General features: G+C 35.0%; 2 protein-coding genes across 3 annotated transcripts; one reads left to right on the plus strand and one right to left on the minus strand.

Moving 5' to 3' along the window:
- Positions 1-11,194: 11,194 nt before the first annotated feature.
- On the plus strand, positions 11,195-13,541 carry LOC100853991 (pentatricopeptide repeat-containing protein At1g66345, mitochondrial). The gene is made up of 2 exons (XM_003633690.4): positions 11,195-11,263; positions 11,624-13,541. Exon 2 carries the CDS (start codon positions 11,668-11,670, stop codon positions 13,315-13,317), a length of 1,650 nt encoding a protein of 549 aa, XP_003633738.2. The 5' UTR covers positions 11,195-11,263; positions 11,624-11,667; the 3' UTR covers positions 13,318-13,541.
- Positions 11,425-87,130, minus strand: LOC100253666 (valine--tRNA ligase, chloroplastic/mitochondrial 2). Of its 2 annotated transcripts, XM_010662006.3 has the most exons (27): positions 86,798-87,130; positions 86,401-86,485; positions 85,991-86,117; positions 85,297-85,380; positions 82,077-82,171; positions 80,065-80,156; positions 79,738-79,791; positions 72,566-72,618; positions 72,398-72,465; positions 57,030-57,105; positions 52,552-52,635; positions 43,661-43,809; positions 43,441-43,558; positions 43,212-43,328; positions 41,458-41,678; positions 30,615-30,704; positions 29,471-29,582; positions 28,004-28,114; positions 27,702-27,839; positions 24,877-24,927; positions 24,679-24,791; positions 21,758-21,896; positions 20,384-20,488; positions 20,142-20,243; positions 18,868-18,940; positions 18,545-18,711; positions 11,425-15,949 (listed from the first exon to the last, which is right to left on the minus strand). In XM_010662006.3, the coding sequence occupies exons 1-27, from the start codon at positions 86,922-86,924 to the stop codon at positions 15,821-15,823; spliced, it is 2,880 nt and encodes a 959-aa protein (XP_010660308.1). In that variant the 5' UTR covers positions 86,925-87,130; the 3' UTR covers positions 11,425-15,820. The 2 variants fall into 2 exon arrangements, with proteins under 2 accessions (XP_010660308.1, XP_019080640.1); XM_019225095.2 differs by lacking the exons at positions 85,991-86,117; positions 86,401-86,485; positions 86,798-87,130 and having other exon boundaries at positions 80,073-80,156.
- Between the last annotated feature and the right edge of the window lie 40,994 nt (positions 87,131-128,124).

A 128,124-nucleotide genomic window follows, 5' to 3' on the forward strand; every position in this document is an offset into this window, starting at 1 on the left:
TTTAATAGAGAATAAGGAAAGGATACACAGATTTTTGGAGCGGGCTACATTGGGGAGAAGGACACTATCATCAGTTTTGGGGATCTCCACCAACACACCAAGGGAATGCATATAGAAAGCAACAAAGCACGCAGCATGGGGACTGTAGCACACTTGGAGATCTTTTGGGAACACACATCATTGGAGGAATTCAGCCCACACGCAGCAGATTGGCAGTCTCCAACACTTACATGCACATGCCATGCCGCCTCGAAGGATTTCCACTACGGGTGCCATTCACGGCTGCACCTATTTTAAATACAATCACCATGCTGCAACATGTATTTTTTAGGCTACCTGGATGCACTTTCCACGGGCCGCAACTTGCAAAATTTGCCCATAGCCACACTTAGGTACTCTCCATCAGTTGCGGAGTGATGTACAAAAATTAGATAAGAGGGACACACACAATCCGAGGAAATCCATTCACGCCTACACACACCGTTTCGAAGAGGTAAGTTGTTTTCTTGTTTATTAGTTTTGCTTTTTTTTTTTTCTTTTTTTTTTTTTTTTAAATTAGGTTAGATTTAAAGTTTTTTTTTTATTCATTAGCTTTGATCCTTATTGTTAGTCCGATTTTTTTTTTATTATTATTAATTTTGATTCATCTTCTCTAATTTAGATTTTTTTTTTAATTTTTTTAGTTTATTAGTTTAATTAATTCCATGCAACAAAGTTTTTACTTTTAAATGAGTTTAATCCGTTTTAGTTAGTTTGGCAGCTTTTATTTTTTAATTTTTTAGTGCGTTGATTAAATGATTCCATGTGACAAAGTGTTTACTCTTAAACTTGTTTTGATTTTAGTTTAGTTTAGATGCATTAATATCTTTTTTAGTTTGTTAATTTAATTCATTTCTATATGATAATATTCTTATTTTCTAATTTGTTTATGTTAGTCCAAGGGTTCTCCTAATCTGGTTTTGATGATAATAAACCATGGTTAAGTGACTAATTGGTTTGAATAATAAAGAATCTCAGGTATAAATTTGGAAATTCATCAAAGAACCAAAGGGATACAAGATTGAGACTATTGGAAGACTTTTGATCATAGGAAACAAATGTAAGATAAATGCATGGGTGCACTTAGGATTTTCATACCTTTTCATGCATATTTGAAAACTCTGTTTATTCTTTAAAATTTTGATTTCATTAAAACCCGAGTTTTATCAAATGTACCTTAGGCAAAACATTTCAAAATTGGCATATTATTTTACTTAAAGACCTTGCCTAAGTGTTAGAAAAGAAAGGAATTGAAAAGGATAGGTTTTTGGGGCCAAAAGGCTGAACCGGTCGAGGCTCTGGCCAACCGGCTCAATCGGTTGGGGAACCGGTCGACCGGTTACCCTTGTCTGGTCGAGGTCCAATTGAGGAGTGCCAAAAACCTCTCTCTCATCTAGTAGCTTTCTCTTCCCGGTTGAGGTTCACCCTTCCCTGATCGATGTCTGGTCGAGGTCCAGTCGACCTCCGGTCGAGGCAACGGTAACCTGTCAAGCATTAAAAGCTCCAACGGCTAGTGAACCGGTCGACCCCCAACTTGACCAATCGAGGTTGCCTTTTGCTTTTCTTGGCTCTCGAGCTTAGAAATCTATAAATTGAGAACTCCACTTCATTTATTAAGTAGAGAACACTTGCAATCAATTGTCTACCCACCTGTTCTTGGCCTAAAAGCTCTCATTTCTTTCTTAGTACATTAAATCATCACTTGCATATCTTTTAGTGCACCCTTGTGAGTCATCCTAACTTTGTTTTGTATTTGACCTATCTTTGATCTAGGTTGAGGGATTCATTCTTGTAAAAACTGAGTGTTAAAGCCTTCAAGAAGTTTGAATCTTGAAGAGATTGTGTAAGAGCCCATTAGAGCCGAAATCCAAGTATAAGAAGATTGGAAGCTTGGTTGAAGCTTCAAGTTAATGGAACCCTCACTCGGTTAGGAGATTGAGGAGAGTGGACGTAGGCAAGAAAGTGTCGAACCACTATAAAATCTGAGTTTGAATTCTCTAACTCTATCTCTTTATTTTTTATTATATTGTGTTTGAACTTGTTGTGTTGAAAAAGTATTTAAAAAACTCAATTCACCCCTCTCTCTTGAGTGTTTTTCTTAATTAAGCATAATCTTTATTTTCTCAGTTTATATTTAATTTGATTCCTTTTAGTTGGGTTTAAATGTTTCTATAATTTTAATGGATTTTAGGTGATGAATTCTTATTTTTGATTTTTTTTTCTAATTTAGTTTGATTCTTTTAGTCAATTAAGAAGTTATTATAATTTTATTTATCTAGTTTGATTGATATTTTGGTCTTAAAAATATTAAATTTAAATTCATGATTCATCCTATTTTAGTCAACTAATGTGGGTTTAATTGAATCCCCATTATTTCCTTTAATTTTAGTGCCTGATTGATTCTATCTAATTTATGTATTCCAAAATCTAAGTTAAACAATTTATATAATCACAGGTTATTGTTTCATGTTTTTAAGATTGGTAATTCTTAGCTTTTGATACATCTTGTTTAGTCTATGTACTTATAAAATTCTAATGGTTAATTCTTGATTGTTATCATATTATTCTATTTTATCAAAAAATGCTTTGCTTATTGCTTTGGTGAAACCCTCTATAAAAATCATTTTCCAAAAAAACCTTCTATCGTTAGCCTATTCAATTAATTGCACATTGAAAAGAAAATTTGATTTGACCTATTTATGATATTTTTAAAAATTTTCTAGTGATTGTATGATATTGTAGACATCTTGAACATGAATTTAGAATTTTTTTTGAATTAAAAAAGTAATTCTAAAATGGAAGATATAAATGAGTCTTTTGGGGGTTCTGTTTTCACCTGGTTATGGACACTCAATTGTTTTTTAAAAATAAATTATTAGGTGACTTTATGAATTTGATTTGATATTTTTGTTGATTCTAGACTTCTTGAAATTGATTTTAGACACATAAAATATTGAAAATAGTTTTCCCTATTGAAAGTTATAATTTTTCCTTTCTACACTCACTACATTGCCCTAATTTTGAACAAAGAGACTATTTTATTGTTTCTAAAGTTGATCTATGTGTCATTTGACTTTTTCTTTGTTTTTCTTGTAAAATAGACATTCTATACATGTTTCATGATTTTTTAGCACTTCTATGTTTGTTTAAAACAACAGTTTATGCATGCTATTAAATTTTGCCTTGGTTTGAACCTTTTAGGATTTTTTTTTGTAAACTAGAATCAATTGGAGCTTTATTAATTGTTTGGCCTTTTGGATGATAATCTAGACATATAGAAGAGGTTCCCTGATTTTTTATTTTATTTTTTGTAATAAAATTCATATTCTAAATAATTTTTTAGGATTTATGCTACAAACCTTCCTATTCTAATTGCATGCTGCAATTTTTGTATAATGTTTGCTTTGTTATTTCATTTAGTGTCGTTTGGCATATCTTGACTTGGTTTTAGCTTCCATTCTCTAATTTAGACATAATGAGGATGTTGGTCGATTTTTTTCCATGACAAAATATTGCTTTTAGATAATTGTTTAGGATTTTTCAAGTGAATGCAATTGTTCTGCCCTTTGCTGCATGTTTTTGTCTTAGTTATCGTCACACCTTGGATTTTAGACTTACTAATTAATACTCAAATACGAAATTAGTGCTTCCAAAACTGGGAAGACAAAAATTTAAATATTGAGTGATTTTATGCAAAATGAGGATGTGGAAACCTCTAATAAAGAAGTATACATCCTGTAATAAACTTTGTAACCATTAATTAACAAAATATGATTTTTTTCATAAAAGAAAACATGTACCACATTACTTTATACATACCAAAACCCCATGGTTCACTAAGAGTAGCCTATACTATAAGTGTACAAAAACAAATATAAATTACATCATTCCTTCAAAAATGATTTAGAGTGCATTTGATAGTGCTTCTAGAAAACGTTTCTAACCTTTTTGATACTTGAATTATAAAAAAAATTTAAGTGTTAAAAGTATTAGAAACACTTCTTAAAATTACTATCAAATGAGCTTTTTATTTTTGTATGATACAAAGGCAAAACCTCAAAACACTTTCAACACAAACAAAACACCATTCAATCAACATGCAAGCAATGCTCAAGCATTAACCCAATTGATGTCTTCTGACCTGCATCTAAAGGTGGAAGGCATAGGGTGAGTTCACAACTCAGTAGGAAAGTTTATAACCATCATATGCATATTCTTAAAAACTTTGAATTCAACATATAATAGCATGCATGATAAACGGTTTTATAACTACTAACACATATGCAATAATGTCAAACATGTATGCATGTTGTTGATGGTTTCATTTCTGCTTTGTCTCATCTATCATCTCATACCTGATAAGTTGCTAACCCCCACCAATGTACATATCAAATATCAATGCTCCAAAAGATACTCAGTCATAATAATGACTATTATGGGACTATTACCCAAGGGTAACTCATATCGTGTGTCTTCTAGGACTCATACCTCAAGGCATGACCAACCTCGTATCTTTTGGGACTACAACCCAAGGGCAAGACTAACCCCGTGTCTTTAGGGACTAAAACCCAAGGGCAGGACCAACCTCATATATTCACATCGAAGTGTCTTTCTTGAGGACTTTAAGGACTTTCACTCAAAGACCCATGGTCCCACATAAACAATATATCGAAAGATAGTGTCTGTAACTTCAGATAAACACTTCCCACATATCAATCTATTCTCTAGATATTATCTGCCATTATTCCATATTGTTATTGCAATGCAACCATACCATGAACCATTTCCTCAATACTGAACCCATGAATCGTCATACCAATACATATCCAAAAATCATTGTATCATTTTAATACAATAAACTGAGAACACCATGGCACATTAAAACACTGCATGATATCATAGTAATGACATGAAAATTTCAATAAATACTTCAAGAATTGAAAGCAAGATACACAATGGAATAGTATAAAATTCCCTATCTTACACCAACTTCTCTTTTGCAATCCTTTTATGTGGACACCCTCAGCTATTATAAGGAATTGAAATTAAACAATATAGTTTAGGTTTTCTGGTCATACTTAAAGCTTGACATTCTTCCCTTATTGTTAATTTTAATAATTTGATGTTGATAACTTAAATTTTCTTATTCTCTAATCATCATGCCTACATGTTTACAAATCTAATTTAAGGTGAATTGAACAATCTTTGCTATGCATACTAATATTTCCCAATTAATTAGCATACACTACTTATTCTGATTTTTCTTAGATCTAATCCATTAGTAGCTCCAAGTATTCAAATAAACCTAATTAATTGCAAGATTCATTAATATAATTTTTTTCAATTAAAGCAAACTAAACTAACAAGCATGTTGAATCTTCCATCAAGAGATATTTAAATCAAAATACTTAAAACCCTAATTAACCTTGATTTATAATTAAAATATGTTTATACCTAATTAAACTCAACTTTTAAACAAACTTTACCGTTAATTTGCTTCAAAAGATCATTTGGAACCCAAATATACCAAAATCACTAAATTTATCTTCTTCTTTACCTTGATTCTTCACTTTCTCTTTCTAGCTCATCTCTCTAAACCCACCAACTTGCTATAGAGACATGGTTGGAAATGGGAGTGGGCAACCCTTATAAAAGGGTCCCTAAGTTGGCATGCATGAGGTGGCTGGCCCTAAGGTTGCCACTAACCTCAAGTTTCCCATATTTGAGGTTTTGTCCCTTTAGTTATGAGTTTTTATGCCCTTAATTGCTCATTTGTCCCTTAGGTTTTCATAATTCTAATTAACCCTTAAGAACTTGATAAGCATGCTTAAGTCGTTAACTAACCACACTTAACCTTAATCAAAATTTAATTCATAATTAAATAAGATTAGTGTTAAACTAGTTTTAATCTTTAATTAAGCACGTTTAAGGTTAAGTACTAAGATAATCATTATTACTATTTAATTCATTACTACTAGGTATTACAGTTACTAATTTTGATACTTATAGCTATCTTGAGCATTCATTTAGATTTAATAATAAGCTTGTATTCATGTCCTAGGTGATAGATGATATTCCTTTAGATTTTTGTCTTTTTCTAGTTATACGTATGTCATATATATTATTATTTTGTTTCATGGTTATTTGTTATCATGAATTGTTCTCGCCCTATTTCATTACATGTAAGCGCGTTGTAAGTTATGTATGTTATCGAGGTACGTCCCTCACACTTTTATCCCTTTAATTATGCAAATATGCAAACTTTGAGAGTGGAAATTCTTATATATGTCATTGCTTTGTATGCTTTGATTATTACTTGATTATTTAAACGAGAGGAAATGTGTGTTGTATGCTATTTTTGTTAAAATAACTTTTATGTTTTCATAAAGGTGCTTTGGATTGCAGCTCATGTATGCATATCTTCCTTTCTAGTATGATTGATTTCTTTGATATACTTGCTTGGATATGAATGTCATGTTGTTTGCCCTTAGACTTGATCACCTTTGCTTTCTTTGATATTTCTAATTTATTGATTAATTGTCATACTTCCCTCAACTTAGTTAGTAGAGGCTTGTTTTTAGGGTTTAGAAGGGTGCTACTTTTTTAAGGTACCTTTCCAATAGGTAACTTGATCCCTGAACTTAGACTCGAGTTTTTCAAAGACATGTTTTTTCAAAAGTTTAAGGAGTTATTTTTTTTAGGGTTTTAATTTCTTATTTTATTTTCCATTTTTTTAAAGATTAAAAATAAAAATAAGTGGCAACTACATTTTTTTTTTATAAAATATAGTTTTTCACCTTTAAAAATGCTCGCCGACGAATGAGGACACATGTGAAAAATGTGGGTCCACACATGTGAACCCACATTTTTCACGTGCATCAGGGTGACTCTTGCTTTTTATTGTGATTTTTTTTAAAAAAGATGGCGTTGCCACTTATTTTTTTTTATTTTTTTAAGGGAAACAAAATAAGCAATATAACCATAAGAGTGACTACTTATTTGAAAAAGCATGTCTTTGAAAACCCAAGTCTAATTTTGGGAGGTTAGGTTACCTATTGGGAAAATACCATAAGGTAGCACCCCTTTAAACTTAAAATAAAGGTTTCTACTAATTAAATTGAGGTAATTATAACAATTAATCAGTAAATTAGTGGGTACCAAAGAACAAAGACGACAATGGTGATAATAAACAAGGATATAGCAATAGAATACTCACATAAAGCATACCTATAAAATGAAATTAAATCAATAGGAAAGAAAGGTGCGTACCTTAAAAACAAATCAAGTGCTTTTATAAAATAATAAAAGTTAGTTAAACAATTGATAACAATATAAACAATCATGTTAAAATTTCACATCATACATAGCATGAATCAACTCTAATAAAAAATCAAAAGTAATAACAATGCATAGACAACAATGAATTTAACATACATAAATTCACAAAGTATACTCAATGAAACGTATAAAAATGACACAATGATGTAAAGAGATACATACTTGATGTGTGCAACATGCCCTCAGTATAGATCAAGTTTAAAGGAAATCACAATTATTTATAAGAAAAGAAAATTTATCTAAAATGAACAAGATACACCACAATAGGGCAAAAAAGTAGTATTCAAAAAATAAAACTGAATAAAATATTTAAAGATAATATTTTATCAAAATAAAAATTAGGCATCATTGTTAAAGTGTTTAAAATATTATTTAAGTGTCAAAATAATTTAATCAATCACCAATTATTTCATAGTAAATCAAATTTATCATCACTCTCCAGAGCATTCAACAACATGACAAGACAAAAGAGCATACAAAATAAATCTAAAAAAATACCTAGAGATAGAATTTCATCATGAAAAAAATTGGGTAACATTTTCATTATGTCTAGATTACAATCCAAAAGCTAAAACATTTAATTAGGTGTTTAACAATATCAAATTAATTAAGGACTCTTTATAGAATAATCAACACTAGTTAGAGTGGCGATACATGCAAAATAAATCCTTAAAAAAATCTAGAGATGGAATTGCACCATAAAAAATAAAATAAAAACATCTCCTATGTATTTAGATTACAACTCAAAAAGTCAAATCATAAAATAAAAAAATAAAAAAAGTTTCAAGATTTTCAAAAAGTTAAATCATAAAATAAAATAAAAGCCATTAATAATTTGAAAAGTTTTCTCTTGAAATTTTGGAGAAGCACATACCCAGAAACAAAATTTGGACTTCAAGCATTCAAACCGTACACGAATGCTTGCTGTTTCATAAGCATAAATTCCTCAACCATAAAACTAAATTTCTCAAAATAAACACACTAATTTCAATAATGCCCACACAAACATCCAAAACTAACTCAAACCCAGTACCATCGAGCATTAAAAAAGAAAAGGAAAAAGAAAACGACACCACATCAATTGTAGATATTCCCATAATTTAAAAATAAAAATAAAAAGAAAATTTAAGATCAACGATTTCTGAGAGATAATCAATCGACCCACAAACCTCCAAATTAACCAAACAAAAAAAAAAAAACATCTTCAATTAATTACTGTAGTTGGGTTTTTGTTTCATATATTAAAAATAAACAAATTTATTTCCTTCAAAATTTGGGAACATTTTTCCAAAAAAAAGGTTTCCAAGAAACAATACAAAAGATCAACAATTGAATCGAATCTCTGAAAGAAGCCCTTAATTTAAAGGAATTTATAGACATAAAGATGAAGTTTTGTACAGAGAGAAAGAAAGAATATATCATAATTAGGGTTAGGGTTTCGCCTAATGACGACAATGAAAATAGAGATTCAAAGCTAGATCTTTAGATAGAGAGGTTAGGGTTTCCCCATGTTCTTAAATCTATAGTGTCGACATAAGCAAATGAGAGATTAGGGTTCGTTTCTGAGTATTCTAGGGATTTTGGGGATATATGGGAAAATCATAGATATGATTTCATGGCATTTAGGTTGTTAGGATTTTGAGGAAGATCAGGGAGAGTTTACGGTTTTAGATTTGGGGGTCTTTAGCTTCAGTGTGAGTGGTGAGGAAGTCAAGAGAGAGATGTTTGAGAAATTTTAAATTATAATTATTATTATTATTTTTTAACCCTTCTGCTAGCTATACAACATGAATGTTGACATGGAGACTAGGTAAGGGTAAATTGGACACAAAAAAACGGGGTTTTTTAACTTCTACATCCACTTTAAAAAATAATTTTTAAAAAATGGTAGTTGAAAAAATATTGATAGATTTACGAAATCTTTTGCCACATTAAAAGTGTCTTTTGAAGAAACATCTTTCATAATTTTCAAATTCATGATATACGCTTAAAACAATTGAATTTAAACTAAAGGTATCTCTTGAAGAGAGATCTACAATTCAAAAAAATTGGATTTATACTAAAGGTGTCTTTTAAAGAGACATTTTCCACAATTCCACAAAATCCAATATATACTAAAGATGTCTCTCCAAGAGACATCTTCCACAATTTCATAAATTTTAATTTATACTACAAGTGTTTCTTGAATTTGATATTATCCTGAAGGTGTCACTTGAAGAGACACCTTATATAATTAAAAAAAAAAAAAAGGATTTATACTAAATGTGCCTTTTAAATAGACACCTTCCACAATTCTAGAAAATCAATATCTGCTAAAGGTGTCTCTCCAAGAGACACTTTCCATAATTTCACAAATTTTAATTTGTACTACAAGTGTCTCTTGAATTTGATTTTATATTGAACGTGTCTTTCAAGAGATACCTTCTACAATTCAAAAAAAAAATTGGATTTGTATTGAAGGTGTCTCTTTCCATAATTTCACAAATTTTAATTTATACTACAAGTGTCTTGAATTTGATTTTATATTGAAGATGTCTATTCAAGAGACACCTTCTAAACTTCCAAAAAAATTGGATTTATACTAAAGGTGTGGATTTTGTGGAATTGTGGAAGGTGTCTCTTGAAGATACACCTTTAGTATAAATCCTTTTTTTTTTTTTGAACTATATATATTGAATTTTGTGGAATTGTGGAAAATGTCTCTTGGAAAAATACCTTTAGGCCTTTAGTATAAATCCATTTTTTTTTTTGGAATTGTAAAAGGTCTCTTCAATAGACACCTTTAATATAAAATCAAATTCAAAAGACACTTGTCGCATATATTGGATTTTGTGAAATTGTGGAAGGACATCTTTAGTATAAATTCAATTTTTTTTGGAATTGTAGATGGTGTCTCTTCAAGAGACACCTTCAATATAAAGTCAAATTCAATAGACACGTGTAGCATATATTGAATTTGGTGAGATTGTGGAAGATGTCTCTTCAAGAGACACTTTTAGTATAAATCCAATTTTTTTGGAATTGTAGATGGTGTTTCTTTAAAAGATGCTTTCAATATAAAATCAAATTCAAGAAACACTTATAACATATATTGGATTTTGTGGAATTGTAGAAGGTGTCTCTTAAAGAGACACTCTTAGTATAAATCTAATTTTTTGGGAATTGTAAAAGGTGTCTCTTAAAGAGACACTTTTAATATAAAATCAAATTCAAGAGACACTTATAGTATATATTGGATTTTTCAGAATTGTGGAAGGTGTCTCTACACCTTTAGTATAAATTCATTTTTTTTGGAATTGAAGAAGGTGTCTGTTCATTCAAGAGACACCTTCAATATAAAATCAAATTTAAGAGCTGGGAAATGGGTTTACATTAGAAAAGTTAAAATATAAAATATTTTCTTCCACCTTAGCATCTACATGTCCAAAAGTGCCATAGAATTGGAATTATTTTCCAATCTACGGTATTTAAAACAATAATTTTAAAAAAAATATGTACATTTATCAAAAATCCCAAAAAAGACAATTAGCACAAAGTTCTAATATTTTTTCCCATTAGTAGGGGAATCTTGGGGTTTGAAAACCCATTTATTTTCAAATGACTTGCCCAAAACATAAGATTCCCATATGGGTTAAGGTATTTAACTTACGACACTCCAAATGGGATGAAATTTAGCAAGCGAAGTGAGGGTGGGTTGGACATGCCACATGGGCTTTCATGTACATGTCATGAATTAGAAATGGGCGTCCAATAGTAAAAGATTGGGCCGGCCCAGGTGAAGCCCATTATCATCTGAAGAGAGTGATAAACACAAATAAGCTTTCAATCATTTCATCTACAAATGCTGCGTTTGCATCTCATCTGAGTTGAAGTCGAAGACTTGAAGGTACGGCTCCAATCCCTATTCCCAGTTCAATCGATTCCTCCTAGGTTACATGCAATCTTTCTTGGATGCTGAGATAATAATGAGAAAACGAAACAAAATTTCGAGTCGTAAATTTTTCACCATTTTCTCAGACGAACTCCTTGGCTTAGTTGATCTCAGAGTTCTTTTTTTTTTTGGATTTTTGGCATCAAACAAACTCAGAAAGGGCATAGAAATCTTTTTCTTTTTTTTTTTCCTTCATTTTCTTGGTGACCAAACGCGGGGCTCGAGTTTCACTGAGTGCTTTATAAATTGGGAATGTTATTGCTGGAAGTTTTGAATTCTAGGGTTTCTCTTTGAACGGCCATGCTAGTTTCGCAGGTTTGGATTGGGTCTCAAACAAATGATAATGGGTTGATCTGTGAATGGGCATGGCTCTCTTGCGTCGAGTGATTCCGTCTTTAATTTCTATATCCACCAACAATCCCACCCGTACCATACATCTTCACGTTCCTCAATTAACATTGGGTGAAACAAATAGCAATTCTAAAGTCAACATGTTATGTGATTCATTGAGAAGAGGCTTGAATTGGGATGCATTGAATCAAAGATTTGGCTCACTTGAGTTGACTGAATCATTTGTTGGTAGGGTTTTGCTAGAATTGAAGAAACCGATAGATGCAAAACAGGCTTTGGGGTTTTTTCACTGGTCAGCTCAGTGCAAGAATTTGGAACATGGGCTTGCCTCTTATTGCATCACGATCCATATTCTTGTTGGAGCCCAACTGCTCATGGATGCTCAATCTTTGCTTGAATCAACACTTAAAAAGAATGCAGGGTCAAGATTTTTGGTGGTGGATTCGTTACTCAGTAGTTATAATATTACTGGGTCCAACCCACGTGTGTTTGATTTATTGGTACAGTCTTATTCTAAGTTGAGGATGTTTGAGATTTGTTTTGATGTTTGTTGTTATTTGGAGGAGCATGGCTTTTCTTTAAGTCTCATCAGTTTCAACACTTTGTTGCATGTTGTTCAAAAATCTGATAACTACCCTCTGGTTTGGAAGATCTATGAGCATATGATCCGAGTGAGAAAATACCCAAATGAAGTGTCAGTTAGTGTGATGATTAGTGCATTGTGCAAAGAAGGGGCATTGCAAAAATTTGTGGACATGCTAGATAGAATCCATGGGAAGAGATGCTCCCCAATAGTGATTGTTAATACCTGTATGATTTTTAGGATGTTGGAGGAGGGAAGAGTTGAACAAGGAATGTTGATATTGAAGAGATTGTTGCAGAAGAATATGATTCTTGATACAATCTCTTATTCTTTGATTGCTTATGCTAAAGTTAAGTATGGAACCTTAGACTCTGCATGGGAGGTATATGAAGAAATGCTGAATAGAGGATTTCATCCAAATGCTTTTGTATATACTTTGTTCATAGGATCTCATTGTGTAGAGGGGAGGATTGAAGAAGCAAATGAATTGATGCAAGATATGGAAAATGCAGGTCTGATGCCGTATGATGAAACATTTAATCTTCTCATTGCAGGATGCTCCAAAGCAGGAAGATTGGAAGAAGGCCTAAGATTATGTGAGAGGATGATGCAGAGGGGACTTGTTCCTAGTTGTTGGGCCTTCAATCTGATGGCTGGAAAGCTTTGTGAGTCTGGGGTTGTGAAGAGGGCTGATGAGATGTTAACTCTTTTGCTAGATAAAGGATTTGTACCTGATGAGATCACATATTCTAATCTCATTGCTAGTTATGGAAAACTAGGTGAGATTCAACAAGTTCTCAAACTGTATTATGAAATGGAATACAGGTCATTGTCTCCTGGATTATTGGCTTTTGAATCATTAATCAGAAGTCTATGCCAATGTCGGAAGTTAGAGAAAGCAGAGAAGTATCTGAGAATAATGAAAGATCGGTCCATTGCTATAAGCACCTGTGTTTATGAAACATTGATCAGCAGCTACTTTGAGAAGGGAGATGAATTGAGGGCTTCACAACTTCACAATGAAATGGTTTCTAGAGGATTGAAGCCTAGCTGCTCCTATATGGTTCATCCATAAAAATGTCCTGATTCACAGTTGACAATGGTGCAACATCTACAACACCTGAAAAAGGAAAGAGCTAATGTAAGTACAAGGGGCGTGGCAACTGTCAACCCAGAAAATATCCCACCCTGTCCCCAATATACTTGCATTTACTAATTTACTTTTGTATTATATAGAATTATGAATTTTCATTATATGAAGTTCCTATTTTCCTATATTCAACCAAACTTTTTTGATCAGTCCCCTTCTAGAGTTATTCTGCTAGCAGGTCATGTCTTTACTGCTACAATGTTCACCAGAGCAACACTCACTGTTGGCTCTACATTCTATTCCTTTCATGTCTCTGCCAAGTTATATTGCTGGAGCTTCATTGATGTTTGCACATTTACTTGCCAGTGATATGACTTGAAACTCTTAATGGAGTAGTTCCGAGGCTAGAGGTGTGCTTGTTAGCATTCCTATGATTATGGTACTGAAGAGATGGTGTTCTACAATATACACATCCTACAATCGTTGCAGAGGATGTTCTTGTTGGCCACATACTAATTCTGATTCTGGCTGTGAGGTTTTGGGGATATGTTTTTAGCACCATCCTCTGGCTAGACCCATAGCTTAAGGTAAGGGTTCTACACATTTCTGTAGATACTAGGACTAAAATCAAGTTTTTAGTTTCCTGGTTGTCCTAAGCTGTAGCATGAATACTGGATTACATTTTAGTATTAGTATGCCCTTTTATTTTTCATCCATATCAAGTGGTTATCATTTTAAGTTAATCCTAGCTAGTTGTGTTCTATTCAGCTGAGTTCCACACTCAATTAGATTCTTTGCCCTGTACATCATATCTTCATTACCTTGAACAAATGCGCATGGAATGCATTGGATTTTTCACTCACAAATTGCTGTCTAAAGGTGTACAAAAATGGTTATTCAAGACTGGGAGACTGCTAATGAACAAGTGACGTAATGTTCGAAACAAGGTTTGTTTATCCCTAAAAGAAGGGGAAAACTGGAGTCCCGAGTAAAAAGCTGCTTAACTTATGTTTTTTTAATTTTTAATTTTTATTTTCCCCTGCTGCCTAACATCCTGTGTGCGCTCTTCTGGCTGACATGCACATGCTACTCTCTCTGCATTTGTGTGCGTGCAGAGGATTGATTGGCCTTTTCAGCATCAAAGGAGTAGTGGATGCTTTCCGCCTATGTGGAACTACAAGTTATCCCTACATGCCCTGTGGGCTTTTATGTCATATTACATCCTTGGGTTGGTATCTCATAACGACACTAAAATTGAGGCCAAATCCTTTGAGCCTATGAGGCTATGAGCAATGATCAGATGGACTCAACCTTGTATGATCATACAAATTAGCGTGTGCAAAATTAGGAAAAAAATAAAAATCACAAGAATTTTCTCACCATTTATATCCAGGCACCACTCCCCAAACCAAGTCACTCCATATTTGGGCAGGGAGCAAGGCCCGCTGGAGAAAATGGTTATGGAATTGAAGGATGAAGTAGTGATACTATCATACATCTAGTTTGGGTGTTGCACTAATAATAAGACCGACTACTAATCTCTTCAAAATCAGCTAATCTTGGAAAGTATTTGGACTAGTCGTAGTTAACTTGAAAAATTCCAACATTTTCAAACAAAATTTGAATTAGACATAAAGGGAATTGGAGAATGTGGATGGATGCCATGAGCTCAGAGCCACTATTAAAATCAGATTGAATCTCAGTTTGTCAAAAGGAAAATCACCTTGTAACCTACGATGTCATTGACAAATCTTTTGGGAGTTTGAGGCGAAGTTAAATCACTGAACAAAAGTAAAATGGCATTGTTGTCCTAAACAAAACAAATATCTCAAATGTGCTAAAACCCTCAAATAGGTTTTATTACACAAGTTTCAACAGTCAAAAGATGAGTAAGATTCTCACTTTACAGCTGCCGGTGAGTTTGACTGGTTCAGACTACAGAGATCAATTCGTTGACTTTAATGCTTGGTATCTAACGATGATACATGTGGAATTGAATTAAATTATCATGGAATTTTACAGGAGAATAAGGTCATGTATAAAAAATCAATTGTGGGCGGAGGCAGATCAAAGTTCATACACGAAATGCTGCTGAGTTATATATAAGTAAATTGTACATCAATATTCCCACACCTTCTGTTGGCAGCTTTGGGCTACAAGAGAAGCCAACCTGTGTGTATACGATTAATTACTACTTGGGGTCCACTGAAGCAACAACTACAAGCCAGCAGCGATTTGATGCAGATTTCATGATATATTTATTGGCCTCATCTTATTGCACTATCCGCCCTCTCAGCATACTGGTTCATAGCCCATGGTTACAATGCACAAGATCCAAAATTTGCATTATTAAACCATGGGCGAGTACCAAGAATGGTGCATTGATCTGGCAGTTGAGACAAATCCAAAGGAATGGGAACAAAAATAAAATAAAATAAAATAAACTTTGGGATTTCAAGGAAAACATGATGGAGAGCCATTTGGTTAACTATTTTGAGACCACAGCTGTTGATTGGAGGAAAGCTAGACGGTTTTTGGTGAGAGTTATCTTCTCTTCAGCTTCTGCTGCCTTTTCTCGAACCCCACTAACAATTTCTTCAGGAGCTTTCTCTACAAACTGTCCAGGGCAAAACAGAGATGTCAGGGGAATATTGTTTTTGTGTATTCGATTACAGCCATGAGGTGTGAGGTGTATTGTATTCATGCATTTGATAACAGCCATGATGTGGGAAGGTACCATAAAGTGATCAGCCATTTAACAGTACATCCTCTAAGAGGATATCCTAGATTACATTCATAGCTGGGATACGAGTTCTGTTGTTTAAAAAAAAAAAAGTATATGGTTGGATAGTCAACAGAATTATGAAAGCAATATAGCCTCCCTTTCTTTGGAAAAAAAGGAAGATGATACAGTTCCAAATCAAAGTACTACACAATTATGTCACTACCTCATCTTTATATAATTCTAATCTCAACTGTCTTGAAGGTTAGGGTTTGGGTTTGCATATTTAGAGACAACAGATTTGCATTTGATATGAATTCCCCAATCAGATTGGAAGAACATTTCACAATGTGGATTTATATTTTGGTTAAACATTTTATGGAGTCCAAAAGGAATTCCACTTTCTAACTTCTCTTCCTTTAGTACTGCAACTTCAGTTTAGAACTACACGTGCTAATGCTCACTGGTTGAAATAACACTACCCACCTCCAGATCAAAAGCTAGTAAAACACCTGTTTTTTACATAGGAAGTAGTGACTTCATTTCCAAGTGATTTTAAACTGGGGATGAGGCACTTATAGTTTATTGAAAATAAGGGAGAAAAGGGAATTTTGGTAATTTTTGTTAATTTGGCTCATGACCAATAGTATAAAATAGATGAATCCCCTTCAGTAACAGATTAGAAAGGCTCATATCCTTTGATTGAGACAAAACTAAAAGTGATAAGATCTTTGCTTAACGCCTAAACCCTCTCTAGCAGGTTTGGAAAAGGCTCTCAACACTATACCATTAATCCAAGCTGCATTGGGCGGCTACCCAAAGAACATCTATCGAAGTTTAACATAACAAAACCCTCTGTAGATGGGGTTGACACTGCTTACACCTGCATATCTATTGTCTTGGATTTACAAACAAGGTTCCAATATGGCAAAAGGAGGGTTAAAGGCATGCCCTCAAAGGCTTTAGAGGCAGAAACCCAAAGAGAAGAGAAGAAAAAAGCTATATTCGATACTGTATCCAAACAGCTCCACATCCTCAAAAACTCTAGCATTCCTTTCCCACCAAATTAACCAAATCAAAGTGAGGCTAGCCACCCACTAAAGCACCCTACTTCCAAGGAGTCCCTCAAAATCCATGAAATAAATCATTATCATGTCTATCATGCTCTTGGGGTTACCTAGTCTCTTCCAAAATGTTTGAACAACCTTGAGTAAGCCCCAAAGCTATCGGGCAATAAAGAAAAGATAATCAATTGATCACCACTCTTCACCTGTAGCATGTCCTTACCTTATTACCACAAACCATGCAAAAGTCTAAATTTCCAGATGAAACTGACTGGGAAAACAGGGTTCGGATATGAGGGTTTGGAAAGAGCTAAGGAAAACATTGACTAAGAATAAGCCTGAGGAGGTCAAAGACCAAACCTTCAGTAGGTGATAAGTATACATGGGTTATATGCATGAGGAATGCAGACTCCTCAATTTCTTGATCAAACAAGCTGTGAAAATTTAGGTTACGATGAACTGGAAAAAGAGAGGCCTAACATGGAAGAAATAGAAACTCTTATAGATCTTGCCACTTTGAAAAGATGAGGGAATTGATCACCTAGGGGTAACTTCCTCAACCAAAGATGTTACTAGAAACAAATTTTTGTACCATCACTCAGCGAAGAATAGGTGAAATGGGGAAAATCCAAGAGAACTTGTGCATTACTTTCCAAGGGGATAACAATTACTACATAGGTTAATTTCCTTTTTATGGTTTATATGGTTTTAGGGTTTTCAGAAGCTTATAGAAGTCTTACTGCTATAAAACAAAAATATAAATGAATGATAATAATTTTTGCATTCTCAACATCCTCTAATGATAAAGACTCCACTATTTTCTTCTAGGAAAAACTCCTAAAAAGCCCAAATGAAACACTATGATTTATGTACCTCTTTTCATTATTTGCTTTTGCAAGTGAGACCCATAAGAGGCTAAAAGCCTTAACCTCTCTTTTTTCTTGAATTTTACTTTATTTTCCACTTCCATAAACCCTAATTCCTCATTCTTCACCATAAAGGCTAAAAAGGTGAACCCAAGTCTGCTGTTATTTGATTGTAGTAGCCACCTTAGGCTACTACATCCTTTTAAAGTATCCCCCAACAGAACTGGTTTTTGTCTGAGTTCACCAACCTGTTTTAAGTTTTTGCACTTATCATCAAGGAACTCTCTCTATGCCTATTGATGCCTTTTTATGATCACAAATGACATGGCAAAAATTGAGCGGAATAGCCAGCTAGCCAGAGTGTAGCTCACAATTTGAATTGCTAGGAAAATTTTGACACTGTTATGTGTTAAAATATCTGCAAACATTTCACTCTTATAAGTTTCATAACCTAAAACCATGTTATATAATTGCATCATTAGGCCTGCTAAAATACTTTGTTCATATGCATGTATCAAAATAAAGCTGAAGGAGTTCACAAACATAAGTTCAGTTCTTACTTTAGGAGAGCTAAGGCGAGCTGCAAGCCTGTCAAACTCTTCTTGCATCTTTGAAAGGCGCTTGGAAAGTCGCTCAACTTCAGCAGAAACATCTATCATATCAGAGAGAGGGAGATATGCCTCTAGACCTTCACCAGCAACAAGGTGGACCGATTGATTTGCATCTCCTGAAACATAGCAGCATATTTACATCCACATAAATAAACAATGGCTTAGCAATACATAGTGGTAAGCTAATTAACAGGTCACAGCAACTACTAATTGAAGAACAAATAAATATCTCCCTAGCCTTTGGCTGAAAGAAGACTATATAAGAAACGTGCCTGGAGGAGAATCAGTAAAATGGATGTTTTGCAAATCTAGCCTGGAGAGAAGAGCTAAAACTTCCTTCTCTTTCTGTATCAAGCAAAAAATACAGATTAATGTGTAACCAGACAGAAGGCACATGTGTGCATGAATTCTGCAAAGAGACATGCTTCCAAGTATATAAGTGAAAAACTTAGTCATTCCACCATGCGACACACAGATACAGTTAAGAGATGGCACAACGAAACGTGATTATTATAGTATTAGAAAAGCATAGCAAATATTACACTAGGAGAAGAAAAGTAGGTTGACCTTTGATGACAACAAGATACCTTCGGATATTCTGAGGGATAAGGTCCTATATATCTTCTAAATGTCATGCTGATGAAGGTCTGAAGTTTTGTTATAGATTTTCTTGGAACCTATGTTTTTAAATTTCATTTTTGAAGTTTGTTGGCTTGCTTGATAAATTTGCTGGTTGCATACTTCTCCTTAGAGGGGCCTTGGATTTGTTGCATACTTCTCTTTATAGGCACCTCACATTTGTTTTCCTTATCCATTTTCTTCTTCTTTCTTCTGGGCAACAGTTACAGTATCTATAACAGATGGTGATATTGCAAGAGCCACTTCTATTGCCTTCACAGCCTCAAACAATCACCCATCCAATGAGATACTAGGATTTGATGTATAAAACAACAAAAGAAATCTGCCAATAACAAGGCCCAAAATCACATATAAGTGAATAAAGTCCGTATAGGGTTTTTCATTTTTTTATTTTTTATTTTTTTGTATTTTTGTCCTTTTTCCTAATATTTCAATGGCCAACAAGCTTTCAATGCTTCCCTGTTTTTTGAAATCTTACATAGATCAAAACCAACAGAACCAAAACCAACCTTCAAAATGTAATTCTGAACCATGATAAAGTGCAAATCATGATGGATGTTTGAGCAACACAATTTTCAGGAATTCAGTGAGCTCTAGCTAGTTCTCCTTCACTTAAAATAGTCAAGCCCAGTCAACAGAACGTTACTATTCAGACAGCACTATGAATGGAGTGCAATTGAATTTTGGCTCAACAGAAGCTAAGAACAGGACCCTAAGAGGCAAATTCTCACTTAACAGTCAATAGTGCACCAAATACAAGGCATACGAAGAAAGCATGTTTACAATAATGTTTCTCCTTTTTCAACAACACTCATAAGCAACCTCCCAGCTAGAGTTGTAAATAGATATCAAATACAAGGCATTGATTTTCACAGAGATCATGGGGAAGGAAATCTATAGCACTTACAGAAATATACTGGATGACTTCATTGCCTGCAACTATAGATGCAGATATTCGCTTTGCTGGTTCAACAGAGTATTCTGCTCGAGCATTTCGGATTGCTCTAGTCTAAGTTCCACAAATAGACCCAAATAAAAAGAAATTGATGATTCTTTCAGGATGGCAACATAACGTAATAAAAATTTTATTTATGGTGGGTTGGGTGTGGAAGGATTGAGGCATTACTGAAAAGCATATTTATTACTCACCAAAGATTGTAAATTTTCAAACTTTTTTATTGAGCTTGCATGCATTGGCAATGAAGTCTGGGGCCAAGAAGAATTCATAAGAGCTTCTTTTCGATTGGGAAGTGCCTGTATATAAGTCAAAGGAAAAATAATATTAAAACATGAACAAATTAACTGTTATATCATACAGAAATCTCCCAGGAGCACCACAGGGCAACATTGAATACTATCTTTTGGAGTTTATTCATTAGCATGAATGATTGTAGGTCAACCATTATCCTTGGAAGTTGAGATACAATGCGACATAAAGATAAGGTTTTAGAGGAAACATAAAAAAGTCACCTCCTGCTTATGTTACAAATATTGGGTGATGCAGTATTTGACTACAGAAGTGCTTTTAGTGCTAATGGGTGTTTTATGAACAAGTGAAGCACAAAAAGTTAAAAAAAATAATCATTACAGTCACCCATTTACATACTATCTTTCAGCACTAATAAGGTATCTTGCCTGTAGTCTGAAAAACATGTAGAAAATATACATGAAATGGTATCAGCAACAAGTAATGCATTATATCACCTATTCACATATATTTAAGAAAAGGCCTATCAATGTAGACATCTGCTACCTGTAGTTTAAATTGAAGAAACACTAAAGAAACAACCATAGAAACAAGGCATTTAGCCAAATTTGGTATGCCATTGCATCCTACAAATTCCTTGCATCTCTTTCTTCACACTGATCATTGTACCGCATAAAGGAACACTTCTGAAATAACTTGATTCATGATACACCATATATGAGATATGTCTTATTAGCATTCACAATGAACTAGGCATGACTGAATAGATCTCAAATTACCTTGGATACGTTTGCTGAGGGCTGATACCAGACAAAGAATTAGCAAATACTTTCCATGCAAATGAAATGGTTTCAACTAGGCTAACTGGCTAAAGTTGAATCTAATTTGGTGATTGATTTCTGAAACTGCAATAAAGAAATGCCAGTAAGGATGTTTTCCTATTATTTCTACTGGTAGAATTTTTTTTACCAAGGAAACTTCACTAATGGCTAGGCTTAGAGTTAAATAACAAACAATAATTTTTACAATTATAATGTATAATGTCATTCACCAGCCTTTGAAGTCAGCAAAATATTGGTACAACCTCTGTAAGACAGTGGTTGAGCATAAGCTACAGATACTGAACTTTGAGCTTTCAATCAAAAGCATGGTCATTATGACACTGCCATGTAAAGGACATCTATCAATTTTCAAAAAAATCCTCCCAATAAGATATCTAAGCAGAAGATCACATAGAATGAGCGACTAAGAAATTATGGTGTATAGCTAGAGGAATTTAAATTAACATATTATCATTAAAATAACAAAACCATTACCTGCCATAATGCCTCGGTTACAAACGGCATGAATGGATGTAGCATTTTAAGTATGTTTTCAAAAACATATAAAAGAACTGCCTGAGCAACTGAATGACCTCCAGAGTGATAAAGGCGAGCTTTACTGGCTTCAATATACCTAGGAAACAAATTAAAATCATTGACCATTGCTAGAAGAAATAAAGTCAGGAAACAATTATGCAAAACATTTGATTCAAACAAGGGGGGCTCAATAAAGAAAACAAAACCAGTAGTGATCTCCGGAGTTGGAAGAGTACCTACATTCAACTAATTATTTTTCTTTGGAAAAAATATTCTGATAAAATTTCCTTCTTTACAATTTTCACAAGAGTTTTTTACTTTGATTGGGAGATTCTTATATCTCAAATTATACTGGAGACAACAAGAAAAACTATTGTGAAAGGTGACTTCTGACACTTAGGTGTACATGAGGCCCTTCCAGCCTATGATTTATATTTGGCATACACATAACAAGGCTAGGTATATGACTCAAAAGAACACGAGTTTGAAACATCATTCAACCCATGATGATCATAAATCTACAAGAAAATTATCAGTTTGACAGCAAGAATTGAATCTATACTTTTAAATATAGCAGAATACATGTGGGCATGAGTTTGTTGACTTGGAAGAAAAAAAACAAATTTTAAACCCTTAATAATCAATATTCTATCTCATTGAAGTTCTTTTTTGTTGTTTTGCCACAAAATTCTCTATTTGTATTTTGCTGAAGTGTTCATTACCATATATCAGAAAATGTTTTCTTATATCTGAAAAATTATGAACAAATCAAGCTATAGATGATCAATATGTTGACCATTTATTTTAAAGGAATAACAAATTTTCTCCACTGTGGCTGAACCCTAAAGCTATTGAAAATTATAGAGCACTGCCCTGATGGTTCAGAAATCAGACATTTTGTTCTTTCTGGTAATTTTATCACATACCTTTTCCCACCATTAAAAAAAATGTTTTCAAAAGGATGTTATAACCCTTATTTTGTCTAGATTCAAAGGAAAGGAGTATTATATTAGTTTTCTAATTTGAGAACAGTAAAATGGGACAAAAGAGCTTCATTTTGTTGCACAATAAACCAATGTCTAATTACTTTTACCTTTAAAGGCTTTTACTTGTGAAGTCATTTTCATCTATCTTTTCCAATGTTTTGCTAATGGTAGAGAAAGAGGTAAGAAATTGATAATTTTACTCCCATCAAATTTGTATGCAGTTTTAACTTCATAAAACATAAGAGATTGGAAAGCATAAATTATGCCATTATTTATTTCAATTTGGAGCATATATTTTAGAAATTCCACATTTGGGAAACCTTCTACTTCAGAATCCTTCTCTTCAATTGTCTTGCCCTTTTTGACTTAAAGTCAAGCTGTTAGGATTTTGGCCGACAATGTATATCATGGCCTAAGACACCCTCTCACGCACATGGAAAGATAAACAGGTAGGTAGACAAATCACAATCTTGTGATCACAGGTAATTAGATGGACAAATAGATCAAAGAAGGGGGAGGACTCAAACTTCAGACCTTGCTTAACAATAACTCTGATACTATGTTCAGTTACCAATTTTTCTAAAAGCTTAGGTTACACATGGAGTTTTGTGATCATAGATAACTAGAGAGATAAATAAATTTGCGGGGGGTTGTTGAGGGGATGAGATTCAAACTCGAGAATTTTAGCAAATTAGAACTCTCATAACCATGTTGAATAACCAACTTTTCTAAAAGCTTTAACTACTAGGACTTGTACGTGGAGAGACAAACCAGTAGACAAATCACTAATTTATGATCATAGACAAAAAGATAGATAAATACATAGGAGGATTGGAACTTGCGACCTCGAATTATCCAAAGTTTTGGTCTACAATGCATATCATGCTTGGTGTGACCTCATATCCTCATGTAGAGAGACAAGCAAACAAACAAATCACAAAATTTATGATTACACACAAATAAATAAGGGGATGACTCAAACTTGAAAACATTGGTAACCGGAGCTATGATACTATAAGTTACCGATTTTTCTAAATGCTTGAATTAGTAGGATTTAAACCCACAAAATATATTATGCTCTAACATTGAACCTCATGTGCAGCTGTGAGGCCTCATAGCTGCACATGGGAAGACAAACAAGTAAACAAATCACAAATTTTGTAATCATAGATAAATAGAAAGAAAAATGGATTGGGGAATGACTCAAACTCAAGCCCTCTAGTTAACCAAAACTTTGATACTATGTTAAAGCTACCAACTTTCCTAAAAGCTTAAGCAATTAAGATTTGGCTTTAGAATGTATATCACGTTGTTCACATGCTTTGTTTCTAACTATTTAATAATAATAATAAAAAAAAAACACCTTTTAATCTTGCATACTATTGCTTGGATTAAACAATTAATTTTCTTAAAAACTTCAGTTGTTAGGATTTGAGCCCATAGTAGTATATCATGTTCTCCAACACCCTCCTTCACATAATATGTACCATGTTCTCTAGCACCCTCCCTCACATGTAGTTCCATTTCCGCATGTGGAGAGACAAACAAGCTTGTAGACAAACAAACTATGGACAATCTCCTTTAGACTTGCACATAAACTCAATGAATCGGGGAAATAAACATGTAGTAAGATTCAAACATAAGGCCCCCCGCCAAACGAGACTTTGATACCAAGTTGGACAACCAATTTTCCTCCAAGCTTAAGTTGCTAGGATTTGGGCTTCTAATGTATACCATACTTTCCAATACTGATCATTCTAACTCTTCTATGACGCGACTTGAAGTGCTTAACTAAGCTTTCTTGATCAGTAATTTTGCATTATCTATATATTGATTGATAAAGATAAAACAAAATTCCATGCACAAAACAGCAAGAATATTAAACAAACATACCAATCAGCAAAATCACCCCAAAAGAAATCATATGTTTCTCTTCCTACATCTCCAAAGAAATATTTGTCATAGCTAGTGGTGACCATGTCAATGAGACAATGAAGTTTCGAGACCTGAAAATTAAAGAAAGTTATTTGGTAAACTACAAGGGTGTCATGAACCAAGAATGCAGAGAACACATTACAACAGCAGTCTTACCACCCAACATTCTGGTAAAGGTAACCTGAGTAGGGCCTCCTCTTTATCAAACTGAAAAAAAACATAAATTATTTTAACTTACAAACAGAAAATTATCAACCTTTCTCAAACATATATGCCATGATTGCTGCTAAACCAAAATAAAGCAAACATCTCCCATATTGCATCAACATCAACGTGCAGAACAGGGTTTTACAAAAAGGCTGGTGGTAACTGCAAGTTTTTCCTACATAGCATGGGCATGAACAAGGATGATGCTCAGGAAAATACTTGGATTTTTTTTTTTTTTTTGATAATTCAGGAAAATACTTGGATATGCTGACATGGAAAACCTATTAAGGGTAGGAAATTGGGATAAAAAGATCAACTGCGCTATAAAGATAAGTTGTCTAATGTAGATGAGGTGAGGAAACGATTATTTGAATGCATGGATAAGATGTAGGATTACTATGAACTATCAACAGCTGACATCTTATGTGACCAAGCAAGAGGTGAAAAGCAAGAGGTGAATTTGTAAGTCGTATTGCAATTGATTGTTGAAAATTAAGAAGTCCTATGAGTTGGTGGATGTGTTTCTGGCTTCAAAACTAGAGTTGCTAAAGTTTGCTATTCAAGTCCTTAGCCTCACTTGTAGAGCTTTGGGATGTGAGAGAAATTGAAGCACTTTTGAATCGGTAATACTTCTAATTTTTAGTATATATATTTCTATTCTAATGTTAGCTATCTTAGATTTAACATTTTAATATTTGGATATTTCAATCTTAACATATGCATTTGGTATATTTTTTATTTATTTATTCATTTGTACATTCATACAAAAAAGAAAAATAAACTTGAACATAAGAGGATGAATGCTCTAGTATGTGAGGTACAACACTAGATTGGGAGAGCAAAGTATATAGAGGAGACAAAAAGTTGATCCAATATTGGTGGAGGAGATTGATTCAAATGATGAATTGATTGTCGAGAAAGAAGTTTCCCTCCTCCTACTTGATACTATTTGGCTTGAAGATGATGAATTATTTAATCTTGATGTCATTAGAATTGTGTCATCAAAAGGAGAAGAGATTCAAACACCATCGATCAACATTGTTCCTTCACATTCTTGCAAAAGAAAACACGATGACTTTGCAAGTAAGTATTAAAAAAATTAGAGTTATAAACTATAGTAAGTTTAATCATGAGTTGTAATATTTTACACTTGCATTGTACTTTATGACAAGTAAAAGTGGAAGCAAAGGCAAAGAGGAGGTGAACTCGGCACTAATTGATGATGATGAGGAATTAAATGAAATGAGGGATTTAATTGTGCAAGCTTTCCTACTATGGATACATTGGATGAGGATGATGATGATGATATTGGAAAGGAGGAATTAAATTGATACATTTTAGCTACATATATTTGACTTATGATTGTTATTTTTGTAACATATTATAATTTTTTGTTCAATTGTGGAAATATTAGCATTGGTTTTTTTGACTTAAATTAATTTTCTATAAATTTTTTCATTTTTTATATTTTATTTTATTTATATATTTCTACATATTTATTACTTATAAAAATTAGGGTCTCAAAAGGCTTATGCCTCAATGATTCAAGGCTTATGCCTCACTCATGGGAACAAAAATGCCTTGCTTTACGCACTTGCATTTAAAAACTTTGCTCTAGATTGGCAGTAGAGGCTGAGATTATAGCTTGGTTGGATGGTTTAGTAGAAGCAAAACCTATGGGAATTATCCAATTTCAAGTGAAAGGAGATACAAAAGTTATCAGGAGCATAGAGATGAGATGCATAAATTTGAAAATTCTTTTACATCTTTCAAGAGAAATGGTGCAATGCTCTCATCTTGAATCAATCATCAACCATAAATAAGAAATCCAGCTCCCTTTCCCACATTTTAAATAAGATCTATGTTGGAATAATAAAGGTTCCTTCTTTCAGTTTGGTTCATTCACTGATTTGAAACTTGCACTTGTTTCCTGAATGGCCTAGATCAACCAAGCATTCAGCAAATCGGTTTGCTAAGAGGGGAGGATCATTGCTAAAGGGCATCTGTTGGGAACTTACTTCCTCCTAGAGTGATTATTAGGGTATAGATGCGCTTGGTGATTATGTCGTAGGGTCACATATCTGTGTAAACTCAAAGGGTCTTCACTTTGCAATTTTTGCTTGCTTGACTTGAAGAATAGCTAATTTATCCTACACCTTTGTGAAAAATAAAGTGTTTCTTTCTTCTTCTTCCTTTTTTTTTTTTTTGTTTTACAAGAAAAAAGAAAAAAAAAAGCAAAAGAAAAGTTGCCACTTTTTTTATTTGATAGTAAATGTGTCTTTGATCTGAATATATCTTGACTTGACATAGTTACAGTGACGTCCAGGGAATTACTGACTTGTAAAGAAGAGGATTATATGCTGCTAAACATGTCAAGAATGGAAAATGTTCTTTAGATTTTGTAGGTAAGCTGAGAAAAGAGATACCTGTGTATCTTTATGGAGAGAATTTGTTCTTCAAAGGAGACCATTTTTTATGCTCTCTTATCTTCTACTGGATTGTAAACTTTGTAATGTTGAGAGATTAGGGAATTTCATATTTTAGTTTTCACACCTTTGGGACATTTTGTTTATCCTATACCTTATGCATACTAAAGATTTTGCATTTGGATCCTCAATTATACACTTACTTTTCAAATCCCCCTTATTTTATCCATAAGGGAATTATACACACACACATATATATAAATATTTCTAAAGTAGGGTTTTGTCCTTGAGTAACCAAAGTTACCAAACATGATTTAATTGACCTCAAAAATGAGCAAACACACAAACCTTACAAGCCAGTATAGTTTCCCAAGCAGAGATATCACTTTGACTAGGCAAATTTTGCAACACAAACTTCCCAGCATTCCATAGTTTGTTAGTGAAGGCCTTGTTAGAGGTCAATCTCTCAGTGGATAGATTAAGGTCCTGGAACAAGAGTGCAAAATTAGTTGTTAATGAACCATTGCTATCAGTTAGGAACCAGCCAAGTGCACAAGAAGCACTAAGGGAAACATATGCTGTCATTCTAGGATGCAAATACACAGCAAGCCTTGATGCAGCAGTTCTAATCATTTGAAGGCAAGACAAACCTGACCAGCGGTTCCTAAAGCAAGGGTAAATCGTAAAGCATCAGTGCCAAACTCCTTGATTGTATCAATTGGATCTATTACGTTTCCTAATGTCTTAGACATTTTTCTTCCCTGAAAGAATTCATTACATAGTTATTCAAACAGGGATTAGCAACAGTGGAATTGCAGAGTGTAAACTTCAAATGCATTGAAGAAAAGAGCCAACAGCTGATCAAAACAAATATGGTTGTGATTATAAATAGAAAGATATTCACAGTTGGAAGTAAATATCCACTGACACAAGAGATCTAGGTTGTATTGTTCTTCATCTATACAAGTTACAGTAACCAATAAAATGAATATAAAATGCATTTTTTTTTCCGGTCTATCTCAGGACCAAATGTTACATTATCAGGAATGCAGATTGGATCTGAGTCATCTGACACATATTTGAGCAAATGGCAACTCAGATTCGTACATTCAGGCAATTCATCTCTAGCCCATAGCTTTGCTACTCTTTGTACTTGCGTGCATGTGCATGCACATGCATACGCTCACACACACAAGCATGATTAAAAAAAACATATATCCTCCATAAAGCAATATATAACAGATAGAATCCTGATGTATAACCATGAAAATCTCAGAAACCGAGGAAATACCCAATTCCGATCCTGGGTAGGATTCACCATTCACTAGGCCATAGTTGTGAAAAGTGCGTTTCAGGCGCGCCTAGGCGCAAGGCGGTGCGATGTGAAATGTAGGTGCCTTGCCTTATTCTAGGTGACGCTTGTTGAAGGAGGTGTGGCTTAGGCACACAAAGCGCTCGCCTTCGGCCAGGCACAATGCCCCAAAAAGGTATGCTTCCTCCACAAACCACAAATGAGTTGCAGAGGCAGAGCAAAGAGCCCTAATCTAGGCCTTCTTCTTCTTCTTTTTAATTGGGTCAAAACGCTGCGTTTTGACCCAACAAAATTCAAAAATTAAAAAAAAAAGGCTTAGCCCAGATTAGGGCTCCCTGTCTCATGCGTGCAAAAGAAGAAGAAGAAGAGAAAGAAGCCACTGAGTAGAGGAAGAAGAGAAGAAGAAGAAGAAGACGCAGTGTACCTTTCCAGGCATACTATATAAAATTATATATGTAAACTAGGGTGCGCCTCACTTCACTAAAGCCCGCGCCTTAGTTGCGCCTTGCGCCTTAGGCCAAGAGGACTTTGCGCCTTGAGCCTTTCAAAACTATGCGCTAGACATACCACATAAGCCAAATAGAAGACCAATTGCATGGTGTTCTGTCAGATGGAATGATGACCACAGTCTGCAATTATCATGGACATCATCCCTTATTCCCCTACTGCACTGTCCAAGTTAAGGGCTTAGGAATAGGGGTAAAAACAGGCCTTAAGGTAGAACTCTCTTTTAGAAACAAGTGTTGCTACTTTACTACACAGTATAAAAATTGAAGAGATAATTTTACTCCTGCATTGTACTCACCTGTGAGTCCCGGATAAGTCCATGTAGATAAACATAAGAAAAAGGAACAGCCCCTGTGAACTCAATTCCCATCATGACCATCCTTGCCACCCAAAAGAACAATATATCATGCCTGTATAAAAAGGATAGGTGGTGCTAGAAAAATTAGGGATGAAAATGCAAAACCAGATTCATCAATAATAAAATCTATTTTGCATTCCATGAGCGTTGGGGGTGGCTTCCTGTCTAAAAAGAGGATAGGTGGCTATACAATGTTATGGGCATATTTATTGATCAAGCCTAGAAGCCTGTTTCTACATATGAAATCATAATATGCAAAAGTTATTTACTTAAAAAGATGTATATTATTCATGATTGATACAGTTTCTTAAGAACTTGGGCATATAATATTCAAATATACTTGCATTCAGAAGGCACCAATTAGGCACTTAGCATATATCTTTGATTCAACATATATCTAGGCAGCAATTCACACTATTTTTTGAAATGAGTATTATACATATGTATTTATGTGTGCACACACACGAGTGCACAAACGCTTCAAAGTTTTCTTCCATATATATAAATATCAAGACAGAACTAAGTGATGTGGAGGCCATGAAAGATTTTTTTTTTTTTTTAGAAAATTTCTCACTTCTCAGAACAATTGGAATTTTCAATTTTCCATTTTATTTCTTTTTCTATTTTTTAATATCTTTCAGGGTATAATACCAAAAATCATTATCAGGTTGCCTTTTCCACATCTATTGTTCCAAAGTAGCTCCTTCCCCTTCTTTGCCTCGTTTTACAAGTCTGTAAAGATAAGTCTGCCATACACTGTCATTTTAGAGGAAAACTGAACCATGCCTTATTTCAGAAATGAAATGCACAAGAAACAGAAATACTAGCGTAAAAACATTTTTTTAATTCACCATCATGTTCTGTACTTCTCTGATTAGACATTAGATCCTTAAGCCAAGGTAGTTGTTCTAAAGAGCATCCATATCTAGAAGAATTGAAAGAATCCATATTATTTACTTTAGTCACAAAATTGGTCTTTCCAGCCACATTTTTGCATCAATAAATTTAGTTGTAGACATGATACACAATAGAAAAAGAAAGAGGGAGTGCTAAGGCAGCACCAGTTAGTGATAGAAGTATATACCCAGTTTCAAGCACTGTAGTCGGATAAAACTTCTTAAAATCCTGTGTAGACACATCTGGCCATCCAAGAGTACTGAAAGGCCACAACGCACTGAAGAAAAACAAACAAGATACATCTAGTCAACATACATAGGATTCATGTTGATGGATATACTATCATCTTTATGCATGCATGTAGAGTAGGTTTTCATGTCAAATGGAACAAGTTGAGGTCTTCACATGTTTTAACTCTCTTCATTTCAACAAAGCAAAAAATACATATAATACAATTAATATATTTCAACAGCTACAAAGTTTCAGTCATATCTACTAATTAACTATCATAGAAAAATTTTAAAAATGAATTAGACACCTTTGTTGCAGCATCTCCTTAAACCACAGAAAGAAGGATTTAATACAATAAGAAATTTAGAATTCTGAGCCATCTTGAATGCTATACTTTAGCTTTATTTTTTTAATTAAAACTATGCATGTATTGTATTTTAAACAAAAAGAAAAAATTGTGTAAAAGAATGAAGGATGAGAAATTCTTCAAAAATATATACATATATAAAGGAAGAAGAAGAAAGAAAGAAAGAAAGAAAGAAAGAAAGAAAGAAAGAAAATGTACAGGAGTATATAAAACGTAGAAAAATAAGGTTTTGTTTGAAAAGTGTATTCGAAAACAATTTTGAAAATAATTTTTAAGAATTTTTTTGAAAATTGTTCCCTGATATTTTATAGAACAAGTCTATTTAGGAATTGAAATGTTTTTAACTTGTTTTCTATATTTTTAAATATTTCTTACAAAACCAACTTTTATTTGTAGTGCTTTATTTTCAATCATTCTCCATATTTCAATAATTATTTTTCAAAACAACCCTTGAAAAATAAGTGAAAACAACTAAAATATGTTATCAAAAAACTTTTTTTCCCCTTAAAAACAAAAAACTGTTTTTGCAAAAAGCTTCCAAACATACCCCAGTCTTATGTTCTTATGTTCTTTTGTTCTGTTTTCAAGGAAAAAAAAAGGTTTCCAAACATACCCCAATCTTTTATTCTTTAAGAACAAAAAATATGATGTTTTTTTTTATAACATATTTTAGTTGTTTTCACTTATTTTTTTAGGGTTGTTTTGAAAAATAATTATAGAAATATGGAGAATGAACGAAAATAAAGCATTACAAATAAAAGTTGGTTTTAAAAAAATATTTAAAAATATAGAAAACAAGTTAAAAACATTTCAAGTTCCCAAACAAACTTTTTTTTCTACAAAAAATTGTAAAACAATTTTCAAAAACTATTTTTCATAACTATTTTCAAAAACACTTCCTAAATATTCTCCCACAATTCAATCACCAATCTCCTTGTATACTAAAAAATTTTCACATTCCTTCCTATTAAGTTACTCACAAGCCTAGGAAGTAAACTAGGCCATCCTTTCTAATGAAACCAATCTATATAATAGCTCCAAAGCAAGGGTAGTTGGGACAATGGAAGAACAGATAACCAGAATGCCCAATCCCCAAGCATAAGCACAACATACTAACTAAAAGCTTGGTAGAGTCTAGTTGGCTCGAGGAGATCATTGGTATTTTACCTTCTTACTAGTCTTCAAGCAAAAAGAGACCCAAATCTTTTGAATTTTAGGGTTCTAGTTAGGTTCACCTAGGGACAAGTGAGGAGGATTAACCATAGTTGTTAACTTGTAAAACATATCATGTATCCTTTTTTGTTTTTGGTGTTGTGTATCATATATCATTTATCATAGGTTTTTTATATATTGAAAATTAAAGAGAAAAAATATGCATGCATGTACATGTATATTGAAAATATAAACTATAGAACAATATATAATTAGTTTTATGAAAGTTAATAGGATTTAAAGATTTTCAACTATATCACCATATGAAAACATTGAATACTAGAATTTAAAAAAAAAAAATTAATTTAACAAAATATGAATTTAATGTAGAGATTCACACTCATCACAAAATTCACAAAAATAAACTTTTAAATTTTTAGATAAAGTTTTAGTTCCAAATTTTACTAGGTATATGTAAGTATATGTGTTGACATATGTCTTTATATGTCAGGTTCCATCAAAGACAGTAGAGAGACCTGAGCCTATTGATAATTCTGATATTGTTCTAAATGGAAATGAATGTGAACTTGATGATCTGGAGATTCTTAGAACGTTAGAGGAGGGACGTGATTATGTTTTAGTTCCTCAAGAAGTTTGGGAGAAGCTTTTTGACTGTGGAAGAAGAATGAAGGAAGTTCCTAGGGGTGGAAGAAGTTGGTTTGTTGTGGAGTCAAAATCTTTTGAGATCTTGATTGATGAAGTAGGAGGTAAGCTGAGAGGGTGCATTTGGGAGAGATGCAAAGGAATAACATCTTGGATCAGATTTAGGGATGTAAGTCTTAGTAGGTTGCTAGCTGGAATTGAGACTTGTTGCAGAGGTAGAGATGATAGAGGCTGGTCCCTTGTTTGGGAGGAGGAGGGAAGGAAGTACAGGTTGGAGCATCGTTCAAATGAGGCGAGAAGATTTCTCCTTTGCTCTGTTCGTGATTTAGAGGCAAAACGTTTTTGCTTAATTTTTCCAGAAGGGAAGGGGTTGCCTGAAGGGTGGAATGTTTTGGCAGAGAAGTTGAGAGAGGTTGGGGTAGTTCCCATTGGAGGCTTAAAGAATCCTCTGTCTATTGAGGTGCTGAAGAAGGAAAAGGAACTAGAACCAAGGACCTATGCGAATGTAGCAAAATCGAAAATGGGTAGGTTAGGAGATAAGGTCTGGTTGGAGTTGGGAAGAAGGGTGAAGTCAGAAAGACTTGAGCAGTTGGATTGCTGTTTAGTGGGAAGATGGGAAAATGGTGCAAACCCACCCCCCGAGCTGGATTTTCTGAAACATTGGGCTGGTCACGCTTGGCTCCTCAAAAGAAAGTTGAACATAGTTGTTTTGGGAAGAGGGCTTTTGCTCTTTGAGTTTGAATTGTTAAGTGAAGCCGAGCGTGTTTTGTTGAGAGGGAAGAGAAGGGTGAAAGACAATGTCTTATTTTAGGAAAAATGGCACCCGGAGGTGGGGTGTTTTTGTAATGGAGCCAATGCTAACAAGGCTTGGGTGAGAGTGGTGGGTCTTCCTCTTCATCTATGGAGCCGCGAGGTGTTTAAATTGATTGGGGATGGCTATGGTGGTCTCATTGCAGTGGATGAAAATACGGATTTTATGGCTGAATTGCAATGGGCTAGATTGTTGGTGAAGCTGGTTGGCAGGGATTTACCTACCTCTGTCCAGTTAGTGGTGGGGTCGGGGTGTTTTTCAATCCAGCTGTGGTGGGAAACCCCGCCTTGGTTTTCTCAGGTGGTGCCGGCAGGAAGTGTGTATGGGAAGGGTGATACAAAGGATTAAGAAGAAGTAGGGAGTGGATCATGTGCCGTGTGCAGAGGAAGTGTGTTGGAAAAGGAGGCGCAGCACATGGTGCAAGCTGGAGTACAGGGTGAGTCGTCCTGTGGAAGCTCCTCAAAAGGAGCTACAGTTTTCTTCTCTGACCCCGCTATAAGGGGGCTTGGTATGGAGGTGACTGATAGAGAGGATAGGCTAGGGAATAGGGGTCAAGGTGTAGGAAAAGTGGTCAAAGGGGGTGGATTTGGGTTGGGGCCCGATGTTCCTAAAGTTGGGCCTGTTCTTGGGGAGGCCCAGTTTAGAAGCGGGCTTGGGGGGGAAGTTATAAGTCAGCCTATGAGGTAGCCCAGGTGCATGGGCCGGTGGATTCAAGGCCCATTATGTTAAAAGGTTGGCAGTTGGGCTATGAAGAGAGGCCCTTTTACATCAAGGGCTCGTTTGTGGGCTGTGAGGGTATGTCTGAAATGGGCTTTGGACATGCAATAGAGGGGATAAAAGGAGTTAGGGCTCATTCCATTTCTGAGGAAGCGGAGATGGAAGCTAAGGCTACAGAAGAGGCTTCGCGGGCTCATGTTAGAGAGGACGTGGGGGTCGCCTGCTATCACGGAGGGGATTGGAGGGTTTCAGAGGCTCTTCCGACGAAAGCTAGAGCGTTGATAACTGACGAAGCGCTGACAGTCGAGGCATCTAGGTATGAGCCATATCTCACTGACTTTGGGGGGGTCTGGGACTTCTTATCTTCTACTCCTTTTGGGTGTGATCGGGCTTTGGTGGTGAGGGGCCCTTCGGGATTGGATGAGACTGTTGAAGGTGTTGGTTTTCAAGCTCCGTTGTGCGCAATGTTGAATGATGCTAGTCTATGGGTGATGGACTCGGAGGAGGAAAAGTCTAAGGGTAATAAGTCGGATGCTATTGAGGAAATGCAAGAAAGGGAGATTCCTAGTAGTATGTGGGATGAAAGTAGATTGGTGAAATTCAACAAGTCGTTGGGGTTCTCGAAAGAAGGCATTGAAGGGGAAATCCTAAAATTGCTGCTAAGATTGAAAACCAGAAGATATCAAGGCAAGAAAAAGGGAACTCTAGGACTGACTAGGTTTGATCGGGAAGTAAAAAAGTTAGATGTTCGATTAATTACGATGGAGAGACTAGAAAGAAAGGGTCTGACAAAAGAGGAGGGGACAGAGCTTTGTGTTTTAAATGAAGATTAAGATTTTATATTGGAATGTACGAGAAGTGAATGATAGAAATAAGAGAAAATTAATTAAAGCCTTAATTAGATCCCAAAAAGTGGATTTAGTTTGCCTTCAGGAGACTAAAATGATTAAGATGTCTTTAAGGGTGGTGCGAAGCCTAGGGGTGGGGAGATTTTTGGAGTGGGAAGCTTTGAATGCCAGGGGTACAGCTGGAGGGGTGGTAGTTTTCTGGGATAATAGAGTGTTAGAGCTAATGGGGATGGAGGTGCGCTTTTTTTCCATTTCTTGTCGTTTCAAGAATTGTGAAGATGGATTCAGATGGACTTTTTCAGGAGTGTATGGTCCTACTTTGAGAAGATATAGAGAATTTTTTTGGGAAGAATTAGGGGCCATCCGCGGGCTTTGGAATGACCCATGGTGTATTGGAGGAGATTTTAATATGATCAGGTTTCCGAATGAGCGTAGAAGAGGAGGGAGGGTGTCTTCTTCAATGAGAAAATTCTTAGAGGTGATCGATGACCTGGACTTGAGGGATCTCCCTCTTCAGGGGGGTCCGTTTACCTGGAGTGGAGGGTTAAACAGTCAAACCATGTCAAGACTTGATCGATTTTTTGTGTTGGAGGACTAGGAGGGCTATTTTAATGGGGTGGTGCAAAGTACTCTTCCTAGGCCAGTGTCGGATCATTTTCCCATCCTTTTGGATGGGGGAGGGGTGAGGAGGGGGTCTGTCCCCTTCCGGTTTGAAAATATGTGGCTTAAGGAGGAGGGTTTTAAGGATTTGCTGAAGGGGTGGTGGCAAGGTTTAAGTTTCAGTGGTTCTTTCAGTTTCATCCTTGCAGAGAAATTGAAGGCTCTGAAGGCCATCTTAAAATCTTGGAACAAGGATGTTTTGGAAGGTGGGAGTGAATAAGAGATTGACCTTGGACAAAGTGGCTTTCTGGGATTCTCAAGAGAAGATGCGTCTTTTATCTATGGAGGAGCTGGAAGCTAGAAAGGAAGCAAAGGGGGACTTTGAGAAATGGGCTCTCATGGAGGAGATTTCTTGGAGGCAAAAATAAAGAGAAGTGTGGTTGAGGGAGGGTGACAGAAATACTGGTTTCTTTCATAAGATGGCCAACTCCCACAGAAGGAAAAATTGTTTGTCTAAGATAAAGGTTAATGGAACCTGGTTAACAGAAGAGCATGAAATTAAGGGGGGTGTGGTTGGAGCCTTTAAGAACCTTCTGACAGATCCTGGTGAATGGCACCCTTCTATGGAAGGGTTGGATTTTAATAGGATTGATGGTGAGGATGCAGCTAGATTGGAGGAGGCTTTTACAGAGGAAGAGGTCTTCTCTGCCCTCTCAGATTTGAACGGGGACAAGGCTCCTGGTCTAGACGGTTTCTCTCTCAGCTTTTGGCAGTTTAGCTGGGATTTTGCGAAAGAAGAGGTTATGGGCTTTTTGAAGGAATTCCACGAGCATGGCAGATTCGTAAGGAGTCTAAACTCAACTTTCCTGGTCCTTATCCCTAAAAAGACGGGTGTGAAGGACCTTAGAGATTTCAGACTGATTAGTTTGGTGGGGGTTGCATAAACTGTTGGCAAAAGCGTTAGCTAATAGGCTTAAGAAGGTTGTGGGAAAGGTGGTGTCTTCAGCTCAAAATGCTTTCGTTGAAGGAAAACAGATTCTTGATGCTGCCCTAATTTCCAATGAGGCAATAGACTCGATGCTGAAAAGAAATGAGAGCGGGGTGTTGTGCAAGCTGGATATAGAGAAGGCTTACAATCACCTAAATTGGAATTTCTTGTTGTTGGTATTGCAAAGAATGGGTTTCGGGGAGAAGTGGACTGGTTGGATATCTTGGTGCATTTTCACAGCAACATTTTCTGTTTTAATCAATGGCACTCCAGCGGGTTTCTTCAATAGTTTAAGGGGATTGTGTCAGAGGGATCCACTTTCTCCCTATCTTTTTGTGATTGGGATGGGGGCCCTTAGTAGGCTCATCCTTAGGATAGTGAGAGGGGGGTTTCTTTCAGGCTACAGGGTAAAAGGAAGAAGTGGAGACGGGGCTTTGGTATCTCATTTGCTATTCGCCGACGATACTTTAATTTTTTGTGATGCATCCCAAGATCAGATGGCTTATTTAAGCTGGTTGTTGATGTGGTTTGAAGCCATATCAGGTTTGAGAATCAATTTGGATAAGAGCGAAATCTTGCCGGTTGGGAGAGTAGAGAATCTGGAGGTTTTGGCTCTTAAGGTTGGTTGTAAAGTGGGAAGGTTGCCAACTTCTTACTTGGGGATCCCTTTTGGGGGAGAATCACAAGTCCGTGACTTTTTGGGATGGGGTGGAAGAGAGATTTCGGAAAAGACTTGCCATGTGGAAAAGGCAATTTATCTCCAAAGGCGGGAGAATTACTTTAATTCATAACACCTTGTCAAGTATGCCCATATACTTGATGTCTTTACTACAAATACCTAGAGTGGTTAGTTTAAGATTGGAAAAAATTCAAAGGGATTTTTTGTGGGGAGGGGGAGCTTTGGAGACGAAGCCTCATCTAGTAAAATGGGATTCCGTGTGTTTGGATAAAAGGAAGGGTGGTTTGGGAGTTAGACGTTTGTCTACTCTCAATAGGGCCCTTTTATGTAAGTGGAACTGGCGTTTTGCGAATGAAAGGGAGACTCTTTGGAGGCGCATCATTAGTAGGAAGTTCGGGGAGGAAGAAGGGGGTTGGTATACTAGAGATGTTAGGGAGTGTTTTGGAGTAGGCTTTTGGAAGGACATAAGGAAGGAAGGCGCTCTTTTGCAAAACAAAGTGGTTTTTTCTGTGGGGAATGGTAGAAGAGTGAAATTTTGGAAAGATAATTGGTGGGAATTTCACTCTCTGCAATTCCTTCCCCTCTTTGTATGCCTTTGTATCATATAAAGAGGCTTGGTTAGAGGAGTTGTGGGATCATTCGGGAGAAGAAGGGGTTTGGAGTCCTAGCTTCTCTAGGCCCTTTAATGACTGGGAGGTGGAGGAGGTGGAGAGATTACTTTGGACAATCCGGGGTAGGAGGCTTAATCCTCTTATGGAAGATAGAATGCTGTGGAAAGAGACTAAGGATAGGATTTTCTCAGTTAAATCTCTTTATAGTACTCTAGTTTCAAGAAGAGTTGTTCAGTTCCCTATCAACATTATTTGGAATCCTTGTGTGCCTACTAAAGTGTGTTTCTTTGCTTGGGAAGCTTCTTAGGGTAAGGTGCTAACTTTGGATCAACTCAAAAAGAGGGGCCGGTTTCTAACTAACAGATGCTTCCTTTGCTGTGAGGAAGAAGAGTCAATTGATCATATTCTTATTCAGTGCTCCAGGGCAAAAGTGTTATGGGAGTTAGTGTTTGCTCTTTTTGTTGTTACTTGGGTCCTTCCTTTTTCGGTTAGAGATACCCTTAGTGGTTGGTGTGGCTTTAACTTGGGCAAGAAGCGCAGAAAGGTGTGGAAGACAACCCCTTTGTGTATTTTTTGGACGGTTTGGAAGGAAAGAAATAGGATTGCTTTTGATAATGAGGAGCTTTCGATTCATAGGTTGAAAAATTCTTTTGTATGTAACCTTTGGTTGTGGACTAAGTCGGTTGTAAATGATGGTCCTCTCCCTTTACTTAGTTTTTTTGATAGGCTAGGTGCTAGTTGAGGGTTGGTTTTGTATTTCCTTTTTGTGCCCTTTGGCGCCTCTTGTATACTCCATGTATGCTTTTGGGTCAGGTTCAAGGTGCCATTTTCTAATATATGCTTTTTGTGTGTTTGCCTATAAAAAAAAAATGTCTTTATATGTCATCTTTAAACCTCCAACTTTTATATTCTCAAAACTAATATATTAAAAAAAAAGGCTTTTATACATCAAATTACCATCATTTTCAATATTAAAATTCAAATCATTCAAATAAAAATTCTATAATATTCATTCAAAGAATAAATTCATTTAACTTCCAACATGACCTTTAAAAAAAAGAATGTAGCTTTTCATATAAGCCTATTTTACCTTTCTATCCCTTTTATGATCAATTTCTAATCTTACCATACATTTTAAACAATTAATATAATAATTCTTTTAATTGGAAATTTTTTAATTTTATTTTTCTTAAAAATTATGAAAAATAATTAAAGGTGTATGCATTGTTGTATCATTAGATCTCATATTATATTGTGTGTCATAAGCTCTGCTTAAGATATGATACAAGTATTTAGGTAATTTTGCAATATTTTAGGTTCTCAAAAGTTAACATAAGTTGTTGAAATTTGAGTTTCATTTAGTATTTAACAAGCTTTTTATTGAAATTTTCTCCTTAAAAGAAATTTGTATATTTCTAAAATTTTGATTTGGTAAAATGTCTTTTTTATTTATTTATTTATTTATTTTATTTTTTAAAAAAAGTTTCTATATTCAAGTTCTTTTTAGAATTTAAAAGTCTTCTTTATTAGAAGTTTCTAAAAGTTTTTATAATGTTAAGTTTTTAGTTCAAAAATATAGTTTCTATTTCCTCTTTAGTTCCAATTTGGGAAGATTTAGGAGTGATAAGATAATAAGATTCCTAATGAGTTACCATATAGATTAGGTTTTTTACTTGGTTTTATTGAGTTTTTAAGGTTTTCTAAAGCCTATAATAAGGCTACTTATTGTGAAATGAAATTGATGATGAATAATACTAAGTTGTTTTGCATGTTTTTGCAAGTTTCAATGGTGAGACTCCATTACTTCTCTTCTAAATAAGACTCTTAGAAGGCTTTAATGAAACTCCAAGGTTTCCTGTCTTTTCTTTATTTTTGTTCTGGTTCCATACTTTATTTTTTTCCCCCTACTGCCATAATTCTGGTTCATTGTTTCTCTCCTTAATTCTAAAAGATTGAAGCCCTAGCACAGCTTACTTGATTGTAGAAAACTATCCTAGGGTTATTCTACTTCATACTTGCATCAGAATTTTAAACATTAGCAGATAGTAGGTTGCAGATATGCACCAAATAGAAAAAGCTTGAGAATAAGCTTAACGTTGTGAATACACTTAAAAACATGGTGCCATCTGCAGATTGAAGGTGAGCTACTCTCACAGTATCTCTACCAACTTGAAAACCACCCTCAACTATATTCCTCAGCCCTGGTTATCAATCTCACAAGTATGCCTATTGCAAGAGTGAGCAAGAAGAATTAAAGAGAGGCACTTTGACAAGGCCTTCTAGAGGTGCCAAACCAGCATTTTATTTTCTCATTAACAACTTCAACAAAATTTTAAAATGATGTACTTCGTTAAATGCACCTCCACTGGGCCATTTTAATTTTTAATATTTAAGGAACTGGACTTTTAATGGAGGCAAAATTTCTAGTACCTAGATGAAATTTCAACAGAAATTATGACTTCAAAAATTATTTCAATTCCATTACAACAAAAATTAGAATTTGAAGAAAAGCACAGAATCATTTTTTTTTTTTTTTATAGGAAACCACAAAGAGATATATTGAACGAAAAAAGCACAGAAGCATAGTATATCAGAAATCAGTATAAGGGACATATATAGAATGGAAAATATGGCAAAAATCTGAAAAATGTTAGTGTAATAGCAGTTGAAAGAAATACGCTACTTCTTGCCCCTTTTCACAGTTTTCTTTTTTCTTTTTTTTCCAAATATTGGTTAAATGTCTAATATTATAATTTTTGGAGAAACTGTCAATACAACAGTTACTATAGCTTCCCACTAAAATTCAAAACTTCAAAGATGCATACAGAATTTGAATGAAGTTTCACATTGCAATACATAGATGTACTTAGAAGATACATTCTCAAGAAAGACTCCTATAACAATAATGTGCTTGAAAAAACCTGGAAGATATTGTCTTGAAACCATATTAGTAGACAAGTAATGTCAAGGTTTCTTAAAAGAGGAAAGACGACAGAAAAGGGAAAGATGGCACTAAGTGGTAAATAATTGCATCTACACTCAAACCACTTTTATTTTAAATGATTACTTCCTGTCAGATGTGCAAGAGAGAAAAGCTTGAAGGAATTTTTTTTTTTTAAAAAAAAAAGAAAAAAAACAGTTGACTATGTCTAGCTCTAAGACACAGTCTTCTTAAATTGAAAAATAAGTAAACATTTGTAGCTATATGCTAAAGCCATGAGAAAATAAATAGATCATCTACCACCTGAACTAGACAATGATCATAATTATGACAAGAATGCTAATAAGATAAACTTTAGGATTTTTGTATGCAAGTAAACCATAACAAGAACGAACAAATGCTAAATTTCATGGATAACAAACCTTGAAAACCAAGTATCAAGAACATCTGGTTCCTGATAAATTTCCACATCTTTTCCATACTTCTCTTGAGCCTTCTCAAGAGCTTCGTTGGCATTCCTAGCAACTATATATTCTTCTTCACAGTCTTTTCCAACAATATACCAAACTGGTATGCGATGTCCCCACCATAGTTGTCTGCTTATACACCAATCCTTAATATTTGATAGCCAGTGATTATAAATCTGTAATTGAAGCAAACCCATGCAATGTTCAGTATGAGTGGGATACTATTCTGAAGAAGCAACTAAGGGTAGACTAATTTATTGATAACCAATCATATGAAGGTAGTGGAGTTGATGGTTAAAGGTATCTTTACATGAGTTCAAAAAGCATCCGCATGGTGTAGATTAAAATGACCAAGAAAGGAGGTCATAGAGCAGGGGCAGAGCCAAAAATTTAACCCAGAGACGACACCCTTCAATGATAGTAAAAGTAAAGAATGATTGATAAAATAGAAATGATTAATAATGCTTATATTCAATAATTTATCACCAATGAGTCTTTTCAGTTATGCATTTATCTTCATTGAATTACATAATTACTTTTAAAATATATATTAAGACATGTCAAAAAAATTTCTATAAAAAATTAAAAGAATTCAATTATGAAAAGAAGACAAAGGATCCGCATTTGGCCAACAAGGAATTGGACACTTTGTTGGTAAAAATTTGTTGAACTACCAATTTTCCTAAAAGCTTAAGCTTGTAGGATTTTGTTGGCCAATTCTTAGGAATCTGATTGTGATCCTAGTCAATGAAATGATTTTCTATTAATTGTATTTGTTTCTTTCCCCCTTTTTTCTTGGTAGGTGAACTTGATCCATGATTTATGAGAAAGATTGTAGGATGACAAGTTGTAAGAGTAACTTTACTATTGGTAATTGTGTAAAAACAGGATGTACAAATTGTATTCTAATCCAATACAATTTATATGCTCCCTTTGTTATGCTCATAAGGAGTCTATTGATCATATGCTCTTGCATTGTGAGAAGGCAAGGGTGTTGTGGGAGCTTTTGTTCTCTATTTTCAGGGTGCATTGGGTGATCCATTCTACAGTTACAGAGACCCTTTTAGGGTGGCATGACTTTTTTGTTGGAAGAAAGCAGAAAAAAGTTTGGAGAATAGCACCTTTATGTCTTTTTTGGACAATATGGAAAGAGAGAAATAGAAGATATTTCAAGAAAGTGGAGCTCTTTGTTCAAAGGCTGAAATTCTTGTTTTGTTCAACTTGTTATCTTGGTCTAATTTGTTTATAGAAAATACAACTCTGTTTTTAGTCGATTTTATTGATTGGTTGGGGTCGAATTGAGGGAGGGAGTGTTTTTGTTTTCCCTATCCTTTTTTGTGCTCTTTGGGGCCAATGTATACACCATATGTACTTTGGTGCTTTCATATTAATACTATTGCCATTTACTTCTAAAAAAAAATGAAACAGAATTTGTTTCAGTATTTTTGTCTTATAATATTGTTTTCCTTTTTGGGGATTTTCCCTTTTTTTCCCCTCCCAAAATACTGGAATGGAAAGCATTCAGGTGACACTCATCCATGTATTACAATCATGCAATTCTAAGCAGGTCACCATTCCACTAGCTAGAAGCTGCTGAAAGTACAGAGTTGATTACAGCACCAAATAATAACTAGAAGAAACAGAAGAAGTTCAAATCCACCTGAAGGAGTCATATGCTGCTGAATAAAAAGATAATTAATCATAAATACCTTCTCAAATCTTTCAGGCATAATGGTTAATTCTCCTCTTTGAACTGCTTGAAGAGCCTTCTCAGCTAATGGCTCCATAGTTACAAACCACTGCTTACTCACTAGAGGCTCTATTACCTAATTAGAAGGGGGAAAAACGTGAGAAGAAATTCCTTGTAAAAGAGCATTATCCACCAATATTTAACTCTCAAATTTGGAAGAACATAAGAGAAAAGCAATGTAAACGCACTTCTCCACCACGCTGGGATCTGGGAACTCGTAATGTGTGAGGCTCCTTTTTAACAGCCAAACCTGTCTCCTCAAGATCTAACCACAGTTTCTTCCGTGCCTCAAACCGATCAAAGCCACTGATATTGCAAGTGCCATTACACACATTAAACAGAAGCAAAACACTTCTTTTGAATAAAACAAGCATTTAACAACCCCATGAAATTATTCCATAACATTACCAGTACAGTCCAGCAACCTCATTAAGTGTCCCATCCTTATTCATCACATTAAGTATTGGGAGACCAAGTTTTCTAGCAAGAAGGTAGTCGTTATGATCATGACCAGGGATTATCTTCAGCACACCAGTTCCAAAGTCTTTATCAACATACTGCAACATTGGCAGTTTAGAAAATCTCTAGCAATCAGGTTGTTCATCTTCAATTGTTTGACATGGATTTAAGGAATAACAAATTGAAAAGAAAAGGCAAAACAAAGATGCAAACTGAAAAAATTAAGAAATTGTAATACATTTAACTTTGAGGGACTATATACCCTTAGAAACAATCAAGGAATCTGAAAGTGAGGATAGGTTTTGAAAGCACAATAAATCAACAGTCTAGAACTTATACCAATTTGAACATTTACTACTGATGAAGTGAAAGGCAAATTCTATTTTGTTTAACAGATCATCTAGTTTTTTTCTATTATTTGAAAGCAATCCAGCATCTTTATTGTATAGAATACAATAGTAATATATTAAATAATGATAGATCTAATTCTTTTCTTTCATTAAAAGAAAAGGGATGAAATTAATTTGATGGATTCAAATTTATTCATTGCTCTATCAATTGTGAAATGCTTTTCTAGAATGCCAATAAGTATGTTATATCTTGTATTAAAATATGTTCAATTTCCAAAACATCTTCATGGAACAAAGCACCACCGAGCCTGCAAAACAAGAGCTATATGAAAATTTTATTTTTCTATTAGACAGTTGAAGATGGCACTAAAATTTGTTTTTGGGAGGATACTTGGTTTGGTGATCAATCTCTCAAGTATCAATTTCCAAATCTTTTCAGACTTATAAGGTTAAGAAATGTGTCTATTTTCAGCTATAGAACCGTCCTCTACCTATCAATCTTGGACTTGCAATTCTTGTTGAAACCTTTCTGGCCTTTTTTTTTTTTATAAATAAACGCACAGATAAAATATATATATATATATGAAGAGAGGAAAGGGTGCCTAAAGGCTGACCCAAAGCATACGAGGGTATATAAGAGGCACCAAAAGGCAAGAACAAAAAGAAGAGGGGATACAAAAAATCACCAACCCTCATCTAGAACCCAACCAATCAAAAAGTTGATTAAAGGTAGATGCCCTTCATCTATAACACCCTTTAACCAACTTTGTTTCATTTGCTAATCTTTCTGCATCTCATAGAGTGTTTGTTACCAAACGTAATTTCATTGACATACCCAAAACTATTCCAAGAGACATTAAGGGATGAGAATTGGAGGAATGCAATGTAAGAGGAGATGAGTGCCTTAGAAAAAAAATCATACCCAGGAAATTGTGGATCTTCCTATTAGGAATAAAAACAAGTTTGGTGTAAGTGGATATTTATAATAAAATATAAGGCAAATGGGACACTTAAGAGATATAATGCAAGAATGGTAGTTAAGGATATATTCAAACTTATTGGATAGATTACCAAGAAACCATCTCTCTAGTGGCAAAGATAAATACTATTCATATATAGCTATCCCTTGCTACTAACTTTGATTGACCCTTGCATCAATTCGATGTAAAGAATCCATTCCTCCATGGGAATTTAGAGAATGAGGTTTATATGGAGATATAACCTTGTCTAGAAGAAAATTTCAAGTGGAAGAAGGTCTCTCAATTGAAGAAGGCCTTCTATAGGCTTAAACAATCCCCTAGAGCTTTCTTTGGAAGGTTTGCAAAGGCAATGAAGAATATGAGTTATATTTAGAGCCAAGGTGATCATACTAGGGAGATTAAAAGAGATGTGAAATTTAAGACCCAAAAGGACTTAAATACTTTTTAGGGATTGAAGTTGCTTAGTCAAAGGAGGGATTTTTTATTGCACGGCAAAAGTATATTTTAGATCTCCTTAGAAAAACCAAACTATTGGGGTGCAAGTAGGCAAATACATCCATTGAGGTTGGTCACAAACTTGATTAAGTGATGAGTCCTCTAGTTGAGAGATAGAGGTATGAAGATAGGTAAGTTAATTTACCTATCACATATTGTTAGTGTGGTGAGTAAGGCACACAAGGAGGCGGTTACTCGGATACTAGATACTTGAAGTCAACTCCTAACAATGGGATTTTGTTTCAAAAAGAGGGAGGAATACACTTAAGGTTTATACAAATGTTGATTGGGAATGATCAGTCACTGACAAGAGGTCAAAATCTAGCTACCGTATTTTCTTAGTGGGGAATTTGATAACTTCGAGGAGTAAGATACAGTTTATGATTGCTGTCAAGTGCTACAGCAGAATTTCAAGCCATGGTGCATGGAATATGTGATCTTCTCTAGATAAAAACTATTATCAATGATCTTAAAGTAAGTTGGGAAGGTTATATGAAGCTCTACGGTAACAACAAGTTGGCTATCAGTATAGCTCACAATCCAGTTCAATATGACCAAACTTAGCATGTTGAAATTGATCGTCATTTCATCAAGGAGAAGCATGATAATGAATTAGTAACTACCCCCTATATATCCTCAGATAAGACAATTGACCAATATACTGATGACCAAGGGAATTATAGCTTAACTATAGCATTTAATCAACAACTTGAGAGGGAGTTTGGTGCAATGATTTTTTTTTTTTTTTTATCTCTACAGTTGATTTATTTTCTATAATTAGGACTGATTTATTTCTTATAATTGGTGGTTGATTTAGTGGAATAATTTTAGGCTTATAATAGAGTAGTTTCTTTGTTTTCTCACTACAAACATTATAAATAGATTGTAAATATATTCAGTGAATAGACAAATATTATTTCAATATCATTATGTGTTTTCAATATGTAACCAATTTCATGAATGACAACAGGATTTAAAGAGTTGAAATGTTATATCACATGAAAACATTGAAACTAGAGTTCTAAAATGTTCAATTTAACAAAATATGAATTTAATGCATAGGTTCATCACAAAATCCACAAAAATATATATATATTTTTTAATTTTTAAACATGATTTTTAGTTTCGATTATAACTAGTTATATGTACTTATATGTTTTTTTGATAGGTAAGTAAAGATAGTCTTAAACGGAAAACAAGAATGTATATGTACGTATATGTTGGCAATTGTCATCTCCAAAGTTCACACATTTCAAATTTGTCATCATCCTTTCTTATTGAAAAAAAAAATCCAAAATAACAAAAAGGTATATTATGTAAAAGTTCTTATTCGCCAACCACCATCATTTTCAACATCACCACTCAAATCATTCAAATGAAGATTCCTTAATATCCATTGCATGAATAAATTTACTTAACTTCCAACATCTCATGTGTGCCTTTGACAACAAGAATGAAACTTTTCATGTAGGATTATTTTACATCTTCTTTATTTATTTATTTATTTATTTTTATAATCAATTTCTAACCTTACCATACATTTTAAACAATTAATATAATAAATCTTTTAAGAAAAAACCTTCAAATTTGATTTTTTTTTTAAATTATAAAAAATAGTTAAAAGTGTATATATTGTCATATCGTGTATCGTATATGTATTATAAGATATGCTTAAGATAAGATACAAACTACAATACATATCAATTTCCTTTCGAAAAATGTACCATATCTTACATCATATCGCATAATGTAAGTTTTTAAAAACTATGGTTCCAAGGCATCCCTCAAAATTGGAAACTCTATGCCATTGAAGTCCTCAATAATTTCTTTTCCAAAACTTCCACAAGTTTTTTCTACATTCATAATTTTTTCATAGCCTCAACTTATATATGAATTAGTCCATCCAAAATGCTTGAGAGGGCCATTTCCCATATCTTGATACTTCAACTCATAAATAGATTCTCATTACAATTTCATGTTTCTAAACATCATGTTATATACATTGTGATGTGCTTTATCCACTGAAGAAAATATTCTTCTTTTTTCTGTGTCAAAACTGAATACAAAGTGACCTATATATATACAAGTGGGATTCCTAATCTAAGCCATATAATATACACAATCACTATCTCTAATGAAACAATAACTAATTAGGAGAGATTCTCTCATCCATAAAAATAGAAAATATCCTAACACAATCCCTCTAATCTAGGCACTTAATTACAAATCATAATCCCATATTTCCACTCCCCCTCAAGTTGGGTAGTAGATGTCTAGCATTCCCAACTTGCTTTTCATGTTTTCGTAGGTGGCCTTTGGAAGTGCCTTTGTTAGAATGTCTGCTGTTTGACAACTTGAAGGAATATACATAAGTCTGATTGTTCCCCCTTCAAGTTTCTCCTTGATGAAGTGACGATCTATCTCCACGTGCTTGGTTATGTCGTGTTGAACTGGATTCTTTGCAATACTTATGGTAGCCTTGTTATCACACAAAACTGTCATAGTGGAGTTTGATATAATTCCAAGTTCCTTGAGTATTTTTTGGAGCCACATTCCTTCACATATCCCATGAGCCATTGTCCTGAATTCTGCCTTTGCACTGCTTCTCGCCACTACGAACTGCTTCTTGCTTCTCCAAGTCACCAAGTTTCCCCACACATAGGAACAATACCCAGTAGTCGACCTCCTATCTATCAAGGATCCTGCCCAATCAGCATCTGTGAATACCTCAACTTCCCTACTTGAGGTTTTCTTGAAGTAGAGTCCTCTACCCAGGCTCTTTTTAAGGTACTGTAAAATTCTGTATATGGCTTTCATGTGTCTTTCAGTGGGATTGTTCATGTAGCGGCTTACCATGCTCACAACGAAACCAATATCGGGCCTTGTGTGAGTTAAGTAGATCAACTTTCCTACTAACCTCTGGTACCTGTCTCTATCAGTTGGATGACTGTCATTATCTTTATCAATCTTACCAATAGGATCCATAGGCGTGTCCACTGGCTTACAACCTAGCATCCCAGTCTCCTGAAGTAGATCAAGGACATACTTCCTTTGCGTGACCACAATTCCCTCCTTAGTTCTACCAACTTCCATGCCAAGAAAGTATCTGAGTTGTCCAAGATCTTTGATTTCAAATTCTCTTGCTAGCAGCTTCTTGAGATTCCCTATCCCTTCTTCATCGTCTCCGGTAATTATAATATCATCAACATAGACAATGAACATAGTCATTTCACCTTCCTTAGAGTGCTTCATAAACAGTGTGTGATCTGCTTGACTGTATAGGGACTTTCTCAGTTTACACACTTTTCCTGAATTTTCTGGAGTTTCCACACTAGGTGGAATCTTCATGTAGACTTCCTCTTCTAGTTCTCCGTTGAGAAATGCATTTTTGACATCAAGTTGGTGCAAATTCCAGTCCAAATTTACTGCAACTGACAATAACACTCTGATGGAGTTGAGCTTTGCTACTGGTGCAAATGTTTCTTCATAATCAATGTCATAAGATTGAGTAAATCCTTTAGCTACTAGTTGAGCCTTGAACCTGTTTATACTTCCATCCGGATAGTGCTTCACGGTAAATATCCACTTGCATCCAACAGGCCTCTTACCCTCTGGTAATTCTGAGATTTCCCATGTCCCATTTTTCTCCAAGGCTTGTATTTCTTCCTGAACAGCAGTCTTCCATTCAGGTTGTTGAAGTGCTTCTTGGATGTTGGATGGGATACGATCATCTTCAAGAGAAGTGATGAACGCTTGGAAATTTTGTGAAAGCTTTCCATAGGACACATGATTACTGATTGGATGCTGAGTGCAGGATCTTACACCTTTCCTTAAAGCAATGGGTTGATCAAGATCATCAAGGTCATTACTGGAATCTAGATCATAAATTGTGTTACCTGGTTGTGAGTTTGGGTTGCTTGGATCTTAGTCCAATTCTTAGTTCTGCTCAAGTGGAGTGCTGTCCTCGGGCTCCTTTTAAGGAGGTTTCTCGGGCTTTTCCTTTAAATTTTTTCTAGAATAAACTATTACCTCTTTACTGCCTTGTGTAGTTGACTCAGGTGTGACAGCAGGGACATCCAAGGAATTTTTTTTGGGGACAGAAATAGTACTATCTATTTGAGGAGGCAATGATGAACTCAAAGGAGAAGTAGTGCTGATTTCGGTTTCCCAAAATTGGAATTCATCTGTGGACCAATTCTCCCCCTGAATTGCAGTTTTGGGGTAGAAGGGTTGATTTTCGAAGAAAGTGACATCCATGGAAGTGTAGAATTTCTTGGTTGTTGGAGAGTAGCACTTGTATCTTTTTTGGTTTGGTGAGTACCCGAGAAAGATGCATTTAGTGGCTGTCGGATCAAGTTTACGACGTTGGGACTTATGGATGTGAACAAAAGCAGTACAACCAAAGACTTTGACTTGGATAGACGAGATTATTCGAGCAAATGGATATGCAGCGAGGAGGATTTGACACGGGGTTTTAAATTGAAGAATCCTAGAAGGCATTCGGTTGATCAAGTAGGTTGTTGTGAGTATAGCTTCACCCCATAATTGTTTAGGCACGTTTGAAGCTATCATGAGGGATCGTGCCACCTCCATCAAATGTCTATTTTTCCTTTCTGCAACTCCATTTTGCTGTGGAGTATCAATGCACGAGCTTTGATGTACGATGCCATTCTCTAGAAGATATGACCCAAGAATGTTGTGATAGTATTCTCGAGCATTATCTGTCCGAAGGACTTGAATTTTTGCCTGAAATTGCGTCTGAACCATGTTGTTGAAGTTTTCAAATATTTCCCTCACTTCTGATTTCTTCTTCATACAGAATACCCAAGTCACTCGAGTGTGGTCATTAACAAAGGTGACAAACCATCTAGAACCTGTAATGTTGTTGATTCTAGAGGCCCCCCAAACATCACTGTGAATCAAGGAAAAAGGATGAGATGGTTTGTATGGTTGAATGGAATAGGAGTTGCAAGTATGTTTGGACAATTGACATATTTCGCTTTGAAAATTTTTGGAATTTTAATTGAATAATGATGGATATAGTCTTTCAAGATAGGAAAATTTTGGGTGACCTAATCGGTAGTGCCATAACATAACAACACTATCCGTCTTGGTACTAGGGTTGGAAACTACACAAGCAGTCTTCATTGGTAGCCTTCGAATTTCCTCAGCTCTCAGAAGGTAAAGTCCAGCACGCACCTCAGCATTGCCAATCCTCTTCCCAGAGTTCAAGGCCTGAAATTCACACATGTGAGGAAGGAATTTAGTAACACAATTAAGATCCTGTGTTAGTCTACTTATAGACAATAGGTTGCAATCCAATTTCGGAACATAGAGCATGGAGTGAAGAGTAATATCCTTGGAAATAATAACTGAACCTGTGCCGAATACCCTAGAAAGGGTTCCATCGGCAATTCGAACAGAGGAATTGTTATGGCAAGGAGTATATTCATGAAAAACCATGAGATTCCCAGTCATGTGATCTGAAGCTCCTGAGTCCATTATCCATGTAGTGTGATTTTCCTGTCTAACATTTAGGGCATGGGAAAAAATACCTTTCTGGGCTATAGATGCGGTACCAATAGTTGTTCCAGTTGATTGAAGAGTCTGTTGGAACATTTTCTGTAGTGCCTCCAATTGCTCTTTGCTAAACGGACCAGGATTTGAGATAGTGCCAGATGTGTCTTCTTCGGCTGCAACAGTGTAACCCCGACCTTCTCTGTTTTGCTATGGCCGAGAAGGTTTCCAATCAACAGGTTTACCGTGTAGATGCCAGCAAGTCTTTTTCGTGTGTCTAGGTTTTCTACAATGGTCGCACCATGGACGATTCTTCTTCGTTTGGTGGTTGTTGTTGTTGGATTGGGTTCCTCGTGCAACTAGGGCTGAGTTCTCAAGATTTTTGGAGGAATTTTAGGTTCCCAACATCACTTTTTGTCTGCTTTCCTCTCTGCGAATTTCAGAAAAAACTTCCCTAACACTAGGTAATGGCTTAATACTTAGAACTTCCACGTACCTCATCTAAATTCTTATTAAGGCCAAGTAAAAATTTGTAGATGCGTTCCTTTTCAATGACCTTCTTGTATAGGAGTCCATCTTCGGGACACTTCCAAACCAGTTCTTCATAAATATCGAGTTGTTGCCAATACCGTGTAAGGATATTAAAATATTCGGTAATAGTTGAATCTCCTTGTCGAAGATCTTGGAGAATACTCTTGATTTAGAAAATCGCTGAGGTATTATCGATGTTGGAGTAGGTCTTTCTAGCTGCATCCCATATCTCCTTTGTTGTGCCATAATACATGAAGTTTTCTCCTATGTCATTGGTCATAAAGTTAATTAACCAAGACATCACCATACTATTTTCCAACTTCCAGGTTCGGTATCCTGGATCATCTTCCTTCGGCTGAACAGTGGCTCCCGTAAGGTATTCTTCCTTACCTTTCCCGCAGATGAAGATCCGAACAGATTGAGCCCATTGAATAAAATTCTGCCCATTGAGTTTATGACCTGTTATGGGAAGAATGATGTCGTCTGTGGTGCTGGCACTGCAGGAGTGAACTGCTTCAAGTCTGGACGTCACCTTCGAGTTTGATTCTTCCGTTCTGCTCTCCATGGAAAAAGATGATTTTTTATTTTTTTTATTTTTTTATACGTGGTTCAGTTCTGAATGCTCTGATACCATGAAGAAAATATTCTTCTTTTTTTCTGTGTCAAAACTGAATACAAAGTGACCTTTATATATACAAGTGGGATTCCTAATCTAAGCCATATAATATGCACAATCACTATCTCTAAGGAAACAATAACTAATTAGGAGAGATTCTCTCATCCATAAAAATAGAAAATATCCTAACACAATCCCTCTAATCTTGGCACTTAATTACAAATCATAATCCCATATTTCCACATCCACCAATGCTTATAAGCTTCAGGAAAAATTAGCATTGTATTCACAACAAAACAACAATATAAAATAACATAATTACTAAGAACAATGGTATTCAAAGGCCTTTACCCTGTCAGAAATAATAGGAACATGACGGCCAAATGTCATCGGCACAATTGCCATCCTACCAATATACCTAGAATAGCGATCATCCTGCACAAAGATGATCAAATTTAAGGAAACGTTTCACATAAAAACTGCTATCACTCTCATGCAAGAATTTATAGGTTAAATATGACATCAGGAATTCCTTCACATAAAAACTGTCGTCATTCTTGTTAAAGTATTTTATATGAACTAGCAAGAATATAAACACCTAGTGGAATACAAAGAGTCAAAATTCTGAGCTAATGACGTCAAGCATAGTTTAAAATCTGTTTGAGCAGCCATTCCTGTTTTTGCACAAGAACCAGTACAAGACTGATCTAGCGTCTAATTTCAGATCAACCATAATGCAATATATGGAATGAGAATCAGAGGAATTTACATATATCTATAATTCTTTCTTCCATGTAACAAAAAACAACAAAAAAAAAAAATCAAATTCTTAAACAAAGTAAGGAGATTTCTTGTTTCTTGTTCTCCATTCCACTCATCTTCTCAATAAAACAAAAAGGTATATCAGACAAAAATGAGCCAAAACAAAACATAATTCACACTTTTCGCTGAAAAAAAGCTTAACAGGAAAGGATGATTAGAACATTTTCATTATTCCCTAATAATAGGTGCAGAGTTCAGATATGTGAGAAAGTCAACCCTACTTACATTTTCCAGTATAGTTGCAAGAAGAAAGGTGTTTTAGTTTCACTGCATACCCATTCATACAAGAACCTTTCTCCATGTTCAAAACAGAGGACATGTTCAAAGTCAAGCCTACTTACATTTTGCAATCTAGTTGCAAGAAGAAAGGTGTTTTGGTTTCACTGCATGCCCATTCGTACAAGAACCTTTCCCCATGTTCAAAACGGATCTTGGATTTTCTAAATCTCATTCTATTTTAAAAGCATTAATTTTTATTTTTTATTTTTTATTTTTTTTATCAGAAACAAACAGATGTACTAATTAAGAAAGAATAAAACATAAAAAGGATGAGAAATCCACCCCATGATATACAGACTGGATCAAAAAGACTTGAAGAAATCTATACACTATACAAGGAGGGCTAGGCAAAAGGTACAAAAAAGTCTATACAAGTATAACATCTCCTAACCCTGTACACCCAACCCTTGGGTGTACATATCGATAGCCATCTAAGTTGAATTATACTCGAAGGATAAGGTTTAAAAACGTTTGCACAGTAAACCCCAAAAGAAACATAGAAATGAAGCAAATCCCACATCATCTCTAGCATCTTCCAAGTGTCCTTGAAAATCTTAGCATTCCTTCCTCTCCACACAATCCACGACAAAGAGAGACACATGATCCTCCAAAAAGTCTTGCCCTCTAATAGAGTTCCCAAAACACTTGAAAGAAATCACTATCATATTGTGAATACTGCCTAGCTAAACCCGCGTCATTCCAGCCTGTAAGAATATCTTATGCCACAATCCTAAAGTAATCGGACAATGGAAGAAAAGATGATCAATCATCTCTCTACTCTGACATAGGATGCACCAATCAGGACTAAAGGCATTGAAAGGCCTTCTCAACTATAATATGTCATTAGTATTTACCCTCTTATATGCCACTAACCAGGCAAAGGCCATGACCTTAGAGGGGACTCTTGATTTCCACAAAAAATTAATTGGGTAGAAAGGAACAAAATATGAGAAATTGGATATGGCTAAAAGAAATTTTTTTACTAAAAATACTCCTAAAGAGGATGATACCCAAGCTTTCACATTTGGAACAAAAGAAGTTAAATGTACATGGGAAAGTAAAGACATTAGTCTTTCAAGATCCTCAATCTCCACATCAGTTAGATTCCAGCGGAAGATAAGATCCCAAGATAGAGAGGTGTCATTACCCAATATGGCTGAAATGGAAAGGTTTTTAGTTGTGGTGACTTTGGAAAGTCTTGGAAATTGTAAGCATAAAAGTTGGTCCCCCCATCACAAATCTTTCCAAAAATGAATTATGGTCCCATAACTCACCACAAAGCGAGAGTGTGTATAAAAAACTTAGTGAATATATGCAATGACCTTCCAAGGGTAATGATTTAACCATTTGACTATATTGTTAGCATCTCATTCATTAGGATGTGTCCTATAAAGACTCAAGATAACCTAACGCCAAAGGCAAAAACTTTCCTTAGGGTATCTCCAAAGCCACTTCCCTAATAAAGCTTGGTTCCTCAGAGTAATTTTCCAAAACCCTAGCCCACCAAACTCCTTAGGCCTACACACTATGTCCCAACTAACCAAATGATCCCTTTTACCCTCCCCAAAAGCCAACCATGGAAAACATCTTTGTATTTTTTCAATCCTTAAAGTTATTGAACTTGGAATCTTGAAAAGAGATAAAAAGTAGCTCAGGATGTCTAACAAACAAGATTGAATTAGGGTAATTCCACCTCCTAAGGACAAAAAAAGTTTTTTTTTCCATCCATGCAACCTTCTAGAGACTCCATCTAACACTAGATCCCAAAAGGAAATTGATTTTGGATTTTCCCCCTAAAGGAAGATCCAAATATGTTAAAGGCCACTCAAAGACTACATAATCTAGCAAAAAAGCCAACCTCGTGGTTTGATCTTGATTAATGTTGATTCCAAAAAGAGTGTTCTTATTTAGATTAATCCTTAGCCCTAATAGATGCCTAAACACCAACAAAATTAGCTTAAGAGATTGTGGATCTTTCAAGGAAGCTATAGAAAAAAAGATAGTGTCGTCAGCAAATTGCAAAAAGAAACCCCTCAAATAAACCTCTTTCCTCTACTCTCACTACCAACCTACTTAAAACTTCAACCACAATGGTAAAGAGAAAAGGGGAAAAAGGATCTCCTTGTCTTAAGCCTTTGTATGCCTTACCTTTGGCATTTCCATTCACTAAGATTGCAAAAATCATCAAAGATAAACATCCCCTCATCCAAGACCTCCATCTTGAACTGAACCCTTTTCTTTCAAGTATATGGTCCATTTCAGAAGCATTAATAATAATGTTTAAAAATGGACAATTACAATGAAAGGCAAGGTAGATAGCGCATAGATGGACAAATGTCCCTCCATTTAATCTTTTACTCTTAATGATACCCTTGGCCTACCAACCTAGCCTTATTCTTCACTATGGTACACGATGGACAATTACAATGCAAAGCAAGATGGATAGGATATAAATCAACAAATGTCTCTCCATTTAATCTTTCACTCTTGAGTAATACACTTGGGCTACTAACCTAGCCTTATTCTTCCCTATGAAACCATTCTCATATTGTTTGTTCCTAAATATTCATTTGGTACCAATGACATTAGTGTTTCTACACCTGTAAACTACGTACCACACATCATTCATAACAAATTGATTTAGCTCATGATATGATAATCATGATTCATCTCTCAAAGCTACCTCTACATTTTTAGGCTCTAGTTGGGAGATATGACATAACTATCCAATTTCAAGAACTTTAATTTCACTCTTAGAGATCATTGGATCAGCTAGATTAAAAACATTTGGAATGGATGAGTTTTTAGTACACTTGATTTATGTTTTTTAACATCCACAATTTTGTATCTTCAAGAGTTCTCAATTTTGTGTCATCTTTAATCTTACTATGGACCTCCAAACTTGGCTGATTTCAAGCTCTAAAAGACATCATTGTTGGTACTAACAAAGTAACAATAACTTCTACATCTACGACTTGATCATGACAAGGTGGGGGTCCCAAGTCATCTATGACTACATTGGTAGGTCTCTAAAACTACTTTGTTGCTGGGATTGTCAACACTATAGGTTTTTCTTTTAGAAGAATGACCTAGAAAACTACCTAAATGGACAGTCAAATTTACCCAAGTGTTCACTATCCCCTAGGATGTAGCACCTACCATATTAGATAGTGAATGAAGTGTATCATTGATCTTTCTAGAGGCTTAAAATGCCCCATTGGAGGAGATGAAGATGGCTAACTAGGAAATGTGTAGTTTAAGCTAAGAGGGGAACCTTTTGTTCTTAGAGTTTGTTTAGGACTTTCTTCCTCAATAAGGCCCTATGGCTTTTCTTTATTGGGTATTAAATGAGTTATTTTTCTGTAGTGTTTCCTTTTGAAGGATCTCTCATCCTTTCTCATACATCCATTTTCTCCTTTATTATAATTCTCTTTTTTCCCTTAAAAATACAAAACAGTTCATCCTTTGAATCTAACCACTAATGTAGTCAAAATAAATGTTAAAAATAAGAAAAAGAAGACGAACGACTAATCAAAATCCTATGTTTGAAAATAAAAATTAATAAGCGAAAATCCCAGGGAAAACATGTGAAAAAGAGACTATATCCTGCAACCAAAAGCAGAAAATGGTTCAAAGAATTTCATGGGCATAATAGATGCAAAACTTCTTTCAACTGGTGTACATATTTATCTCCTAACCAGACGTGTTGCATAAGCAAGTTACCAGACCTGAGGATGTACTGCAATGGCGGTATCTCCAAATAAAGTCTCCGGGCGTGTTGTAGCTATTGTCAAATAGTCACTCCTTCATTCAAAAGAAACACCACAATAACAATGGTCATCAGTAACCAAACTATGTAAGGCTGCATGACATAGATGTAATTTGAAATTTAGTGGAATACATGTCTTAAAATGTTGACTAAAATGCCAAAAAAAAAATTAGTTGATCAATTGAAGATTATGTTTATTTAAGCATATTAAAAAGGAAAAGACTCAAGGTTGTGATATGTAAGAAAATTGCTTGTATTTTCTCTAGGTGATCCATCTCATGCACTGTTTAGCTGCCAATATGACAGGAAACAAAATAAAGCTTTGAATATCAAAACTTTGGAGAGTATGTTGGATGGGCTTGATGTGGGTGTCAGGTCCGAGTATGTATCTAAATGTCTAATACTTCACATCTACAAATTGTAGGATATTGGGACTTGGATAAAGGATCTCAAAAAAGAGTATGGAAATTCGGATACGACATAATAAAAGGGAAAAAAATGAAAATTTAATAAGAAATCAATCAAAAGAAAAGATATCTTTAATAAGAACTATCCTTCCTTTCTCTTTCATCTCAAATCTTTTTTTTTTCCTTACTCCTAAATATCACCATAAAAATTCATTTAACAACAAACTCTCCTTTCTTTCAATATAATTATTACCTAAGGAAGTTTAAAATAAATAAATCAAAACTAGACAGCTACACCTAAGCAAAATAGGAGACTTGAACAAGGATCTAACACCCACACTCATCATGTTGTGCTGATATGGGTGCATTGAATGGAGTTGGAGAATCCAAAGATCATAGTTTGGAAACAAAAAGCTGGTAACAAAATTCTAAATGTTATTTCCTTGGTTGACCTTTGTTTGCAAGAGAGAACTTCAAGATCTGTTTTTCTTTTTCCTTTTTTTTTTTTTAAGAAACAGCAATGCATTAAATTGAAATAGGAATTAAGAAGTATAATAGAAGGATGAGGAATCCTCCCACAAACGAAAGATAAACATACTTAATACCAAAAGCAAAAAGTCATTTGGTAATTACAAAAAACAACCTCTCCTTACTAACCCACGCCCTTGGAGCTACACACTGCTAACCAATCTAGTTGAACCACATTAAGAGGAATGCCCTTAAAAGTTGTGGTACAAGATGCCCAAAAAGAAGCAAGGAAGTGAATGGTATTCTCTAAAACCTCTTAATTCCTTGTCTTGTCCTAAAAAATTCTAGCATTTCTTTCCCGCCACACAACCTAAATTAAAGCGATACAAAAGATTTACCACAATACTACACCTCTCTTGGATCTTCTCAATCCCTTATAATTAATGGTCATCATGTCACAAATGCTTCTCAAGGGAACTCAATCCATCTTGGCTATTTGAAATAATCTGTCATAGCCCCATCGTCAAAGGACAATGTAAGAAGAAATGATCTATTGATTTCCATACACAACTTACAAATATCAAGACTAAGAGCTTTATAGGGTCTTCTCAACTATAACATGTTATTAGTATTTACCTTCTTGTGTACCACTAACCAGATAAATGACTTAACCTTAAAAGGGACTTGAGATTTCCAAACAAAATTAGTAGGGAAAGTAGGAGATGAATAAAAAAGGTGGGACAAGACTAAAAAGAAAGACTTAACTATAAATAACCTTGAAGAAGATAAAAACCAAGTTCTCACATCTAGAATAGATGGGGTTAAGTGCAAACAAGTAAGAGAAGACATGAGGCTTTCTAATTCTTCTATTTCGGAATTGGAAAGGTTATGACAGAAATTAAAGTTCCAAGAGAAGAGAAAAGTAGACCCAAAAATTGAAGAGATGGGAAGATTTTTAGCTGTGACTATTCTAAAAAGTCCTAGAATTGGGAGCCCAAAGGTTGGTCCCCCCACAAAACAAATTCTCTCCCCATCTCTCACCATAAACCGAGTGTACCTAGTAAAATCCTGAAAAACCTGTGCAATAGCCTTCTTAGGGCAACGATGTGACCACTTGACTATAGTGTTGGCATCCCATCCATTAGTATGTGTCTCATATATGCTTAGAGTGACCTAATGTCGCAGAGCAGAACTTTCCCTAGGAAACCTTCACAACTATTTCCTTAAAAGAGCACGATTCCTTAGAGAAATCTTCCCAAGCCCCAATCCCCCTTCCACCTTTGGCTTACACACTAAATCTCAACCAATAAGATGGTCTCTCTTGCATTCCCCAACATCTAACCAAAGAAAGTCTCTTTATAATTTCTCCAACCACTACAATGGGAATCTTGAACAAGGATAGAAAGTAGCTAGGAATATGAGAAAGGCATGAGTGGATGAGAGTTATCCTTCTACCTAATGATAAATAAGCCTTTTTCCATCTATCTAATCTTCGCGAGATTCTCTCAATCACTGGATCCCAAAAAACACAAGCCTTTGGGTTCCCCTTCAAGGGAAGACCCACATAGGGAATAGGTCAATTAGAAGCCTTGCAATCAAGTGAAAATACCAACCTAGTGAGATAATCCTGATCGAGGTTGATGCTACAAAGGGTACTCTTGTCAAGATTGACCTTAAGTCCAGATATTTGCCCAAACACTAACAAGATAATCTTAAGAGTTCGTAGTTCTTCCACATGGGCCCTAGAAAAGAAAATGGTGTCATCTGCAAATTGCAAATGGGACACTCTTGTTCTATTCCTACCTACACTAAAGCCCTCCAACAGACTTCTTTCCTCTGCTCTCAACATCATCCTACTTAACACATCAGTTACGATAGTAAAAAGAAAAGGGGACAGAGGATCTCCTTGTCTCAATCCTCTAGTTGCTTTGACCCACCCTTTGGCATTAGCATTCACTAGGACTACAAAAGTTACCAAGGACAAGCAACCTCTCATCCAAGTCCTCCATCTAGGACTAAACTCCCTCCTCTCCAATACATGGTCCAAAAAATCCTAATCCACGTGATCATATACCTTTTAAAAAACCAATTTTGAAAACCACTTCTTCCTCTCCTAAGTGTCTTTTCTCATCCACTATCTCATTGGCTATCATAACCGCATCCAAAATCTCCTTCCCTTGAACAAAAGCTCCTTGAGTAGTATGGATAGTTTCATGGAGTACATCTCTTAATTACCCTGATAAGACTTTGGCTATTATCTTGTACAGACAAGTGATCAAGCTAATACGTCTAAACTCTAAAAAATTTTTTGTCCGATTTTTTTTGGGCACTAGAGCTATGCAAGTGGCATTAGTGCTTTGATTAATTATCCCGCTCCTGTGAAACTCTACGAACACCCTCACTAAGTCCTTCTTGATCACATCCCAACATTCTTGAAACAAAGTAATGGTAAAACCATCAAGCCCTAGTGCCTTATTATCCCTATCTAACTGAAAAATGACTTTACAAATCTCTTCTTTGGTAAAAGGGACGTCCAACCTAGAAGCACTCTCTGTTGAGATGGGGGACCAATCTAAGCATTCTACCCTCTAAGACTATCCAGGGGGCTTGTATAAAGCTTTTTAAAACAAATGCAATACCTCCTCTGAGATACTATAAATATTATCCAACACTATTCCCCTTTCGTTCTCCAAGATCTTGATAAATTTCATATTTCGTCTACCATTAGCCACCTTGTGTAAAAACTTTGAATTGCAGTCCCCTTCTCTTGCCCATTTTACCCTAGCTTTTTGTCTTCTTCCCTCAACAATATTTCCTCCAACTCCCCTTTTCTCAAAGTCCTTTGTGTTGAAAGCTCATGAGAAAGATTCCCTTCTTGCTCAACAACATCAATGTTAACAATATCATTAAGGATGCTCTTTTTCCTTTCCTTTAGCTCTCCAAATGATTCTTTATTCCTTTCTTTTGATTTGGACTTAACAAATTATAGCTTCCTCATGAACTTATGTCCTTCCCACCCATCACCCTAAAAAACTCTCCACCAACTACTAAAGCAATCTTTGAACTTTGGGTGTCGCAACCACATGATCTCAAATCTAAAAGGAGTTCGTCCCCACTTGAATGGATTGGTGTCTAAAACAATCGGGCAATGCTCCAAGGTCTGTCTAGAAAGAACTTCTTCAAGACTTTAAGGAAAATTTTACTCCCACTCATTTGAGTATAGAAACCAGTCCAATCTCTTACACACTTGGGAATCTTGCATGTTTGACCAAGTGAAAGAAGCATTCAGTAAAGGGGGGTCAATTAACCCACTTTCTCTTATGAAACCATCGAAGTTCCTCATATTAGGTGTTAATTCAAAACCACCTAATTTTTCTGAAATTCCCCTTATGACATTAAAATCACTCCCCACACACCAAAATGGAAAGGTTAAGCCAAAAAGGTCCAAGAGCTCCACCCAAAAATCCTTCCTAAGTATGGAATTATTTGGACCATAATGTCACAGACTTAGTCTTTTCCTAAGCACGTGTGACATTTAGACAAGTCAAGACACTTGATCTTGCTAAGTCAACCTTACTCCCAATGCTTAACTTGTTAGGTTAAGATGTTCACGACTTGGAAGCTTTAGAAGGCGTAGTAGGCAACTCTTAAAGAATGGAAGCTTTTATTGCTCAAAGGAAGCTTTACAAGTGCTTTGGGAACTCACTTGCTTGGTTGGTTAGGTTCTTGGGTGGTTTTTGGATGGTGCCTTGGCCAAATGAGGCATTAACCTATTTATAGGCACCTTAGGAAGTCTCTAGAACCTTGAAGGGTTCCTTACAAATCAAGAATAATTTAGAAGCTCCTACACTAGTCTATGTACAAGATGGCTTTGGAAGATTCTAGAACACCCCACACTATTCCAATGCTCTCCTAGCCATGTGTAGAGATGTGTGGACATCTCTAGCCCTCTCTAGAAGCTTCCATACTCTTCCACTTTGTAGCTAAGTGTAGATGTCTCCAGGGGTCTACAGAAGCTTCTCACCTCCTACATAACCCAATGGAGAGGGTTGTTTGAAGCATCTTGTAACACTCTCCCCCACCTATGCCATCGTCCCCCTCGTTGCCTCTTCTTGAAACCTCTCAATGTGTTTCCAGAACCTTCTCAAGGAATCCACATGTTCCCATCTTGCCTACCTCTTATTTAGTCCTTTCCATTGGACTAGATACTCTATCACAGTAGGGACCCTTTGTCTCCTGGTGACCTGTTCAACCAGGATATTCTTCACCTCCTCCTTCTCCCATGAGGCCTTGAATGGATGCAGACCCTTGCTCTTTCGATGCTTAGAGTGGTGCTTCCTCCTGCCCATCGAGTTCACCTTTCCCTTGGTGACTTTGTCTATGTGTGTGCAGGCTACCTCAGCTCGCTTCCCTTTTGCTTCCTTTACTTGCACCCTTGATAGTAAGGAGGTCTTAGGTATACTAGGCTTTGGGTTAAATTGGAGGGCACCTAGCAACTGCATCGAGCTCATATGTGCTTCGTCTTCCTATTCCCTCTCCTCGATCATGGCACTGAGCACCTTCCTCTTTGGACAATCCCGTGCCCAATGTGGACCGTCACACAGGAAGCATTTGATTTTAGGCATAAACTCCTTCCTTCCCGGAGGTTAGGCATCTTGCCTGATCCCATTCTAGGAGCATTGTGGTCCCTTGAAACATCGTCTCCCCCACCTATGGCATGGCTATCCTCTAAAGACTCAACCTTGGAGGAGTCTCCCTTCTTGTAATCCGTTAAAGACTCTACTACTGCCATAGTAGTGGCTAAGTCTTGAACACCTCGACACCTTAATTCCTGCTCGGCCCACCCTTGCAGGTTATCCATGAAGTTAAATAACAACTCCTCCTCAATCATGTTAGGAATCTCAAGCATGAGCGAAGAGAATTCCTTGACATAGTGACGTATCGAGCCTGTGTACTTGAGACACCTCATGTTTTTCCTAGCTAGGTAGGCCATGTCCTCAGGGTAGAACTGCCTCTTGATCTCCCTCTTGAAATCCTCCCATGTCTTTATGGTGCAAATGCCTTTCTCCATATCAGCGAACCTCCTACACCACCATAGAGTAGTTGTGTTAGTAAGGTAGAGGGTTGCAATCCTTACCTTAGCCGCCTCATCAGTTAGTGAGATAGCCTCGAAGTATTGCTCCATATGCCAAAAGAAGTTATCCAACTCTTTGGCATCCCGCTTGCCACTAAACCCTTGTGGCTTTGGCACCTCCACCCTCAATGCCTCCTGTGTGGCCATGACTCGTGCCAACACAGCAGCCTTGTAAATGGCCAACTCCTACCTAACCTCCTAGTCTTGGGACTCCATTCGAGTGGCCAAGGCCTCCATCCTTGACTCCATGCTAGCAAGCATGCTCAAGACCTTTTCTTGGAAGGACACAAACTCCTCGTGTGACACTGGTTGAACCTGTGAGACTAGCATCTCCTCACGAAGGTCTTGGATTTGTTCCCTAAGATCCTTCATACCCTTCTCCATGCCTTGCTCGATCAAGTCCAACCCCTCCCGAGTGTCCGCCATGGCTAGCTCCACTTTGGCTAACCTTGCCTCCATGTTGACAACGACATCACGAGACTTATCCTTCCTACCCCTGCCCCGTGCAGTAGGCTCGGTCTCCCTTCCATGAGTTTGCTCACTAGCATCCTCAACATTGGACCCCGACATGCTTCCTTCACAATGCCCACTTCGCAACCGTGCTCTGATACCAACTATCATGGATTTAGTCTTTTCCTAAGCTCGTGCGGCACTTAGACAAGTCAAAACACTTGATCTTGCTAAGTCAGCCTTACTCCCAATGCTTAGCTAGCTTGCTAGGCTAAGATGCTCATGACTTGGAAACTTTAGAAGGCATAGTAGGCAACTCTTAAAGAATGGAAGCTTTACAAGTGCTTTGGGAACTCACCTACTTGGTTGGTTAGGTTCTTGAGTGGTTTTTGGATGGTGCCTTAGCCAAATGAGGCCTTAACTTATTTATAGGCACCTTAGGAAGTCTCTAGAACCTTGAAAGGTTCCTTACAAATCAAGAATAATCTAGAAGCTCCTACACTAGTCTACGTACAAGATAACTTTGGAAGATTCTAGAACACCCCACGCTATTCCAATGCTCTCCTAGCCAAGTGTAAAGATGTGTGGACATCTCTAGCCCTCTCTAGAAGCTTCCATACTCTTCCACTTTGTAGTTAAGTGTAGATGTCTCCAGGGGCCTCTAGAAGCTTCCCACTTCCTAATATAAGCCCATGGGGAGGGTCATTTGAAGCATCTTGTGACAATAAGCTAAGGACATCCAAAGGGGCCCAATGCCATCCTTCAAAAACTTGACTGAGGCAAAAAAGGAACCTGTTAACACCCCCCCACTACTTAGTTTCTTTGAATCCCAAATAATCAAAACCCCTCCCAATGCCCTAGAAGCCGGAAGAGAAGCCTAATCCTTATTCCCATTCGTCCAAACACTACCAACAAACCTCCTATCACACACCTCCATTTTTGTTTCTTGAAACATTATGACATTTGGGTTCTCATGTCGCAAAAAATCTTTAACCACCCTTCGTTTTTTCCTATAACCCAATCCTTAAATGTTCCGATTGATGATCTTCATGACAAAAACCCCTCTGTCCCTAATCCTCGAACCAGTTCCTACGAATCTCAAAGAAGAATATACCTTGACATTCATAGAACTTAAGACCAAATGAACTCTAGCCATTTTGCTGGGCGGAAAACCCTCTATTCAAAACCCACCCAAAGAGGAAAACTCAGCTTCAACAAGGCATTCTGTAATTAGGTTAGGGGGCTCACTAGGCACACTGGGTAGAGTCTTAAGGAAGTTAGTACCCTTACGCACTTGGTTCGGACAAGCTAATTAGGACTCCCCAATATCTAGGTCAAGATTGCCAACAAAATACTCACACAAAGCACCATTGTCCTTTTTTTTTGGAATTCACTTCAGATACTATTTGGAATTCAGTATGACACTGAGACAGATTGACTAGGTTGGGAAGAGCGAGATCAAAATAAAACAAAGGTTGATGTGCCAAGACAGAGGAGGGGGGGAAGAGCTAGAAATGATGATTAAGAGAAAGAAGACAAAGTTACCTCTTTGTTTTCCTCTACCAACAAACCACAAGCCCCCTCTAAGGACTACCTTTTTGCTCTAGTTACTAGACTAGAAGGAAAAACTAGGATTGAAGAGCCACAATGAGCAAAACCCCTAATTCCCTTAGAATCTCCTTTATCTACAATGTTAGGAGTTGAGCAAAATTTCGCCTTCCCTCCAAGCTGATTAGCTACCTTTACTGAAGACATTTACTGAACGAGGCATTCATTCATACCCGTGTCTCCAACTGTCAACAAAGCCCCTTCCCTAAAACTTATTCTTTGAAGCCCTAATCGACATTTAGAAGTGAGAGGACTTAAGTTGAACCTTCGTGCCTTTTGTAACCCCACTTCAAGAGCAATGTCCTGTGACAAAACATCTTGTGCTGGAACTAGATCTTTCTTCTATGGAGGCCCACTTTGTCTTCGAAGCCCTTGTCGGCAACCAAAAATTGAAAGGCTAGGGCTTGTCCGCGACTTCTTCAAACCAATTTTTGGAACGAAACCCCCTAGCTAAGAAGAAGAGGCCTTTGTGCTTATCGTCCCTTTTGCAAGTGAAACAAGCAGAAAGGAGCCTTCTTTACATAAAGAGCCTTTCCCACACTCTTGACCCAACATCGTAAGTCAACGTTCATTTAATTTATTTCCCCTCTCCCGGCCCACTTTTGCTTCAACCAAAAAGGTGCGGGTTCTTAAGAGAAATGGGCCCTTCCCTTCTACACAGTATTTGAAGCCTGATACCACTCCTTAACACCTGAATAGGCCTTACCCCCGCCGGCCACATCTTCACCACATAGTGTTGGCCTAAAGGTCCCATTACTCTCTTTATTTGAATTCAAATTAAAGAGAAGGGAGGGTGGGAGAGTTTTTCCCCACTAACAGACTCCTTATGCCATGCGTCCCCTTAAAGGCTTCCTCACCCATTTGACCTTCTACTCCACGTTGATGTTTGCTAAGTTCCCCATTAAAAGACTAACCCTTAGCAGTTAGATTTTCCTTCTCAATCATCCTTCTGCCACCTGTCCTTGAGTGGGACTCATTCCTCCTTCGAGTCGACTCAGCCATTCCTCTAACCCACCTTTCGTCTTCAACTCCAACTACTACAATTGATATCATAAAAACCCACCCCCCATCTTTCACCTCAACCAAAGCAATAAGAACAGTGTGTTCCTTCATTGATATTTTCACCCTTGCCTTAGAAAGGTCAAACAATTTCACAGTTCGTCAATCAATCTCTACCATCGTCCCCTTCTCCACAATTTTCTTCAAATGTTCCTCAAACCATAAATGGAAGGGCAAACCATGCAAATCAATCCATCCTCTTCTGAACTTCCCCAAAACTTTTGTCTTTTCCCTAGGAGACCACCTTCTCAATTGGATTGTGTACCCTCCCTTAATCTTGAAAATCCTAAACTCTTGAAGAAAAGAGGCTTCCTCAACTGTTTCTACAAAAAATAAACCTTGTCCAACAGAGAAAGGGATGATAGTCACCATGCCTTTCTGCCCCAAGAATCTCGCTAAAGCATGACCAACCTCAGCCCAATCAACAAAGATACAAGACACTCGCAAACCATTACTCTCGCCCACCTCCTAATCGAAACAGTACCTCCTCTCCTCAGTCCTTCCTCTTCGACTACGCTTGCAAAGGACCCACATTTTTGTATTTTATACTTTCATCCCTGCACTACCTTTCCTTTTCAACTGTCATCGAGGAAGGGACCACCAGCATTGAAGAAATAGCATTTTTTAGTTGCTCCCAACCCTTGCCTTTCTCGCCCTCAAGGATTATCAGAAAAGTTGACTTTCTTTTGGAGGCAAACTCCAAAAGACTGATAAACCTACCATTGTTGTGGAAGCTTACCTCCATTAAGTGAACTTCGGAATTTCCTCTGTATTTTCTGTTGAAACCCATGAAACTCTTCAACACAATAGCCTTCACCAAATACTCAATTAACCAGCCAACCTGTTCCTTCCCAAAGCCTAAAAAGAAGACAGAGCCTTTACTATACTCTGAAAGTTATAATCATGTACCTCCGGACTCACCTTCAAACCTAACCCGGAATGCCATCTTTTCCAGAGAGAACCTCTACGTCTTCTCCATCCTTTTTTAAGAAAGAACATATCAATCCCTACTAAATTCACTCAAGATATGTTCTTGAATCTGTCGAGATTCATAGAATCTAATTTAGTCGATGTTTTGTGTATATTTGGTAAGTTTAGCAAAGTGTAGAACATGAAATATTTCTAGGGATTGTATAAATGTATATTAGACTTTTTTTCTTTCCTCAAATAATTGTACAGATCTTGTATTTATACTTTATAAATTTCTTTAGTCTAATCAAGTGCGGGATCATTTTCTTCTGTCTTCATTTCTTCATCCACATGGCATCAGAGCTAATCCTTTCCTAGCATTGTTTTTGGCCTTCATCACTACCATTCCCTTCATCACCTTTACATTCATTTCTTTCTTCTCTTTCTACCTTTTTGTTTTTTCTAATGGCATGAATTTCTAAAGGAACTCCTACTAAAACAACCCAGTGGCCTAGATCTATCACCCATCATGATAATCCAACCACCATTATGATAATCCAACCCTCCAAATAACTCTCAAAAAACTAAATGGTAGGATATCTCTTAGGTGGTCACAAGTTGTGCAACTTTTCCCTAATAGTAAAGAAAATATGGGTATTTGAGTGATAGCATTTAGGCACCGAAAATCTCATATCCTTCTTTCAACTTATAGGAAGCTGAAAACTCCTAGGTGCTCTCATGGTTGATCAACTCTATGTAACATGAGATCAATAAACCTTTTCTATTCCTTTATACTACTAAAGAAGTTTGGGTTGTGATATCTTGGACATATTCCAAGAAAGAAAATGCTACTAGTATATTTGAGTTGAAGACGACAATTCACAATACAAAGCAGGGAGATTTCACTATACAACACGATAGAGGTTTTACGGCGAGAATTGGATCTACATTAACTTTTAGCAATGAAGACACTAGAGGATGTGACAATGTTGTCAAAAATCTTGGAGCAAGACTGAGTCTTTTAATTTTTAGGTGGGCTTGATCCTGAATTTGATGAGGCTAGAGGTTGAATACTTGGTAAGGAACCTTTTCCATCTTTCAATGAAGCTTTCTCTTATGCGAGCAGTGAAGAAGATCGTAGAACTATGATGATGAAACCCATTTCACAAGAAAGCACAACACTAAAATAATTCAAGAGAGTGCTAACTCTGCTGCTACTGGTCATAAGAAAGCATAGAAAAAAAGACATGAGGAAAGACACTAGGTGATGTGACTACTGTAACAAATAGAGACATACAAGAGAAATATGTTAAAAACCATATGGAAAACCTTCTTCTCTTATGAAAAAGGAAGCAACCAACCCTATAAGAAGGTGTCTCAAAGAATAACCACCAATAATTTTGAACCTACAACTAACGCACCAGATGGAATAGCTCAACCTTTAATAATGCCCCTTTCACCAAAAGTTAATGGGAGACCTTGTCCAAAATTTGGAACAAACTAGGAACTTAAGCTCTATTAATTTTACTCAATCATGATAATGTCTCATATAACCATTGGGTCATTGATTCAACCTATATTACATGGGTTTGGGTATGGGTATTATGTGTAGGTATGTGTGTAATTGTTTGATCCTTCACATCTCAAATTCTAGGACACAAGGAGTCAACTGAAAAAATCTTGAATGGTACTTGAATATGATATAATAAAGGAAAAAAATTAATTGAAATTCTCTTTCACTTCTTTTGTATTCTTTTTTTTTTTTTTTTTAATTAGAAACAAAAAAAAAATGTATTAATAGTAGTAAAGATACAAGAGAAGGATGAGAGGTCCTTCCCTCAAAATACAGAATTTGATCAAAGTAAGAATACACCCCACTATAGAAAACTATATACAAAGATAATCCCCAACTATCTCAAACTTTTGGATCACAAACCGCAGTCCAGTTAAGTTGTAAAACACTAAGCGGAACTCCTCTAAAAGCAACAATACAAGAGGCCCATAGAAAGGAATACAAATGAAGTAAATCTCATAACATCCCTTCCGATCTTCCCTTATCCTCAAAAATACTAGTGCTTCTCTTACCACACAATCCACAACAAAGTGAGGCAAGCGATTTGCCAAAGTGTCTTCTTGCCTCTAATTGAATTCCCTAAACCTCTAAAAGCAATAATCATCATGTCCTCAATACTCCTTGGTGGAACCCAATCCAACCCTGCTAGATTGAAGAGCTTGTGCCAAAGCCCAATAGTTAAAAGGCAATGTAGAAAAAGGTGGTAAATCGATTCTCCATTTCCTTTGCATAGCATGCACCATTGAGGACAAAGGGATTTGTAAGGTCTTCTCAACTGCAGTTTGTTATTGGTGTTTACCTTCCCATGTACTGCTAACCAAGCAAAGGCCTTAACCTTTGAAGGGGCTTTTGATCTCCACAAAAACTTGGCCAGAATGAACAAGACATGATTTGAGAAATTTGACAAGGCCAAGAAAAAAGATTTAACAGTAAAAAAGTCTAATGAGGACAAAGATCAAGCTCTTGAATCTACCACAAAAGGAGAAAAATGCACTGAACTAAGGGAGGACATGAGTCTCTGAAAGAGTTCAATTTTCGTATCAGTGAGATTATGACCAAAATTAAAATTCCAAGAGAGTGGATACGAATTGCCAAGGACAACTGAAACAATGAGGTTTTTCACGGAAATAACTCTATAAAGACCAGGGAATTGAGAGCACAAAGGTTGGTTACCTCACCATAAATCTTCCCAAAAACGGATTCTCTCCCCATTCCTCACCACTAAGCGGATATATGGGGAGAAACCCTGGAAAACTTGTGCAATAGCCTTCCAAGGACATCTGTATGACCATCTAACCACCATGTTGGCATCCCATAATTACTCGCAATGATCTGATGCCAAAGACCACTTCTTTCCCTAGGGAACCTCCAAAGCCATTTCCCTAAGAGAGTATTATTTCCAAGGAAGTCTTCCCAAATCCCAAATCTCCTAACTCCTTTAGCTTACAAACAACATCCCACTTGATAAGATGATCTTTCTTCTCTTCCCCCACCCCAAACCAAAGGAAATCCCTTTGTAGTTTCTCAATCTTTAAGGCTATTGATACTGGGATCTTGAAGAGGGAGAGGAATGTGAGTCAGACTTCGACTAAATTAAACTAATCCCCCCCCCCCCAAAAAAAAAAAAAAAAAACCCTTTTTCCACCAACCTCCTCGATATTCTCTCAACCACCAGATCCCAAAAACCAATTGTCTTTGGGTTCCCTCCTAAGGGAAAACCCAAATAAGACAAAGGCCACTCTGTAATCAAGGATCGAAGCCAAACTAGACAACAACACCTGGCTTGTATTAATACCTAATAGGGTGCTTTTTCCTAAATTGATTTTCAATCCCGATACTTGCCCAAAAACGAAAAGGTTTAGCTTGAGGTTTTGAAGATGTTCCTGAGAGGTTTAGAGAAGAACATGGTGTCATCTGCAAACTATAATAAAGACACTCTAGTCCTATCCCTACCCACAATGAAACCCTCAGTTAACCTAGTTTCCTCTGCTCTGATTATCATCCTACTTAGAACATCTGCTACTAAGGTAAAAGGAAAAAGAGAAAAGGGGTCTCCTTGTCTCAAACCTCTAATGGCCTTAACCCAACCCTTTGCATTTCCATTAACAAGGATTGCAAAACTTGTTGAAGACAAACATCCCCTCATCCAAGATCTCTATTTTGGGTTGAACCCCTTCCTTCTTGGGCACCAAAGCAATGAAAGTAGCATTTGTACTTTGATTTATTATCTCATTAGTGTGGAACTCTAGAAACACCCTCATAAGGTCCTCTTTGATCACATCCCAACACTCTTGATACACTGCAATAGTGAACCCATCTAGGCCAAGGGCCTTTTCCTTATTCAATTGGAAAACTGCAAGGCATACCTCCTCTTCAGAGAAGGGTCTGTCTAGCCAAGCCGCACTCTCTCAAGAAATAGGGACCCAATCTAAACCTTCAACCCTCCAAGAAGCACCTACGGATTAGGAGTAGAGTTTCCCAAAGAAATTTACAATCTCCTCTAAAATAATTTCAATGTTGCTTAGAGTCAACCCTCCTTAGAGACCAATGACTTAATGAACTTCCTATTTCGCCTTCCATTGGCCACTCTATGAAAGAACTTAGAATTGCAATCTCCTTCTTTTATTCTCTTGACCTTAGATTAAAGCCTCCAATGGACCTCTTCCTTAACTAACAGTTCCTCTAACTCCCTTATTCTTAAAGTCCTTTCTTTACTCAAACCCCCAATGACAATCCACCAATACTTGGTCTTAAATCACCAAAATCAAATAAAAGGCTACAAAAAGACTAAGCTACCCCCTCCTTTATCTCGTCCTCCTCAAAAAGCCAGCTACCATTTACCTTAATCTTGGCTAAAAAATTCATCATTTTCTAAGTATTTTCCATTTTATGAAGGAATTTACTGTTCTTGTCCCCTTCTTTTAACCAAGTTTCCTAGGACTTCACCTCCAAGATGGTAAGAGGCTGAAACCATATGGAGGACCTAAATGAATCCAACACTAAGGAACTCTAACATTGGAACCATAACAATGCTCAAGCAAATAAGTTTGTGCATAGAGTGTCGTTAAGCAACATTAGCAAAGTTGTTTCCTTCCACAAGGAAAATCGGAAAGAAAAGCCACATTACAAAGTCAGGTCTTGATACCCATTTTGCCTTTCTAGGTTTACAGTTTATTTTATTTTTATCAATTTTATACTTTTTCTTAATATTTGAAACTTGAATTGTAAAACTTCTTTTTTCCTACAAAAGTTTGAGCCTTGAACATAGTAAATGGTGAATCCAATTTTTTTTTTTTTTTTTTTTTTGATAAATAATAGTGAATCCAAAGCACTACATTAATTTGGTAGGAGCATATTTAACTATAATGAAATTTTGACATTCTTGGTCCCCAACCTTCAAGCAGAAACTGATCCTTTGATCATCTTTTTTTAACCCATATAGTCTCTAATGCCTTGGAGAATTCCAGTTATCGTAACTCTTGCAAAAGGACAAGTAAATTGTCCAAATATAGATAAAATGAGCAAAATTGCTTTATGCATTCCACAACAGACAAGAGTAATTACCAAGCCACTATAATGCACCTGCATACTTGACATGTTACATCTCAGAATACCATAATTACAAGTAAAACAACAAGAAACTTTTGAACAAAATATGTAAAAAGGAAATCAAGAATACTTTTTGTGCAAAGAGTAGGAAATGATAGTATAGTAATTACTTTGAACCTCCAGCAACGCGATACTTAATATAATAGAGAGTACCAGGTTCTTCAGAATATTCAACTTCCTAACACCACATAAAGAAGGTTTTTGTAACATGCTAAATTTCAAAACATAAAAGAAGCAAATCAGTGGCACCCACAATAGGACCTATAAATACAACATACCAAATCTGAAACTGCAGTCTGTAGATTAGGAGACCAGTTGACCATGTAAGACCCTGAAAGGAAGAAAATGTCACTTCGCATGATCACTAACTACAACTAGATTATCAATGATACAATGAACTATTTTTAAACACCTTATGCTTGAGAAATATGTGACTTAGCTGTAAAAATAACCTGGAACGCCAAGAAAGGAAAAAGAGAAAATAACTTGAATATTATTTTCATTATCAGACTTTAACAATTCATTTTTTTTAAATAGGTAAATATTCATTGTATTAATGGCGTCTAACAAAAGAACGCACTGAAGTATACATAATGCATACAAAGGCACCACATAACTAGGTAAAAGGGAACATAAGAAACAACCCCCAACCATTACATGGAGCTTAATCAATCGATAAAGTCAAACATCAACAATGAATCAACTCATATGTGCACTTTAGCCCATTCCCAAAAAATTATACATAAAGGATTGTTTGAGTATTTGATATGTTTTTTTGGTATTCTTAAATGCTCACTTATTTTTCTCCTTCCTATGGTCCAAAAAAGGCATAAGGGAGCACTTATCTGAGCATTATTCCTCTTACTCGCTACAAAAGTTTCATGCTAACTCAAAAGATCATTCTTTACTAAGGAGGGTAATACCCACTCTATTCCAAATAGAGTGAAAACAATTCCCAAAATATTACCGCTTTCAAGTAGTGAAAAAGGATATGATCCATCGTTTCTTCTTTTTCTTTGCACATATAGCATCTTTGCATAATCATACACCTTCTCCTTATAAGCTAGCCTAAATTTAATATCCTACCCCAAGCGGCTTCCCAAGCGAAGAATCTGATTCTCACCTAAGTCCAAGAATTCCAAACAAAGACAGAATGGAAGGGTCTCAATGCTTCCAATGGACAAAGAGGAATAAAGAGATTTAACTATAAAAAAAATAAAAATAAAAAATAAAAAACTTTTTGGATCCTCTATACCATTTTATCCTCAATTTCCCTTTTTTTTTTCTTTTTTGATAAGTAATCTTCAATTTCCCTATCAATAGACGTCAATTCGAATTGCTTGAAAAAAGTCTTCACCCCCTCTAACTCTTAATCATGGAATTGCCTCAAGAATTGAGGATTCCAACATCCTCTTTCCCTTTCTTGATCTCATATCTCAGCTACCCAAGCATCTTTAGAAAACAAGGTCCCTAAGGGTCAAATCACTGCACCACTTATCCTTCAAGAATTTCACCCTCCACCCATTCCCCTCCACCCCCAACAAACCTGATCTTACTTTTGAAGGTCTTCCACCCACTTCTTATTGTCTTTCACACTCCCACTCCATAACTTTCTCTAACAACTCTAGAGCACCATCCTTTCACTTCCTCACCATATTTACTTTTCATCACCATCTCCCAAAAAGAATCCCTCTCTAATCCAAATCTCCCACACCATTTACCTAGAAGCGTTTTGATAAGGATTGACAACCTTCTAAAGCCCAATCCCCCCTCCCTCTTGTTTGTGCAAATTATTGACCACTTGACTAGATGAAGCTTTTTCTCCAAAGCCCCACCCACCATAGGGGATCCCTTTAGATCTTTTCTAGCTCTAAGCTAACCTTTCTTGCAATTGCAAAAAGTGACATAAAATCGGAACGGTAGAAGGTTGTCAATCCATAGAATAAAATCATTTTACTAGGGAACTTTAACAATTCTATCAACAACATGGAATATAAATCCCAATATTTTAGCAAAAAATTAGTCATTGGGTATCAAGGAAAAAATATTGATGGGTATCAAATCATTGTAAAAGAATCGGCTGGCTACCAATTAAAATCACTAATAAAATTGGGATAATCATTTTTTATGAGACAACCATTATTTTCTTACTTTGTCATAGAAAGCTATTGATTTATTGGCCATCTTCTATGGATTTTTGGGATAAAATGGGTAAAAAAATCAATGAAGCCATCCAATGGTTCCTTCTTAATGCATCAACAATTCAATTCATTGAAAATGGGTAGTGAGATCCAATGGCCCATCTAGACCATGCTCTAGAAAGGAAAGGGTTTAGTACAAGATAGAAGTCTTGGATGAGGAGTTACTTGTCTTGGAAAAAATTTTGTGGTCTTAGTGAATGAAAATGTCAAAGGATGAGTTAAGCAACCAAGGGTTTAAAAGGAGGAGATCTTTTTGTCATATTCCTTTTCACTATTGAAACTGTTGTTTCAAGTAGGATGTTGAGAGAATAGGAGATTGTTTACTGGAAGGATTAATAGTGGGTAGGAGGACTAGAGTTTCTCATTTGCAATTCGCAAATGGCATCATCTTTTCTTCAAGAGTTGGTATGGAAGATTTGTAAAATCTCAAGCTAATCTTGTTGGTTTTTTAGCACATATCGAGACTTAAGATCAATTTAGACAATAGTACTCTCCCTGATATAAACATGAGTCAGAACCAAATCAGTAGGTTGGCTTTGATGCCTAACTGCAAAGTCTCTAATTGGTCATTATCCTACCTCGATCCACCATTAGGGGGAACCTAAAAGCAAGAGCTTTTCGGGATCCAATGATTGATAAAATCTCTTGGAGATTGAATGGATGGAAAAAAGCCTTTTTATCATTAAGGAAAAGATAAATTCTAATTTAATCATGTTTGTCTCACATTCTTAGATATTTCCTCTCTCTTTTCAAGATTCCATCATCACTGGACTCAAAGATTGTGAATTACAAAAATATTTTCTATGGTTAAGGGTTGGTAAGGGTAAGAGAGATCATCTCATAAGTTGAAACCTAGTGTGTAAGCCTAAGGTGGAAGGCGAATTAGGGTTTAGGAAGATTTTTCTAAGGAATTGTGCCCCCTTAGGGAAGTGGCTTCGAAGGTTTCTTAGGGAAAATTTTTCTCTCCATTTATGGGACATAACCTAACAGGTGAGACCTCGGAAAGCCTGCATAAATTTTTTAGGATTTTTCTAAGCACACTTGCTTTGTGGTGGTAATGAGGAAAGAATTTGTTTTGGGGAAGATTTATGATAGGGGAATCAACCTTTATGTTCACAATTTCCAAGTCTTTTTAGAGTTGTCACAGTTGGAAATCTTCCTATCTCATCTCCTTAACATCTCTTACCCTTTTTTTTTGGAACCTCAATTTTCGTCGTAATCACACCAACTTGGAGATAAAGGACCTTGAAAGACCTATATCCTCTCTAACTCATGCATACTTGTTTCCATCCGTCCCAAATGCAAAAGCTTGGCCTTTTATCTTCTTTCGGCTTTTTTTTTTTTTTTTTGATAGGTAAATAGGAGAATATATAAAAAAGCGCTAGCAAAAGGCACAGCCAAGTACACATGCAGTATACAAAAAAAAAAGGCCTAAAGGCTAGCAAAAGAATAAAGGGGCAAGGCTAATACAAACCACCCAAACAACAAACCCAAACCCAAACCCAAACCCTTAGAAAGCTAGCTAATCCCTAAGAATGACAATAAGCTGCCTAAAAGCCCTTCTAAACTTACAAACCATCATCCAATCAGGGAAACAAGACTGCGACCTCAAAGTGAGACAATTAAACCCCCACTGTGGGGCCCTTTCCCCTGATTGAGAGAGGAGAGCAATTGTAATTCACCAAACATTCAAGCTTTCGAATTTCCTTCTCTAGACAAGAAGACAAAGAATTCTTTAGCCTTATTTATGGTACCTTTGTCTTAATCTTGTCCAATCTATCAAATCCAATTGTTTTCAATCCAATTAATTTTTTATAGAATCTAAGGTCAAGGCCTATAATTGACTAGTGGCACACAAGAAAGTAAACACTAATGACTTGCTACAATTGAGAAGACCTTACAAAACTCTTAGTCCTAACTATTGCATTTTGTGCATGAAGAGTGGAAAAACAGTTGATTATCTTTTTTTACATTGTTTATTGACTTTAAGGCTATGACACAGACTAATGAGACTAGCCAGTTTAGATTGGGCTCCTCTTAGAAGTATATATGACATGATGATCATCTTATATAGGGCAACACTAGTGAAGGCAAGCTCCTTTAGCGAACCTTTTACCTCACATTGATTTGGATAGTGTGGTAGGAAAGAAATGCTAGGAATTTTTAGGACAAGTGGTGGACATCAAAGGCACTATGGGATCTAATTCATTTCTATTTCTCTTTCTAGGTCTCTTGCACAACAGCATTTAAGGACACTTCTCTTAATGTTGGTCAACCCTACTAGTTTTAGTGCACAAATCAAAAGGGTTTGGATAGCAAGAAAAGTAGAAGGAGATTTGTTAGCCCTCATGGAGTAATGAGATGTTTTATATTGTATATCCTTATGTGGTACTATACCGATGTATATCTCCTTAGTATACTGAAGGACTTCAATCTTACATTTTTTTTAATCAATTTTTGTAAATATGGGGAGGATTCTTCATCCTTCTAACATACTTCTTTACCTACATTTAGTACATATTTTGTTTCTTAGTAAATAAATAAATAAAATTTATGATAACGAAAATCTAAAACAACCAATAAAATAAATAACAAATATTCTTGAAATGTTACAATTAATAATCCTAACATTTGAGCTATTCTTAGCCAATCTTCTTCTTTTTCTTGGAATCTTAATTTCCATCGCAATCTCACTAATTTGGAGATTAGAATCTTGAAAGTCAATCATATCAACCCTCACTCATGAGTCATGTGCACTTGTCTCCATCTGCCCCATATGTGAGAGCCTAATCATTGTCTAATAACTTTAGGGTTTTGGCACAGTCTATTCAGACAAGCTAGGATTGATTTGGGTCCTAACCAAGAATATATGCAACATGATGATCATTTCATATAAGCATTTAGAAAGCTCCATTAAGGCAACACCCTTTGGCAAATTGATTCTCACATTGCTTTAGACTGTGAAATAAGAGAGATGTTAAAAAGATTTAGGATAAATGGAAATGCTAAATATGTGTGATTTGCTTCACTTTCATTCCTCTTTTTGAGGCTCTTACACCATTACTTTGAAAGGCATTCCTCTCAGTGTTGTCAGACAAGTTAGGATTGATTGTGTCCCATCCAAGATTATATGTGATACAATGATCATTTCATGTATAGGTGGTTTGAGAAGCTCCATTAGAGGCAAGACTATTTGGCAAATTGTTTGTCTCACATTGCTTTGTATTATGCAACGAGAGAGATGCTAGAATTTTTTTAGATAAATGGAGGATACTAAAGACATGGGATTTACTTCATTTCTATTCCTCTTTCTGAGCCTCTTGCACTAATGCTTTCAAAGCCATTCCTTTCAATGTTATTCAGCCTAATTGGCATTCGGTGTATAGATCAAAAGTGTTAGGACAACATTGAGAGGAGCTTAGTTAGGACTTGTGGAGATGACATCAATGTATATTGTTTTGTGGTCTAAACCTTCTTGTATAGGCTCCTTGTATAGTGGAGAAGTTCAATCATGTTTTGATAAGGTTTTTGTAATTGTGGGGAGGACTCCTCATCCTTCTAATGTTCTTTTTATATATAATTAATATATCATTGTTTGTGATCAACAAAAAAAAAAAAAGTTTCATCCAACATTTTCATTTGTTTTTTTAATTGCCTCAACTTTTTAAATTTTAACGAACTTCCCATCCCAAAAAATTGGTCACAATATTTCCACCAATATCAATATTTTCAACATTGGTCAACATTGAATCATAGTGGATTTTCAGATGGTTAAACATGAATTTGAGACAACTTGTGATGCAATCTATTATTTAGCATGATTATGCGATGCAGCAGCCAGGGGGAAGGATGTCAAAATGGATGGGTGGCAATACAAGAAAATATGGAATAGAAATGCATGCATTCCCAAGAAGCCAGAGATGACATATACTGAGGACAAGATACGAGAGTGGTCCATGATGATTCACCATGTGCAGAAGAGTGACTTGATTCAAGTTTAAGGCAGAAAGAAGCAAGAGGGAGGGCAAAACAAATATGGATTCAAGCAGTGAGATAATTGGAAGTTATTTAGTTGGGGACCTAAGTGGAGCAATATGGCAGAAAGGATTCATGTAGCCAACCCAAAGTAACTCAGACCAAGGATTTGTTGCATGAAGTTGAGTGTAGCAGCATGGATAAATCTGACTTACTATTAGATTGTTTTTCAGTGAAAAAGAAGCATTAGGATAATGAAGTTTCAAGTAAACAGAGATCAACAAAATGTGAGCTCAAAACAGCTACAAGAAAGTTGACATTAGTGACTAATGAAAGCTAGCCAACATTTTTTTTTTTCTTTTTCTTGGAAAAGAGAAAAGAAGAAAAAGGCTGACTTCCAACTTTTGAATTTTGAACATTTTCCTCCAACTATTTAAGTTTTGTAAGAAAAGGAGAAATGAGTGTCTGCTGAATTTTCTTAGCCTCCATCGGAGACATGAGTGCATTTTCAGGAGAGTAAGCAAGTGTCCCCTCTTAAGTGAGTGGCCCCAAGCAATCAACTTATTATTTTTTGTGGAACAATTATATAGCTCTCCTCTTTGTTGACAACAAAATTCTTTTGTCACTCTGTGTTGTTGCGCTGCATCAAGTTAGGAATCCAAGCAAACATAGTTCTTGAAGAAATATAGAATTCTAGTGGCAGGAAATTGGAAAAAACCATACTTCACTTACGATTACCAAAGGTATTCTTTATCTGTGTATCAAACTGAAAAGCAAAGAAAACAATTGGCAACAGTATCATAGAGGAAATACCATCTTGCTTACCATTACAAGAGGCTATTAATAATTTTTCTGACACTCTAAGTGAACCGTCGAACATCCACGATGGTCCAATAGAAAGAAAGATTGAAGTTCTACTTTGACACAAACAGACCCAAATAGTTGCAGGCATTGAATGTAGCTTTCTCCAGCAACTGGCAGATGTTTCTTGAAACCCTTATGTTTAACTTCTTATATTTTAAATAAACCAAGTATCAGCTACATTGCCTAGAAACCCCTTGATGGTACAATTTATAGTTAAACCACATGATATAATGTTAAACAAATCAATTATTTATTTGAAAACATCTAGTCAACAAATAACCTAGTTTGTGGATAACGGTGTTCACAAACTCAAAAATCTACCTTAAAATTCTCAAGTTAGGTATCAAAAAAAAAAAGTTGCTATTGAGCTAGAACCATCAAAATATTTGGTAAAGTAATTTAGATTATACCTTGATAAATTAAGCCTCTCTCATGAAGCCTAACAAAGGCCTCAATTACAGCCCCTGCAACAATTAAAAATCATAGTCTCAGAACATATTACAAGGTGTTAAATTATTAAACTTTTAATAGACAGTTTCAGAAGCATATAAAAACCACGGTACAAGTTTAACAAATAATTTGACAAACAACAAAATCAAGCTTCACATCCATGTTGTATAAAACTTAACAATTAGACCTCATATGCTATCCTTCTACCAAATATATGAAGACAATCCAAACCATCTCACAAACTTTTTAAATTGGTTGGAGTTTTACTGGTTAGAAAACTATCTTACGACTTAGCTGCTCATCAAGGGTAAAGTGTTCCCTTGTCCAATCACAGGAAGCCCCGAGTCTCTTAATCTGATTTGTAATGGTTCCACCGTACCTAAAAAATAAAACATCAAATAAAAAATCCAGATAGGGAGAGTAATAGGACAACTTCAGTAACTCAAATTTTCCATCTAATGTGAGCATATCAAGCTTAAACATTGGATATTCTACAACAATATGATACATTGGTTAGGAGAAAAAGTAACTGTTGTATCTGGAAACTCATCTAATGAATTAATAGCCTGTGAAGGGTGGTGGGCATGGTCATTATATTTTTGTGTGTCTAAACAAAAGTTTACACTTTTGTGTTGAAGAACCAGAATTTGAATTGGAAAATTATCCAAAGAAGAGGAGACCCACAATGAAGATGAACTTAGTGAAGAATGTAATTACTATAATGGTATGACATAAGGCCATAGTCTTGTAATATGACATTTGTTAGCCATCCCAAAGGTGAAAAGAGAAGAAGATCGGTGGCATAGCATTTTCCACACACGTATCTCTTGTCAAGGAAGCTTATGTACCATGGTTGTTGATGGATTTAGCAGTTTAAATATAGCTTAGCAAGAGCTTGTTGAGAAGATAAACCTTAAAACAAAGAAACATCCAAATCTATTCCAAGTAGCATGGGTTAACAACACCTCCATTCGAGTAAGTTACCATTGCTTGGTCACATTCCTTTTTGGTAAGCACTTTGAAGAGTTTGTATGGTGTGAGGTCTTACCAACAAAAGTGAGTCACATTTTGTTTGGAAGACCTTGGCTTTTTTATAGAAAGGTTCAGCATGATGGCTATGAAAATACATATACTCTCATACACAATGAGCATAAGAAGATCCTTTGTCCAATGAAAAAAGTTCCACCCGTTAAGAAGCCGAATGAGACACAACCAAAAAAGGTATTTACCATGTGTCAATGTGAAATGGAGAGCACAAAAACTAAACTTATTTTTGCTTTAATGGCACAGGAAGTGGATGAATTTAAAGAGAAAGATAAGGAATATCCAATAGGAGTACAGAATATCCTTGATGATTTTTCTAACTTGAGGCCTGCATAATTGCCTAATGAACTTCCTCCCATCCATGACATACAACTTGCCACAAGCTTGCTAATGACTCATAATTATTTCGAGAACTATCAAATAGTTTCACAACCTTCGAAAATCTTTTGAAGTTTAGTACTTGTCTTACATAAAATTGAACAAGTTCAAAAGATCTTAAGATCCTATCTTACCACAATAAAGAGTCGATGAAGAAAGAAAGGGTGGAAGGAATTGTTTGGGATTTCAATTAGCCATGGAAAATCAATAAAATATTGTGCAAATACTTCAGTGTTCTACTTCCAATATTTTCTTCTAATAGATGTGTCGAAAATCATAAAATATGTGGGAGAGTTTATTTAGTGTTGTAAATGGAACATTGTGATTTGATTTAGTAGAGTAAATTAAGGGATAGAATCAGCTGAGTCAATGTTTCTAATTTAGTTTTTACTTTTTCTATTTTCAGGATAGTGATTGTTTGCAAAGCTGCATCTTTTTATTTTTTTTCCTTTTGCATGTACTCAAGAGTAGTCTTGTATATATATGTTGTAATCCTAAACTTCAAAGAAAGAGGAACAATTTTTTTCTGAACTTCAAGATGTTATTTAAACTATTTTACTCTCCTTCACATCCTGTTAGGTAGGCCCTTTAAACTTTTTGTCCATTTTATCTATCAACAAGAACATTTCTAACATGCGTTTATAAACCAACACACAAAAATACATATAAGCACATCCTCGTATGGGACTTTTGGGCTTTTATAACACATAATGACTGCTAGGAACAACAAACAAACAGAGAGAGAAGGAGGGAGGAATGGATGAGAGAGAGAGATGCATGGTGCAACATAATGCTATGTAACAGGTGATAGGAATAATCAATTGAAAACCATAAATAGCATAAAGAAGATCAAATGGGGAGGGACAGCAAGATATACTTCTCTTTCCACTCCCAAACTCGCTTTGTGAACTCATCTCTACTCAATTCAGCCCTTTTTATTCCTTCAGATGCAAGCATTCTTTCCACAACCAACTGAGCAAATAAATAAATAAATAAATGTAAATGATTAAAAATAAAAATTAATGCAAACAAGAGAATTTGGAATATGAAATACCACCTGAAAAGAAAAATGGGTTAAACTTACCATAAACATACATAATACATTCAGCTTCATGTATTAATAAAGAAAGAACAAAGAACAAAGAACACGCACCACCTCAGAAGTTTTGGTGTAAAACAAAACACAATGAAATCTGATACTGGATCATAACATTGTAGCAAAAATTGTGGAAGTTGAAGAGGCATTGACTCTTTCAGTGCATTTGGCATGTGATAATAGAATTGGGGGCTGAGGTAGAGGGACCCACTCTCACCTTCACTGTTTGTTTTTATTATGGAAGCTTTCAGCAGATTAATTGCTAAGGCTAAGGAGGGAGGTTTTATTAAGGGTGTTAAGATAGAAGGTAGAGGGGAAGAAAGGGTTCAAGTTTCTCATTTATTACTCGCAAACGATACTCTCCTCTTTTGTGAGGATGATGAAGATCAACTGGAATATTGAAAGTGGATTGTCACTTGTTTCGAGTTGGTTTCAGGACTTGATAAATTTGCAAAAAAGTGAAATCATTCCAATAGGGGGCATGGAGGATGTGGACAGAGCTATTGTCCTATTTGGATGCAAAGTGAGGAGATTTCCTACTTCTTATCTAGGTTTACCCCTTGGAGCCCCACATAGATCAATTGGTGTTTGGAATGTAATAGAGGAGAGATTCAAGAGGAAATTGCCTACATGGAAAAAACAGTATCTATCCAAAGGAGGAAGACTTGTCCTTATAAAAAGTACTCTCTCAAGCCTCCCGATCTATTTTATGTCTAATATAGGACAATCCTAGGATGGTTGCCTACACTCAAGGGTAGGTGGGCTAGGGTTTTATTTTTAGGGTGTAAGAAGAGGAACAAGGAATAAGTTTTATAGTAGAGAAAAATATAAGATAAGAAATAAAGAGAGAAAAAAAAACAACGAAGAAAAGATCGAAAACCTTAGAGTCTCACTAAAGCTTTCTAAGAGTCACCTAGAAGAAAATCAATGGAGTCTCACCATTAAGGGTTACAACCTTGCAATGAAAGAAAACATAATATTATTAATATCAATCATCCCTTTGATTTACATTGATTAGTCTATTTATAGGCTTCTCTAAGAAATCCAAAGTTTGCTAGGACTCTAATAACCTATTATGATTCTAATTCTAATTATAACATCCAAAGTCTACTAGGACTCTAATAACCTATCATAACTCAAACTCTAATTATATTATAACTCAACTAACTAATCCTAATTAGACTCCAACAAATACCAATCCTAATTTAATTCCAAGTAATATTAATCCTATTTTAATTGCAACTAATACTAATTCCCTTTCTTGATATATATCTTGGAGATTCATCCTCATCAATGTTGCTCTCTATAATTCCTAAGAAAGTGATAACCAAATTAGAGAGAATTCAAATGAACTTTTTGTGGGGGAAGATGGAAGAGAGGAGGAAGTTTCACTTGGTAAATTGGGCAGAGATTTGTAAGGATAAGAAACATGGAGGATTGGGGCTAAGGCACTTGGAGGGTCTTAATCAAGCCTTGTTAGGCAAATGGTTATGGAGATGTTCCCTTGAGAGGGAAAGTCATTGGAGAAAAGTCATTCTTGGAAAATTTGGGGAGGTGGAGGGGGGTTGGACCACTAGAGAGGTGAGGAATTCTTATGGGCTAAGTCTTTGGAAAGACATTAGAAAAGGCTGGGAAAATTTCACTCTTAGAACCAATCTGCATTGGAAACAATAAACGCACAAGATTTTGGTGGGATAGTTAGGTTGGGGAGATTAAGTTGAAGGATGTTTACCCCACTCTTTTCAAGCTTTCATCCCACAAGAATGCAACAGTGGCAGATTTATGGGGAAGGGGAGGGGGTAGAGGTGGATGTTAGGAGGTTTCTTTTAGTAGACCCTTCCAAGATTGGGAGCTAGAGGAGGTGTCTCGTTATTTGGAACACATCTCTTCTTCAAAAGTGTGAGAAGAGGAGGACACTTAAAATTGGAAAAATGATGGGAAGGGAAAGTATAGTATCAAGTCTTATTATATTTCTCTAAGGGCTGAGAACAATCTTTTATTTCCAGCTAAAGAGGTTTGGGGATCAGGCACTCCTCTCAAAACTCATTTTTTTGCTTGGGAAGCAATGTGGGGGAAGATATTAACGGTAGATATGTTGATGAAGAGGGGATGGCCCTTGGTTAATAGATGTAGTATTTGTAAAGATAGTGAAGAGTCAACTGATCATATTTTAATTCATCGTGATAGGACAAAACAACTTTGGACATTGTTGTTAACAACTTTTGGTTTGGTTTGGGTATTCCCGGCTTCAATGAGAAATTTTCTCCTATAATAGAAATTCAAGGGACTAGGGAAGAAGAAAAGAGTAGTTTGGCAGCTGGCTTCGATTTGCTTATTTTGGTGTATTTGGGGAGAGCGCAACCGAAGGATCTTCAAAGATGAATAATTGTCGGACCAAAGGCTGAGGGTTCTCTTTTTCAGATCCCTTGTGGAGTGGTCTAAACAGTTGCTGGATTTGGAGATCCTCTCTCATCTGAAGTTTCTAGAGTCTCTTTATTGTGGCTAGTCTCGCTCTTTTCTAGGTTTCTTCTTTCTTTTTTGGTGCTTGGGTTGTTTTTTTTTTTGTATATTGCCTGTATACGTTGAGTGCAACCCCCTCCCCCTTTTTTCTTTTTTTTCTTTTTTTGTGCTTCTTAATACAAGCTTTTGTCTATAAAAAAATAAAATAAAAAATAAAAAAGAATTGGGAATGGAGGTGAATCACAATACCATAGAGAAGAGAGGAATCAAAATCATTATAAGAGGGGATTTTGGCTTCCTTTGATTCTTATTCTCATTTCTAATAACTATACCAATGCAGTGATAAATGGGAAATGGACAGGATTTCCCATTACCATTCTTTATTCTAGCGTTCCAGACATCCCCTCAGAGAAATACAAAGAAAAAATTGCCCTACCAATATGGTTGATGGAGGATTAAGAAAGATGGAAAGTTCTTGGGTATTGCAACCTAAAATAGAGCAACAGTGATATGAAATATAGCATTTCGGTGAGGAACAAACCTGAGTCGCAATACCAGCATGATCAGTCCCGGGAATCCAGAGTGTAGGTCTTCCCTTCATCCGATGGTATCTAACCATGATATCCTATCAAAGTAAATCACAAAAACATATAAAGGGGCACAGCATCACTGAAACTAGTAAAATAGAATGCCAAGAAATGATTATGTAGAACATTTCAAGGCCTTAGTTAGAACATTCAACATATCAAGCAAGAAACTATCTAATGATTAAGCTACTAAACATAATGCCATGAAATGTCAAGAGAAGAATTTAAGAACTTAATATGTAATTTCAACATTATTTAAACCATCATTTAAATAATGATTTAAACCATTATATGCTTGATTCTTAATGTAGAAGAAAAATTAAAAATCCACGAATCAGTTATTCTTGAGCTTTCAAATGTAGCAAAATTTGAACATACGCACAACTCACTGATACATCAGCCAATAAAGATGCTATTAGCATGTATCATGGAGAACAAATGCATGAGAAAAGCATCAAATTAAAAGTATGGTACTTGATCCAGTTCACTAAAATATCTAGAACATTGCAAGATAATCAAGGAAATATCCAAACATTTGAGAAGTAGCCACAGTGCCAAAGCAAGTAGTTCAGATGTAGATGCAGTAGCATGGCAATAAAGTAAAAACATCAACTCATTTATCAGGTGCTCAGAAACCATTTCCACAACCTCCAGAGTCACAAACATCGCATGCCCCATGTGCAGTGAACCAGTAACATTAGGAGGAGGCATCGAAATAACAAAAGGATCACTTCCCCGGTCCAAATTTGGCTTAAAATATCCTTGAGAGTCCCACCTAACATCCAAGAATTATACATTAATGCAAAACAATCCCTGAGATCACATAAATAAATAAACATATACCCTCAGAAGCACTATGAAAAGCAAGCCATCCACCAGTAAAAAATAGAATCACCGTGAAAAATAAAAGGAAGTATAAAATATAAACCTACATTTGAGGCTAACAGAATTAGCATGATCATCACTTTCATCAAATGACGCAAATACAAACCCACACAAATAAAAAAAAAAATAAACAAATGAAAAATATAAGCAACAGCTATCGAGAAATGAAATACCAATTATATATCCTTTCTTCTGAAGTAAAATCAAAGGGCTTTGCTGTCTCTGGTGAAGTAAAGACGTCATTCTCTCTTGCAGCAACTGAAAGGTAACGAGAAATAACAAATTCTCAACATCCAATGGGTTATAGATATTTCAGAAACAAGCGTAATCTCCAAAGAATCCTTGAACTGAGGCCCAGTTTGGTTGCACAAGAATTGGAGAAAAGAAATGAAAGGAAATTGAAACCTTGTATTTTGCAACACCATCATTTTTAGAATGAAAATGTGCCAGTGATGTTGACTTAAATTTATTATCGTTTGTTTTCTCGGAAAGTTTAAAAAATTAAATTTTGTTCGCCATTTTGGGGCAAATTCTTAGCAACCAAACGTATATGAGAGAGAGAGAGGATACCAGCAAAAAATCTAGGTTTCAAGTGAGAATGAGAAAGCCTAATTCTGAGACGGCGATGAGAGAAGAGAAGAGGATTAAGTCTATAAGCAGAGCAGGAAGATAAGAGGGATGGCGTTGAGAAGGCCATTTGGCGTTAACCCTAACAGGGGGCTTCAGAGTCTCAGACACACTGAGAGCAGCTTCCCGCTCTTTCACCTTAACGGATCACGTATTGCTGGACCGCCAACGCCCAACATCCGTCTGAGTTGCCCTACCCCACTTCTCGTCTATCAACGGGGCATTTGTTCAAAAGGGTCACTTTCGAAAACGTCTGTCATCCTTCTATTCTTCAAATATTTACCGAATTCTCATCCCCTTTCTTTAAATATCTCTTTGTTGTATGATGGCACAACCGTAAATAATATAAAAAGTTTAAGTTTTTTTATTTTAATAAATACAAAAATTTAATCTCTGTTGTATGAATTCACAACCGTAAATAATACAAAAGTTTAAGATTTTTTTTTTAATAAATACAAAAATTTAAGATTAATGTTGGTATGATAAGTGTCAACCATGTTGACATGTACAAATAATCTGGCAGAGGCATTTACCTGGAAAAAAAAAATCACATCCAATGTTTTTATAATCCAACGGAAAAGTTATCAATTAGTTGAATTGGTGGTTAATCGGTAACATGATAAATATATAATTTATATATTAAAAATAAATTATAAAATTTTATAATATATATATATATAAATTAAAATTAATAATATTTATTTTTCATCTTTGATATTATCAAACTTAAATATAAATATACTAATATTTTAAATTTTATAAATAAAATTTGTATAATATTCAAATGTGAAGAAATATATATTAAAATAGAATAAAAATCTTTGATTTATAATTTATTTTATTTATATTACATTATTTTGCTTATATTAAAAAAATTAAAAAAATTATGTTAATTTACTTTTAGTTTGTAATTTTAAAAAAATAATCAATAGTGAAGTGGTCTTAGCCTGAACATGTGAACCAAATGTCCATGGATTCAAATCCCCCTTTCCCAACTAGTTGTCACATATATTTTTTAAAACACATCCCACATAAGATGATAAAAAGATAAGAGTTTTTGAGTTGATGTAAGTGCAAGAGGTTTCAAGGCAGAGCTCATCTCACCAGACGGACGGAAAAAAAAAGGTTGTCACATGATTTTTTAAAACTTATCCCGCATCGAAAGATGATAAAGATAAGAACGCTTTTAAATTTAAATAAATAAATAGTCCAATAGAAGTGAATAGTATTCAATAGTATCAAATAGTATTCAAATAATGATCAAACATTAAAAATTGTCTTTCATTTAGCAACTTTGATTTTCAAAAATCACATGAAGAAACGTGGTCTTCTTACTTGTAGCCCCATAACAAGATTTAATTTCTTCATCTAAAGCATGAAAAAAAAGGTCAATTGTCTTCTACAATTATTTTCGGATTCAATTCTACTTCAAATCCGCGAATTTGATCAAGACTCATGTCTACCCACTTCCTCTATAAATGGAGATGCAATTTTCATCACAAGGCAAAAGCACAAGAGTGAGCAACTAGTGTTCTCCAAAACTCTCTTCCTAGCTTTTGTATTCTCTCCTTTCAAAAATATCTTCCTTTGTATTTATTTGTTATCAACAAGCTAATCTATAATCAAAACTCTTTTGTAATCAATGTATAATTTTCAATAAAAAAGTTTTATTTTGAGATCAATTTCTTTGTTCTTATGTTCAATTTTTTGCTATAAATTAGACAAAATTAGATATTAAATATTTCTGTAAAATAAATAGAACCATTTGTAGGATTTGAATCAATCATGCTAAGGACAGAATCAGTAAATTTTGTTGACTTAGCGTCTCTTAGGCATACAAACACAAGAGTATCTAATCCTAAGCGAAATAAGGGTTTTATTGCAACTTCAACTAATCCTATATGAATATAATTAAATTTCTTTCTATGATGATTAATAGTGTTTTGACTTAATAATTGAAGACTTTCCAAATTTTGATTAGGAGAAATAGTTTTTTCTTTAGTTTTAATTGAATAATTTTAACTAAATTCAAAATTTCCTTGTCGATATATTGTATTAATTTTCATGTGTGGAATTGACCAATTATGTAATTGATTCTCTATTTGTGCTATATTTATTTCTTGATTATTAACAATATTTTGAGTAAGTGATGTTTGTGCAGAATTATCAATTGAGGATGCAGAACTATCATTAGACCTAAGAGATTTGGAAGAACTAAATCTACTTAATTTCTTTATAATATTACTCATTGTCACAGAAAATAATCACAATCTTATCCTTAATCAATTCAAATAATTTCCTAAACAAGGACCACCACAAGCGGATCAACATGGGACTTACGCTCCTTCTGCCCTTAAACACCGCTATTTAGGCTCACCAAGCCGTTCATAGGAAATTCAATTCAAACTAAGTTAGGACTAAATTGGTGATTAAAGATTGTTTCAATTCATAATACCACTCAGTTCTTAAGCAGAACGTGGCTCTGATACCATTCACACCCAAGACATACAACAGTTCATGCACACAAAAGATTAATTCTGTCTATGAACTCAAGCAGAAAAACATAAATATTTAATGTCTAATTCTATCTAATTTATAACAAAAATTGAACATAAGAACAAAGAAATTGATCTCAAAATAAAATTTTTTTATTGAAAATTATACCTTGATTATAAGAAAGTTTTTATTACAAACTGCCTTGTTGACAGCAAATGAATACAAAGGAAGAGATTTTTGAAATGAGAGAATACAAAAGTTGAGAAGATAATTTTGGAGAACACTAGTTGCTCGCTCTTGTGCCTCTACCTTGTGATGAAGCTTGCATATTTATTTATAAAGGAAGTGGGTAGATGTGAGTCTTGATGAAATCTGCAGATTTGAAGTAGAATTGAATTCGAAGATAATTGCAAAAGACAGTTGACCTCTTTCTTCCATGCTTCAGATGAAGAAATTAAATATTGTGAGGGGATTGCAGGTAAGAAGGCCATGTTTCCTCACGTGCTTTTTGAAAATCAAAGTTGCTAAATGAAAGACAACTTTTACTATTTGACACTATTGAACGCTATTCACTACTATTTGAATATTTATTTATTTATTTATTTTTCTTTCTTTCTTGCGCGTCTTTCACGCATTCTTCTTTCTTTCTTTTACATTTTTTTTTACTAGATAAATACAAGGAGGCAAATGTACAAATATACAGTTATACAAAAGATTCTCGAAATATTTTATTGAGATTGACCTATAGGTCCACCATACAGGATGAACTCGGGGTCTACATATGAATCATCTAATAAAGCTATATCTTCAGTTTCTTCATTATCTTGATTATCACCAAACTATTTGAGAGTTTGAATAAGTCCTTGAAGATATTGTTCTAAATTTGTAACAACTACTAATGAAGCTTGACATTTGCTTTTCAGAGTTAGGAATTCTGTTTGAGTTGGCTCTTGAGAAGAGTTTGCTGAATCTTTTGAATTTGAAGATTTTGGCCTTGAAATTATTTGCAAAATATTTTGTTGACACACAAACTTGTGATTGAATTTGTCCCACCATTTGATGTTGAATTCTCTAGAGAGAGATAATGAAAAATGAGGAAGTTTCTTTTGCTTCTTGATAATATTCCATTTAAGAATCCATGAAATTCTTAATCTGGAACAAAACGTCAGGAGTCTAGGTTGAGTGATAGATTGAGATGAAGTCTTGCTTTTATAGAAGTTGAATTTTTCTTTAATTTCAGGAGGAAATATGGAGTCTAGTAGACCAAAGAAAGTCTACTATTTTTTAAACCAAGCTGGAAATTGGGTGTTGCAGCCTCTTGAAAATTGAATAAACCATGAATGCTGATAACTTTGTAGATATAAAATGTTATACTAGACATTCATGTAGTCTATGTAGTTGTAGCTCATGGGATGGAAAGGTTGACTAAAAGCTTTGCAAGTAAAGGGCTTTTGATTCCAATCAATTAGGGTTAAGACTCTAAGAATTTGACATTTGGAGAATGCAATCCTCTAAGGATTGTTTTTATCAGTATTACGAGTAATTTCGATTGAATTAATATTAACTAAGATAAACTCATAAAATTGATGAGTTTTCAAATGATCATTTGAATTAAAATTGACTCATTGAGGAAAAATGTAAGGAAGGATTTTGGGAACTTCTTCAAAATCGAACTCAGGTTCAATGAAAGCAATTTCTAATGTTTTAAGTTTTTTGACATACTGACTAGTTGAAAAAGAAGAAAGAGAAGGTAGTGTTGAAATAGTGCTAGAGCTGGATTGACTCTAAACAAAAATACTTTTAGAGGTTGATTTAGAAACTTGAATAAAACTTTTTGAAGGTTGAAGATGAGGAAAATCTGGACTCGGGACTTGAAAGGAATTTGATGTTTGTATTAGAAAAATAGGACGAATATTTGGAAAATATGAAATCATTGCATATGAAGCTTTGGTTTTCTTGGATGATGAAGAAAGTTGGAGCCTAACGGGAGTACCAATTAGGATAGAGAAGGATCCTCACCCTGAAAACTCCCGGATAAGGAAGTCAGGAATGGAATTCAACTCTCACTTGATAAATTCAATTTCAAAATCAAAATTTGAAAGTAAAGCTTGTCATTTTGCAAAAATTTGTGTTGAAATTAGATTTTTAACATCGTTTTGTAAAATGTCTTTTGCAACTTTGCAATCAATTTTTAAAATAAATTTTTTATTTATCAAATCACTTTGAAATTTTGAAATACATAAAACTATTAATAAAACTTATTTTTTAACAGTTGAATAGTTTATTTGAGCACCCAACTAGATCACTGAATTATATCTAATTATATGCACTTGATTGTTATATTCTTGCTTTAATATGCCTCCATAGCCTAAATTAGATGCATCTGATTCTACAATGAGCAATGCATTGGAATGAGGGATGTTAATGCATGGTAGATTTTTGACTCTTTGTTTAATTTCTTTGACTAAATTAGTATGATTCTCAATCCATGCAAGTGCATTTTTTCTAAGTCTTTTGTATAAAGGTTCACAAATGATTCACAAAATTTTGAAATAATCAGAAACATAATTTAAACAACCTAGAAATCTTTGCAATTGTTTTTTATCTTTTATTTCATTAGGAAACTTGTCAACAAAATATGTTGACCTTTGAATCTGTCTTGTTTTACATTGATAAATTTCATGTCCTAAAAGTTTTATCTTTGTTTGAAACTATTTCATTTTTGGAGCGAAACATGTCTTTCCATTTGCTTTAATTACTTTGAAGAGAGAACAATGGAGAAAAATGTGGTTGGTTTCAGAGAGGCACGGAGATGGCTTGGGGAAGAGGGATTTATCTAGAAAAGAAAAAAGAGGTTTTTTTTTTTGGAGTTACGGAGGGATTTTGAGAGTTGAGCTTGAAAAGAAGAACCAAAGAGTAAAGCTTGCAAGTGAGGAGAGGTTTTAAGTATGAAGCTTGTAGAAGGGGATAAGGGGGTGAGCTCATTCTATTTTTGAGAGAGTAAGCTTGTCGGAGGAAGGTCTTTACGGAAGGAAATAGAGGAAGAGGATGGTGGCTTGTGATAAACCAGACAACATTTTGCTCAAAGGAGATCGTTCAAGTTTAACTTTCTCACACCTTAGGTTCTCCATTTTTATAGTCGTACCATGCTTATTGTTGATGTATGGATGCTTGTTTTGCTTTTTATTGATATGTGGATGCCTGTTTTTGTAAGTTGTTTACATGCTATATATATATATGATTCCAATGGATTTGTAATATGAATCAAAACTGAAAAAGACTAAGAATAGTCTACTTACCTCCGGTCATTGTAGTCAGTTTCAAAAACTTGATTTCCAAACTCTAATCTCCCTTTGTTTAGATGGTGTTTCTGAAGATAATAGCAGACGAGTTCGGGACCATTTTTCCTTTTAAAATCTTTATATCCGTGGCTTCCATCATACCACGTTGTTCTTGCCACCACGTTGAGCAGTTGTTGGCTCCTTAACCGCAGCGGAAGTGAGATGGTAGAGGACGTGGTCAAAGTGTTGGACCACATCATGAAGTGAGAACGTGTATTCAGCTTACATTCTCCCACTTGGTCCACACCTTTAACCTAATGTCCTAATTCAGTCCATCAATTGTCCCATTAAGTAACAAATACATGAATCATGACGATAAGTCCTCTATTTAACGAGTGTTACCTTCCATGTATTACAGTGTACTCATTTCTTAACATTATACTTTATGTGGCAATATTACTTAATGAATAAACCCTATGTTCATTCTTGGTCCAATGAAGTTGAATTTTCTCAAAATTAAATAAAAAGTGTGCATCAATATGAGAAAACATCATAATAAGAGTTTATACAATAGAAACTACATAAAGGAACTAAGTCCCATGTTCACTACATGATCCTTGAATTTCAATGGTGGCATGCCCTTAGTCAAAGGATCAGCGATCATCAATTCAGTGCTAATGTCCTCAATAACCACTTTCTTTTCTTTAACACATTCTCTTATGGCTAGATACTTAATGTCGATGTGTTTGCTTCGACTTCCACTTTTATTGTTCTTTGCCATAAAGACTGCAGCTGAATTGTCGCAATATATACTCAATGGCCTAGATATTGAATCCATAACTCTAAGCCCGGAAATGAAACTCTTAAGCCATACACCATGTGAAGTAGCCTCAAAACAAGATATGAACTCAGCTTCCATAGTAGAAGTAGCAGTCATGGTCTACTTAACGCTCCTCCAAGATATAGCTCCACCGACCAATATAAAAATGTATCCAGATGTTGATTTACGTGAATCAACACAACCAGCAAAGTCTGAATCTGAGTAGCCAACAACCTCTAAATTGCTTGTCCGTCTGTACATAAGCTTGTAATTTTTGGTTCCTTGAAGATATCTCATCACTTTCTTTGCAGCTTTCTAGTGGTCCTTACCTGGGTTACTCTGATATCGTCCTAACATTCCAACAACAAATGCAATGTCAGGCCTTGTGTAGACCTGAGCATACATCAAACTTCCAACTGCAGAAGCGTATGGAATGTTCTTCATTTGTTCCCTCTCAAGATCGTTTTTCGGGCATTGGTCCAGATTGAACCTATCACCCTTCACTATAGGAGAAACACTAGGTGAACAATTCTTCATCCGAAATCTCTCTAAAACTTTATTGATATAGGTCTCTTGAGACAAACCTAAGATACCTTGAAATCTGTCTCTATGGATCTCAATGCCAATGACATAAGATGCCTCACCCATATCCTTCATGTCAAAATTTTTAGAGAGAAATTGTTTTACCTCATGAAGTAAACCCTTATCATTGGTTGTAAGTAAGATGTCATCCACGTATAAAACAAGAAAACAAACTTTACTCCCACTGACCTTAAGGTATATGCATTAATCCATAACATTTTCTTCAAAACCAAATGAAGAAATTATGTTATGGAATTTTAAATACCATTGGCGGGATGCTTGTTTTAAACCGTATATGGATTTCTTAAGCTTACAAACCAATTGCTCACCATCACTAGAGGGGAATCCTTCAGGTTGTTTCATGTAAACCTCCTCATCTAGCTCTCCATTAAGAAATGTTGTTTTCACATCCATTTGTTGCAATTCCAAATCAAAGTGGGCTACTAATGCCAATATAATGCGTAAGGAATCTTTTTTAGATACAGGAGAAAAGGTTTTCGTGTAATTGATTCCTTATTTCTGAGTGAACCCCTTTGCAACAAGTCTGGCCTTGTATCTCTCAATGTTACCTAATGAGTCTTTCTTTATCTTAAAAACTCATTTACAACCAATGGTTTTTACACCATTAGGCAACTCAACAAGGTCCCAAACATCGTTGCACTTCATGGAACTCATCTCATCCTTCATGGCATTGTACCACAATTCTGATTCTTTACAACTCATGGCTTGTGAAAAAGATTCGGGATCATTTTCGGCTCCTATATTGTAGTCACATTCCTGTAGATACACTACATAATCATTAGGAATTGCTGACCTCTTAGTTCGAGTAGACCTTCTTAAGGTTGCACCAATATCTTCTAAGGAAGTATGAGGTTCAACTTGTTGTTCAGAAGTGTCAGGAAACTCTTGATCAACTTGATCTATTGGAATATTGTCAACAACTTGTGGAACTTCAACGACTGGTTGAACTTCAGCGATTGTTCGTTCTACACCCGATTGTACTTGAGGGGTGTTATGAACAATAAACCATCTATCACTTGAAGTGGAAGGTTGAGACTTTGTATGATCAATATCAGAAACTATGTTTCTGAATTGATCGCTCCCACTGACCAAGTCATATTCAAGAAATTTAGCATTTCTCGATTCCACAATCCTAATGCTGTGAGATGGATAGTAAAATCTGTACCCCTTAGACTTTTCAGCATATCCAATGAAATACCCACTAATAGTCCTTGGGTCTAGTTTTTTCTCCTGTGGATTATAAATTCTCACTTCAGACGAGCATCTCCAAACGCGCATATGTTGCAAACTTGGTTTCCAACCTTTCAATAACTCAAATGGCATCTTTGGGACAACCTCGGTTGGAACCCGGTTTAATATATATACTGTTGTCTTAAGTGCTTCAGTCCACAAGAATTTAGGAAGTTTTGAGCTGCTAAGCATACTCTTCACCATGTCCAATAAAGTTCAGTTTCTTCTTTCTGCTACACCATTTTGGTCTGGAGAACCAGGCATGGTGTATTGGGCAACAATCCCATGTTCTTGAAGAAACTTTGCAAATGAACCAGGTGATTGTCCATCTTCCAAGTATCTACCATAATATTCTCCACCCCTATCTGATCTCACGATCTTAATTTGTTTACCATATTGTTTCTCTACTTCTGCTTTGAAAACTTTAAAGGCTTCTAAAGCTTCATTTTTATTATGAAGTATGTAGAGATACATGTATCGTGAGAGATCATCTATGAAAGAGATGAAGTATTTCTGACCATGAGAGTCCATGTCAAGACTACATATATCAGTATGTATGATCTCTAGTATGGTAGAACTCCTAGTAGCACCTCTCTTTGACTTGTTGGTCTGCTTTCCCTTAATGCAGTCCACACAAGTCTCAAAGTCAGTAAAATCTAGAGTGCTAAGTACCCCATCATTCACCAATCTTTTGATTTTATCTATGGAGATATGACCTAATCTCCGGTGCCACAATATAGAGGAATCCTCATTAACAACACATCTTTTAATGCTAGTTTGGACATGTAATGAATTATGACTGGTATCATTTTGTAAGAATATGCAATAAAGACCATCAGACAAAATACCATTCCCAACACAATCAGATTTATAAATCAAACTGAAAGATGTTTCTGAAAAATGAAAGGAATATCCAAACGGTACAAGTCTAGAAACTGAAATCAAGTTTCGTGAGAAACTTGGTACATAAAAGGTCTTTTGCAATTCTAAAACAAAACCACTATTTAAAGTTAAATAACATGTCCCTATTGCTTCCACATGCGAGCCCATCTTGTTTCCGGATAAGATGAATTGCTCACTTGTCACTGGCTTCCTTAGGTTTTGCATACCCTGCAAGGAATTTGAAATGTGGATTGTAGATCCAAAATCAATCCACCATGTGTTGGTATTTACATTAACCATATTAGATTCATAACAAACAAATGAGGTAGGGTTACCTTTCTTCTCAAGCCATTTTTGAAATTTCAGACATTTCTTCTTCACGTGTCCTTTCTTTTTACAAAAAAAACACTTTTCGTCTTTCTTAATGTCAGATTTGGGAGGAATTTGTTGCTTCCCTTTCTGACTAGCTTGAGATTTTCTTTTCTTTCCTTTCCTTTGTGTCACCAGCATGACACTTTCTCCATGTTCCATCAATAACCTTCCTTCCTCTTGAACACACATGGTCATTAATTCATTGATAGACCACTTATCCTTATGTGTGTTGTAAGAGATTTTGAAAGGTCCATACTAAGGCGGAAGAGTGTTAAGGATAAAGTGCACCAAGAAGGATTCAAACATTTCTACCTCGAGTTTCTTCAATTGAGCCACTATGTCCCTCATTTCCATGATGTGTTCGCGTACACCTCTTATACCGGTGAGCTTCAGGGATGTGAACTTCATAATCAGGGTGCTTGCCAAGGCTTTGTCTGAAGTGACGAATTGCTCGTCAATAGCCTTGAGCAATTCGCGGACATTCTCATGTTGCTCGATCGAACCACGTATACCAGCACTAATTTTTGTCTTTATGTACATCACGCTGAATCGATTAGATTTCTCCCAGCATTCATACAATAGTATTTCTTTAGGTGTACTGGTATCAGTGATCTTATGTGGTTCATATTTCCTTATGGCATAGTCTATGTCCATGCACCCTAATTGAAGAAGAATTCTCTCCTTCCATATCTTAAAGTTATCTCCTCTAAGTTCGGGAACCTCACAACGAATATCAGATATGCTAGGTAAAACTGTACAAAAGGATTACAAGCTTATTAAAAAATTTTGAGGCTTTAATATAAATTCATGCTTTACCAATGTAGAACATGCTTAAAATTTAATCTAATTTTATTAAAAATTGTCTGTGGGCTAAATCTTTAATTCAATCAAATTAATTATCTTTATGATAGACTTTATCAAACTATTTTATTGAATTATGAAACTTATTATGAATATAGTTTGATATTTTCTGTCTATAATCTTTATGATAAGCCTATTAAATTAATTCTTCCTAACTCCTGTGGGTAAATTAGGAAAAATTAATTTTAATATTTTATCCTAATTAATTATATAAACTTAATAAAAACCCTGTGGGGCAAAATCATCATATTTATATAATTAATTACAATCAATGTCCATAATGTGATCCTTATTTACTTAATATATAATTTTTTATATAATTAAGGATGCTGTGGCTATTCCTTAATTATTTAAAAAATCATATGGTTTCACTAGACATTAAAACTATATGATATAATTTTAATATATCTAACTCAAATTCAGGCAATAATTGCATGCATTAAGAGCTACAACTTTAATTTAGGCTACAAACATATAAAACAATATATAATTATTTATTTTGCATGTATAAAATTTACATGATAATTTAAAAATAATAATAATAATTTAAAGGTTTCAGATTATGAATGAATGCCTAAATCCAAATAAAACACAATCAATTCTATGCCCAATAAAATTAAAATAAAAATTCAAATCAGGCTAAAAAGGGCCTAAACTGGCCCAATTTTAACCATCATTCAATGAACCAAAACTTAAAGCCCATAATTTTGTAAAATGGGCTATTAGCATGCATTGAGCTTAATGAGCCCAATAGCCTCTTATACCAAGGCCCAAATTTCCATTTAATACATGGCCCAACACTTAAAAGAACACATTCTCTCTCTAGGTTCTAATTTACCGCCATCCTTGTGGATTGCTTCATCACCAGCTAGCCATGGAGCCACCTGCATCAGAGGCATAAAGAGCCTCACGGGTGCCTTCCGGCTACCAACATCACCAACAAGTAAGTCCTCACTGATGACTTCCAACCGCTGCGAATAGCGCCTGAACGGCACTCCCAAAGGGTGCCTCTTGCCAGCGCGAAAAGACGCCTGAAACGACGTTGGTATAGCGCCTGAAATGGACTAGTTGCAGCCCCAAAAAATGGACTTTCAATGGTGCTGCATGTGGTGCCTGAACGGGGTTGGTATGACGCTTGAAAATGGACTGGTTGCAGCACAAAAAAAGGGACTTTCAATGGTGCTGCAAGTGGTGCCTGAACGGGGCTGGTATGGCGCCTGAAAATGGACTGGTTGCAGCACAAAAAAAATGGACTTTCAATGGTACTGCAAGTGGTGCCTGAATGAGGCTGGTATGGCGCCTGAAAATGGCGCTGGTTGCAGCCCCAAAATGGTGTCTCCAATGGCGCCTTAACAGCGCCACTGAAGCACCCAAAAACGGTGCCTGAATGGCTGCCTGTAATGGCGTTTTCTGAAAAAATTACGCCAACCCTTTGGATCGCCTCAAGCAGCCATTGTTTAAATAATTTAGAGAGATCATAATAACAAGAATTTTCATTCAGAATTAATACAAAACAGAGGTAAGATTTAACGTGCTCTGATACCAAATGTAAGTTGTTTACATGCTATATATATATATGATTCCAATGGATTTGCAATATGAATCAAAACTGAAAAAGACTAAGAATAGTCTACTTACCTCCGGTCATTGTAGTCGGTTTCAAAAACTTGATTTCCAAACTCTAATCTCCCTTTGTTTAGATGGTGTTTCTGAAGATAATAGCAGACGAGTTCGGGACCATTTTTCCTTTTAAAATCTTTATATCCGTGGCTTCCATCATACCACGTTGTTCTTGCCACCCCGTTGAGCAGTTGCTGGCTTCTTAACCGCAGCGGAAGTGAGATGGTGGAGGACGTGGTCAAAGTGTTGGACCACATCATGAAGTGAGAACGTGTGAACGTGTATTCAGCTTACAGTTTTGACCATAAAAAATTCTGTTTGCTTGATTTTTGTTTCACCTGCATGAGTTACGTAATGGATACGCCATTGTTCATGTGTTAAATTCACTCGAAACTACCCACCAATTTTCAAATCTCCTTGATCTTCATGCATCTTCTTCCTCCACCGTTTTAGTCATTATTGTTCTGGTGAAGATTACCATCATCCTTAGTGCACCCTCAAGCAGAGAATGATTGGTTTTGTGAAATTTGATGAAAACACCACCCTTATCCCGCTCTATATCCTCATGCCTACCACCACTGAACACTTCTTTCTCTCACTAACTCATGCACCATTCATACCCACTGCCCATTTTCATACCCACCTCCCAACGCCTCTTAAACCCATTCCCCTCATCACCTTCCATCACCATTTCCGCCATACATTTCTCACCTATTCATTCCCTTCCATTCTCCATGTACATGAAGCTCCATGCGTGCATGGGAGCCATGCAGACATGACCACTTTTCATACCCGTTTCTCTCTCTACACCATGTACCCATTTTTCACTCACTACCCATTCCTCTCACTTTCTCTCACTACTCATGGCCATACTCAAGCCAATCTCATGCACGTAGTCGCTTTCATATTCACCCCACTTTCCAATCTCACCCCTTCCATCTCACCACACCTATTTTCCACTCATGCTCGTCACCACCTATGTCTTCATTTATCTTTATATACCCATTTCTCACCCATGTTCACATGAATAGAGGTGCTGAAATATGGAGGGTGGAGAGAAGTTTGAAACAAATGAAAGAGCTTAGCATGCATGATGGTGAGAACGACAGTTGGGTGAAAATGTGGCAGCATGTGGTGTTTGTTTTTATTTATTTATTTATGTAAAACATGGGTTTGTGCTCTCTGGTAGTACATGGAGTGGGTTGAGAGTGTTAGCAGTAGGTAGAATGAGTTTGGTTAGGGGACTTTAAATGGTTTTGATGGTGGTGGTGGATAAGGGGTATGAAAAATGGATTCTAACTGTGCATGGAATAGGTTGATAAAAAATGGGTTTATGGCCACTATACAGGAGACGTGTGACTTATGCATCACCACAACCCCTTTATATATATATATATATATATATATATATATATATATATATATATATATATTATTATTTCTTCTTCACGTTTTGATATCAAAATAATTCTTTAACATTCCAGTTTTCGAAATTTAATTTTTCGACGTTCCATCTTTAAAATAATTCGAAATTCGATTTTCCGACATTCCATCTTTAAAATATTTTTTCGAGTTTCCAATTTTCGAAATTTGATTTTCCGACATTCCATCCTTAAAATAATTTTTCGGATTTCCAGTTTTCAAATTTTAATTTTTCGACATTCCATCCTCAAAATAATTTTTTTGAGTTTCCAATTTTTGAAATTTGATTTTCCGAAATTCCATTTTCAAAATTTTTTTTCCAAAGATTTCAACTTTCAAAGTTTAGTTTATAAAATTTTAATTCTCGAAAATCCAATTTTCCTAAACTTCGTTTATTTATTTATTTATTATTTATTTTTATTTAATTCAATTTTCCAAATTTCCATTCTTGAAACAATTTTCTATGGTTCTAATTTTAAATTTTAATTTTCCAAGATTCAAATTTTTAAATTTTAATTTCCAAAAATTCCACAATTCCGAAACTATTTTTTTAATTTAAAAAAAGGCCACCTTCAAATAACTTTTCGAAACTCCATTTCCTTTCAAATCAATTCTTCAAAATTCCGATTTCTAAATTTAATTCCCAATTTTTGAAATTCCAAATTTCTAATTTCTAAATTTAATTTCCAATTCCAAAATTCCAATTTTCGCAATTATTTATCCAATTATTATTATTTTCGTTATTATTATTCCATTCATATTTTTATTCACTTATTCATTTATTTAAAATTTCATCTCTAAATAATTCTTCAAATTTCCAATTTCTAAATTTAATTTCCAATTCCAAAATTCCAATTTTCACAATTACTTATCCAATCATTATTATTTTCGTTATTATTATTATTTAATTCATTTATTCATTTATTTAAAATTTTATTTCTAAATAATTCTTCAAATTTCCAATTTCTAAATTTAATTTCTAATTCCAAAATTCCAATTTTTACAATTACTTATCCAATCATTATTATTTTCGTTATTCCATTCATTTATTTATTCACTTGTTCATTTATTTAAAATTCCATCTTTAAATAATTCTTCAAATTTTCAATCTCTAAGTTCAATTTCCAATTTCCAAAATTCTAATTTTCGCGATTATTTATCTAATCATTATTATTTCGTTTTTACTATTATTCCATTCATTTATTTATTCACTAATTCATTTATTTAAAATTTCATCTCTAAATAATCCTCCAAAATTCAAATTTCCAAATTTAATTCCCAATTTTCCAAAGTTCCAATTTTCATATTTGTTTATTATTATTATTATTAGTATCATTATTATTATTTTATTTATTTTAAATTTTCCATTTTCAAATTTAACTTCATAATTTCAAATTCTTAAATTTAATTTTTAAAACTTTAAATTTTCAAATTTAATTTTCCAGATTTTAATCCTCGAGTAATTTTCCAAGTTCCAATTTTCATGACTCCCAGTTTCAAATTATTTTTCTAAAGTTCCAAATTTTCAATTTAGTTCTTAAAATGTCAATTTTCAATTTAGTTTCAAAACTTGATTTTCAAAAATTTGTCTTTCAAATGGTTTTAAATCTTTTAAATTAATTTATTTGATTTGTTTATTCGCCTAACTTAATTATTTTTATTCGTTCATCTTTCATATAATTATTTATTTATTTATTTTATTTTATGTTATTCATTCATTTATTTATTTGCCATTATTATTATTATCATTATTTTCTTCTTTGTTTATTTTTCTTTTCTTCATTAAAATCCCGATTTACCAAAACCTAATTTTTAATAAAGATGCTGTCATTTTTCATTCAGGTATGCATCTTATGATTTTATTTGGTTCTTAATTATTTTCTCGTTTTTCACTACTTTAATAAGCATGGAGACAATTTTCATAATTCCAAAATAATGAAATTTGTGAAACCAATTCATGCAGGATAAATTGGGCTTAGGTGGGGGGGCCTACATATGAGATTTCTCTTCTGATTGTTAATTATTATGCCTAATGAATATTGCTTGATTCTTTTGTTCTGATCTTTGACATGCATGCGATATATTTTGTATTTGTTATTGCGCATTAACTCTGTTTCATGATAGCGCTTTATTACATGTTGCCAAGGTATGCTCTCGCTCTCACTTTGTTCATTTATTCATTATCATGACTTGTTTTTTATTTGTGATCATTTTGGTATCCATTGATTTTCTTACCGATTGTCATGATTGCTTTATTTTATTTAGTAGAGACCCATTTTTAGGGACTTAGAGGGGTTCTACAGTCTTTACCGTACATTCCCAATAAGTAACCTGACCGTCGAACCCGACTCGGTTTTTCATAGACTTGCTCTTTCAAATAAGGAGTCACACTTAGGGTTTTCTTTTTTATTTTGTTTACCCTTTAAAAATAAAATAAAAGTAAATGACGACTCCAAGTCATTTTCTTAATCAATAAATCATTTTCAAATAATAAAAAATGAGTTTCGCCATCGAGTGGGAATCGTGCAAAAATACAAGGTCCACACATTTTTTCTTTTTTCTTTAAATATATAATTTATTAATATTTCCTTATTCTTTATGTTCATTAATCAAATAAAAAATTTTGTGATTACAAATTTTATTATGTAGCGTTTTGTTTTAAATAAAAATAAATTAAGAAAAAGTTTATATCTCAATCTTATATATTTGATAAATATTGATTCACATTAAATAAAAGGAATGGTAAATATTTGAAAAAACAAAATTAAACAATATTGTATCTAAAAAAAATTTGAAATTTCCAAAAAAAAAATAAAAAAATTGTCTAACAATACCAAATATAGTGCATAAATCATTTTAAAAAATCCTAAGGCAACATTTCGATGGATGGAATTTGTCTTTCAGCTTCCATGAAATTCAAAATTCTCATACTTACTCAAAAAATGATCCTCAAATTTGTCATCTAAAAACAAAAACCGCCGAATCCAACTCTTCATCCTCCACTCAATAGCTTAATCTAGATTTTTAAAAAAAAAAAAATTAATGTCAAAATTTTCATTCATTTTCGTTCAGATTCTCAACAACCAAACAAACCCCAAACAATAAAAATAAGAAAAATTTATAAACAATACGAATCAATAATCAATGGCGGTCAAGCCTTGAGAATCATCCTCCAACTTCAAAGAGTAAAATCAAAAGCTTCTAAAATGAAGAAAATCAAAGGTCTAGACACTTCTAAAAAAAATAAAGATAGTCTAACAATTAAAGAAAAAAAAAAACAGACGAAGAGGTGTCTACATTGGGCAACTCTGAAAGCCTTCTCAGGAAAAGCAACTTTGAAGATTAAGCAGAAGGAGTGCAAGTGACGTTAGCATTGGGCAAAAGAGGTGTCTATTATTGGTATGGGGAAAAGGGGTTGGAGTTGCATGTAATTATAATAGTGTCATTCTCTATGTTGCATTAAGTTGCATTTAATCTCTTATAGTATACTAGGTTGGTTCCAAGTGCATAATAAAATTAATATTATATACATAGGATTTGTTTGACAAGTTTTTTTTCTTCTTCTAAAATTTCAAAAAAAATAAAATATTAATTTTGTTTAAGTGAGATTGTTTTTAGATGCAATATTTCATAAATCTAGAGAAAACTAAAATAATAATTTCATTCACATAAGAAATCTAATTGTTATTAAATCAAAATAAAGAGAAATTATATTTTAATCAATATTTATAAACGCTACAAAAAGCTAAATCCCACTTTTATGACATTGTCATAATTACAAAATAACTAAATCTTAAATTTCTAAAAGTTGAATTTTAAATCAAAATAATTATTTGAAATATAAAATTAAATATATTTATTTATAATTCTATATAAATAAATAAATTATTTATAAAAAAGAAAGAGAAAATAGTTGGATAGAAATTTTATAATTTTATTATATTCATGTAGAAGATGAAATAAAAGAATTAATTTTTTGTTCTAAAGAATATATTAGAAAAGTGTGCCTATATATATATTTTTTCTACGAACGAACATATTTAAAGCTCATTCTACTTCAAATATGATTTTAGAGGAAAAAAAAAAGTGAAAATGTACGTTGTTGAATTGCATCTGCTTTCTGCCCCACAACACAACCCATTTGAGGTTTTTTCTATCGATTTCAATGCATGGATAATCAATCTTGTGAAATGGTATGACTCATATGGAAATCATGATTTAGCCATAGAAATGGAAGCAAAACAACTCGATGGACAACTTGATGATCACCTAGTTCCAAATTTGAATACAAAAACTATATTGATACTAAAAATATAAATGATTGCCTACTAGTGTTGTTTTTCCCATAAATACATTGCAAAAATACCTTTTAAATCAAATAATTAGAGTAGATATATTAAAAACAGAAGTTGGGCATAGTAACTAAGTTTGGGCATCAAGTCTAATAAAAAAAAAGAGGGTTAAAAAACATTAAATTTAAATAGGGTTCAAAAGCAAATTAGCAAAATCATATATTCTATAAACAATTACATTAAGTTTATAAAAAAAAATATAGACATGCAAAATGTATCATTGACTTTTATAACAAAAAGCATATACATGGGAAACAATTAAATATAGTTTTTTATTTTATTTTTTTCTTTCATTGTTCCACAAAAGAGACTCGATCAATTAGTCATCTATGTTTCTAAGTTGAGTAGTTGTTTCCATATGTTCATGAAGATAAATGATGTTGAACTTGCGTATCGTGTTTTTATGAAATTGAGATTTGGAACTTTTTAGATGGATAAAAAAGATTTGCTCAATAGATGATGTAACGAAACTTCTTATATTATTAATTTCATTCTATTATAAGAAAGAAGAATATAATATTTTAAATTTTAAATTGTATAGATGATAAATAAGAAATGAGAATTAAAAACAAAATAGATATTACCTTAGAAATATGTTTCATCAAGTCTTCTATGGAACATGATAGAAAGCTCTCTACATTTTTTTTTTCCAAATTAAGTTACAACCAATGATTTAAAATTATCAAAGAGGTCAACTTCAACATAACACCTATATTGATAGTATATAATTGCAAATTAGTAAAAATATTTAAATTTTAATATATTGAGTAATTTTGAGTTTGTTAAGTAATTTATAATAATGTTAGTTCTATTGTTTCATAAAATGTAAAAAATGTGTAAGACTTATAACCTTGGGATAGCAATAACTTTTTATATGCTTGTTCAAATTAAACATTGGTGCCTTTGCTACATTTATTGCAAACCATTTACCAAAACTTCTGATATAAATTTAAAATGAAAATTGATGCCTTAATCCCAAAACATGTTTTCTTCATCAAAAGTTGATTAATTAGACAAGGGAATATTTAAAAAATGTTATTATAGAATAACAGAAATTTAAAAAGTTTACCGTGTTGATTAAATTTGATATTTCATTAATGTGCACAACTGTAGACCCCTCATACAGTGTTTCCTTTTTTTATATATATATTTACTCTTCTGACCGCCCCAGGAATTAAGCTGAGGGGGCGGCCAGATGGGACAATGGGAGGCAGAGAGTGGGTGGAAAGGAAAAGAAAAAAGGCGGGAGTTTGTAGAGAGAAGGAGAGGAGGAAACGCTGGGAGGGGGGAAGGGGGAAAAATCCAGAGAGGTGCTGGAGAGGAGTGGGTGTTGTACCTGCGAGAGAGGGGATTTTATTTAACTTAGGAGGCTAAGGAAGGGCTCTCAGGTATGACTTCATGGACTCATTTTTATTCTTCAGTTTATTTTACTTCTCCTGGTTATCGTTTCTTTGGTCTGGGTGTGGGATTTTCGTTGGAAGTATTGCATTTACCAGTGTTGTTTTTGGATCTATTTTGATGCCACCATTTAGTTTTCAAGCTCAACATGGCTTTGTCTTAGATTATTTGCCCTCTTTTCATGCACATAGCCCCCCTCTCTTACCAATATCCACTGTTATGCTCCAATATATCCAGCACCATGCGTGGCCACGCATAGCCACGTTTTACCCACACCAAGGATTGCATCTTCACCACCTGATACTCTCTCTCTCTCAATGGTTCTTCTCATTCTTCTTTCCCGTGCTTCACTCTTCTCTTTTCTCACCTCGGTTCATGCTTGAATCCTCGGCGTTTGCGCCAATGGCGCCATTCCGGCAGCCCCCTCCATCTTCATCACCGTCACCAACTTCTACCTGCCGGGATACGCTCTTCCCAGCTATAATGGCGGCTGATGCAATTCTCCTTGTCCTCACTTCAACCTTGCCATGCCCGTGCTTCTCAGGATCGCCGGATACCAGGCCGGAACTATCCCCGTTGTCCTCCGTCGTGTACCTTGCTGGAAGAGTGGCTGCTTGTAGAGCTGGTTCAGCTATCCCGTTGTCCACTGTTCGCAAACCTGATAGATCTGATGAACGTCAAAGGATTGAAGATGTTGGAGGTTTCGTTATTTGGGCAAGAACCTGGCGGGTTGGTGGTGTTCTTGTTGTTTCTCGTGCATGAGAGGTGCTCCATTGGTGGTGAGGGAAAGGCCTGAGGTGATCAGAAAGTGGGCTGAGATGGAGTTTTTCTTGGGCTTGCCCATGATGGATATTGGGCTTGAGAAGCAGCCCAGCCCAAGCATGTTGATGGAGGGCCTCATGCTCTCCATGCTAGCCACCTCCAGGCTCAATCCCAGTTTACTCTTCCAGGCCCCCGTTTTTTTTTTTTTTTTTTTTTTTAAGTCTATAGACAATCCTAGATTGCACTTCCAGGCCCGTTTTTTAAGTCCAAGGCCCATTTGAAGTCCAAGCCCTATTATTACTATTATTATTAATTCCACTTTTAAAATCTTATTATTAATATTATTATTATTATTATTAATTCCACTTTCAAAATCTTATTATTATTATTATTATTATTAATTCAACATTTAAAATATTATTATTATTATTAATTCAAGCTTTTAACTATTACCCCCATGTAATGAGGATGAAACCCTTCTATAGGGATTGGACAATCAATAACGTAAGACTTAAAAATTCATGGCATCCCAATGGAAACCCATATTATATCATGTTCATCGATAATTATAAATCTACAAAACAAGTGTTAAAGAAGCTTAAAGAGCTGGAAATTCCAATCTTCGCATGACACATATCAAATTAAGCTAGAAGTACGATATTAGTTGGTAAATCTAGCGATGAATAATATAATCCATAAATGTATAAGTAACCACATCATCCATATACCATTATCAACATTGAGGGAAAACATTTATGCCATTTATGTGAATGGCCTATCAGTACCAAAATAAGACATAAGAGGAAGTCATAAATAGAAAATGTCAATTAAATTAACCAAATGTCCCTAAAAAAAAAAAACCAAACTTTGCTAACCATATAACTAGTGGAAAATGTAGAAGAGGTCATTTAGGGTCTAGGCCTTGAAGCGGGAAGTGGGCTTGTAAGAATACCATCATCTCATCATGCTGGGCTCGTATAACTTGCATACCCACTTTGAATTCCTCTTAGAAACCATCAATGTGATCCTCCAAACAAGTGAAACGTCGATCATTGGCTAACGCCATCTCCTTTAGGCGGGTACCAAGGGAGCTAATCTGGGCATTGAGGTTATCCTGCCTCAACCTCATTCCTACCAATTTTTGAAGGATGATCTGCAACCGTCGTAGCTCTTACACCATCGTTTGATGGTATTGCCGTCACATTTGCATTTTCAGAACCTCTTCCCTCTACATCCTGATTTTCATATTCCTCATCCTAGGAGGACCCATCGTCTAAAGACACATATACCTTTGAAGGGGGGACAAAAGACTTTATTTCCCACAAACCATCTTTTTTTCAGACAAAATGCATGCAACGAAGTGAAGGCCGATCATATGTATCAAATGATTTTAGTTTCTTCCTGTCTGTCTCGTTCCACAAATTCACATTGAAGTATTTCACAATCTTTGTGATAAACATGTCATATGGGAGCGCTGAATCTTCGCTTAATGAACAAGCTTTCATATGGTGAAAAATTATTTAACCCATATTAATCTTTCTTTCTGTCAGAATGTTGTCAACCAAAAACGCCTCCAAGAAAGAGACATTGTCTCGATGTCCTCCTTTAGGGATAAAAATGTACGAGATGATGTGTTGTAGGATGCGACTCAACACAGTCAATGAATGAGATGTTGGTCTACCAGATTTTTGATAACCATAGAGCCTCTGTATAGCTTTTGTAGGTTTGAGACCTTCCACCCTTGGCCATTTCTTTGCTTCATATAAACAAGCCCCTTCATTTGGAATGTCTAAAATTTGACAAAGTTGAGCGACATCCAAATTGATTTGTACACCATTAATAGTTGTACTAATTGGTCCTTCATCTTCAAATTTCATGCTATAGTAGAAACATTTCACAACCCTAGGATAGAGAAACTCTTTCACGAACACAATAGGAAGCCAACCCATTCTCGTGAAAAGCCTATCAAATTGGAAATAACTAAGCTTTGAAAAATCAATGTTCCTACCCGGGATTACGGCCCGATTGGAAAAATGAAGATTAAATCTTTATGCTAGCTCTGGGGTTGTGAACGTAGCTTGATCATTGGTGGCCTTCTTACAAACCTCAACATTTTCATTGATGATCGCTCGCTTCCCTTTGTTGGCATTGCATTATGCTCCCTCCGGGGTCTTCTATTTGCTGTCGCTGGTCCTTGGTATCTTCGATCTCTTTCCTTTGGTCTCGGTCATCTTTGCTACCTCCGATCTTTTCCCTTTGCTAGCAGTGGAGCTTGCTTCGACCGGTGCTCATTTTGGTGCCATGGATAGTTGATTTCGGGTTGAGGTCTTTCGGGAAGATGAAGATGAAGGAAAGAGAAGACGGAAGGGTTGAGGGTTAGAAGTGGGTTTCCAGATCGGTCAACCTAGCTATTAAATGGAAATGCATATAGTTTGACACTGATAAATTTTAATTTAATTACTGTCCTACATAGATGAAACAATATATTTGCTATATTATTAATTTAATATTTTCCATACTTGTCATTTAATTTATATTTGATTAAATGAAAAATCTTTGGATCTAGCTTAATTAAATTAATTGAGGTTAATTTTAAAAAAATTATAATAAGTAGAATATAATATGATAACTTAATTTAAAGTAATTCAGGTTAATTAATTGACCTTTCTGAAATGTAGGATATAGTATGATGGTTTAATTAAAATTAATTAATGTGGATAGATTACAATTTAGAATAACTACCATATAGTGCAATAGCGGCATTTAAATTAATTCAAGTTAATTCACAAACATTTTGCATAAGTAGGATATAGCATTATACGTGAATTAAATTAATTAAGGTTAATTGATTAAAAATTGTCATAACTAGGGTATAGTAACATGGCTTATTTAAATTAATTCAGGTTAATTAACTAACCTTTCTCATATGTAGGATATAGTATGATGCCTTAATTAAAATTAAGGTTAATATATTACAATTTAGAATAACTACCATATAGTACGATAGCGGCATTTAAATTAATTCAGGTTAATTCACAAACATTTTGCATAAGTAGGATATAAAATATGTGTGAATTAAATTAATTAAGGTTAATTGATTAAAAAATGTCATAACTACGATATAGTAACATAGCTTATTAAAATTAATTCAAGTGAATTAACTAACCTTTCTCATATGTTTGATATAGTATGATGCCTTAATTACAAATAAAGTAGGTTAATTGATGAAAATCTATACTAAGTAGGAAATGGTATGAAAACATAATTAAAATAATTAGGGTAAACAACCTTGAGAAATGTAAAAATTATCAATCAAGTCCATATCTCCACTTTATATTTTGTAAAGTTATACATATATTCATTTTAAATGAGTGTAATCATCCACATTAGACTAACTTTCCCTCCTGCCTATTAATGTTCTATTTAATGTCACCTAATAAAATGAAGCAAAAAAGGTAACTTTCAACCACCAAGTATACCATTGTGCAAGTTGTTTTTCTATATGTGGCAACCTATTCAAATATCTAATTACTTTAGAAACCAACCACATAGATATATTAGTAGTTATTTGGAAAGGAACATATTCTAAGGAAGCTGGAGAGTGAACGAGGTATTCTCTTTGTTGGAGCATTGCTTACAAAAAAACAACCAGAAGACAATTCTTCAGCTGAAGCTGCATCACACTTGCACTTTCCATTGTCAAGGTATCATCCTTAACTCAATAAAGATTTGTTAAACAAATCCATAATACCTTTTTCAAAGTGACTGCCCTCAACCTTCAAATGGATGGGGAAAATATTTCCCAAACCTAATTGTGATTTATCTATATATTGTTTAAAAAAAATGAAGATTATCATTGTCTATAGCACATTGTTAGTAATATTCAGCAGTTAACTTTTTTATTACAAAATCATGGGGAAATACACATGTGTGCAGTGTATACCGGTTGAACTATTTCTCAACCGGTTGAATTTTTTCTTCCGTCAGTAGCCACTGCAAAGTGGGAACATTTTCAATATAAAGACCAATAGATCAACTGGATTGAAACTGGTCGAATTGACAATGTTAACCTGTACTCACAAACTCAAAAATGGATTACGTATGCATTATAGGTTCACTGAAAGTATGCGATCAATTTATACGAAAGTGATTCAATCCTTTGTTAAGGTCTTATTCCGACGATTTTTAACATGTTTTATAAAATGTAGGTGTTGCAATCGGTGATGGAGAAAACAATCAAGTAAGAATTTGAAGTGAAACTTGATGATGTCGTCAATGAGGATACATATACTGGTGAGAGTTACCACTTGGATGCAAACGGTTTGAAAGAGAAGGTGTTGAAGGCTATTTCGATTGAAGAAGTCTATAAATTGCAATACAATTACATAGATGAGGCTGAAACATTTTACAACATGTTTGCCAAAGTAACCAGATTTAGTATTCAAAAAGATGATTTGAAATGAGACAAGAATGGAGATATAATAACTCGAAAGTGGGTGTGTTCTAGAGAAGGACATCGAGTGACAAATTTTATTCAAAATGACAAGCCACAACGTGAGCCATGATCGTTGACTAGAGTTGGATGTGAAGCTACATTTCGTATAGGCTTGAATAAAAAAGATGGAAATTGGATTGTAAAGGAATTTATAGGAGAACATAATCATAATTTGGTCGATGTTATCAACACACAATTCATTCGGTCTCATTGGACAATAACTAATCCAGATAAGGCACAAGTTGATGTTCTATGTAAAGTTGGTGTTAAAACAACACAAATTATAGACTATATGGTCAAACAATCAAGAAGACATCAGCATGTTGGTTTCACACAAAAAGATGTATATAATCACATTGATGCAATGCGTAGAATTGAAATTAAAGACAGTGATGCAAAAGCTGCGTTGGCTTACTTGTGTGGAAAGACAGAAATGGAATCTTCTTTTTTTTATAAATTCAAAGTCGATGAAAAAAGTCGACTAGCAAACTTGTTTTGGGTTGATTCAACTACTCAAATGGATTATGCTTTTTTTAAAGATGTCCTAGCATTTAATATAACTTATAGGACGAAAGCCTATAAAAAGCCCCTAGTCGTGTTGGTTGGTGTTAATCATCACCACCAAACAATGGTATTTGGTTGTGCGCTATTGATGGATGAAAGTATTGGTACATATGAATGGGTGTTGGAGACATTTCTTATTGCAATGATGAATAAGAAACCCATATCTGTAGTAACTGATGGGGATAAAGTAATGCGTAAGGCAATTAAAAAAGTCATTCCTGATACGTGCCATTGTATGTGTTCATGGCATCTGCAATGAAATATTAAGGAATTTACAAGCATTTTTGCAAAGTGCATGTTCATGCGAGGGAATCCGAAAGAATTCAAAAAGGCTTGGCATGAAATGGTTAAAAAGTTGGGTCTTAATGAGAATCGTTGGGTCATCGAGATTTATATGAAACACAAAAGATGGGCTGAGGCGTATTTACATGGAAATTTCTTTGGAGGAAAGAGAAGCACGCAAATGTGTGAGAGTATGAATGCATATCTAAATAGATTCTTAAAAATTCATTTGCAACTATATGAGTTTGTACAACAATTTGATAGGGCGATAATAAGAATACGAAAAAACGAGGTAAAGGCAGAGTTCGAGTTGAACAATTCTTCACCCGTTCTTTCAACCAAACTATCCATACTTGAAAATCATGTTGTGACTATATACATGAAAGAATCCTTCTTTAAATTTCGTGAGGAGATGAAGAATGCAGAGTTATTCTTTGTGGTAGGACTTGTAAGTGATGATTTAATGCAGGCATACATATTATCTAAGTTTAGACACCTGAACTTAAAATAAGAAGTCCAATTTTGTCCGAATATTGTAAAATTAAAATGATCATGCATGATGTTTGAGTCAATTGGCATCCCTTGTTGCCATATGGTTGTTGTTATGAAGATGGAGCATTTGGAAGAGATTTCTCTTTCATGTATTTTGAAGAGGTGGACAAAGTTAACAAAGGTGCATCTAAGATCAGCACCAATGAATGAGATGGATAACGACATGGATCGGTTTGTACGATATGGTTCATTAAGTTCGATGTGCAACAAGCTCTCCTACTATGCGTCAGATATGTCATCTTCATTTCTAGAAGTGAAAAATGAAATAGAAAATTTAAAGGTGAGAATGGAGGAACTCTATAAGAGTAATTTGAAATGGAAGAAAGTAGCAGCAGATGGAGCCACAAGTCCTCACCAAGTTTGTGATCCAAATATAGTGAAGACTAAAGGAAATCTATGCAAAGTTGCATAAAATTTTCAAAAGGGAAGACGGTGTAGTTGTTGTAAAAGAGTAGGTCACACAATTCGAAAATGTCCAAAAGCTACAATCTCTCATACTAGTAATCGATGTGATATGGTATGAGAGATTGAATAAGCATTTGCCGCTAATCCGAAGCTTTTTAGTTGTACTTACATATATAACTAACATAATTATTTTCATTGCATTATGAGTATGTTGCAGGAAAGTAATTTGTCTTCCCAATATGACATTGAAATGGAAATGATGCCTTCAACAAATTCATCAGTTGACATGTTTGCAACCTTATCTCATGTACAATAGGCTTGTTATATAACAACATAAAATTTGATAACATCCAATTCAATAGTAATTGACATCACTTAATTTTTGAAAATGTAGGGAATGTGAGCGGAGCATTTGTGGAATGACCCATCCAAAATGTGTATAGATTTTGGTGCACTTGGCAATGTAACCTCGGGAACCGAAAACATTTTGGACATTAATTTTAACTATGCATTACTTAATGATTTTGTTGAAGTAGTTGGAATGGAATTGGATGGGTCAATTTTAACCATGGAATATGCATGTGTAGGTAACAAGATTTCAGCAATATGAACAAACTATTACAACACCAAGTCAAGGTGGGGATCCAAACAATACTCCAAATGAAAAGGACATGCAACGTTTTTGTTATTCCTTAATGGATTAAGGGATGAAAGGTATTAGATCAGTATTTCTATCATTTGACGTTATCACTTTAAGTAATATGTACTTTTAAACCAAGTATTTAATGAAAAGTATGAATTCAAAACCAGAGTCAAGTTGTTTGATAGAAATCACTATCATCTAGATTTATAATTTAATTGATAACAAGTGGTAAAATGATTGATCAAACAAGAAACCGATTCATTTATATCATTTTCAAAAAATAGTTGCGCATGCGAATATAATTAAAGGAAAATGTGGTTAAAGTTTGACAATTAGGTGGTTATGAATTAACTATACGAGAGTAATTGATTTGATGTAATTCATATGAAATTGGTAAATGTAGTGATATAACTTAAAATGGGCAAATCATAATTTAGTAATTTGGAATTATAGTTTCCATCATTTCTAATCCTCAATATTGAACTTAATGGCTCAATCACCAATGTTAACTGGTTGAAAATTTTCCTTTACCGCTTATAGTTATTTATCGGATGGTAGTCGTACAAAGAAATTGCATGATTGCATTCAACAAGTCTACTGGTTGAGATTTGACCTCAACCGATTGAGAATTCGTCTCTGTCAGTCGTGTTCATTACTCAACCGGTTGACATTGCATCCAATAATTTCTCAACCGATTGAGAAATTTCATCAATCGGTCATGGAAGATCCTTATCCGATAGACACTGCATCCAATAGTGTTTGAACCGATTGCGAAATTTCCTTAGTTAGTGGTTGTCAATCCTCAGCCAGTAGACACTACATCAATAAGTTCATCATCCAATTGAGGAATGTTCTATGTCGATCATCTTAATTCTGAGATCGGTAGTCACCATATTCAATTGAATCGATCAACCGGTTCATAAAGGCTGAAAATAATTCCTCAATCGGTACACACTGCCTTTAGAAGTCTTCGATATAATTCACACCTATTGACTGCTAAATATGAATCGGCTAACCTATACTCCCACCAGTACTCACTATATACTTTTTTAATGTAAAACTCTTATTACTCACTACATTTTTTAGCATATATATTTGAAAAGCAACCCAAAGTATATAGGGAGAAAAAAACATCTAAATACCTAACAGATCATAGAAAATCATACATGTCGAAAATGAATGATGCTATATATTAAAATTTCATTTTGCCTGCCATATTCAAAGAGGAGTATAGCATATTAAAATAAAATGGACTTTATCATGAACCATGTATGCTCATCCAAGGTCACAACATTCCCATCAACATGACCATATGTGGAGATGGAAACGATAAATACTAGAAAAACAACAAATTTTAGAATAAGAATCTTTTCATTGCTCTTGTAGGTGTATTTGTACAAACAATAGCCAAAATGGTTTGTTTTTCTCTGTTTCCCTCGTGTAAAACTAAATCACTTGCTATTTCCCAATGTATTTTAACAGAATTACATAAGTTAGAGGCCTTCATGCAATCACCATTTTCGAATGTCTGCATATGTTTAATGACATGCACTCCATAGTCCCACCTAAGAAAAATATAAGAAAAGCAAAACAACTTATTAAATGGATGAATAATTATAGCTCAGATAAACAATATTAATGTGAGTTATGTATTCATACTAACCCATTATCTTGGGTCGGAATCAAAGGAGCCCAATCAATGGAGAATTGGAAGACATTTTTCCCTATGTCATACAGTTTGAAGAACGTTTGAAAAAATTCAACCTAATTTATTTTGAAAGTGTTAATAATTGTATAAGAGAAAATAAAATTAATTAAAAGGAAAACAAATAGCTGAAAAAAAAACCACTATTTTGACACTCTTAAATTGAAACTCGTCCTGACTCCTTGATCGCAATGAATCCAAAATTTGGATATGAGAGCTTTTAAAGTCAATGACGCAAAGATACCAATGACCGGGGCAATCTTCATGCATTGGAATAAATAGCTGTAAAGTTAGAAAAACAATATATATGAGTTGGGGCACAAAATATCTATTATATTGTAGGTGAAAACAATATCTACTCTAATTTTGATATATGCAATTAAACATTACAAATAATTACTAACCTTTTTACAATCATCCAATTCACTAATGTACTTACTCACGATGGATGTTTTTCTATCAAAAAAAGGTCGAGGACTCCCTTACAAAATTATTTGCTAATAATACAACATAATATGAACATTAGTATATTATAGTTAATATGTAACTAAACAATAAGAGAAATTTGAGCTTATTGAAAATGTCGTGGGAAGATAGCATCTTATACTTCGCATGCCTATGAATTGCCTCTCAAAATAATTTAGCTTTGATGCTTCTAGATTTATTACCTGTTGTTAAATAATAAATTTAATAAATTTTTTTCATTAATAAAGCACTCATTTGATATAAATCAAGTAGATACTTACAACATCTAACAAATTTTGTCTAGGACGTAAGCACTCAAAATCTCCACAAATTCCATGTTCATGATCAAAGTCAACAAGAAGCTCACTACAACAATAATATGTTAAAACATTTTTTACCGAATTGGAAAAATATGAAGGCTAAAATTGTAACAACACATCTATGAATGTTCTAGACACTACAAACCTTTTTGACAATGATTTATTGAAAACATAATCAACAACAAGAGATTGAAGTACATTGAATGATTGAGCATCCACCACGTCTTCACAAATGGACATGGGAATTGACTAAATCGAAAACAAGACATAATTATTAGCTATATATGTTGAGTATTAAAAATAAGAACATGATATTAAACTATTTGTATTATACCTCTAATACTTGACGTTTTACCATCTTCCTTAAATTGTGTACAAGCGAGGAGACCTTGAATTTACTTGGTTTCCTCTCCCTCGATGTACGTGTTTTCATGACATGCTCGGGAAAACCACATAGTGCTCGTAATGGTTCCTAATATGGAAAATGTCATTAATATACATCTATTTACTATGTAATGGTTAAGTAGTTGTAAAGAAAATAATTTTTTTTATATGATATATACTTTTCCATAATCTTTTCTAGTTCTTTTGATTGGAAGTGGTAAATATCTACATTTTCGTCAGGAATGATATGCACTTCAATTGATGTAGCACATGCATCTTCATTTTTTCCATTCAAGTCCTTAGTGCATAACTTGTCAATTGACAAAGTGTGAACATAATGTGCATTTCCTTTCTTAGTGTCCTTATCTTCCAAACTTCTCTCGCGTGAGAGAATGTCATTATTCGTTCCCTCCTCGTGCTCTCTCAAAGGTTTTTCGCTTGACCTAAGGAAGAAACCTTTCAATGTAGTATATTTCTCCTCAAATTCAGTAAAAACTTTTTCACAACCACTACTACTTGCAACATGACACAAATCAATTATATGTGTCTTTAATTGTTGAAAGGTTTTATCCATCTCAATTAAGCTCCCACCATCAACCTAGTGATATATAGGAACCTGATTAATAACATCATAATACAAGGGTTCACTACTAATATTGATACTCACGATGAATATTGTAAAACTTACTCGTTTAATAACATCTTTGTTTGGATTGATTTCAAATTTCTCATCCTCTTCATTCTCCCCCTCCATTGTCATCTCATTTTCATCAACACAATCCCTTATCTCATTTTGTATCACTCATATTTTCACTTACAATATATTCATCAAAATATAACACATATCATATTTAAAATCACTAAAAACTTAAACCAATATTAAACGACTTTTGAAACTATAATTTACATTGTCATTTACATATCCACCGAGTTTTTTCAATCTTTGTTTCATAACCAGTATTTCATCATCTCCCTAAGCAGTAATCTGAGGATAAGGTCGAGTATATGGCGGTAGAAATTTGTCTTCAAACGATATATGCTCATTGTAGAATAACTACAATTATATTTTACATAGACATATAGTTAGTTCACAAATTTTATTATAACAAATTCAAAATTCACTATGATGTAAATTATGTACAAGGACATTACCATTAAAAACAATAAGCAACCAGAAAGCCCACTTTGTTGTTTCCTCTTAAACTCTTCGGTCCCATGCACAAGATAAGACAACACAAATTGAGTTCAATTCATCTTCTTTATTGAATCGATGTCTTCCAAAAGATGTAAGAAAGAATGTTTCATAAAGGGCTTCATTGTTGGGCACAATAATGCACCCAATACAAATAATACAAAATGAACTTTGAAATTGTTTCCACCTTCTTTATCGTCCCTAATTTGATTTTCTAACATCACTAATGGCAATCGCCCCTTTTTATCACAATATTTTTATACATAAATCATTCTTATGGCTAACATCTTTGTTCATGTCAATCCTCAACCCTCTTGCTCTCAATCCCATAATAAATTCAACATCAATGGAGGATAATTTGATACAAGTATTATACAACTCTAACATATAAGTGTTTGGATTGAAATTATTTATCAAGCAAAGACATAACCCATGATCAATTTTCCTACGTCGAAGTTGCAAGAGGCTACCAAATCCTATTTCTTCTATGACTGCTTTTTGCTTTGGTTCTAATTCTTCAATAACTCTAATCACTCACTTGGATGAGCATCGAATCTGAAGATATAAATGAAAAGATACACAAACATCAAACATGTTTACATTAATATAATTTACAAAAAATACATAAGTAATGAATTTTTTTATTCATTACAAAAAATTTACCTTTGGACCCACACCCTTTTGAAGCGAATATTGTTTTGAACTTTCTTTTGACTTTGCCATGAAATCTTCTTTTTCTACTTTTGAAAGTGCATTCCACTTCTTGCTCAATTTTTTCCTCAACTACATTAATTAGTCACTTACTTTAAATTCTAATTTTAAAATTTAATTATATTAGCCACAACAATATTACTCCTTACATCATAATTTGTCTTCACTCCTTTATCCTTCTCTTTGATCATTGCCAATTGATCATTACTACAAAACAATTTCAAACAAATATAACTATAACAACCACAAAAAATAAATAAAAAAAACATATTTTTTTACATATTTCTATTTTCCCTTACTAGTAATGTATCCAAGCTTCGATAGGCCTCTTTGGATTTCTAACAACTTCAACACTACCGCGCTCGCTCCTAAAAATTAAATCAAATCATTTAAGTCAATTTTTATAATATGATTTCAAATATAATAAATCAAATATACTTCCACCACCACATTATCTCAACATAAGTTTTTTCACATTTCAATTTATTTTATGTTCATATCTTACTATAATCAATCAAATGCCAAATAAAATACAAATATCATTACCACTACAAAATCCTCCCTAAATCTCTCTACATTTTAAATGGTGACAAAATTAGCATATAAATTATTTTCAATGTTCAATTATGGATCTAACCACATTATTTTTCATTAATGTGATCAATCCATAAATCTAACAAAAAACATGAAATATAATGGACATAATATTGTAAAATGCATTATCAATACTCACATTTTTTTCTTAATATAGAACTCGACAAATAATTACGACACAACCGCATTTTGATTAACAAAAAATTATGTCTTTTTTAGCTTTCTTTTTCTTAGTACTAAACGTCGTCTTCTTCTTCTTCTTCTTTTGCTTCTTCCAGCTACGTCTTCAATATGGGTCTTCAAACCACAAAGTTTAGAACCCGAAAACACCACCTTACACCTCTTAAACCAAATATAAAATATGAAGAAAATACAAGGGTTATGAAGAGGAGGAGGGACGGGAATATCGCACTATTTACTTCAAACCCCAAAAAAACCCCAAATATAAAAATTAAATATGGACATAAACAGAGGGAGATACGGAGAAAAGAGAGAAATCGGAAAGATGTCACTCCTACATCAGGAATTTAGCACCCCAAACGGCTTCAATATCTCACCCGAAAACACCCAACAACACGAAAACATCCAACAATACACGAAGACAACTGAAAACACCTGAAAATAACATTCGATGGAAATGAGCATAAAACACAAGCACTCGAAGAAGAGCCAATTATGGAGAAGAGAAGGAAAATGGGAAAACTCGGTAAAAGGGGGAGAGAACAGCTACTCGACCCGACTGTGGAGGATGAGTGGAGAAGATAGCAAATTAGGGGAAATGAACGGGAAAAGGGAGAGAGAACAAAATGGGGAACAACTACCCAGTTCGGTTATGGAGGATGAGTGGAGAAGATAGCAAATTAGGCGGGGGAAAAACGGGAAATGGGTGAGAGAATAGGATGGGGAACAGCTACACGACCGACTATGGAGGATAAGTGGAGATGAGAGCAAATTAGGGGGGAACAACGGGAAAAGGGAGAGAGAGGGAGAGAGAATAGAAGAGGGAGGTACTCGGTTTCAACCGGTTTTTTTTTTTTTTTCCTTTTCATTTGGATGGCTGAGATTAAATTTGTTTCATCTAACAGTTGAAAAAAAACAGAGGCATGATACCTCCGGAGGCACTGTAGAATTCTCCTAACTTTCTCACATATCTCACTTACCACTTGTCACGTTCCCACTTTTTTCTTTTTTCTTTTTCTCTCTTACTACCATAATCTATTGTCACATATTAGATTTTTTTATTGTTATTTTTCTCTTTCCTTTGATATTCTTTTTAATATGCTCATGCATTCTCTCATAAAACTTCTTTAATTTTAATTTTTTTCACTCTCTAATCTCCCCATATCTATTGATTTTAAATATTTTTTAGACATATTAACTTTAAAATGATAATATATACTAAATAGTTAATATAAAAAATTAAATAAAAAATATGTATAATGGACAAAAATGAAAATATTCTCCCATAAATAATATACTTGATATTTTAAATATTAATTATAATAATACATTTGATACATTAAGGTTTAAATTTAAATTTTCAATTTTATTATTTAGAGGTTTATGATATAAGATTTTTTATATTAATGCTAAACAAAAAATGTATTTATTTGGTAAATTCTATCACTTGTAAACGTAAAAATATCTTTGTAATACTATTTTATTATTTCTATTATTTTTATTTTTATTTTTATTTTAAATTTATCATATCAAAGTAACAATAAGTGATGGTGCTTTTATCTTCTTCTTTTTTATGATTTTAATTTGATCGTGGATCTAACTTTTTGTTTGGTTGAAATCATTAACTTTTTTAATTAAAATAAAATTTTTTTTCATAAAATAAAATTGTATTTAACCTTTTATATTAATTTCATAAAAAATAAGTATATCCTTAAGAAAAATAAGTGCATTCATTCCTAAGGGAACCAAGACCCCTTTCTTCCTAATCATGGTCTATATATTTATTTGGAGACCTCAATAACCTTGCTCATCCTAGAACAAACTTTGGAACCCTATGTACATCCATTCCTAGCTGAACCAAGACCTCTATCTCCATTCTCATGGTCCATATATTCCTTTGGGGACCCTTGGGAAGGAATTGGAGGTTGTTCCCCACCTTGGAACAAATTTTGGAATCCTAGGTATATCCTTAAGAAAATTTGTACATCTGATCCTTGAGCTACCAAGACTCCTATACCCCTTCTCATAGTCCATTTGATACTTTGGGGGCTCTTGAGAATTGAATGGAGGTCATTCCCACCCCGAAATAAACATCGGAAGCCTAGGTACATCCTTAAGAAAATTTCGTATATTCTTAGAAAAGTTGGTACATCCAATCATTGGGCTTCTGAAACCCCTATATCTCTTCCCATGGTTTATTTGATACTTTGGGGACTCTTGAGAAGTGAATGGAGTTCGTTCCTCACCCCGGAATAGACTTTAGAACCCTAAGTACATACTTAAGAAAATTTAGTACATCCAATCATTGGGCTTCTAGGACCCCTATATCACTTCTCATGGTCTATTTGATTCTTTAGGGACCCTCAGGAAGTAAGTGGAGGTCATTCTCCACCCCAGAAGAGACTTTGGAACCCTCAGTTCATCCTTAATAAAATTTGGTACATCCTTTAGAAAATTTGATACATCCTTAGAAAATTTGATACATTCTTAGAAAATTTGGTACATCCAATCATTGGTCTGTCGGGACTCCTATATCCTTCATGGTCCAGGTGATCCTTTAAGGACCCTTGAAAGTGATTGGAGACCATTCCCCACCTCAAAACAAACTTTGGAACACTAGGGACATCTTTAAGAAAATTTGGTATATTGGATTGTTGGGCTATCGGGACCCCTATATCCTTTCTCATGGTCCATTTGATTTTTTGAGGACCTTTGGAAAGTGATTGCAAGTCGTTCCTCTTCTCGGAATAGACTTTGGAACCCTAGGTACATCCATAAGTAAATTTCGTACATCCATAATAAAATTTTGTACATCCAATCCATGGGCTATCAAAACCCCAATCTCTCTTCCTAAGGTTCATTTGTTCTTTTAGGGACCCTCAAAAAGTGATTGGAGGTCCTTCCCCACCTTGGAACGAACTTTGGAACCTTTGGTACATCTTTAAGAAAATTTGGTATATTCGATCGTTGGGCTATCGGGACCCCTATATCCCTTCTTATGGTCCATTTGATCCTTTAAGGACCCTTGGGAAGTGATTGCAAAGCGTTCCTCATCTCAAAATGGACTTTGTAACCCTAGGTACATCATTAAGAAAATTTGGTACATCTTTGTGAAACCAAGGTTTGGTTAATCTCGGTATTGATGATAACAAAACAAGGTTTTGAACTAATGATTATATTTCAAGTGTGTTTAGGCAAGATGATTTCCAAAGTGGCAATCACAAAAACAAATCAAGCCTAGGAGAAATTATGAAGAAGAAGACTACCTCAAAGAGAAGTTTTTTTCAAGACCCAAGCTTCATAAGATCTCTTTGTAAGGTTGTTGGTGCACTAAGATTTTGATGCATTAAATTATTTACTTATGCACCAAAGTCATTCAAGAGTTATTTTGTTTTAAATATTTTTAAAATTGGATGATTTCATGTTTTCAACTAAAACCTTGTATCAAATGTTTTTCAAACTTGTTTAAAAGGTTTTAAGTTGAAAAAGTTGGTTGTTGAGCCAAAAATGGCTCAATCGATTGAATCGGATGAGGAACCGGTCGACCTCCAGTTCAACCGATCTAGGTCTGGGTCGACCCCCAGCTCAACCGATTGAGGGTGCAAAAAAACTTTTTCTTTCTTCTAGAATGGTTGTTCAATCGGTCAAGGTTGAACCTCAACCAATCGAGGTCCGATCGAGGTTCGGTCGAGGTCCAGTCGAGGTACAACGGTCACCTGTCAAACATTAAATGTTAACAGCTAGTCAACCGATCAAACCCTTAACGGCTAGTTTGGTCATTTTCTTTTATAAAAAGGCTCCAATCTTCATTGTTTCATAAACTTAACCTTTCCAAACCTTTCTTGAATATATTTGAGCCTTGGGAGAGTGTTTTGAGTGCATCATTATTCTAAAACTTGCATATCATTAGTGCACATTTCAATTTTAGTTTTCTTGTATCATTTGAGCTTAAAGTTTTTGTCCTACGATTTTGTGAGATCATTTATTTGTAAATTTTTTAGATGAAATTTCTCAAGTGTGGGGTATCACTTGAGTGGTTGTTCAAGAGTGGGGTATCTCTTGAGAAGTGTAAAAGGTGCTTGGAGCCAAAAGTCCAAGAGGGTGGATTGGAACCATAATCCAATTGTATTGCTTGAAGGTTTGGTTTGGAAGACTTGAATTAATGGAACCTCAAGCTTAAGATTGAAGCTAGAGAAGAGTGGATGTTGGCCGAATTGCGCCGAACCATTATAAAATCTTGTGTTTGCATTCTCTCTTTCCTACTCTTTTAATTTATATGCAATTGTCTTTATATTGTTGATTATATACTTGCATATAATTGTCTTTTACATTCACATAGTTTAAATTAAAAAAAAAAAAAAAGACCATCACCCTATTCACCCCCCCTTTAGGGTGATTACCATAAGTTGGATTAGCCTAATTTTCTAACAATCTTTATGAAAATTTGGTACATCCAATCCTTGAGCTACTAAGACCCCTATCTCATTTCTCAAGGTCCATTTGTTCCTTTAGGGACCATCGAGAAGTGATTGGAGGTTATTCGTCACCCCAAAACAAACTTTTGAAACCTAGGTACATCTTTAAGACAATTTGGTATTTCCAATCCTTGGGCTATTGGGAAGCCTATATCCCTTTTCATGGTCCATTTGATCATTTAAGGACCCTTGGCAAGTAATTGCAAGTCTTTCCTATGTCGGAATGGATTTTGAAACCCTAGGTATATCCTTAAGTAAATTTAATACATTAATAAGAAAATTTGGTACATCATTAAAAAAATTTGGTACATCCAATCCTCAGGCTATCTTGACACTTATCTCCCTTTTTAAGGTCAATTTGTTCATTTACGGACCCTCGAGAAGTAATTGGAGGTCATTCCCTAGTTCGAAATAGACTTTGAAACCCTAGGTAAATCTTTAAGAAAATTTGGTAAATCAAATCCTCGGGCTACTGAGACCCCTATCTCCCTTCCTAAAGTCTATTTGTTCATTTAAGGATCCTTAAGAAGTGATTGGAAGTTGTTTCTCTCCTTAAAACGAACTTTTGAACCCTAGGTACATCTTTAAGACAGTTTGGTATATCCAATCGTTGGGCTATTGGGACCACTTATATATCTTCTCATGGTCCATTTGATCCTTTAAGGACCTTTGGGAAGTGATTGCAAGTCATTCCTCATCTTGGAATAGACTTAGAACCCTAGGTACATCCTTAAGAAAATTTGGTACATCCAATCCTCAGGCTACCAGGATTTGTATCTCCCATCCCAAGGTTCAGTTGTTCCTTTAGGGACACTTGGGAAGTGATTGGAGGTGGTTCCTTACCTTGGAACGAACTTTGGAACCCTAACTACATCTTTAAGAAACTTTGATATATTCGATTGTTAGGCTATCAAGACCTTTATATCCCTTCTCATGGTCCATTTGATCCTTTGGGGACCATTAGGAAATGATTGCAAGTCATTCCTCATCTTGGAATGGATTTGGAACCCTAGGTCCATCCTTAAGCCAAGACCCCTATCTCCCTTTCCAATGTCCACTTGTTCCCTTAGGGACCCTTAGGAAGTGATTGGAAGTGGTTCCCCACCTTGGAACAGACTTTGGAACCCTAGGTACATCTTTAAGACAATTTGGTATATTTGATCATCGGGCTACTGAGACCCTTATATCCCTTCTCATGGTTCATTTGATCCTTTGGGGATCTTTAGGAAGTGATTACAAGTCGTCCCTCATCTTGGAATGGACTTAGAACCTTAGGTATATCGTTACGAAACATTTGGTACATCCAATCCTCGGGCTACCAAGACCCCTATTTCCCATCTCAAGGTCCATTTATTCCTTTAAGGACTCTCGAGAAGTGATTGGAGGTGGTTCCCCACCTTGGATCAGACTTTGGAACCTTAGGTACATCTTTAATACAATTTGGTATATTCGATCGTTGGGCTACCAAGACCTCTATATCCCTTCTCATGGTCCATTTGATCATTTGGGGACCTTTTGGTAAGTGATTACAAGTCGTTCCTCATCTTGAAATGAACTTGGAACCTTAGGTACATCCTTAAGAAAATTTGGTACATCCAATTCTTGGGCTTCCAAGACCCATATCTCCTATCCCAAGATCCATTTGTTTCTTTAGGGTCCCTCAGGAAGTGATTGGAGGTGGTTCCCCACCTTGAAACTGACTTTGAAACTCTAGGTACATCTTTAAGAAAATTTGGTATATCCCATCGTTAGGCTACCAGGACCCTTATATCCTTTTGCATGGTCCATTTGATTCTTTGGGGACTCTTGGGAAGTGATTGTAAGTCATTCCTCATCTTGGAATGGACTTGGAACCCTAGGTACATCCTTAATAAAATTTGGTACATCCAATCCTCGAGCTTCTAAGCCCTTTATCTCCTCTCCTAAGGTCCATTTGTTCCTTTAGGGGCCCTAAAAAAAGCGATTGGAGGTGGTTCCCCACCTTGGAACGAACTTTGGGACCCTGGGTACTCTTTAAGAACATTTGGTATATTCGATCGTCGAGCTACTGGACCCTTATATCCCTTCTTATGGTCCATTTGATCATTTGGGGAACCCTTGGGAAGTGATTGCAAGTCATTACTCATCTTGGAATGGACTTGGAACCCTAGGTAAATCCTTAAAAAAAAGTTTGTACATCCAATTCTCGGGCTTCCAAAACCCTTATCTCCCTTCCCAAGGTCCATTTGTTCCTTTAGGGGACCCTGAGGAAGTGATTGGAGGTGGTTCCCCACATTGGAACAAACTTTGGTACCCTAGGTACAACTTTAAGAAAATTTGGTATATCCGATCGTCGGGCTACTAGGACCCCTATATCTCTTCTCATGGTCCATTTGATCATTTGAGGACCCTTGGGAAGTGATTGCAAGTCATTCCTCATCTTGGAATGAACTTTGGAACCCTAAGTACATTCTTAAGAAAATTTGGTATATCCTTATGAAATTTTAGTTCATCCAATGATTGAGCTATCTAGATCCCTATCTCTCTTCCTAAGGTCCATTTGTTCCTTTAGGGACCCTTGGGATGTGATTGAAGGTTATTCCTCACCCCAAAAAGGACTTTTGAACCCTAGGTACATATTTAAGACAATTTGGTATATCCAATCCTCGGGATACTAGAAACCTTATATCCCTTCGCATGGTTCATTTGATCCTTTGAGGACCCTTTGGAAGTGATTGAAAGTCGTTTCCCATCTCAAAATGGACTTTGGAACCCTAGGTACATGCTTAAGTAAATTTGGTGAATCTGTAAGAAAATTTAGTACACCCTTAAGAAATTTTAGTATATCCAATCCTTGAGCTACCGAGACCCCTATCTTCCTTCTCAAGGTTGATTTGTTCTTTTAGTGACCCTCGATAAGTGATTGGAGGGTGTTCCCCATCTCGGAATGGACTTTGGAACCCTAGGTTAATCTTTAAGAAAATTTGGTACATCTAATCCTTGTGCTACTAGGGCCCTTATCTCCCTTTCCACGGTTCATTTGTTCCTTTAAGGACCCTTAGGAAGTGATGGAAAGTTATTCCTCACCCCAAAAAGGACTTTTGAACATTAGGTACATCTTTAAAACAATTTGGTATATCCAATTGTCGGGCCACCGAGACCCTTATATCCCTTCTTATGGTCCATTTGATCATTTGGGCACCATTGGGAAGTGATTGCAGGTCGTTCCTCATCTTGGAATGGACTTGGAACCCTAGGTATCTCCTTAAGAAAATTTGGTACCAAATTTTTGGGGTGGGAAATGACCTCCAATCACTTCCCAAGGGTCTCAAAAGGAACAAATGGACCATGGGTCCCAATAGCTCGAGGATTAAATTTACCAAATTCTCTTAAGGACGTACTAAATTTTCTTAAGGATGTATCTAGGGTTCCAAGGTCCATTCCAAGATGAGGAATGGCTTGCAATCACTTTCCAAGGGTCCCCGAATAATCAAATGGACCATAAGAAATGATATAGGGGTCTCGGTAGTCTATGGATTAGATATACAAAATTTTCTTATAGATGCATTTAGGGTTCAAAAGTCTATTTTAGGGTGAGGAATAACCTTCAATCACTTCCTAAGGGTCCCTAAAAGAATAGTTGTACCTTGAGAAATGAGATAGGGGTCCCGAAAGCCCAAGGATTGGATGTACCAAATTTTCTTAAGGATGTACCTAGGGTTTGAGAGTCCATTTCAAGGTAGGGAATGACTTATAATCACTTCCTAAGGGTCCCCAAAAGATAAAATGGACCATGGGAAGAGATATAGGGGTCCTGGTAACCCAAAGATTAAATGTGCCAAATTTTTTTAAGGATACACCTAGGATTCCAAAGCCTGTTCTAGGATGGGGAACGACCTCTAATCCATTTTCAAGGGTCTTCAAAGGAATATATGAACCATGAGAAGGTAGATAAGTGTCTCGATCTTTATGAGAATGAATGTACCTATTTTTGTTAAGGATGTATCTAAGGGTTTCAACTTTCATTTCGAGATGGGAGATGACCTCCAATTACTTATCGAGGGTCCTTAAATGAATATATAGGTCATAATCAAGGAGATAGGGGTCCCCATTCCCCTAGAAATGGATGCACCTATTTTTCTTAAGGATGTAACCATTTTGTATGAAATTAATATAAAAGGTTAACTACAATTTGTTTTATGAAAAAAAATATATTTTCTTTTAT

This window comes from Vitis vinifera, chromosome 14, assembly GCF_030704535.1.
Source record: "Vitis vinifera cultivar Pinot Noir 40024 chromosome 14, ASM3070453v1".
NCBI classification, from domain to species: domain Eukaryota; kingdom Viridiplantae; phylum Streptophyta; class Magnoliopsida; order Vitales; family Vitaceae; genus Vitis; species Vitis vinifera.

Excerpts from the sequence above, each read along its gene's own strand:
- LOC100253666 (XM_010662006.3), bottom strand. The coding sequence starts at position 86,924 with ATGGCCTTCTCAACGCCATCCCTCTTATCTTCCTGCTCTGCTTATAGA. Across the intron at positions 29,583-30,614 it reads ACTACAGTGCTTGAAACTGG|GCATGATATATTGTTCTTTT; the intron begins GTATATACTTCT and ends CTTTTTATACAG. Across the intron at positions 15,950-18,544 it reads CTCGCCTTAGCTCTCCTAAA|TTTGTAGAGAAAGCTCCTGA; the intron begins GTAAGAACTGAA and ends TGCCCTGGACAG.
- LOC100853991 (XM_003633690.4), top strand. The coding sequence starts at position 11,668 with ATGGGCATGGCTCTCTTGCGTCGAGTGATTCCGTCTTTAATTTCTATA.